Consider the following 144179-nt stretch of genomic DNA (forward strand, 5'->3'; position numbering starts at 1 on the left):
GTTGGTAGGACAAATTGTAGGTCACGATTTATATGGCTGGGTTGGCGTCCCAATCCCTACTCTGGAAATTTTGCCTGAATACAGTAAGTGGCTAGTTTAGGCTATCTCCCAGTGCTAGGTATCTTGGCTGGGATCACCCTGATAGATTCTTGGGAGTTTCCTTTGCACTAGGTTTCCATATCATCCCTGAGATACCACCAAATTGTAGTTGTCTCTCTCAGTAGTTTCACCCTCCTTCCTCAACATCACCTGATTCTCCCTGTTTCCATCCCCCCACCCCCTTCCACCTGGGATGTCCTTCTTTCCCCAGAAGATTTACACCTCCCCCCTTGAGCTAAAATAATTCTTCAGCCCTAGTGTTTTCTAGAATGTATGTTTCCTTTCCCCTCTCTAGAATAGCCCAGGTCATTTAATCATTTTCTAAATGGCAGTATGGTTTTATGTTCATCTGGCACTGAAAGGGACTTCAGTTTGACATCTGGTACCTACAAAGCACCTGTGTTGTTTCCAAGCAACCACAATGACCTTGGGAATAGAGATGAGGTCAAATCCCATTATCCTCTCTTTGAGGGGAGTTCAGTGGTTCACAGAACTTACATGGCTAGGAAGTCTAAAGGCTTTACTTGCATTTTTGAGTATACCACACTACTCTGAGATGAATGCTGTTTAAGGGATTTTTTTTTAATGTTTTTTTCTTCCTGCACAAGGGAAAAAAGGCAATGAGAAGAATGGAATACTGACTGGTTAATGAGTATTTGATGATGTCAGCTAGGAGGTGAGGACATGCAGGTCTTATAACTTGTACAAAGTAATGTTTGTATAAATACAAAGTGAATATTGTTAGTCTTACTTTTTTCACTTTTGATTACATATCTTGGCATTATTTGCAGGATGGCAAAAACTAGTTTTAGTTTCAATTATTATCAGAAATATTTGGTTTCAAAAATACATAGTTAATTGATAATTTATACATACCCACATGGGGTGGGGACAAAATAGTATACAACCCATTGTTTTACATATATAATTATTATCTCTAGAGTGAATAAATTTGTTGCTTGATATATTTGAAAACTAATTTACTCAATTAACATGTTCTTTGCAAGTCTACTTTCACTGTCTCTTGGGAAACTGCAATATAATAGCCATTAGGCTATAAGAAGGGCTTATCATAATGAACAATAAATCCTCTGTGGAATGTCACTCGTTCTGTGAGAACTCATTAGAGAGTCATGCTTTAAAAAAATGTGTTTACTAAATATTACTGGCTTTTAATTTGATAAAATTACATACATTGTAGGAGCTTGTTTTTCAGAACAAAATATAATTAAATCATTTGCAAAATGCATCCAACACTGTCATCATGTCCATCAGGTACAAATGCATTTACTATACTGTAGAAGCAGTTTTGATCCTTTGGGGACCTTATAATTTCACTTTTAGAATATCTATGTAGTAAAGACCAAAGCACACATTGAAGGTCAGAACACAGAATCATAAGTAAACCAATTTCCTTAAACTAGGCAAGGTTGCAAGCAGGAATTCCAAGTGACATCAGTTTAACTTGAAGCATGTGCCCTACCCACAGTTTTATATTATTTTGTCTTCATCATAAATTTCACTAATAATTAGCTCGTGAGCTTTCTAGCTGTCTGTACCTGACACTTATTTTGCTTTCTACCAAACTAAAACATTAACATTTTATTAAGCTGAATTCTGTTAATCTCTCTCTCTCTATTTCTGTTTGTATAAACCCATATGCGTACATATATATCTCATGATAAAGCTATATGAACACAGGACAGAAAATAAATTGAAATGATAAATATAAAAGGTGGCTGTGTAGTTGACTGTGGAATGGCATTATAGGAGAGTGTGGGAGAACTGTCTGTGTTCTGTCAATCGTGTTTTAAATAAATGCTGATTGATCAGGCAGGAAGTATAGGCAGGTCAACCAGACAGGAAGTAGAGGCAGGGCGATGAGAACTGGAGTATTCTGGGGAAAAGAAAGCTCCCTCCCCAGTCCTTCCCAGATCACTGAAGGAGCAGGATGTGATCTGCCCCGCTGAGAAAGGTACCAAGCCATATGGCTAACATAGATAAGAACAATGGGTTAATATAAGCTACAAAAGCTAATACAAATCTGAGCTAATGGACCAATCAGTTTATAACCTAATATAGACTCTCTGTGTGGTTTTCTTTGGGACTTGCCAGTTATGGGAACTGGCAGAACAGAAACCTCGACAAGCCTGGCCCACATGTTACAATAGGAAAACCACAGGTTAATAAGAAAATAAAGCACTAATTAGAAATCAGGTTAATATCCTATCCCAAAATATCCTTAATGCAGTTTAACTAAAGGGCAATATAACTAAATAAAATGATTTAACTTTACAAATGAGTTCTAAGCTGATCATATTGTGAAATACCGTAAATACTTAATTTTGTAATTAGATATCTCCTATCTATCACATGATGGTTTTTAAACAGAAACATGATTTTCATTTAAATCATCTAGCTTTAATTTACTTCAAATGTGTGAAGGAAGGAAAGTTTCCAAGTATAAGTTATTTTTTGTGCTTAATTAGAGGTCAATAAGATAAACTGTTAACAAACTCCTACCAAGAAAAATAATCCTGTAGTTTTTTAAAAAGTTTATTAAGATAACAGATAAAAAATGTACTTCTGCATAAGACACTGGCAACATTTACTAAGTGCTAAAAATGTTGCTTAAACAATATCGCACATTAAATGTGCACTATTTTTAACAAAACATTTATGACCTCTGCTTAGTATTATATAAGGAGGTTTTTGGAAAGTAGTTAATAATGATGTCTTGTTTTGACAAAAATATATTTCACTTATAGGCATCATAAGATGTGACATATTTAAACAAAATACATAGCTCAAAGGTATAAATTGCATCTAATTGGGCACAAGAGAGCCATTAACCTTTGAGATAAAATTTTGCTTACAGATGAAAAGAAAGGGCTGAAGATTATTGAAGGTAGAAATGGGGGAGTCCTGGAACTAAAACAGGGCCAATTTGAGTCTTAAATCCTATACATCAAGTCATTGTAAATTCTACATAGGCTTAAATGATATTCTCTTTAATAGTCATGTGTACATATCATCGTATTTTTAAAATTCTAATTAAAGCTTCATATTGCCCAGCCATTTTGAATCCACTGTATGATTTGGCAAATAGGTAATTTACTGAAAAAGAAAAATCACTGAAATAATTAGGCACATGAGATATATAATATTTGATATTCCAAAAAAAGTAAAGAGGGCAGAAAAAGAAAAGTAGAGAGGAAGACAGAGAAAAAGAGGAGAGTGAGTTGAAGAGAGAGAAAAAGAGAGTGAGTGATTGAGATACAAAGAGAGACACACAGAAACAGAGTGTGACACAGGAGATATGATGTAGACACTGCAGGTCTTGTGAAGTCTGCCTCAGTGTCTGTGAGTTTATATGAGCTTTTCTCGTGTTCATTTAGAAGGTATTGTTTCTCCAGTGTCCTCCATCTCCTTTGGCACTTAAACTAATTTCTGTTATGAACACATATGCAAAAATATTCAATAAAATGCTTGCAAACCAAACCTAGGCAATAGGTAATACACCATGTTCAAATAACTTCATCCTAGAGGTACAGTGATGGCTCAGTATAAAAATTTGCAAAAAAAAAATTGCAAATTTAACACACTATCTAAAGAAACTGAAAAACAAAATCCCCATGATCATCTTATTAGATTCAGAAAAGGTGTTTCACAATATCTAACACACCTTCATTATAAAAGTTCTTGAGAGATTAGGGCTACAAAGAGTGCATCTAAACATCATAAAAGCAATTTACAGCAAGCCCATAACCAATATCAACATACATGGATAGAAACTAAGAACATTCCAATAAAATCTGGAACAGGAAAAGGTTGTCTTTCTCTCCATATCTATTCAACATAATACTTGAACTCTTATCTAGAGCTGTAAGACAACTGAAAGAGTTCAAATGCATATAAACTAGAAAGAAAAAAGTCAAAATATCTTTATTGCAGATGATAGTATACGTGAGTGATCCTAAAAATTCTACAGGGAAATGTTTGGAGCTGATAAGCACTTTCAGCAAGGTAGCTGGATAAAAAATAAACTTCTAGAAGTAAATAGCCTTCCTATACACATACTCCAAGTGGAATGAGAAAGAAATCAGTAAAACACATTTCACAATCTTTCCAAATAATATAAAAGACCTTGGAGTAACTCCTATGATGATTTCTGTTTTAGTTTATTGAGGGTTCTTCACAACATTTTCCACAGTGTGTACTATTAACATATTTTCAAACAGTGTACAAGTATTATTTTGTATTAACATTGATAGATTGCCTTTGCTTGTGTGTTTGCTTGAGACAAGTATTCTCTTGTACACTAAAGATTTGTCATTCACATTAATTTATTAAAATGCTGATTAAACAGTAGTCAGTCAGGAAGTCTAGGCATGGCAACCAGACTAAAAGAATTCTGGGAAAAAGAAAGACAGAGACATAGTCATCAGCCAGATGTAGAGGAAGCAAGATGAGAATACCTCACTGAGAAAAGGAACCAAGCCACATGGCTAAACATAGACAAGAACTGTGGGTTAACTTAAGTTGTAAGAACTAGTTAAGAACTAGCCTGAGCAATAGGCCAAACAGTTGATGATTAATATTAACCTCTTTGTGTTTATTTGTTACTAAATGGTTGTCAGACTGGATGGGACAGAAACTTCAATTTACACCTTACAAATTTGATGAGATGTGATACTAATCCTGAAGAATTCAATCATTGGAATACTCTCGAATATTCTCTCTTCCCTTGACTGAGCTTCACATACTATTTATTTCCAAATATTCCATTTTTTCATGTTGAAAGATATATCTATTTCTGTCATTAAGAACATAAATTGATCATAAAATTGAAAAACCTAGAAAAACTCCGAGGTATAGTCAAATGGAAGTGGATTTGTTTTTGCCTAAGAAGAAAGAGCTATTTTGCATTATAGTAGAAAACTAAAGGGTCTGACATTGGGATCCCACTCTGGGGTCAAAGTCCACCTATTCATTGACTCTCTCTTGTCTGGGAAGCTTAGGTCTCTACATTCTTCTCTCCACAATTTCTATTACCTAAATATCTTTTTTTTCATGGTAAATCTCTTTGTTTCTCTTTGTAAAGTTCTCTGTATCTCCAGAGCTTGCAAATGTCACTGGCTGTTTTTGTAGCTTATAAATATTTCTTGCACATTGATAGCTTCCCTTATAATAATGTATGTCTCTCCTTACTATAGTGGTTTACAACAGTAGCTCTTCTTGACAACTTGGCTTTGTAGACACAAATGTATAAATAAGTGCACCCATCAATTTGCTGGTGAAAGTGCCTTTTGTAAAAGAATCTGGATGATCTTATTTTTTAATTTTTCACAGCATGAAGACATTCAGAGGACCTATTCCCATGTGTACTACTCTTTCCCAGTTCATGCTAAACCTTAAAGAAGGCAACAATTCTGAAGTTATGTAATTTATACTCCACTATGCAAATTTACCTTTAGCTTCAAGTCTTCCTGTTGGTGAATGTTCCAGAGTTCTTCAAGACAAAACACTTATAATTTTTCAAGACAACCTCTATTTAGAGACAGCATATATTAGTGGAAATTAATACTTTGCATAGAAAAAAATCAATAGTAATTTCCAAACTTTCCTCAGTAGGAAGAATGTGTACATATATGTGTGTGTGTGTGTATGTGCATATACACATTTGTATATATCAATTAATGTTTTTAAGTATTTAAAAATGGCTAAGTTGTCTACTTTATTGCCATCAAGTATACTTGATGACTATAATTTTGTCTGTAGTTATATTAAAACTTCTTTACTATCTTTATTAACTCATACCCTCTCACTGTCTAGGGACCTTCAATTTAAATTTAATGACTATTTTACACTGTTCAGTATTTGAGTTATGATATACCAGTGTAAACCCTGTGCTCATTATTCCTCTAACCCACAGGAGGGTAGCAGCTTCCTGATTTTGCTAACACCTACCCGATATTAGCATTTTTCTTTTGAGTTCTTTTACATCTCTTTTCCCTTTTGAAATTTTGATGTATATCTAATTACTACCAACAGTGTTTACAGAGTGTCATATCTGACACTGGAACAAAACAACTGAAAAAAATCCAACAACTACTTTGAAAGGTATATAAAGTAAAGTGAATATCAAGGGAATAAAATTCTAAATGTAACAAAAGCAAAAAACTTTGAAGTATATATTATAAATGAAAATTAACAATTATGGATATTGTCCTTGGCTTCTCATCAGTCTACATTGACCGCCATGCTCAGAGAGTCCGGAATCAACCCATGCTTATTCAGTCCCAGACCAGCTGGCCTTGGTGGGCTCCCAATAAATCAGTTCCACTGTCACAGTGGGTGGGTGCATCCCTCGTGGTCCTGATTTTTTGCTCATGTTCTCCCTCCTTCTGCTCCTCATTTGGACCTTAAGAGCTCAGACCGTTGCTCCAAATTGAGACTCTGTCTCTACCTCGATCCATCGCCAGATGAAGGTTCGATCCTAATACATGAACTGGCTTTGTGGGAGCTTAGCCTGTTTGGACGCTCACCTTTCTGGACGTAGATAGAAGGACCTTGGTCTTCCCGCAGGGCAGGGAATTTGGACTGCTCTTCAGTATCGAGAGGGAGGGGGAATGGAGTGGGGGGAGGAGAAGAGGAGTGGGGATAGGGGGAGGGAAGTGGGGGGAGGGCAATATTTGGGAGGAGGGGAGGGAAATGGGATATGGGGAGCAGGTGGAAATTTTAATTAAAAAAGAATAAAAATAAATAAATAAGTAAAAAAAAAACACAATTATGGATATTTCACTCTTAGAATAAACATATGAAAGAAATGGAATAAAATTTGATGACAATCTCAATCTGTGAGTCATGATCCTTTGGGGATCAAATGTCATTTTCAAATAGGTTGCCAAAGATTACCAGAAAACAGATATCTATATTATCATTCATAACAGTAGGAAACTTATAGTTATGAAGTAACAATGGAAAAAATTTTATAGTTGTGGATGCATGAGAAACTGCATTAAAGGATCACAGCATTGGGAAGGTTGAGAACCACTATTTTAGACACTGTGATCAAAGGTAAGGATACTATAGACCAGGTAAAACAGTGTATTAAGCAGAATTTCATCTCTAAGCAGTAAGAGGTTCTTTCCAGCTTTCATGGGACTAAGAAGATGATGCAGAGAGCAACCCAAAATTGTGAGATAATAACTATCTGTGGTGGAATTAGAGACAGATATGAGATTCACCGATAAACTAAATAATCGGGTATTTTGTAAGACAAAGTTTAAAGCATTTAAAAATAAACCTTTACACAAGTCAGGTGATGGCCTAGAATGAGAGTTCTGTAAGTAAGTTTCTTAGATTAAAAGTGTTCTCTCAAAACACCAGGAAGAAACAGGAAAATCCTGAGAATCATTGGCCAACCAGCCTATCATAAGCACTGAGCTCTAGACCAATGCAAGACCCCTCACTCAAAGGGGATGAATGTCATGTTTGTGATTGTCCTTTGGTTTACAAGTACATGCACTCACATGTATAAATTAGTCCTTCACACACATGTGCACACACACGCACATGTGCACACACACACCTGCACACAGACTGCACAACCACCATATGAAAGAAAATGTCTTTGTGGAGAACATATAAATAACAATAATAGAAAATAATGTATTAATATTCTCTAATATATGAATAATTATTTACAGTTTATAAAATACTATACCAATGCTTATTTTTTTCACAGAAACCCTGATGAATTTACAGGGCATATGGCAAAATTATTTCTTTACTGGTGAGAAAAGAAAGTGAAAGAATAAGGGAAAGAATATGGAAAAACATAGACAAAGGAACAGGATAACATAAGGTCCCAGAGTGAAAGGATTCCCCCTAAAGCTGTGGTTATTCTACTTAGATCTGGAGCTGCAGAGATTGCTAAAGCATGAAAATTAACAAGAAAGGATCAACTTTAATCATAATAAATAAATACACTAATATTTGGAGCCTAACTTAAGAAATAAAGGCAGGACTATTAGAGTAATAATGGCTATTTGAAATGTTTTAAAATGATATTTTTGAAGATGTACAGTCAGTACACATTGAAATTTTACACTTTCCTTATAGCTGACATAAAAGGTTAAAATCCACAGAGTAGAATATGTATATGGATAACACTTTGTGTGTTATTTTGCAACTATGTTATGGGAATCACTCCACAGTTGTACTCAGGTCAATACCTATAACACTTGGGGTGGCCCAGTGGGACTCTGAAAGAGGAATGGATTAGTCTGATCATTCAGCACAGCTACAAGAGAAGAAAGTCCAGCTCTATACTTTACTCTCAACTATTGTCTTCCACCAGGACTGTCTTTGTCCACACTGGAAATGACAGTTGAGATTGCATAGCCGCTGAAATAATGAGTGATCTAAAGACTTGAAAGAGATGACTTTATGGACAAATACTATCAGTATAGCATCTCATCCAAATCCAACTATTATATAACAGGAAAATAATACACTTTGTTAGAAAATAATGATGAAAGCAAAATTTGAATACTCCATTTGTCTTAAAGTAATGTTTTCTGGTGTGTTACACCACTGCATTAAAATGCAACATATAGTATTTTGAAGTTGTTATCTTGAATAAGGTACTGCTTCATGAATTGTTAGAATTCCTACTCCTTTTCAGAGATGTTGGAGATCATTTATATTTGAAATATACTACCGAACTTTTTTAAAAAAGCTTATAATGAAATGAATAAAAGTCAAGATAAATTTAGAACAAAATAAGAATGTTCAAAAATGAAGCTATTATTATTAACAGTGCATGCTTTCAAATTATTCAAGATTTATTTAGTACTTAATTCTATATTCCCAGAAAAAAAATTGAATAAAATTGTAGTGAATTCTCATGTATTTAAGTGTTAGGCATGTTTCCAGCCTTCACGGAGATGAATAGTGCACCGTGTGGAATAAACTATATCTTTACTAATGATTGTTTCAAAGATGTTGGCTGGGAAAATCATTTTAATTTATATTGTAGAAAAACTGCTGTCAAATTTACAATTGAGCTTTTATTGGGACAGTCTACAGAAATGTAAATTTTTAACAGTATTTGTTGTACAAATGTTTATATTTAATATATAAGAATTTGAATTTATAAGAAGCTTATAAACATAAACTGATGGAGGAGGGTCATCCGTCTATCTGTTGCTTTCATTGGTTAATTAATAAAGAAACTGCTTGGCCTCATAGGTCAGAACATAGGTAGGCAAAGTAGACAGAACAGAATGCTGGGAAGAAGGCAATGAGAAAGACGCTATAGCTATCCTCTCCAAGATGGATGCAAGTTAAGATCCTTCCCAGTAAGTCACCACTGCATGGTGCTACACAGATTACTAAATATGGGTTAAAGGAAGATGTGATAATTAGCCAATAAGAGGCTGAAACTAATGGGCCAGGCAGTGTTTAAAAGAATACAGTTTGTGTGTTGTTATTTCTGGGGCTAAGCTAGCCGTATGGGAACCTGGTGGCAGGAACACAGCCCACCGCTCCTTCTACAATAGGCAGTAAAAGACTTAATAGTTTACTGAGTATTTTTGTATTTTATTCACTATACCAAGTTGTCTAGTCCATAAATAATAGTCGTGAAAGTATATATTTATTCATTTGTTTCAAGAGTGTTGGGATGCATATATGCATATGTATGGTTTAATAAATATCACAGTCTACATGTAAATTTATGTAATTTCCTTTTAACTTAATATATTACTTTTTAATGAGTACGTATGACAGGAAATTGGTCTTTAAGAATGATATTATAAAGGGCTTAATTTAAATTAATTTTATCTGGGTGAGTATAAGCATTCATGTAGAAAGTAAATAAAACACAGATTGTGATGATGTTAAAAAATTCCACTCTTAATTTTTGGGACATATGAAACTGTGTGATGATGTCTTTTTTTCCTCCTCTTGAATCAGGGTGGGCATGAGACTGCTTAGACCAGTAGGGTAAAATAAAAATGATTTTATGATGTCTGAATCTGAGTCATAAAAGTCCATATAGCATCCCTTGGATACTCATATTGTAACCACTGAGTCCCTTTGTAAAACTGTCGATCTTGATGACTTGTATATCACCATACATTGCCAGGTCCCAAGGGTATGTTGCCCTAAGTGTTTGCAATTTTCTATTTTATTAAACGGCTAAGCAACTAAAATTTCAGCTAACCACATCTCAGCAAAAGTCTATCATTTGATTTCACTTAAGTAAATAAAAGATTTAAAAATTTATAGACCCTAGGATCAGTTTCAGTATCATGAGTAGCTATTATTTCAGACCCCTATAGTGAATTATAGTTGTCTATCTCAGTGACTGAATAAGAAGGTATGTTCTCATGAGAAGTGGCAATAGTTAGATGATCATCAAATCAGGGTAGAATGATTGGCAATTGATTTGTTATGTAGAAGTCATTACATGGTGATAACTTCTAACATAAAGGAAAGAAAAAATATTGACTGATGGAATCACTGGGTCCAATTAAAGCAAACAATGCCACTGACCATCTTGTGCTAGGTGAGATGTTGAAATGTCCCTTGAGCACTGCACATAGACATATATATATATGTCTCGTATAATAAAATAGTTATTTTTAGATATTTTAAATACGTTAAAAATAAAACATGGTACAAGGCTTTTCATAAATTCAAGTACATTTTCTGCTTTCTCTCTCCATATCCCATGGCTCACATTATAAAATTTCATAAGCTGGTATACTAGACAGTTCTACAACACATAACCATTGATCCATTTCCCCAGTCCCCAAAGTACAGTTGAAAAGCATTGGGTTCTGGTTATGAAATTATGTCATAAATATACTTATTACTATTGCAAATACATTTTCTATACATAAGGGTCTATGTTTTTTCTTGTATTTCAGGATAACATAAAGCCCATTATCTTCCAAAATACTTAACAGATAATTGTCTGGAGAGATCCCCAGACTGGCAACAATGAGTTAGAGATAACAACAAAAATAAAGATGAACAGTTGAGCATAAAAAGAACTCTTTACATGGCATAAATGGATTTTATAATAATTGCCAAATATAACTACATTGTCTTCTGTCAGTATTTACAACAATGCTTTGAAATATCATATAGGTTAATAGTCAGTGAATTTTGAAGAGACACTGAGGGGTTTATTATTGCTACTGCATCAATGGGAAATAAATATTATGACTATTGGCTTCAACCAAGACATGCAGTTCTTTTTCTCTTTCAAATATTGAGTACTTCAGTTGTAATACCCATGATACAGGCCAGTTGTTAGCCCAACTGATGATGTTAGAAGGTTAATTTTTTTTTAACTAGTAGAAACATTTATATAGTCCAAGGAAAAATTTAAATTTATATATTTATTCATTTGTCTTGCTTGCACTTGTCATGGCCATTAAATTCATGAAGTCCTACATGTTAAGTACAAATTTTAGCATTGAGTTGTAATTCAGATCTCAAAATGATTAAAATATAATAGTCAACTCGATAGAGTTTCAATATACCTTTAAGGAAGATACAAGTTTCTGGAGATATCTTGTTTGTACAAATAAAGCTTGCCTGAAGATCAGAGGTCAGAGCTAACCACTAGCCAACCACAGAGTTCTGGAGGTCTATACAGACAGACAGGAAGTGTTATGGCTGGGAAGAGAGATGTGATAAGGCCGGAAGAAATAGGAGCTCAGTATCTTTTTGGCTGGAAAGTTGAGAGGTAAGGTGAAAGTGGTTTGGCTCCTTCATCTCTCTGATCTTTAAGCATTTTCCCCTAAATCTAACTCTGGAATCTTATTATTAAGACCAATGATAACTTGTGCTCCATATAGTTATTGTACTTATTGTATGTAGTTTTTCTTGTATTAGTTATACCCTTCTCTTTTATTTTAGACAAAAAGGGGAAATATATTTGTATTTTATTTGTGTTTTAATAAATAAAACTTGCCTGAATGTCAGAATGCAGACCTAAATCATTTGAGGCCAGGGAGTGGTGGCACACACCTTTAATCCCAAGACTCAAGGCCACCCTAGACTACTGGAGATTGAATCTGCCTAAAAGAGAAATAGAATTCACACAAAGTTGATCTCAGCACTTAGAAATCACACACCTTTAATCCCTGCACTAGGAGCATGGACGCAGGTATTCAGGCAGGAGGGAACAAGAATGCATTGCAGCCTGAGGTTTGGTGGAGAGCATTGCAGTCTGCAGTCACACTGAGGACAGGTTCGCCCCTTTGTTTGTCTGAGCCTTGGTAGAGGTAAGAACTCCTTTGTGGCTTGACTGCTTTGCTTTTCTGATCCTCGCTTGAACCCCGGTGTCTGTGTTTTTATTATTTGTTCTACATTTGGGTCTATTTAGAAATAAGGTTGTACATATTAAAACAACATTTTTTTTTTTTTGAGTAGACGTAGAACTGAAGCCCTTGCTCATGCTCAACTGGTACTTTATCCAAAAATTACATTCAAGCTTTCCTTTGAGACAGTCCTTTCTCTCTTAGAGCATGACACAAACAGAAGCGCGCCTGTGTTTAACAATGCTGGCAAGGATTGCATGCTCTCTAAGAAATACAGGATTTTTCTAATGAATGGAGGTATAAAAACACAAGCAAATGCTTAAAAAATATGTATGCTACAATAATACTCCAAACAGAGTAAAAATATAAAATAATTCAAAGTAATATTTTATTTTTACTTTTATTTTTTTTATTTTTTATTTTTCGAGACAGGGTTTCTCCGTAGCTTTGGTTCCTGTCCTGGAACTAGCTCTTATAGACCAGGCTGGCCTTGAACTCACAGAGATCAGCCTGACTCTGCCTCCCGAGTGCTGGGATTAAAGGCGTGCGCCACCACCGCTCGGCTCTCAAAGTAATATTTTAAATATTTAAATTAAATAGAAAGTAGTTGGGTTTTTTGGTAATCATCATTCTAATGCACATTAATAACTCTACCTTTTAAAAGGAACGTGGTGGTCCAGAAATTACCATATATCTTTACTTACTGCAGTATAGATGAATTATTGTGAGTTAAATTAAAAGGAGTATCATTAGCCAGACGGTGGTAGCACTTGTCTTTTTTTTTTTTTTTTTTTTGGTTTTTCGAGACAGGGTTTCTCTGTGGCTTTGGAGCCTGTCCTGGAACTAGCTCTGTAGACCTGGCTGGTCTCCAACTCACAGAGATCCGCCTGCCTCTGCCTCCCGAGTGCTGGGATTAAAGGTGTGCGCCACCATCTCCAGGCTAGCACTTGTCTTTAATCCCAGCACTCAGGAGGCAGAGGCAAGAGGATCTCTGTAAGTTTGATACCAGCCTGGTCTACAGAGCGAGTTTCAGGACAGCTAGGACTCTTACACAGAATCTTGTCTCAAAAAAAAAAAAAGAAAAAAAAGAAAAAAGAAAGAAAGAAAGAAAGAAAGAAAGAAAGAAAGAAAGAAAGAAAGAAAGAAAGAAAGAAAGAAAAAACTCTTAGGATTCTTCTTCTTTGACATTATCTTCTTGCCTAAAAAATGGCGGTGTGATCTTGTAATTCCCTACTCTAACTCTAAAGAACCTTCTGTCACTTACAGAACGAGGTAGAGTACATGTTTGGTGGGGAAAGATCAACACACTTTGAGACCAGGAAATGAAAAAGAACTCTTGCTTCTGTGCCATTTTGAGCGATTTATTTCACTCAGAAGGCCTCTCTTATTGGCCTGGGAGTTTACTTTGTCCAGCGAGCCAAGAAGTGCTGGCTGCAAAAGGTCGGTGGAAGTGCCAAGCTCACACTGCTCCAAAAACAACAGCTATCAAATCAATAACCTCTCAGCCTCTGGCGATGTCGGCCTCCATTCGACTCCACCTGAGAATTCTCTCAAATAAAAGGTGGGAAAACAAGGAACAACAAGATCTTTGGCTCAAGGATGAGAAATAAAATGTTGAATAATGAGTAAAAATTGTGTCAAAATTCAGAAGGAGCACAAATAAATGTTATTTTCCAAGTAATTGGATGATGCCATCACCTGATACCTCCTAAAGCCATCCCAATGGATATATAGGTATAAAAGTGTTCACATTCTACAGATGATGAAATTAATAAAGCTATATTTGTAAATTGCTAGAAATCATCAAATTATTATATTAAAATAAAAAATGTTATTTTTCCAAGGTAAAGTTCAGAGTACTACCAGCTACTTAATTCTATAAATTAATTGTTTCATCTCAATTCACAACTAATTTGAACACTAAGATAATTGGGGCAATAATCTTATAATTGTCAGATACTTTAGAACTCTTTAATTTTATTGGAATTAATTAATAGTAATTGTTTTGTTTCATGATGTCTGAAAATCATTTAAGGCTATTTTGATGGTTTGTGATTTCTGACTTAATGTGTAAACCATGTTTTCAACTTTAGAAAATCTATTTTTCAATGGGTAGGGAAAGAGGGCAGCTATCCTGGGGTGATTATGCTAGCTTTAGAAAATTAACATTAAAAATAAATCTCCTTGTATCTTAGCTTTCTGAGTAGCATCTGTCATTGACCTCTTCCTTAAAACAGATTTTGTTCTGTAAAACATGCTGAGACCCACCATGCAAGTACCTTACCATGACTCTATTGCTTGCTGCTTTGATGTACTGCTACGCTAGTTATTTACCTATTAAACATTCATATTAATCCTGTAAGAATAAAAAGAATCCTTAATTCTCCCAGGGAAAGTTCCATTTTGTCCTCCCTATTTTATGGAAAGCCAATAACCCTGACAGAACAGGACAAAGCAGAAACATTGGGCTTTCTCCAAGGGAAAGTGGCTGTTGGGCCTTAGAGGATGCATCTTAACTAATTCGTGTTAATTTAGTAAGTCAGAGGCCAGAGCCACAAGAATTTCCGAGTATGAAATGTGCCTTGAGTAGACAAAAGTGATCTCCAATAATGAAAGAGTTCATTTGTCTCCTTCAGTGTGAAGGCGTCGGAGATGAAATGGGAAGACTGAAAGGAAGAAGAAAGAAAATCTATGCCAATTAATTTGTTCTGACTAAAACAAAGCTTGGCTTTCAGTTTGAATAGAGGAACTTATTACATATGGTTTCTTATGAATAATTCTAATTGAATGTTTTATTTCTTACATCTCAGGAAATATAGAAAAACAGATATGCATTACATATCTTAATGAGATTAATTTATATTTCCCCTTACCTTATTTTGTGCACAGTTGCTTCTTCTCTTTAGAAAATAATTGGTCTAAACCTTTCAGGTGAAAAGTAAAGCTTCCAACTATCATTCCATCTCTCATCCATATTACTCTAGGAATTTCTTGAGAATGAAAAGGACTGCTGAGCCTTGGAATTTAATCTTTCTACAAAAAGAATTCAAGCAAAAATCAGTTTTCCAGACAAAAACTCAGAGCTAATATACATATTATAGGAGGACAGACATACACAGCTCAGAGTGGGAAATAAACAGTTAAATTGCTGTGGTCAAGAGGTTTGTGTCATAAGGCTTATCCACCTGAGCTAGCTTCTTGGGTCACTTTCATGTCTGATCATACAGTAAGAAATGAAGATTAAGAGGCTGTCTATAAGTGCAGGTGGAAAGGTCCTTGAGATGCTGTTTGCTCTGTGAAACTCACTTGTTCCTTTCTCTGTATAAAATCAAAGTCAAATAAGCAATATATGAAGATATGTTGTATTTTAGAGACACCAAATTAAGGTGACAATCTTATTCTGGCCAAACTAAAATTGTCACACAAAATATTTATCAAATAATTATCCCACATTTTGTGTAATTTAGAAATTTGGGTATTTTTAAATATTTCTTTGCTTAAATTATGTATTTTACTCAAATTGTTGACCCAAAACTTTGGGTTTTTTTAAACTTATTTTCCAACTACTGCAACATTCCCATGGCCCCACTTGACAACAACAACCGAATAATAAAAATGTTAATCACCACAACAGCATAAATAGATGACAAACATGTGACAGTCATGCCTGTATAATTGTGGTCATTACTAATTTGCTGATTGTTTCAAGCAAGTCAGGGACATTTCATTATGCAAGGAAGAAGAGTTTCACAAACCTCCCCCCTTTCTGGGGGATTACTGACTGCCACAGACGGTGGAACACAGTACCTTTCATTCAGTGGTGTGCCCATTGATAAATTACTTTGCTTAAGTAAATAACTTCTTTCCTATCAAGACCTTGTAAGAACCATGCTGGGAAAAGAATTTCCACAGGGTGAGGGGAGAAAAGGGGAAAATGGGGAGCGAAAATGAATAAAATTCATTATGGAAATATATGGAAGTGTCAAAAACATAAAAATATTTGAATTTTGCAACAAAAGAAGGCAAAAATTGAGGGAATGGTGTAAGTGACACACAATTGATTGGTTTTCACTGATTTTAATTAAAATACAAGATCTACAATGAACAATCCCTATTGTTTCATTGGTAAAATATAATAGGTCAGGTTCTCATATTAGAATTCAGGCCAGGGCTTATTTTATAACCGAAGCTGAATAAACTTAGCAGTTTAGGATGCCAAATAAGAAATCTATAACTCCACAAGATTAGTGTCAGGCCTAGGGCCTTTCATTTACTTGCACAGCGCAAAACTTAAGTCCCACGTTGAGGTTCCCCTTTTCCACATGACGGGTTCAATCAAATCCTGGGACGACGTCTCCAGGTACTGCAATGGTGCTTCTACTTTCACTTAAGGTCAATAGAATTAGTGGTGTGCACAGCAGAGGTGATGATGGTGATGATGATGATGATGATAACTTCATTGAAATTCAGATCAAAAACCACACTAAGTTGGTATTAAGTATTCCAAAATATCAGCAAAAATTATACAAATAAATTTATATTATCTGAACACTAGAGCTTTTGTATTGCCTAGGAAAGTTTAATCATATTTTGAATGAAGTAACCAAGGAAATTAAGACTAAATATATATGTCTGTCTTAATGAAAGTCTTCTCTAAATCTTATATGAGAATGGTAGGTAACCTTTTGTTTCAGAAAGGCAAGTATTTAAAGTTGTATAGGCAATGACAAGAAAAAAAGTTTAAATAAATGAAATTTCTGTTCCTATAACTTGACTGAAAAGATAATAAGATAATAAATAAAATTGAGTAAGGCCTTCCTTATAAAGACTGAGAGATTCTTAATCTTAAAATTTAAGAGGTGTTCAGTTCTGTTGCCTATCATATTTAGATAAAAATGCTCAAAATACTAGCATTTCCCTAGCAATTAGAAAAAGGTTTTAGTTTTATATAAATGTGTTGGGATATGATTGGGTAGAGGATTTCTAATGATGGAAAATGAATATGACAGAATTAATTTAAAATAAAAATATCATATAGTAAAATAATAATTTAAAGTGCCCTTAAAAATTTATGTGAAAGGCTTCTAAGAGATTAATTTTTAAGAGAGATCTGAAAACACAAAAGTAAATATAAGTCATTTATCAGTTAATAAAACTAAAGTGTGAAATTTCTGATTTCTATATCTTGAAATTTTAAACTATTTGCGTGATTTAGGTTCAGTTATTTTGCAGCACATTGTATCGACGTAAATGAATGCAGACAGATTATAAAAATATATACAGCTTTAATGGGGAAATAGACTTACAGGACCACAGGTTCCCCCGGAAAACAGGAAAGCAGAGAAAAAGGGGCTGCTGGGATCAGGCCCGGCAGATTTATCAGTAAACATTAGCCCGAGGCGAAAACACCCCCTAATGGGTGGGGCTTATCCCTACATCACATGTGCTGCAGATGTTTTATTTCAAAGGCCTGACATAATTTTTGCTTGACTCTCATGTTTGTCTGTGTATATACATATATATTATATATACATATGTATTACTCTCATAAATTTATGTATTTCATATATATTAATTCTACTGTGCAAAGTACTATGAAATGTTATTTGGTTTATCTTTACTTTTATTTTGGAAAACAATTAAATCAATATCCAAGCCTAAATTGTTTTTATTAAATTTATATTTTATAGAAGTGAGAAGTCAGTGGTTTAGCTGTGTATTTTAGTTCACTGTACTCTCAGAATGCAATATAATTCACTTCTCTCAAGGATGTCACAACCTTATATTTAAATCACACCCACATGCTTGTTCAGATCTCCGAGGATTTTAATATCAATAAATCTACTAAAAGCTAAGCTGTTTTACAAGTGAGTCAGTCAGTCAGTCAGTCAGTCTCAAGTTGTCTGGGTTATGTGGGTCTTTGAACATATTGTCCACAAAAGTAATTCATTCTTTTGATCCTTGTACACTGTCTGTGATGTGTATCCAAGAAAAGCAGTAGATAAAAAATTTTCATGTTTCCAAAATACTAAGAATTCTCAGAAGACCACCCTATCATTATAGAAACATATTTTCTGCAACTTGCTCACTCCTTTGAAAATGTGGCAATAATCAAAACAGACAAGTCGGATCAATATATGAAGAATATTTGTCTTATGTGTGCATCAGTGTGCTTGTTTGTATGTATGAATGTTTAAGTAACCCTCTTCTTTAAATTTTTCACCTTAAACTAGGAATTATAGAAAATATCTTAAAAATTATAGCTCAGATAGAAACCAAAAAGGAAATATAGTGACAATTAGAGAGATGAAATAACAAAGTACTTAAGGCTACAGATGTCTCTGTGGTAAAGGACTTACATAGTATGTTCAAGTTCTGTATTAAGACACCTGCACTCTTAATCCATCACCATCATCACCACTGTCATTGTCCTCTCAGCAGCATCTCCATTACTACCACACCCATTCTTATTACCAATCCTCTACTGTCACCACCACTATTACCACCGCCATTTCCTTCCTCGTCATCATCATCATCGTCATCATCATCTCTACAATCTCTAACAACATTCCCATCACCACCTCTATAGTCATCACTACCTCCATCTTCCTAGGTAGAATTTTTTCCTAATATTGCAATTCTTTGAAAAGGTTAACATAAGTTCTGCTGCACACCTTAATGTTATATTTATAAATATCTACTCAGAATACAAATATAAATCACACATCAGTAATACAAAACTGAAAACAGGAGCAATCTGAAGGAATTTACTAAAAAAGTTCAGTTACCTTAGCCATTTGATAGGTCTTGAAGTTTATAAACAAAATGATAAATTGAAATAGTCTTTTAGCTAAAACACATTCATTTGCATAAAGCATCTATTTTACTGGACTTCTATTGGCTAATTGGCAAGGATTCAGTGGGCAACTCCTCAGATCAGGGGAGAAACAGATTGTGTTCTCAGTTGTCAAAAGCAGAAACCCTGGCTGAAAGGTTTTCAACAGCACATACTCATCTATACTTCAGAGGCAATCAAACATAAACAATTAAACCAAGCAGTAGCAAATGTTAAGAAAAGGGTTTTCAACTTGAAAAAAAAAATTTTGTTTTTAGTTTGTTTTGTTCTTTTGATTTTTTGAAGGAAATTTTTTCTTCTCTAAACAGAAAAAAATGAATTTAAACACAAGTAAATTTCTGTAATTTTCCAAACTAAATGCAGTAGAACTGAATTTTTTAATTATCAAGGAAGAACCAGATCCAACTAAAGATTCTGATGTATACTAAATTCTAGGGTGGGGAGATATATAATTCAGAAGTAAACTATAGATTTCTAACAATGAATTTGTTTTTAATAATGCTATATTTCTCTAATATTTCTCCTTATAATAGGATTATTGTTCACATTTATCTGCAGTTTTCAAATACCAGTAGTTATAAACTGGTCAAAGTGCTTTCAGTTCCCTGGGTTATTAGGAATATGTGAGAAGAAAGAGGATATATAAAAATGTGTTAAGATATCAATAAAGCCGATTGCACTCTTCTATAAAAAGCCTTGCTTTTGGACAATGAGTCATTTCAGGGGTAATGATGCTTGAGTCAATTCTGGTGATCACCAGTTCCTGCACAGTTTAGAGAAAATATTGACTATGACAGCAATACTCTAACATCCACACCTTTCATTGAGTATGTGTTCTTTCTCTCTTTCCCTCTCTCTCTGTATGTTTGTGTGCTCCTTCTTCCTCCTCCTTTTCTGTCTCTCTGTATATATCTATGTGTTTCTTGGTCTCTCATACATGCTCACACATACAAATATACAGATGAATATCATAAAATTTTAACACCCTTACTTATATACTATAAGCATAAAAATTTGTTAAATGTTAACAAATGGATATGATAATAGTGATTATTGAGTCATAAGAATAAATGGAAATAGGATGGTTTTAGATATTCTTGCGCCATAGATACTTACAAATTATACAGCAGAAGCAGTAAGTAAATGTACAAATGAAGTTTTCACATGATAGTAAACAAAGGAAGAAAGAACCATAAAACATACCTAGCAACAGAAATAGTGGCCAGCATGAGAAATATGTTTCTGTAATATTTATTATTATGCATAATTGAATATTTCTTGCTTATTATTTTATTCTAAATGAAACCAAATTCAAGGTCATAGAATATTTCTTTTCTAGTGATTGGAAACTTGCCCTATGTCATGCATGATAATTCTTTCCTTCTTTCTATATTTTTTATGTATTTATATTACAATATTAAGAGTTATAAATAACTGATCATGGCCTTAGACCTTTTCAAATCTTTTTGCTCTATAATTTCATAGATGCTTTCTTACCTAGACAATGGCTTACTGAAGAAGCTGTAAATATTCACATGTACATACATGTGCAAAGTTTGGTGATGTTCCCAATGGCACAAATGGTCCAAATTTGTAGTAGTGTTTATTTAATGACACAAAACTTTTTCAGAATCTGTGTTTCTCTCTCTCTCTCTCTCTCTCTCTCTCTCTCTCTCTCTCTCTCTCTCTCTCTTTCTCCTGTGGGTTCTAGGCTGTCCCTGAACCCCTTTCTTAGGATGTTGCCAAACTAGGCAGCTGGTAGATATAGGTGCAGATGTAACATTAATTTCATCAGAACATTGGCATCCAAATTGGCCTCTTCAAGCAAATGAATGAGACATTGTTGATGTATCTACTGCCTGTTTATATTGTATATAGATATTGCACTTATTGTGTATAGTTTTCTTATATTGGTTATAGCCTTTGTATTTTAGACAAAGAAGGCAAATGTAGTCATATTTCATTTGTATTTTAATAAGTAAAGCTTGCTTGAAGATCAGAATACAAAACAGCCACATTAGTCTGATGTGGCTGTTTTGTCTATTTTATGAATATATTTAATTACCATTGCTTAACAAAGAAGCTGCTTTGGCCTATGGTACAGAATATAGGTAGGCAGAAAAGCTGAATTGAATGCAGGGAGAAAGTAGAATCAAGCAGAAGCTATGTAGCCTCCTAAGAAGCAAGAGGAAACAAACCAAAAACCTCATGGTAAAATGTAAAATAATAAAATGGGTCAATTTAAGATGCAAGAGTTAGATAGAAATACTTGTAAATCATTGGACAAATATTGTTGTAATCAATATAGATTTGTGATTATTTGGGTCTGGGTGGTCAGAAAACAAAAGAACAGTTTCCATTTACAAATGTCATTCAAATGTTTGGCGAAAATATATATAGCTGCATTTTTTTTTCTAAAGGGTTTATATGCTGCCGTTGAGCAAGGCATGTGTTTTTAAACAGTTGGCTTCTTTGTTCAAGCTGGTTTCACCAATGGCTCTGAGTCTTTTGAAAGTTCCTATTACAGAGCACTTGAGTAGGGTTCGTGGCTAGTGTGCGGCAAGTTGCTGAATGGTGACATATACCCACTGCAACCCTGGAGCTGGGGCCATTTGCATGGCTCACAGAGCTGGCAGTAAACATACCACTTACCATGTTGGACAAGGCAGACCCCAAACTGAAACAATAGTTCTAGTCGTGCCCACTTAGCATTTTTAAAGGTCAGAAAAGGATTACAGATACATGGTAAAGACAGAGTCAGACAAATAAAAGACCTCTACATGAATCACAGTATTGACTAAATGTACATGGGTTAAAAAGAGAAGAAAAGAGTACAGACAGTGATAGGTTAAAGGAGTAAAGAGAAAAATAAATATAAAAAGTAATAGAGTAAAATGCAAGCCATGTAAGTATGAAATATACACAGAGAATCTTGATTATGTATATTATTGTACTTTCTTTGAATTTTTTGACTGCAGAGAGACATTTGATTCTGAGGGTTGCTAAACTAAGCCTATATATATGTAGATATAGAGATAGAGATAGATATAGATATAGGTATAATTTTTTAAATGTATCATGACTTCAATATTTGAGACTAGGGAAATGTTACTTTGGAAAGAGGTTCTGTTCTTGTTTCCACAGAGGATAGGAATCAGTGACTTCCTTCAAGACTAATGTTGCTTGATGGTACAAGACTGTCAAAAAGGTCTCTGTGAACCCTAAAAATACTTTGCCCAACAAACAGGAGGAACTAGTTTGGATAAAACTATGCCTAAATTCACAAAATGATTGTTTATTAAGGTTTATTTTCATTTAAAAAGGGTTGGTTATCAATGATTAATAGTCATAGTCAATTTCTAAAATAATAATGAGAGAGATATGATATAGAAATGAATACTTTGCATTGGTATGGATCCTGGTCTAGTGACACAAATTTAAGGTCAATTTTGTTAACTATATATATATATATATATATATATATATATATATATGTATGTATGTATATATATATATTTCTGCTCTTATTTAAGGTATTGTGTTTGGGCAGTTCATTTAAAAATGTAATGTATACTTAAGAAATACAAATTAATAGATAGTCATCTATAATAATCAACCTTTTAATTACATTAGTTAGGGTTTCTAGATATACAGAGATATATTTCAGTTAGATAATCTTTACATTTCAAAGACCTATAGAGTATGGCATCTAAAATGTTTTAAAAACTTAGACTTTTCTCAACATTTAGACTTACCTGCTTCTGGCAGCACCAATTACTTCATAGAGGTTGATGGGCGTTATAAAAATTATTTACTGAATTTGCCTTCAATGTGATAAGGCTAGCCATTTGGGCAAGAATCTGTTTTTACCTGGATTGCTTGACTGTATATTATATGAACTGGACATGTATGAGCCACAGAAAAGTGACTGCTGAAGTTCCAAAAGATGGGATGGTCCTTCAGGGTTCTTGTTTCACAAAAGAAACTGCCAGAAATTTGGGAGGACACAAAGAAAAGCAAGTGACAAACATTGCCAGTACAAGGTAAAACAGACATTCAAATTTCCTGCTTCCCTGAAAAGTCTGCCAGATACTATTAGCCTATAGGCTAAAGATGGATACCTCATGTCACAAAAGAACTTTGGGTGACTGTTGAAGCATCACGATGTCTCTGTCATTTCTAGAACTGTAGCAATTGCTTATAGTGTATTTCCTGTTTATTTAGGTAATATATCGTGCTGGGGTCTTTGATGGAGTTGAAGAATATATAGTTATAATTATAGTTTTTCTTAGTTACAGTAAAAGATAAATTAGATGGGTAACTTTAGACTAACAAAATGTTGTAACTGTAATTCTTGCTTGATACATGATATGGGATTTTCCTCTGCATGCTGTGAATATGTTTTAATACCATTGATTAGGCTGATTTGGTCTATGTCAGGGCAAAATTGAGCTAAATAGGAAAACTAAACTGATTACTGGGAGAAAGAAAGGGGAGCCAGGGAGACGCTATGTAGCTGCCAAAGGAGAAAGACACTGGAAACTTACCAGTAGGCAACAGTATTGTGATGATATGTAGATAAATAGAAATGAGTTAATTTAATATATAATAGCTAGCTAGAAATGTACCTGAACCATTGGCCAAACGGTCTTGTAATTAATATAGTTTCTGTCTGATTATTCAGGTCTGGGTGATCGAGAAATGTAAGTGCATTCTTAGTTCATAAATGGTGCCAATGTGAGCCAACAACATCCACATAAAACCTGAGAGAGCATAGGAAGGAATTCTAGACCCAAATGAACAGAGTTAAGTACAGCTTCTCGGTAGTAGCATTTTCTTTGGTGGACTCTGTTTGCTAAATGCACACAGAGACACAACTTCTTTAAGAAATGGCTTCCCAGTTTGTACTGGTATCATGAATGACTCTTGCTCTTTTGGGTGGTTCTTCTATAGAGCATTTAGGGTTTGTGAGTAGAGTGCTGCAAGTTGCTTAATGATGATATTGAGTCACTGTGTCCCCAGTACTGTGGTTGTGAACATGGATCACAGGTGGTTAACATACCTCTGCCATGTTGGATGGGATGGATCAACAGGCAAAGCTTCAGCATTAGTCCTAGTCATGCCCATTTAACATTTTTTTTAAAAAAAGCATTCCTTGGCAGAAAATGATTACAGATACACAAAAAGGCATATTCAGACACACAAAGACCTCTGGATTGGTTGCAGTTTTTGATACATATATATGGGCTTAAGAGAAAGGGAAGAAAGATTACAGACAGTCATAGATTAAGAGTAAAGATAATAAAATAAATACTAGAAAGCAATACAGACTAGCCATTTGGGCAAGAAACTCCTCTTGTCTGGACTGTTTGATGGTATGCTATATGAACTGGACATGCAGGACTCACAGAAAAGTGATGGCTGAAAACTTGCCAAAAGAAAGTGAAATCATTCTTCATTCCGGAGAACACAGAAGAAAGCAGCTAGTGGACTTTGTCAAACAGGGCAGGATAGACCTTCAAATATCCTCCTTTACTAAAAAGTCTGCCAGATACTATTGGTCTGTAGGCTGAAAATGTATGCTCCAATGTTACAGAAGACCTTGGATGACTGTTCAGGCATTGAGATGTTTCTGTCAATTCTAGTTTTTTAAGTTGCTTACAATGCACTTCCTATGTACTTAGGTAAACTTCTATGGTCTTTGATAGAGTTAAAGACAAATAGTTATAGTTTTCCTTAGTTATGATAAAAGATAAATTATATATGAAACTTCTTAGATACTAATAACTAAATATTGTAAGCATAAGTCTTCCTTGATACCTGTTTCGTTATATGTAATTTTACTATGTTGAAGTTAAAACCTTCCTTTTTTTACTAGAGAGAATAGGGGAGACGATGTTGGATTCCCCTCTGTATGCTATGAATATGTTTTATTACTATCAGTTAATAAAGAAGTTTCTGTGGTTTATGGCAGGGTAGTATAGAGTTAGGCAGGTAAACTAAACCGAATGCAGGGAGAAAGAAGGTGGAGTCAAGGAGAAACAATTTAGCTGCCAAAGGAGGAAGATGCTGGAAACTTACCAGAAGGATAAAGGCTTGTGGTGATACTTAAACTAACAGAAATAGGTTAATTTAAGATATAAGATCTAGCCAGAAATATGCCTGAACCATTGGCCAAACACTCTTGTAATTAATATAGTTTTCGTGGGATTATTCGTGTCTGGGCAGCTGGAAACATAAGCACAGTCTCAGTTTATGTAATTTTACTATGTTAAAGTTAAAACCTTCCTTTTTATTTATACAGAAAATGGGAGATGATGTGGAGTTCTTCTCTGTATGTCTTAAATGTGTTTTATTATCACTTGATAGCTGCTTTGGTATATGACAGGGCAGAATATAGCTAGACAGGAAGCTAAACTGAATCAGAAAGAAGGTGAAGTCAGGCAGATGCCATGTAGCCACCCAAGAAGCAAAAGGTACCAAATCATGAGCCTCATGGTAAAAAAATAAAATAATAGAAATGGGTTTATTAAGAGCCAGCTGGGAATGTACCTAAATTATTGACTACACTGTGTTGTAATTAATATAGTTTTCATGTGATTATTTGGGTCTGGGTGGCTGGAAAATAAAAGAGCTGTCTCCATTTATGTTAGTCAGCCCTTCCTCAGGTCAGGCAGTAATGGAACAAACCTGTAATCCCAGCAGCCAAACCATTGAGGCCGGATGGCAGTTTTACATATTTTTAATCCCAGCACCATTGAAGAATATTAAGCAGAATGAGAAATCTTCAGTCTGAAGATTTCATATCTAGTGGCCTGGCTGCTTTGCTTTTCTGGTCTTCCGGATGAACCACAATATCTGTCTCTGTGTTTTTATTATTTGTGCTACAGGAAAACACGTTCTGTGGTTTAAATTTGTACTTTACACAGATAAAATTCATTGTCTTGAAATTACAAGGGTATAATGATAAGTTCATTAAGTAAAGCACAATTGAAACCCCACAGATAATATTAAACTAAAACTTCTAAAAAGAGACCTCAGTTACATTAGGAAACTATAATGCTAGTAGTCAGAAACTTTAGAAAATTTACAAGTCCCTCCAAAGAATAGAAAAAGTAAAAACATACATTTTTTTCTAGAGAAGTAAAGTACTAAGTAGTATATGTACAAACAAGTTAATTTCTAACAATAACTTCTATTAAGTTACCATAGAGATAGTCCGGGAATAAAAACATTGTGTTTATGTGACCTATATGGTACAAAGAGCAGTGAATGATACAATTATATTGACTTTTCTTTTTTCATTAAACTATGTAAATCAATATTGGCTTTCACCATGCTGTTGGCCATCAGTGGTTAAAACTCTCCTGTCCTGCATTCATTTGTCCAGGATTTCTCATTGTTCTTTTGTTCTAGGTAGGACACAGGTTCTATATTGTGTCATGTGGAGGACTTGCTCAGCATGTGAGTTTTGCAATTATGCAAACCATATTTTGTATGCAATTATCACTCTATGGCTATATCTCTTTTCTTGTTCTGGCTCCAAATTCCTCTAAAGAACTGAGCAAGAATCAGCCAGAATTTCTATCAGGGCTGCACTGATCTCTAATATTTTGTAGAAACTAGTTCACTAAACAAAGAAAGTAGTTGGAAAGCCTAATTATGATTCAGGGAAGAAAGATTGAAAGTATATTAAATATACTGGATGAATATTTATAAGTAATCTGATACTGATCTGTATGTTTGAAAAATCAACAATGAATTTATTGAAATGAGTCAGAAAAAGGCAGGGAAAGGAAAGTGAATCTCTGTAAGTTCAAGGACAGCCTGGTCTACAAGAACTAGTTCCAGGACAAGTTCCAAAGTTACAGAGAAAGCCTATCTCAAAAAACAAAAAACAGAACAAAACAAAATAAAAAATTCTCAGAAAAAACAAAAAGCAGGTTGAGAAAACCATGGGACGCAAGTCATTAAGGAACACCTCTATGGCCTCTATGTCAGCTCTTTCCTTGAGATACCTACCCTGACTTCCTTCTTGGATGAACTATGGTATGGAGGTGTAAGCCAAATAAAACCCTTCCTCCTCAGCATAGTTTTAGGTCATGGTGTTTCATTGAAGCAATAGAAAGCCTAACAAAAACAGTAGATATTTGCTAAGCAAAATCACTAAAATTTACTTTAATAATATAATGCAAGATAGCAAAGTAATATTTGTCATGATACACAGATGATGGTTTTCTGAATGTGCAGGAATACACAGGAAAAGCTGTTTTGGGGGAGGGACAAAATGCTGATTTCAGCATAGCTGTGTTTTCTTCTCTTTCAACAACAACAAAAAAAATACGAACATAGATAAAATTTAGAGAATTATAAATCCTTTCTTTGGTACTGAAGAAGGTTCAGTGAACCCTCTTTTATATGACCCTGGTGTAACTTTTATAAATTTAATATTTTCATAGAGAGCATAGTTTGCTAACATTGAAAGCAATTTGATCCTCTCTGATCTTCCCTTGGACAATTGAATCCATATAGTTTTATTCGCAAAATTCATCTTGCTCTTGACTCTCTCAGAGCTAAGAATATTTTCAGTTTTTCTAAATTTTCTTTAGTAAGGGGTCAAGTAGCTCTCTGAGTGTTGAAATGAAGCCCAGGGCCCTCCATTCTGGCACTTCCCACAAACAACCCAAATTCACACAAAACAAACACAGAGACTCTTCAGAGTTTGGAAGGTGAACTGATGTCTGCCTTCAGTAACAACTCAGGGGCTGGGTTGCTTTGAGAGTCTTCATGTTTTACTATAATATGGTTTACTTTATGTTTGACATCCGGCCAGCACCACAAAGATCTTCATCTTGTATTTTTTTTTTTTTACCAATTAAGAGTTATTTATCTTATTTTGACATTTTTGTTTACTTTTTTCTTCCTTTTTTTGTCCCCTAGTTTAATGTTTATCTCTTTTGAAAATTTTATTCTAGAAAAATGAAGCATCTATACTTCATAGAATTTTGTTGTGGAATTTTATATTTATGATTAATATCCCATAAAACCCAGATACGGTCAAATAATCTATGGTAAATAAAAGTATAAACATTTACCTTTCATAAACACATTAAAAGAGTGAATAATGAACATTTGTCTCAAATATGTTTGTAGATAAATAAATAAAATTAAAGAAATAAAATTAAAATAACTATAACTTAAAATGGATTTAATGTTTTCAAGGCATTTACTTCAAGCTTTAGCCAACTCCATTTCTTCATTTTCCTTATGCTTTCTGTTTCCAAATTTCTCACTCTGAAAACTATTAGTAAATACATTAAAAATATTAAAAGCAGTGAATATTTAATACTGATTATTATCTTAAAATCAAATAAAGATGGATAAATGGATTAAAAGATATAATACCTGATAACCTTACCTCACTAGGATGCAAGGTGACAGGGACATAAACTTACATGTATTTCACCTAGCAACTGGTCTGTCATTTATGATTTTTTGTTTTGTCTTAATCTATAATAAAATTAAATTTTATAATAAATCATTAAAAAAATCTCAATTGATTATTTAAAATATAATTTCTCTTTTGAACACTATAAACCATGACCTTTGTTTGGTAATGTCTCAAGGAAACATTACTTTATATTTACCTAAAATTATATATAATAAATAATATCTAATGATGATAAAATACATTATATGTAATAATAGTGTATGTATATATCTGTGTATATATGCATATATTTGTATCTATATGCATATACATATACACTCGAGATGAAAATACTCCCCACAAAAACCATAGTACTATTTATAGTAAGCCTCCTTGTTAAGTAGTTGGTCAGGGCAGTCCCAGTAACTCTCAAACAAAGCATATTATTGGTAAAGCATGTGGTTAACTGTTATGGGTTGAGGTTGGGCCCCTATTGATAGTCACATTGCATACTGATGACACAGTATTTGGAAAACTTGAGCTGGATCTGACGTGAAAGCCTATTTCCTGCAGTCTAGTTTCAACACTCCAGAAAATATTATGAATGTTGATAAGGGAAAGAAAAAGTTAAGCAGCCTTACTGTGCTGGAATACTTAATGAATCATGACATTTACTAAACTGCCAATATATACATGAAGTACAATAACTAGCACTCATATGCCAGGTGTAACCAGTAGTTATCTAGTTTGACATGAGGCCCACTCAATAGGGATTGAAAATGTATCCAGCTTCCTCTGACTGCTAAGATCATGAATCACCACTTAATCACAGGCCCACTAAAGATTTTTAGTTATGTGCAATATTAAAAGCTTACAGATTAACCACTGTAGGTTTACACTTCGTTAACAAGGTGACTATTTTCCCGAGGAATAAACAAATGAATGGCAGCGACAAGGCTCACCAACATAGAAACTGACTTTTATTATTTATCCAGTCTTAACCCCAAATAAAACCAAGCAAGCATTTCAGAACATACATTGTTCTATTATCTGAATGTTATTTTAACATTTTACAAAGAATAGAGCTGACTATCTTGGATGTACGTATTCTTGAATGAGTAGTCCTTTTAATTCCTGACCAAGCTCTGACTAGAAAGAAAAGGATATTTTTTTTTCAAAGACATGTAGACAAAAGCTTCCTACATACTGAAGGCAAACGTGAGTGAGGGACATTTGAAAGCTGAGAAGCTGTGTTCTTTTCTGATTCCCTCAGTATGTGTCAGTTTATCACTCTACCTCACTGAAAGTAGACTAGTCCAGTAACATACAGTATTTGGAGTAAATTAAACATGACTAGTTCTTGAGTTCTCTTTACTTATCACCTACAACTAAGCTGCTTAGCTCTAATCTATTTCTTTATTAACAAATGAAATAATATACTACAGAAGTATTCAGTTTATATCTCCAACTGCTGTTTACAGAATAAAAACAGTTCAAGGAAAGATAACAAATGCATACAAAGAAAAGGGGAATATAATTAATTTACCAAAATATGTTGCAATCTATGGGAAATTTATTTTATTCTTGTAATTTTGCCAATAATGGAAATTTATTAAATGCATAAGAGTTTTCTATTACATCATTATTTAAGAAAGTAAATTTGGATGAGATTGGAGGCCATGTATTGCAAAATATTTGACCACAGTGTGTAAAGATATGTAACAGTTATTGGTTTAATAAAAGAGCTAAATGATCAGTAGATATGCAGAGGGTATAAGTGGGACTCCCAGACAGAGAAGACTCTAGGAAGAAGAAAGGGAGAGTTGCCAGCTGGATTCAGAGGAAGCAGGACTTGCAAGAGGAGAGGTAAATGCCTCGAGCCACACGACAGCATGAAGATGAATAAAACTGTGTTATTTTAAGTTCTAAGAGCTAGTTAGAAGAAAGCCTAAGTTAAAGCTCAGTTTTTATAATTAATAATAAGTATCCATGTCATTATTTGGGGCTGGCAGCAGAAAGCAAAGTCAGACTACAACCCTGTTGTAAAAAGGAGCTGTGGCAGTTTAAAAATAATAAATAGATATATTGCTAAAAATAGTCTGTGTGTCAAAGAAATTTTAACAGTTACTAATTGTTCACTAAGCCAAAGTATAAAAATTTACTTCAACAATATAATACCAATGAGCAAACCCACATTTCTCTTTATAAAACTTTCATGCAGTTAATGGTTTTCTGATCATATAATCAGTTGAAACTTACATTTCATGGGATCTCTTTCTTTTAAAACAACAAAAGAGAAAGATATGCTGGGAAGCAAGAAACAAACTCAGGGTGGGTAATAGTCTTTGTCGGACTGGGCAGACACACCCTGGAGACTACAGAACTAAGGTCTTGTTTTTCAAAATGCAGCTTTTAGTTTTCAAATTTAAAACTAGCTAAAATGAATCAAGTGTTACCATTTTATCTTTGTCTCTGAAAATATTTTCCCCACTGGAGAAAGTGTAATTTTTTCTCCTATCACTCAACATAGCACTGCATTATTGATAAATTATATGTAGAACATATTATATTATATGTAAACATTGAAAAGACTAACTTAACTGCTATGAAAAAGAGTAATTGTTTGTATACCATTTCTCAAGGAAACATTTTCTACAATTTGTATGCATTAATGCTGGTCCACAAAAAAATGTATCTTAAATCTGTTCATCCATTAAACACAGTTTTTAATTTTCTACATAAAATTTTGAATGTCGTATATTCCTACAGAATACTACTACCTTCTTTTTACTGACTGAATATTTACCATTTCACATATCATTTCTACTGACCAATAAGTAGGTAAATATTTTCCAAGTTCATATTCCATAGGGCTTTAGGCAAGATGTTGCAACAAAGCAATCTCTCATGACAGCTAAATAAAACCAATGCATCTAGAAAAACTAATGCTAGCAGTGTGGAGAGAGAAGATGCCCCCAAACCAAAATTAGACTCTCTCAATTCAGTATAATTTTAGTATTAGAAATGAATTGCTGGTGAGAAGTTCCATCTATTCCCATGACAACATCTGTTTCCTCAGTCACTAGTCTCACTTCCTTTTCCATCTCTGTGAGGGGTAATCATTTGTTCAACAATGAAGGATGATTATTCCTCCTTTGTGTGCTATCATTATATCATTATGTATGTATAACAGTATTTTGAAAAATAGCAGAATATTATCATAAACTTTCTAGGAAATTCTCTTGTGTTTTCTTTATAAGTTTATTTATTAGTTTGCTTACTTTTATGTGTAAAGTCCATCCCAGCTCTTCCCTACCACAGGAATCAAGACACCATGCAGCGTGAATGTGTTTGCTTTATTCATATACATTTTATAGAATTGACTGTTCAGGCACATGTTTACTTACTGTTTTGCCTTTTTGTGCTTCATAGTCCCTGATCATAAAGACTTTCACAGAAACATATTCCAGAGAGCCAGTGTAGAATGCCAATTGAAAGGAAAAAAGATACAAAAAAAAATCAAAATATAGAAAATTATGCTGGTATTGTAGTACATTTAATAGCACTTGTTGCTCTATTGAAGGACAGGAGTTCAATTCCTAGCAACAATGCTATGTGGAGATCCCACACTTCTGAACTTCTGGGGGCATCTGCCCCCACATGTATATAACTACATACAGACATCCACACATAGATATAATCAAAATAATGATACAATAAATCTTTAAGTAAGTAGATAAAATGAATTTATATGTATGTCTTCATATGTATATATTTATTTACACATACATGATCATAATTCTAAAATTAAAAAATCCTTGATTACTGTCTGTTGTTAATAAGGTTTTTTTCCTAATAACATGACTACAACTGCAATCTCAGTTTGGATCCCCACAATTCCCTCTCCTAATTTCCATTGGAAGAATTCACACAAGACAAAGACAAACTGTGTTTGTTGCAGTGTGAAACAGAAAGCATGATGGTCCAATGACTCTTTTTCTGATCTATAGTGGTTGGCTTATTTAAATTATGTGCATTTGTGTGTGAGTGTGTGTGAGCAGGATATGTGCTTATTATGGACACAGGTGCCCTTGTTGTTGGGAAACTGTATCTGACCTTTCAAGGTGGAGTTACAGATGGTTGTAAACTTCCTGATGTGGGCTCTGATAACTGAACTAGAGTTCCCTGCAAAACCATCACTTCCTGGTAACTACTGAGCTATTGCTTCAACCTTAATCTACATGCTGGGAGAGTTCATATTATTTCTTCACTGCCTAGAGCAAGTTTGTTTTCCTGGGGGTGGTGCAGGAGAATTGTCTGTATTCTGTCAATTATGTTTTAAATAAATGCTCATTTGCTGATAGCCAGGCAAGAAGTATAGGTGGAAAAAACAGACAGGAAGTAGAGGTGGGGCAATGAGAACAGAAGTTTTCTGGGAAGAAAGAAGCTCTCTGGCAGTCCTGCTCAGACCACCAAAGAAGCAGGATGTGATCTACCCTGCTGAAAAAGGTACTGAGCCATGTGGCTAACATAGATAAGAATAATGGGTTAAGAAGATGTAACCTACCCGGCTGAGAAAGGTACCAAGCCATGTGGCTAACATAGTTAAGGATAATGAGTTAATATACATTAAAGGAGCTTATGAAGCCTGAGCTAATGGGCTAATCAGTTTATATCTAATGTAGCCCTTCTGTGTGATAATCTTTGGGGCCTACAGGCTGTGGGAACTGGGCAGGATAGAAACCCCAATAAGCAAGCCCTCATGTTGCATGGGGGAGTTGGTTTTGTCTGGGTAGTTGTTAGGCCTGTTTTGATTATGTCTTAGAAGGGTGCAAATGACCATCTTGGGTTTTTTTCTGTTTGTTTGTTTTGTTTGTTTTGTTTTTACTACTTGATGAATAGTGATCTTATAAAGGTTAGGAATCTTAAGACAGTTTAGATAGTTATTATTATTGGCTTCCCAGTAAGTTGAAAGTAGCATGTTTCATTCATCCTGTAGCCTGAGATAGAATACATTTTCCCAAGGAGCAACTAGACTCTCATAGTCCAGTTCTTTAGTCTAGTTTTATTACCTTCTTATTATTGGAAGGTCCAGCTCCAATGTACTTTCAGAGAACAATGACCTTACCTAACAGAAACTCAAATGAGAGAAGCTCTTTGCTATTCATAAACTGGTAGATTTGAAATTTATAATATCTGCTTAAAGGAGAAGCAATGGAGTTCATGATATTTTAGAGGGAAATGCAATGTCTGACAGAAATACAAAAAGACATAAACAATGAAAGCATGAGACAGAAACCCTGAACTGAAAACTACATTTACCAAATGTTAAGATGTGATAGAAGACTTCAGTGCCATTCAGCAGGCGAGAAAGATGTGGTGCACTCAAATAGAAGGCAGCAAAGCTAGGTAACTTATGAGACTGTTTCTGTGAATATATTCCTTACTTTTTCTTGAAACTCTTAACTTCTTTTCTTTTTCTTTTTTAGCAGTTCTCCGACTTTATTTGTCATTCAGCAGGTTAGTTCTTATCCATATTGACTATCTATTCAAAGAAAAAAGGAGAAATCAAGTGTATATGATATTGTAACTATAAATAATTATATATTAATTCATTTGAAATTTGTCAATTTTATTTTTTTAATATAAATACAATTTTAAATATTAAAACTTGTAAATAAAAATAATCACATATTGAGATTAAACCCAAATCTATGCATCTCGCTGAATGTCTATGTGGTTGGAGAGAGGCACTGGGAACCACTGTGCGTTCACATTAGGTTTCATATTTTGCTACCAAATATATGTAATGTACTTAACCAGTACACACAAAGACAAATCCATGACCTGTTTAAAACTGGAAAACAATTAGTTTTATCCTTATTTTAGAGCTCATCTTTTCATTTTATGCATTATCCTTTCTCATCTGAATCCAAAGGAAAACAGGCAGTGATTTTTATTTCTGAGTTTTGTGACCTCACTTAATACATCTCTAAATTCATCCATTTTCCTGTAAATTTTTAATACTTTTTTAACTGCTGAATAATATTCAATTTTGTTTATGTATCAGATTTTCATGATGCATTCATGTATTTATGAATAGCTGGGCTCTTTATATTTCCTTGCTCTAGTTATTTCTAGTTTTATTGCATTGTTTAGACTTCATGATTAGCAACATATCTTGAAATATAAGTGATTAATCATCAGCCTCTTTAATTAAGGAAAATATTGATATGTGGGTGTCCACAAAGATATGTAGTAATGACAACTGATATTTATAAGGCTGAATCATCAGATGATCAGATAATCTGATGGAGAAAATTCATAGGTAAGGCTTATGAAAATATTGCCTATAATATTTTCTGTCCCTGTCTGTTATTCTTTTGTGTGCCACCCTGACCCCCACCAGAAAAACAGTCTTGAAATTTGTCCCACAACCTTGGTAGTGTTTTTCTCACATTTTGGGCACTGTTGTTCTTGTAAATTGACAGAATGGCTTCTTCCTTTACTGTGTACTTCCTGTGAATAAAATATGCCTTTATAGTTTGGCCTTTGTTCCACAGAATGGTGGGACACTTAGAAGCCTGTTTTTCATCATTAGTTAGCATACAAGACAATTAAGTTCAAATTATCTAGATGAGTGTCTCTGTACATGGATTGTAAGCTAGACTTTTCACAGATTATACACAAAAAACAGAATTGCAGATGTCTGGGTTGTTAAATCAAGGTCTTTCAGACACAAAGGGACCTGAATCGCTTGCCAGTTTCTCTAACCAGGCTCTACTTAAAACAGAGACCAGTGGCTACTCCCTACTAAATTTCTTAGCAATTAACAGTCTGCACAAATTTATAACCTCAGCGTATGGTACAAAATTCAAGGCTCAGCTAATTAACTGTTTATGTTTATGTGCTAAAGTTAATATGGATAATAAGAATAACAATTAATCAATAATCACGTCCACAGAAGATATTCTGGCCTCACAGCCTTGAATAATAAAGTTGAAAGCTGCCATCCTTGGACTCTGGTGCTACATATAGCAAAAGAAATTGTTTCCTTGGGCATTGGACACTTTCCAACGTCAGCCCTTGCCCAAGAATGCTGAAACGCCCTCCACTCTTTGCCCAGCACAAGGCTCCATTATCGTTTGCTCCAGGGCTGCAATGTGACCCTGACAAATAGCTTTGTAACTTTTTACTGGCGGAAGTGTGTTGTTAAATGTGTATATAAGTTCTGTGAACAGAGAATTCAAAAGAGAGGATTGGAAGGAGAATTGAAACTAAAGATTTAGAACTAGAGAATTGGAACCAGGAAGAGAGAACAAGAAATACACAAAACATGGCCCTCAGAACACATATGTGAGTCTTTTTCCTTTAGATAGAGAAAACTTTCCTCTTTTTTTTTGAATTTAAAAGATTTATTTTATTCTGTATTTATTCATCGTAATGATAAGGCAAAGTTTCCCATTTTTTGTTCTGTCACTCAGTCATACAGAACCTCAGGTGTAATATCAATGGACACTCTAATGTTGATAACTCCTCTCAGCTGAGATTTTCATGGGCATCTGTATATAATAGAAAATGACCACATTTTCCAATGTTTCTGGTAATTAAAACTGGTTACCATGACACTAATGTTCATATGATCTTTTGAACTATGAAACTGTATGTATATAATGGTTAATTTCCATTTTCCACAAGGAGGAGATTCAAGTTCATTCCTTTGTTTAAAGGATAAACCCATTTTCTCTGTTTCCCATTTAGTTTCTATAGAAATAATGCTGCTATGTACATAGCTGAACAAATGGGCTTGTAGTATGATTGAGCAACTTTTGAGTACATGCCCAAGAGTGGTATTGCTGATTCCTGAAGTCGGTTGATTCCTAATTTTCTGAGAATCTGCCAAACTGATTTCCAAAGTGGTTGTACAAGTTTGTATTCTCACCATCAATGGAGGAGTGTCCCACTTACTCCACATCTTCTCCAGGATAAGCTATCATTGGTGCTTTTGATCTCAGTCATTTTAACTGATGTAGAATGGTATCTCAGAGTTGTTTTCTGAAGTCCTAGTTACTCTGAGGCTTTCTTTTCCCTACCCTGAGTACAGTCTTGGGAGCTGAACTCCCAGGCTGCAGCATTGATACATCATAGTTACTTGTTTCTACAAGGTGTAATTTTTATTTGCCTTAGATGTTAACTGGTCTTAATAATAAAAACTCGGAGTCAGGAGGGCAGGCTGGGGGATGAGGGGGAGCTGAAAGTTCAGAGAAGCACAACAGCCAGCCACTAGTTCTTACCTCCATGAAATCCTCAGACGGAACAGGTTATCCCTTCTCTACAAGTCCTCAGACTGAATGGGCTTGAGCTCTGATCTCTTCCTCTCTTTTATTCCCCTCTCTGCCCAGCCATATCCCTTTCTGTCTCCACCTCCCTAATTTGGGGATTAAAGGCCTGTGACTCTCAAGTACTGGGATTAAAGGTGTGAGCCACCACCACCTAGCTCTGTTTCTCTTTAGACTGAATCAGTCTCGTGGTGGCCTTGAACTCACAGAGATTCTACTGCCTCTGTCTCCCAAGTACTAATTAAAGAAATATGCCACCACTCCCTGGCCAATACATCTAAGGAGTGGTTAGCTCTGCTCTCTGATAGTCAGGCAAGCTCTATCTATTAGATCACATTCAAAATATCACCACACCCAAATCCTAATTTTCTTTTGTGTACACTCACCCAGAGATGCCTTATAATTTTAATCTCACAATTGTAGTAGGGAAAAAAGAAAGCCATCTTTTATATCTTATTTAGCAACTATTAAAATGACATGTTTTATATATTTTCTCTTAAAGGATACTTCTTTTTTCTGAGTAAAGCAAAGGAAAACTGATTTTTCATATTAATATCCTTTTGTCATTATGCTTTGGATCACACTTACAGCCCCATTCATAGTTATTGCTAGACCCGAAGTTAAGGGTTAGCCCTACCTACCCAAGGACTTGGTAACTTCTGGGAATTGGAGTTCTTGGAAAATAATAACAAAGACTTGTGGGAAAGTACAGAGGCCTCTGGATCCTAATTCCACCAATATATGTCTCGAGGACACTTATCAGGAAAATTTCCAGAACTACGTTAGTTAATGTTAATACCTGTTAATCAATCTGAGTCCACTATTTCTGGTGTATCAATTGGCATTATAGGTAGTCATTTTGGACCCTATGTCAGGAAGTTTCCTAGTGACTTAGCCTTTTTCAGGCTGTTAAAAGAGCAGGGATGTTGTGCTCTCTCTTGTAGATGATTCCAGCTGAGAAGGGCTGTCAATTGTCAGGGCCCAGAAAGATTGAAAGTCTAGTCAAAAGCATGGCAATGCAGCATTTATGAGAAGCATATGGGTTAGCTGATCCACGTAAAGGAACAGGGAACAGTCAAATTGACCGGACTGGTTCACATCAGCTCTCAGCACGTCTAGAACAAGAACTGAGCAGATTATAGTTTGTAGGTCCTCCCTGGACAGTAGTGAGTCTGTCAGTGAAGTAGAAATCTGTTGGAATATAGACTAAGAACAGAGGTAAAAAATTCAACGATTTAAAGAGAAACCTTAAATTTTGAAATTTTTTGTTTAGCCTGTGACTGGTGTATCCAAAGCTTATGGTTTTTTGAAGCATGTGTGAATTTTAGTTTACAAAAGGAGATAAAAGTTTTAGATATATTAGCATTGTCATTGTATTGAAATCAGCATTGTAGAAAACCCAGTTAACAGGCATCAGTAAATCAGCTGGAACGGATTTACCCTTGGTACCATAGTAAATGCTATAACTTTCAGTTAAAAAACTTGAACATTTTTCCATTTTCTAGAAAGTCTGATATAAATTTTAATCTAATAAAAAGCACCTTCAAGTCTATGTTGAGGAAACATTCAAAGGGAATTTAAAATCTTCAGCTTGTGACTGAATAGTAAGTAGTCAGATTTCTGCCAATTCATCAGAACTCAACTGTTTATGTTAAAACTTTGAACTTTTGAAACCTCTGCATAACAATATATGTTTAGTTTGTAGTTAAATATCTTAAATAGTTTTTGAGATACTTTGAACTTAAGTTTTTATATCTTCAGATGCTTATATACCTTAGAATAGTTTTCTTGTCTCTCAGGCCTTACGTAGACTTTTATATCATAGTACCTTTTTTCATTCAATAATTTATTAGTAGTTATTACTGAGAACAATCATTGCAAAGCATGTTCCTATAGTGGAAAGTTATATTTGAAACCTGTTTATGGTTTAATATGAAACCTGTGAGCAAGGCAAACCTGTTGGACAATAATCCTTTGTACACTGTGAAGATTTGTCACTCGCATTGCTTAATAAAGGGCTCAATGTCCAATAATTAGGCAGATAGAGGTTAGGGGGGACTTGTAGTCATAAATAGAGCTTAGGAAAGAAGGATAGAGTCACCAATGCAACTCAAAGGAAGCAGGTAGATAAACATGCCTTGCTGAAAAAAGGTATCACTCTGTGGTAGAGAATAGATAAGAAATATAGGTAAATTTAAGTTGAAAGTCTAGTAAATAAAAAACTTAACCTATTGAGTGAGCATTTATAATTAATGACACGTTTCTATGTGCTTATTCAGGAGATGGATTATGGAACAGAAATTTCCAACTACATAATCCTGTCTGTCTTTTCTTAACAAGAGACCTAGTGACTTTAACTAATATTATTATTATGAACTATTTAGGATAATAAGAAAATGCAGGTTAGTAGTTAGTCACCCATTACATTAAAACATGTAGTCATGTTAGGTATGTTTTGAAGGTCAAACATAGATACATTTTAGATAAACGGGTAGTCTTCAAACACTTCAGAGATGTACATAAAATGGCATTTAAAATGATTGAATAACAAGAGGCTTTTTTATGACTATGAGACATGTCTTTCCCTGGCAGCACAAATCTGCTTCAGAGAAGACGAGGGACACTGAAGAAAATCCACATAGTGTTTACTTTCTTTGGAGCAAAAGTTAGCCATGGGGCAAGAAACTGCCCTTGCCTGGACTGCTGACCAGATACTGTCCAAATTGGACAAGCAGGACATTGAAGAAAGTGATTGTGGATCTTCAAGCAGGTATCCTTCAAAATCCTTGCTTCACAGAAAAGTCTTTCAGCTATTCTAGGCCTGTAGGCTAAACAGCAATGCCTTAATATTACAAAGGAAATCTGGGGGAGTCTTCGTGCAGCCAGTGATTTTGTCATTTCTGAATTTGGAATTTGTTTGCTCTATACTTTCTTTTTACTCAGGTAATATTTTCATTTCAGGTCTCTGATGGAGCTCAAGACTAAATAATTATAACTATAGTATTCCTTGTTAACAAATACAGAAAAGAAACTTTAAAACAGTGTAAAAAGATAGTTTTGGATTGGCAAAGCAAGTTAGGATAGAAAGTGAAGTAGGTACAACACTTTGGACTCATCAGGATAAAATAGATAATGGAGTAATGTTGAGGAATGTAGGTCTGTTTAGCCAATGACTTTTGGGGTGACTTGTCATGGGTGTGGTTTTCTCTGGCGACATGAGCAGATTAAATGGAGGAGAAAGGTTGCATGCACTCTCTTGGGTGGTCAGAACTGAAACAAGCCATGTGGTTGATCATTATTGCCCTTGGGAGATTGACAGGAAAGTAGTAGCTGGATCAGCGGCAGCTTCTACTTTGTTCTGTATTTGTGAGTTAGTTTTTCCATTGTACCCCTTAATAAATTGTTTAATAGACTTTTGTAGGTTCTCATTTAAGAGTGTTTACTCTCAACTTGTCAAATGCTGATGGTATATGGTTATTGTACTCATTGGGATTAGTTTATCTATGTTAGTTAGAACCTTTGCTTTTTATTTAAAGGAAAGGGGGGAAATGTTCTGTGATATTTTGTCTGTGTTCTGACAAGCAGAGCTTTCTTGGAGTCAGAGGGAGGCAGAGCTAGCCACTACTTAACCAGAGAGGCCTGACGGTATATACAGAAAGGCGACAGGAGATGATTAGGTGGGGCAGAGAGGGGATCTAGCATTGTTTGAATGGAGGAATGGGGTGGTAGAAAGAGTTTGTCTGCTCTCCTATTTCTCTGATCTTTCAGGTTTTTAGCCTGATTTCTGACTCCTGCTTTTCGTTGATAAGATTAATTATATTGGGCTTCACTCATCCTTTTTAATCCTTACTCAAAATAGCAGTCACCCATGTGGCTTCCCTTAGTTAAGACAGCAGGAAGCCATTTGTTTCCCAGAGTGGCCACAACACTGATTACAAGTTTAAGTTAACTTTTTGTTACAGATGCTACAGCCTTTTAACCATATCCAATGTCATTAATCTATAATCAAGATATGTAGAACACAGTATATTTACACCTTTAAGGGCAGTCAGAAAGAAACATACAGTGACCACATATATTCACATATTAAATATTGCCTGAGGCAATTCTGTACAGCTCTGTGCCTGAAACAAAAATATACAGGCACACACACACAGACACACACACACACACATATATATATATATACACTAGTTCATATACATACATGTACTAGTATATATATATATATATATATATATATATATATATATATATATATATAAACATTTCCTACTTCTTCTAGTTGGAATTTCAGGGAATGGGTTTCTTGTGAGCTTCTGAATTCAGTTTTCCTGGGCAATAGGTGGCATTACATCAGCCACTTGTTTGTGAATATCTGCAGCGCCACATTGCCCAACAGTGCCACATTGCCTTCCCCAAGTCTAAATACAAAAAGACCAGACACATAGGACAAGACATAAGCAAAAGAAAAACAAAGCCAACAACAGGAAGCATGGGACAATGACATTTAATTGGAGTTCTTGGTTCCAGAGCAATTAGGTTTTTTTCTTTTTTCTTACAACCCAGGCAGAAGGTATCCATCAAGTTGAGCTACTTTAGCTTTCCCCAACCCCCAAATCCATGCTGGGCCTGTACTCCAGTATTGTGGAACTACCATAATGGTGAACAGGCTGTGCACTTCCACTGTACCCCTGAAACCCCACACTGGGCCTCTAGTAACTCTAAATCTAGCCCCCAATGTCTTGGGGACATCCTTGATGCCTTTGTGCAGCCTAGAATTGGAAATCTGCTGACAATGCCAAGGTGCTGGGCCTTGCTGAGTTTGATCTGGTCCCTAGCACCACCAGGACATACAATCACAGGTCTAAGGCAGGGCAGAAAAAAATTGGCAACACTAATTGAACTGCAATTAATCAAAAATAACCAGAGGACCATGGGACACCTCCCTGTGCTCTAGATTAAGCATTTTATGGGTCTAATCAGACCCCCCTTCTCTAGTAGGGTTCCCCTAAACCAGAATCCAAAAGCCAGACAAAAAAGTATTATAGAATTTTAAAAAGTTTTCTCTGTTTTACCAAAAATGAAAAGTGGGAATCCATTAAAAATGCTTGCTACTTCATTTCTGAACAATTGCCCTGCCTATGCAGAAAAAAGAGAAATTATCCATCACTTGCCTTGAGCTCTCCTGTTTCTTTTAATTGCTGTTGACTTTTACATTATTAATACAGTAACTAAATCATAATTTCTTTCTGGGTATGTTATTATATCTAAATGTAAACCAGTACCATCACAGACTCAAAGATTTGACCCAAGATACAACTTCAGCGGGAAATGTTAGACCCAAACTTAAGTTATAAACCCTACCTTACCAAGTACCAGGTGACTTCTTGTGGTTCTAGGAACTGTAGTTATTAAAAGGAAACACCTGCCTAAGGAAAAGGCACCTTCCTGGGATTCTGGTAATTTGAATTCTTGGGGAAAAAAAACAACAAAGCTGTTCTGCCTGATCCATTCAATCCCAAAGACTTACACAGAGGCTTATATTAATTATAAGCTCTTTGGCCTATTATCTCAGGCTTATTATTTACTTGCTCTTACAACATAAATTAAACCATAACGTTTTTATTTTTTATTTTTTTTTAATTTATTAGATTTTTAAACAATATACCAATCCAAGTTCCCACTCCCTTCCCTTCTTTCATTCCCTCCACACACCCTCCCACCCTACCGCATCTAATCCTCAGAGAGGGTAAGGCACTTTGCTTTGTGGAAGGTCCAAGGCCCTCCCTACTATATCTAGGCTGAGCAAGGTATACATCCAAAGAGAATAGGATCCCCAAAAGCCAGTACATGCAGTAGGAACAAATGCTGGTACCACAGCCAGTGGCCCCCCAGTCTGCCTCAGCCATGCAGCTGTCACCCATATTCACAGGGACTAGTTTGATCCTATGCTTGTTCCTTCCCAGCCCGGCTGGAGTTGGTGAGCTCCTATTACCTGAGGTAAACTGTTTCAGTTGATGAACCCATCATGGTCTTGACCTCTTTGCTCATATGCTCGTTCCTTCCACTCTTCAACAGGACTTTGGGAGCTCAGTCTAGTGCTTCAATGTGGGTCTCTGTCTTTGCTTCCATCAGTTGCTGGATGAAGGTTCTATGATAATATTAAAAATAATCATCAGTCTGACTACTGGGCAAATCAAGATCAGACGCCCACTCCTCTATTGCTTAGGGTCTTAGGCAGGGTCATCCTTGTGGATTTCATTTTCTTCTACTTCTTCTGGGTTAGGATGATCAAGTCTTCCTGTTAAATGACCACCTGGTTTCCAGTGTTACCATGTTACTTTTATGTTGTTGGAGGAATTCTCACCTTGGTGCCTACCCATCTCTTCCTTCAAATGAGGCCAGCAGTGTCTTTGCATCTTGATCCAATCCTTGTAGTGGCTGTCTGAGTATTTGGGAGTTTTTCTTGGTCTGCTCTGTACTGCTCTGCCTCTGAGGTCTCTAAAAAAAGCTCTCTTGGTCTTCTCTTCTGGTTTGCTCTCTTGGTTCTCTCTCTTATTCTCCTCAGTGTTGTACCAAGCTCTTGTTCCCCTCAGTTTTATAGCAAGCTCTCAGCTCTTATGTGGGGCATGGCTAGAAGCTTGGGTGGTCCAGTGGATGGGTTTGAGTTTTGAGGGAGCCTAGCCAGAGGAAACTCCCTGCTGGCTGGCTAGAAAAGTCATGAAAGCTGGGGGAGGGTCCCGGGGATTTGTTCCGCTGTGTAGGTCCTAGAGAGTGGGGTGTCTCACCATGTGGCCATTTACTCACCTCTTACTTCCCTCAGTATTGGGGTAAGCTATTTTTCAGAGTTCCATGGAGGTTACAGGAAGATAGGCAGGCTTGGAGGCAGAGTGTGGCTAGTAGTTTGGATTACCATTAGATGGGTTTGGGTTTTGGGGGAGCCTAGCTGCAAGATTAACCATAATTTTTGTTTATGTTTAGGCATGTGGCTTGGTACCTTTTCTCTTTTCTATTCTTGCTTCCTTTATTATCAGGGGTCATGAGTACCATCCTCAATACCCACTCAGAGCTCAGAATAGGATGTCTATTGGGGATGAGGATATGAGGTTAAAAAAGATTAACTCGCCAGGCAGTGGTGGCGCACGCTTTTCATCCCAGCACTCGGGAGGCAGAGGCAGGCGGATCTCTGTGAGTTCGAGACCAGCCTGGTCTACAAGAGCTAGTTCCAGGAGAGGCTCCAAAACCACAGAAAAACCCTGTCTCAAAAAACAAAACAAAACAAAACAAACAAAAAAGATTAACTCAAGGACATTATGTCTGCATTTTTTTTTTCAGGTGAGGGGAGAAAGTGAAGTTAAGGGTCGTGGAGAAAAAGAAGACTAAGGAGGAGAATAATGATAATAATGTTTAGAAGAAGAAGGAAGAGGAGGAGGATAAAATAGAGAAGGAGGAGAAGGAGGAGAGGAGATCTTCACATGGGTCTAGCTATTACAAACATAGTTGGAAAAGTCCATAGGCAAAGACAATAATAATATGCATGTCAAAATCACAAAAAGGCAGGTAGAACCTGACAAAGCTATACTTTGGAACAAATAACACCACCCAGGAATGAGCCAGCATTCAAGAGAAAATACCTGTCATTCCAAACCATTAGATAAAGTTACTAAACATCCCTGAATCGTGGATTCACCCATTCTCCTTATCTAATCTCATTTGTGTTAACCAGCTTTAGGGATGCCCAGATTTGTTTGTTAGCAAACCTGGGGCTTGCTGCCTTCCTGCTCAGTGTCTCTCTTCTATAGAAATTTCTTTTTTTTTATTGAAAAAAATTTCCGCCTCCTCCCCGCCTCCCATTTCCCTCCCCCTCCTTCCACCCCTCTCCCCCTCCCCCCACTCCTCTTCTCCTCCCTCTCCAGTCCGAAGGCAGTCAGGGTTCCCTGCCCTGTGGAAAGTCCAAGGTCCTCCCCACTCCATCCAGGTCTAGGAAGGTGAACATCCAAACTGTCTAGGCTCCCACAGAGCCAGAACATGTAGTAGGATCAAAACCCCGTGCCATTGTCCTTGGCCTCTCATCAGCTCTCATTGTCCGCCATGTTCAGAGAGTCCGGTTTTATCCCATGCTTTTTCAGTCACAGTCCAGCTGGCCTTGGTAAGCTCCCAATAGATCAGACCCACTGCCTCAGTGGGTGGGTGCACCCCTCGTGGTCCTGACTTCCTTGCTCATGTTCTCCCTCCTTCTGCTCCTCGTTAGGACCTTGGGAGCTCAGTCCGGTGCTCCAGTGTGGGTCTCTGTCTCTATCTCCATCCATCGCTAGATGAAGGTTCTATGGTGATATGCAAGATATTCATCAGTATGGCTATAGGATAGGGTCATTTCAGGTTCCCTATCCTCAGCTGCCCAAGGAACTAACTGGGGACATTGCCCTGGCACTTGGTAGCCACTCCAGGTTCAAGTCTCTTGCCAACCCTTAGGTGGCTCCCTTAACTAAGATATGTGCTTCCCTGCTCCCCTATCCAACCTTCCTATATCCCCAATCATCCCGTTTCCCCAAGTTCCCCCCATCCTCTCCTTCACTCGTAATTGGTTTCTAGCCATGAATAGGGGCCACTGAGTCTATAATTGTGATCCTAAAGAAGCTAAATAAGAGGGTGAACCCAAGGAAAAACATATAGTTATCCTCCTGGCTATGGGAAGTAGACAAGATTGCCGGGCAAAAAATTGGAATCTTGGGGGTGGTGTGGGATGGGGGTAAGGGGAGATGTGGAGAGAAAAGTGTGAAGGAGAGGATGGGGGGAACTTCTATAGAAATTTCTACGTTGTCTATTAGCAAGTCATTTTGTGGGACTCCTCTATGTAAATTTAACTTTTAAAGCAAAGAGTGGATGGTAGCACTTCAAGACCTCAGAGTGTGAAGGAATGGAGCAAGGTCAATATGTTGCCTGTGCAGAAGTTACACTGCTGAGGTGTTTTGGGAATGAATCCCATTTTGAAGGGAGAATCATTGCTTCACAAGGTTTTTATAGATATTACAGTTGTTTTTCCAAAAGACAAGTGTTCCCGTAGCTCTGCAAAATGGGTTGCCCCATAATTTGTACACTTGTGGTTCTGCCTTTATGAATCTGTCAGCTGTACATTTACTGTAGTCTTGTGGGCTCCAACACTCTGTGTTTGATTGATGACTTATTCTCTGCCTTTCCTCGTCCCAGAATTCTCCTAGTCTGGTTTTCCCACCTGTACTTCCTGTCTGGCTACTGGCCAATCAGAATTATATTAAACCAATATGAGTGACAAATCTTTACAGTGTTCAAGACCATTATCCCACAAATCAAAATCTCATTGGAAAGTTTGGTGACCTATGGATTTTGCCTATATAAACTCCATCAATATGAGGCTTGACCTACTAAACTATAAATTTTCCAGGTAATGATCCTGATCATATTCTATCTTGGTCAGTATTTAATATTTTTAATAAAAGCTTGTTTAAATTTTTCCAAAATGGTAAAACGCTTTTTCTGGGAAATTTCAGGATTAATAGTTATGTGCTTCTCTGTTTTTGTTCTCACAGTTCTTTAGCACAGTCTCTAACAAATCGCAAGGTTTTGTGAAGTTTATTTTCAGTGATACTCTCCTTGTTTTTATATTTTTTAACTCTCCTGATATGGAGTAAGGAAAATGATTGCTGCTTCCTTCTCATTTAACAATCTTCATCTAAACATTCCTTAGGAGAGCTGCAGAGTTTTGCTGAAAACTAAATGCATATTTCTTTAAGTTGACCTTTGAAACATGAAGTGACTCTTTAAATGGAAAAAATTGACCTAAAAATTGGATATTTCACTCAGTAAATTTCAAAGTACAATATAAGTTATAGAATCTAGATTAATTTTGTGTATAAACAAAACATAAGAACAAATAATGATTTATATATTTTTCATAGTAATTGTAATTTTACTTTAAGAATTAATGCATCACATTTTCTTAGTATGATTATTGTACTGCATGAAAGCATCTTTAACACAAAATGTTGAAAAGAATTACTCTTTATAACATCTGCTGAATTTCTTTAAAAAATTCATAGTGTACCCTTTTAAGTACTTAGTTATTGAATAGGTATTGATATTCAATAAATGTAGGTGCTATAGCACATGAGAGATTAAATATATTTGTAACTTAATTCTCTGTTTCTAAATTCTACATTAAAAAGGGCCATAAATACAAAAATAATGTCAATAAAAGAAATGGAAAAATATAGAAATATAAAAATCTATTTTTGTGCAGTAAATGAGAACAAGAATTTTTAGACACATCTGTTACTAAATATTTTCACATGGTTTGTGGAAACAAATTATTATTCATTACATTTTGCTAAATAATAAGTATATTTTATATGTATTTATCCCAAGAATACAATAAAATAAGTTATATAAAATATTTTTCCTGGAATGTTATGGTAATGGAATTTTAGCATACACTGGAGATTTTTGTACAATATAGATATAAATAAGGAAATACTTGAATATAATAATTGGTGTGAATGATGATATTTTTATGAATGATGATATTTGTATCATTCATTCTTCTTGAGTCAATGTGTACAGAAAAAAACCTGTTGACTTTGCTACTTTAAAAATAAATGTTATAGTTTGGCTCACCTCACTCAGGATAGTGTTTTCTATTTCCGTCCATTTGCCTGCAAAATTCAGGAAGTCATTGTTTTTTACTGCTGAGTAATACTCTAATATGTATATATTCCATACTTTCTTCATCCATTCTTCCATTGAAGGGCATCTAGGTTGTTTCCAGGTTCTGGCTATTACAAAAAATGCTGCTATGAACATAGTTGAGCATATACTTTTGTTGTATGATAGGGCATTTCTTGGGTATATTCCCAAGAGTGGTATTGCTGGGTCCAGGTGTAGGTGGATCCCGAAATTCCTGAGAAACCGCCACACTGTTTTCCAAAGTGGTTGCACAAGTTTGCATTCCCACCAGCAATGGATGAGTGTACCCCTTTCTCCACAACCTCTCCAGCAAAGGCTATCATTGGTGGTTTTAGACCCAAAAAGAGGAACATGGGATGTACTCACTCATATTTGGTTTCTAGCCATGAATAGGGGACTTTGAGCCTATTATGCGTGATCCTAGAGAAGCTAATTAAGAAGGTGAACCCAAAGAAAAACATTTAGGCGATGAAAGGAGACAGAGACAAAGACCCACATTGGAGCACCGAACTGAAATCTCAAGGTCCAAATCAAGAACAGGAGACAGAGCACGAGCAAGGAACTCAGGACCGCGTGGGGTGCACCCACACACTGAGACAATGGAGATGTTCTATCAGGAACTCACCAAGGCCAGCTGGCCTGGGTCTGAAAAAGCATGGGATAAAACCGGACTTGCTGAATATAATAGACAATGAGGACTACTGAGAACTCAAGAACAATGGCAATGGGTTTTTGATCCTACTGCACGTACTGACTTTGTGGGAGCCTAGGCAGTTTGGATGCTCACCTTACTAGACCTGGATGAAGCTGGGTGATCCTTGGACTTCCCACAGGGCAGGGAACCCGGATTACTCTTAGGGATGATGAGGGAGGGGGACTTGATGGGGGAGGGGGAGGGAAATGGGAGGTGGTGGCGGGGAGAAGGCAGAAATCTTTAATAAATAGATAAATAAATAAAAATAAGAAAAAAATAAAAGTTATAATGGCATTCTTTTCATACTCAATAGTTTGAACATACAGATCTGCTCAAGGAGGAAGAACTTTTATTGCAGATTTTCATAAGTGATGTTGAAAATGATTCTTCAAAATGATGAAATTATTTTCATTGTTTTAATGAAAAAAACAAATATATCCCAAACATGTTAAAAAGATGACATTTCTACATTTTTCTACCAAAATAGAAAATAAGTCATCAAACTTCTTATTAAAAATCATAATTTCCTAACAACACACCTAGAACACTTTTAAAGTTTCTATCATTAAGTGAATTTTTCCATAATTATACTTACCATCTTCCCATATCTATTTCTTCATACATTATCTGCAGTAAGCTGTGGATAGAAACTATGGTATTCTAAGCTTTTCTGCTGATTTGAAAATCTAAACCCCTAGTGATGTTATCATTTACAACACCATATAAGTGTGTCAAACGTACAAAGGGACATGCTTACAATGGAAAAACTACCAATATAATTAGAAATCTTAGTTAAATGAGTGCACAGTCATTGTAGGAAAATTTGATTGTATTCTGATGCTCCTGAGACTGCCAATAAAGTTTCCTTGAATCAGAGTGTGAAGTTGGCTACTAACTCTTCCAAATCAGCCATAGAGGTTTTGGAGACTAGAGGACAAGTATAGAGACACAGCAAGTAGTAGCATAGGCCTTATAGAAAGTTTTGGCCTTTGTGGATCGAGGACTGGGATAAAGAGCAGGTCACTGATCACTTCTCTACCTCTTCTCTCATCATTCAGATTCTTAACCAAATATATGACTCCTGAGATTTTTATTGATAAATAATAATTAGATAAATGCTTACATATCTCCAGAAGAGATTTCCATTACAAGTTTTTGCAAATTACTCAGAAAAAATTAAAAGAACCAGCAACCAATTGAGCTGGGTTGTTTCACCCTAAGAAACTGATCTGGAGAGAGACTGGATGGGAAAAGAAAATTTAATTCAGAGTGAAAACTAAAACACAAAGGGATTAATCATATTGTGTTGTCATGTAATGAGCACAGTGAGGTGTGGTGTCTACAGTGTGTGGGAAGACAAAACCTGGGAACCACAGAATATTTCCACTAGTAATTATGATACATATTTCTCAATTTGAGGTCAATGCCAAACATCAAACACTTTAGCGAGTGTTATTATGATTTGTTATAATAACCTAAGGAAGAATGACCTTGTGGCACTTTTTATTACAATGACAAGCTTTAGAAACATTTTCCTAAGCTCATGGAAAGTCTTGTTAGAATTTAAAAAAAAACACTCAAAGTCAACAAGCTGTATAGCTCAGGAACACATTAGAGAAACCAGCCAGAGAAGAAAAGAGAAAGCCATAGACTTTCAGTGGGCAATATGGAAGACTAACAAACACATGATAACAGGAGACTTGGGAAGCAGAGAAAGAGTAAGAGAAAGAATAAGAAAGCCCAGAGTACCTGAAAACAATTGCAGCACCCAAAAGAAAGAGGATATGAAAGAAAAGTCATACCTAGGATAATCCATGTCTGTAATGATTTTTGATCATGAACTATGAACTACCTGAATGATAATATAAAATTAAAGAAATGTTTGTTGCCTAGTTTGCTGTAACATGCCGTGGTTTACACGCATCTTTTTATTTCTAAATTCAGTCACATTTTAGAGGGTTATTTTCATAAGTGGTAGCAGATTTTTTAAATAGAAATCTAAAATTCTTGCTTGTATAAATTTTTATCATATCTCTAAAAAACTAAATAATTTTAAAAGTACCCAAATCACATGAAGTCCTAACAAGAAAATAGTTACAGGCCATTTTCCCTTATGAACCTAATGCAAAAATACTCAATAAAGTACTTGCAAACTGAATTCAAAAACACATAAAAAAGATAATCCAGAATGTTCAAGTAGACCTCATCCAAAAGATATAGGGATGGTCCAATATACAAAAATCAATAAGTGTAATCCTCTGTATAAACAAACACATCTAAACATCATAAAAAATTAAAGCAAGCACGTAGCTAACATAAAATTAAATGGGGAGAAATGCGAAGGAATTCAACTAAAATCTGGAACAAGACAAATCTGCACACTCCATATCTACTCAATATAGTACTTGAAGTGGTAGCAGGAATATAAGAAAACTGAAGATAAAGAGAATACAAACTAGAAAGAATCAAGTCTTAGTGTCATCTGCAGAAGATTGATAGTATACATGAGTCACTCTAAAAGTATCACCAGGGACTTCAGCTGGCTGATAAACACCTTCAGCAAAATAGCTGAATATGAGATTAACTCACAAAATATCAGTAACCCTTTTATATACAAATTACATAGAGAGTGTGAAAGAAATAGGGAAACAATATTATTTCCAAAAGTCAAACAATATAGAACAATTTGAAGTTATTCTAACCAAGAAGATAAGAGATGAGTATGATTTAAAAGTTCAATACTTTGATGATAAAAATTGAGGATATCAGAAAATGGAACAATTTTCCATGCTCATGGATCAATATGTTTAGCATAATAAAATGGCCATCCTTTCAAAATAAATCTACAAATTCAATGTAATCTATATCAAAATTCTAACACAATTCTTTGAAGACCTTGGAAGAATATTTCTCAATTTTCAATTAAAAAAAATAATGAGGATAGCGAAAAAAGTTCTGAACAAAAAAAATTGCTTGGGGAATCATGCATTCCTGATTACAAGCTATACAACAGAGTTATAGTAATAAATACTGTATTTTGTTTGCATAAAAACAGAATAAAAATCAATTTAATTGATTAGAAAATGTAGACATATATTCACACACCTATGAACATCTGATTTATGAAAAAGACACCAGAATACACAATGGAAAAAAGAAAGCCTCTTGGGCAGACTATATGTCTGCATGTAGAAGAATGTAAATAGACCCATGTTTATCACCTTGCACAAAATTCAACTTCAAATGAATCCAAGATACCAGCATACATCCTGATACAATGAACCTGATAGAAAAGAGAGTAGGGGAACAGCCTTGTTCATTAGCATAGGAGGCAACTTCCTGAACAGAACACCAATAGCATTGGCACTAAGATCAGCAATTAATAAATGAGAGCTAATGAAACTAAAATGCTTCTGTAAGGCAAAGAACACTGTAATTCTGACTATGCTAAAACATACAGAACAGGAAAATGTTTTTATCTACTCCACATCTGATAGAAAGTTAATATCCAAAACATATAAAGAACTCAATAACCTAGATATTTAATAAAAACCACATCATCTAATTTAAAAATGAGATACAATGCTTAACCAATAATTTTATTTAGAGGAAAATCAAATGGCTGAGAAAACTTAAGGAAGTGTTTAGTACCTTTACCTATCAGGGAAAATAAAATAAAATCTACTTTGAGATTGTATTTTACACCTATCAGAATGGCTATGTTCAATAACACAAGTGCCAGCTCATGTTTGAGAAAATATGGAGCAAGGGGAATACTCCTCCATTGATGGCAGAAGTACAAACTTGTACAGCCACTATGGAGCTCAATATGGCCATTTCTCGTGAATTTGGGAATTGATCTGTCTCAAGACCCAGCAAGATCAGTATTAGGTATATATGATGCTCCACCCTATGTCAAGGGCACTTTTATAACCTTGTCTATTGCTGCTCTATTCGTAATAGCCAGTAATTAGAAACAAGACAGCTGTCCCTCAATAGGAGAATGTGTAAAGAACATGTGGGGCACATTTATCCAATGGAGGATGAATCAGCTATTAAAAAAATAAAAGCTACCACCATGAAATTTACAGGCAAATGGATGGAACTAGAAAATAATCATCATGAATGACTTAATTCAGGCCCATATAGATAAATATGGTATTATTCACTTATATGTGGATATTAGCTGTTAAATGAATGATAACCAACATACAATCTGTAGATCCAAAGAGGTTAGGTATTGAGGAAAAGAGTAGTGGAGGCACAAATATCTTCCTGTTAGTGGAAGAAAGAATAACTTATGTGTGGACTATGGCTAGGATGGAAGATAAGATGGGGAAGAGAGGGGGAAGTAGGATTGAAAGAGGGAATGTAGAGAGAGAGAGAGAGAACTACAGCTACAATATAGCGGCATTTGAGGGTTGTTATTGAAACCCTAATACTTAATTCAGCAATTTTACTTTCTCTAGAGACATGAAAACAAGAATCTACCCATTTCAAATTAGGTACCCATGACAGTCCAAGGTATGATTTCAACAAAGTCCAATTTGGGAAGATGAAGAGAGCAAGGGGATAACTTACAGAGTACAAGTAAGGTGTTACCTCACAAATTAACTGCAACACAGAAATTTTTCTTGCCACGATGAATGAATATTTTGCTATACCTGCACAGATGGACTTACCTGATGATCAGAGATTAAAACAGCCACATTGATCAGCCATACAGACCAGACAGTGGTGAAACACACCTTCAGTCCTAGTAGCCACACTAGTTTACCATAGAAACTAGACGATAGTGGTGCCATAGGAGCTATGTTGTAGTAGCTCATGCCTTTAATCTTAGCACTAGAGAGGAATATAAATTGGGATGAGACAGGAACCTATTTTTTTTTTCAGTCTGAGGATTACTTAGAGGTAAGAATTCCCTAGTGGCTGGCTGTTTTGCTTTCCCCTATTCAAGTTGAACCACAATAACTGTCTCTGGGCTTTTATTAACCCTGCTACACTTTATTTAACCAAACTCCTTTACCTGTATGAAGCAATTCTAAAGGTATTAAAAAGAAGAAATTTGGCAAGTGGACATGTTTAATTTTGTAGAATTTGAAAAATTAAAATATGAGCATATACAATAGACACATTTTCAGGATTTCAATTGGCAACTCTTTTCAGCTCTGAAAGGGCTGATTTTGTAATTACAGAATTACCCGCCTGTTAGAAGTGCGTAATTATGGGTATACTTGCACAAATTATAACTGACAATGCTCCAGTATATGTCTCTAATATGATGAAACAGTGTTTTGAATATTATAACATAAAAAATATTACAGGTATAACACACACTCCTACAGTAAAGATGTCATTGAGAGATCTAATTGCACCTTAAAAGAAATGTTTAACAAACTGGCAGGGGAAACTAGGACCCCCCAGAGACAGATTGCATATTAAATTTGAACTTCCTTAATGCTATTAAGAAAGAAGAAGAGCAGCAGCAAGGCATTGGACAATAGAAAAAAACTTCTGAGTTAAATCAGCCAATGTATTTCAAAGATGCATTGATCTCAAAGTGGAAACCAGTAGATGTGCTATGTTGGGGAAGGTGTTTCAATTTTGTTTCTGCAGTAGAAGGAAAACTATGGATGCCATCAAAATTAATTAGGATTTGATTTGAACTGGAGAAATATCTTGATAAGGAGAAATAATAGATCATCCACTGATGTGGCATTCCTACTAGTTTCAAGAAAAACTCAGAAGGGTCAGGGAAGGGTTCCTTTTTATTATTTTTGGTTTTATAGGAAGATAGAGATACCCAACTTAAATAAATAAAAGACCTTGGGCATCTAGACATCTAAAAAGAAAAGAAAACTATCCAAAACATGTTACCAAGCAAAGAAAACCACATCCATCGTAACAACATTCTCTGTAGGGTAAAAATTTCATTACTTGAACATTTATAACTCTTTACTTCTAAGAAAAGATGTAGTCAAATCTTACCTAAAAATCAAAGCTGCCTTTTGAGTTGGAGCATGATTCTCACCATTTCTAAATTCAAGCATGTTGTTAAAAGAAAATTCACAGCTTCTGTCTCATGTCAAAAGAGCCTCCAAAAGTCTAGAGACTACTGTTTTCAAAACTCTGTTATCTTCTCAAAAATTCTATTTCTCCTCATACTTGTTTCTGGCTCATTGGTACCTTTCCTTGGATAAATGTCTACCTTAAAACTTAAACTTTCTGTTTTGATATTAATAATGTTGAAGTTTTCCATATTAAACAATAAATTTTCCTACAGCAATTTCTAAAGTCTCCAGAAAAAAATAGGGCCACTCAACAATGATTCTACCTCATTCATATGATGCCATCAAACTGTTAAACACCACTCAAAGATTAGTTGTGACCTACAAACTCCTCAAGACAATTCTAATTTTGCTAGCTGAGATGGTATACCTTCTTATTATACTTCAGTTAGAACTTCAAATGAAAACTTCAGGAAAAAAAAAAACCTATTCACTACTTAGAGACTGTCTACAATTGTTACAGACAGTACTCTTGAAACTCAACTATCATATTAATTTTTACAGGATCCTATAGAGATACTATTGACTCCATGACAGCTGTAAGTTGTTCTAGAAAACAATGTCCCCTCTCCCAAAAGATTTTTTCTTCTCAGGACTGTGGATAATTGTTATCTGTTAAGGGTTGTTTATAAGTTGTATAGGGTTTGGGGTGAAATAGCTATGTTTAGACTCAGGAATCTTTTTTTTGGAAAAGAAAAAAGGAGCAATGAATGGAATGGGATAATAGGTAGACTAGTGTATTACTTGTGAATTATTAGTTATAGACAATTTACATTGATATAGATGCTTGTACATTGACACACAATTATTTATAATTACTATATGTTGTATGTTCATATTTCTATTTGTAATATTTTGTACACAAATACAAAGTTATTTTGTCATACTATATGTATTTATGTTTCTGCCTCATCTTAGATATTCTATAATTTGATTGTCATATTGACCTATACATTTCTATTCCTTCTATATTATTACATTATCAAGCTTATTGTTTTCATGCTGCATGCTTGCTTAAATATTGTTTATGTTCATATAGAAAATTAGTTTTTTAACTCTATAGATTATTTAAGAATTAAAGGTTTATGGTCACCCACATTTGTCATACTTCTAATTACGTTATTCAGTTTCTTTAGATTCACAGAGGTGTACCCTGCATAGAGAGATAATCTTCAAAGACTTCAAGGACCTATAAAATATGACATTTAAATAACACAGGATTCTGTTGACATGAAACAGGATTGTTTCTGGCAGCACCAATCTGTTACTGACAGAATTTTGGGTACCAATGACATTCCACAAAGAGCTTGTTTTCTCCTTGGAAAAACTGACCTTTTGTGCAAAAAACTGTCCTTACCTCGACTACTAACAATATGCATGTAGTCCAAACTGGATAAGCAAGATATAAGTAGAAGTCACTGCTAAAACTTGACAAGACAAAATAGACCAGTATTTTGAATTTTCCTGGTTCTGAAAATGATCTGTAAGATATTCTAGGCCTAGGCTAAGTTAGTTGCCCCAATATTGCAAATGAGACTTATCAGACTATTCAGGTAGACAGCTATATCTGTCATTTCTTGCAACTTTTAGAAGTCACTTGCTTGCAATTCCTGCTTACTCAGGTAATATTATTTTCCTACTTATGTTTTTGATGGTGTTGAAGGCTAGACAGTCACAACTAGTTTCCTCTCATAACTTAGCTAAGACATTTCTGGTACAAGACTTAGATTCCTCAGGATAGGAAAATTATTAAAATAATCTCCTTATTTTTTGCTAATTATTGGACTTTTGGCATGTGTCTCTTGCTTGATATTGCTCATACTGGTTGCAGTTCTATTTTGTGTATGTTTTTGCCCTTTCTTTCCCCTGGGAAATACTTGATATTATATTGTATATAATTTTGTATTAGGTTTAGAACCCTTTTATTTAGACAAAGGAGGGAATTGTTGTGGAAATTCAAGTAGCCAATAGCTTTTGGGGTATTAGCCCTTTGGACATAGTCTGAGGTGCTATGTGTGCACCGATAAGCATAGAGAAGCACGTTTGTTTTCTTGAGAGATCAGAGCGAATCAAGCTGCTTCACATCTCCCTGTAGCACATATCAGTGGGACACTGCAGTTTCCTCCCAGTCCAGTGATCCTCTTGGATCCCATTTCCTTTGTATCCCTATAATAAAGACAGTTTTGTAACTTTCACAGTACCTTAATTAAAGAAATCCTAAGGCTCAATACCTAGCTATGATTCTAGTAAATTTTTATTCAAAACATTTTTACATAATGTATTTACCATGTTTTCTACCCCTCCAACTTCTCAAATATCCTTTATACTTCCCTTCCAAACCAGTTATGTTTTAAAAAAAATAAATAAACCAGGAAACCCAAAATACATAAAAATCCAAACAAATAAGCTTAAAACCAATAAAAAGAAATACTCTAAATAAAACAAAATAACACAAAAATACAATAGAGTTTATATTTTGTTATCCAACCACTCCATAGCATGTGCCTTACTCTGAACTGTTGTGCCAGCATTCACGGTTTCACACAGAAGAGGATCCTGGCACTGCCAAGGGGAAGAAGATATGATGTCCTGCTTCTAACCAAAAAGCTATGTGGAATTGATGCCCACAGGAAATGAACCAACCAACAAACAAAAAAACAAAATCTTATTTTTAAATGAAGTGCTAATGAGTATGTAAACTTAACTCCAGTCTTGGTCACATTCTCTGGAAGAGAATCATCCGCATTACACAGCTACAAAGCCAGTTACCAACAACAGTGACCTTAAGATACCACAGTGGTACATATGATATGGAAGTATCCAACCTTCACCCCTTTTTATTGGATTTAGAGAATAATACATGGAATTGAATACGTTTATCACACTGCTAAAACCACAGAGAACTTGAGACTATGAAGATCATAGACCCGTGAGAAATACTAATACTATTGTTCTGCTAAAGGAACCTAAAAATAAAATTATTCTATTGATACACTCATAGATTCATGCCTTAGTCAAACCACAACAGAGAAGCTTGTTCTTGTAGTAACTGAAAATTAATTCAGAGATCTATAACTAGAAAATGGAGTGAGAGAATTGAGAACACTCTTTTCTAATTAACAGTTCTTAGATTCTTGAACCAGTTAGTTCATAATTATTTAGGTATGAATTCATTTTTTAAAAGAAATGCAATAACAATTGTTAGAATACTGTGAGTTACTGATTTATATAAATATGCCAGTTATAATAGGAATGCCAGTTTGGCACTTTTTATATTAAATTGGTTATCTAATCTGTTTGGCGTCTCTATTAGTAATTATCTATGTAATGTAAAAAGCAAGGATTGCCTAGTCCATTTACATATTAATTAATTTTTTCAAGATGAACTTGTGAACTGTTGATATAATTGATATTTGAGACATTGCTTACAATGCTGTCTAGAAACAGAGAGCACTTAGAAAATGGTGCTTGATTTACTCATATCACAAGCATTTTTACATGATTTATTTTATTCCAGAGTGAATGTGCTTGACCTAAGGCAAAGATAACTGCTGTGTTCCTATCATGAGAACAAAAACAAGACAGTTTGAACCATTCTATGTTACTACTTAAGTAAAAATTTGAAAAGTAGCTATGTGTAAGGGTATGCTTTTAAAATACTTTAATATAAATATAGTATTACTTTTAATTTATTTTTATAGTAACAACTAAAAGCTACCAAAATACCAAAACTACCTTATTTCTTTTCAAATTCAATTTTCAGTAATATAGAAATTGTTATTAAAAGTTAAATTTGGGCCGGGCGGTGGTGGCACATGCCTTTAATCTCAGCACTCGGGAGGCAGAGGCAGGTGGATCTCTGTGAGTTCGAGGCCAGCCTGGTCTACAAGAGCTAGTTCCAGGACAGGCTCCAAAACCACAGAGAAACCCTGTCTCGAAAAACAAAAAAAAAAAAAAAAGTTAAATTTGGTCATGTACATTTATACTTCCTCTTAAATTTTATTAACTTCCTATGGAAGTTTTAAATGCTCTCTACAACAGTCTTATTTGATAAGAAATTCTTGAAGATAACAGATATTATTTTAAATTATATGATTAATTCATTGAAGTAATTCCTTTCATGAACAGTATTTTTAATGTCTGTCATTATCTCTGTTTCTTAGGGAATGGAGGTTATTTTTTTTTCTCTTTTCTAAAATTAACTTCTGTGATCATTAATACTGAGTTACCTTGATTGGTCCAGGAATCAACTAAGGAAAGGTCAATGAGGGCTTTTCTGAAAGCGTCAGCCAAGGGGAGATACCTCTTCTGATTGGACAGTGAGTAGGAGACTCAGATGTGAACAACTCCAAAACCTTCTGGCACTCACTACCTGCTAAGAGAGGAATAATTCATCTTCTCCAAGGATGAGCCTCTGGTACCAAGTGGACAACCTTAAGTAGGTGTGAGCAATACTAAATTATATCAGTTAGGGACACATACAAACACACACATGCACACACACACACACACACACAAAGAGAGAGAAAACGAGGGAGGGAGGGATGAAGGGAAGAAGTCACAAGCATGTATATGTGTGTGTGTTTTCATGTGTGTATAATAATTAAATTAATCAAAATTTTAATAGAATTTTAAAAAGGCAATGAATTTGAGTGGAAGATGTGAGTGCAGAAGGAGAATAGGAGAGACAGAGCAAAGGTAAGGCTGAATAAAACATTACTCATATCAGAAATTTTCAAAAAATTAATAACTTAAATCATAAATTGAATCCAAACCAATACTTTGTGTTTGCCCTCATTTCTCACTGAAGGCTTCTATTTCAGTGAGTGTCTACTTTGTTACTTCTGCTGTCCTTAGAATTCTGATTTTTTGCTTAAAACTGTTGAGGTGTACAACCATGTAGTCTAAGAAGCCATAGTATTAAATATTCACCGTCTCTTCAGGTATAGAAGACCATTCTTACTCTTCAGCCAATATTGTTCCTTGGCTTATATTAATCCCTATTGATAATATATGGCATTTTACCAGCTCTGTCCCTCTGCAGAGCACTATTTGCCACAGTTGCATTGGAGAGTAAAAGATGAAATTTGAGGCAAGATAAATATTTCCGTTATCTTACCTTTCTCCTCAAAATAATCAATGCAACAAAAACATCTGTAATTTCTGCCATTCAGTCTGTATATTCCTAAGAGAATTTGCTGAACACTGTCAGTTGTAATCGGAATGGATTGTAAGCAAACAGACTGGATAGAGACCCAGTGTAGAAGCAAACAGTAGAGGTCCAAAACAAGTGTAGAAGCAAACAGTAGAGGCCCAAAACAAAAGCAATATGATTTTTAATTATGTTCTGCTGTATTCACAGATGAATGCCTTATCGAGTTGTCACCAAAGGGCTTCTTATGTAGTCAGATGGAAGCAGATGCAAAGACCCACAGTTAGACGATATGCAGAGAGAGAGAGAGAGAGAGAGAGAGAGAGCCTAAATTGGAAGAGTCAATTGGGTCCATCTCCTCAGAGATGAAGCAGCCCTATGAAAAAGGGGTAGAAGCATTGGAAAGGTTGTAGGAGTCACAGGGATGGAAGTCTAACGTGGATGACACACTAAATCAACTAAGCAGGGCCGATATTTGCTCACAGAAACTGAATTTGGCAGGAAGAAGACCTCCATGGATGTGTCCTAGGTTCTCTGTATATATGTTATTGCTGTTAGCTTGGCATTTTTGTGGGACTTCCATCAGTGAGAATATGTGTGTCTTTTGCCTGCTCTTTGGACTCTTTTCCTCCTTTTGGATTGCCTTGCCAATCTTGATATAAGGGCTGGTGCCTTTGTCTTACTCTATCTTGAATTGTTTCATTTTGTCATTATCCCTTGGTAGCCTATTCTTTTCTGAAGAAGAAATACAAAGAAAGTGGATCTGGGGAAAAGAAGTAGTGATTTGTAGGAGCTAGGAGGAAGTGCAGGAAGGGGAAGTGTGATCCAGTTGTATTGTATGAGAGCATAATCCATTTTCTATTATAATTTTTTGGTAATGACTACACAATCAACTATTTTCATAGTTTTTGAAGAGTATATGGTTACATAACAAATATTTGCAGTTTATTTATAAGAATGTTTTCATCGCTTTATTCCAGTTATACATAAAGCAAAATATTTTTTTCTTTTGTGTTTGTTTTTTGAGACAGGATTCCTATGTGTAATAGTTCTGGCTGTACTGGAACTCACTTTTGTAGACCAGGCTGGCCTGAAAGTCATAGAGACCACTTGCCTGTGCCTCCCAAATCCTAGGATTAAAGGTGTGCACCAACAATACCTAGCTGCAAAATCTTATATGAAATTCAGTACAACTTCTCAGGATAAACCTGTAATCATTAAGATATTCATCAGAATGTGTGCCAACCTTCAGGGTCAAAAAACTAAATGTTTAATTTATTTTCTAATGAATGAAAGTTTATATGCTTTTTCGATATCTTTGTATTTCAGTTCCATTCATCACCCTATAATGTGATTTTGTAATCAAGAGAATCTCAATATAAAAACGGAATACATTCTTATAATGAAGATGGGGAATTGGTTCTGGTGTGTGATGTATGCAACATGACAAAAACAATGATAATAAATTTGCAGACAATTATAATACATAGTATTTTGTAATGTGCTTACTGTTTGGAACATTTGAGGAATACTATGAGTGCATAGTCCATCTCAGTATTAGTCTGTAAGTAATGTGTAGCATACTAAGTTCTAAATTTTAAAAGTCAGAATGCTATGATTTCTGTTACATTATATTAAAATTGAAATAAAGAGACTTATAACCCAATTGGGAAAATCATAATGATAGAATAAGAAAGAATAAATGTGTTTCACAAATTAAAAATTTCGTACCCAGGTATCAGGTAGGATCACATAGAACTCTTAGTAACTATTAATTCCTACAAGGCCAACCCACAGATTCATGCACATGAGCTTTGGGATTTTTCTAGTTTGATGTTTTCAATAAGTAGCCTATGCAAACCTTTTATTGGGAAAAATTTTCACTGTTGATGTGGGAGGTCCTTCTATATTTATGTCGCTTTCATTGGTTGAATAAAGAAACTCCCGTGGTCTTTTGATGGGACAGAACTTAGATAGGCGAGAAAAACCTAACTGGATGCTGGGAAGAAGGGCAGTGTGACAGATCCCATGAAACTCTTGCCTGAGAAGGATGTAGGTTAGAATCATTCTGGTAAGCCACAGTCACGTGGTGATACACAGATTTAATAGAAATGGGTTGATCAAGATGTGAGAGTTAGCCAATAAGAGGATAGAGCTAATGGACCAGGCAGTAATTTAATTAATACAGTTTCTGTGTGATTCTTTCAGGTGTAAGTTAGCCACGCGGGATGGACCAAGAGGCCCTGGTTCTTCTACTATACATTGTAAAAGTATAAATTAATTTGTGGTGACTTAAAAATATTTTTCTATGAGAATAAATAATGATTACATAAAGAGAAACAGGAAATCCTCTTGACATAAGAATGTTTTCTTTACTCATAGATAACAGTTAACTTGTCACTTTGATACTTCATTTAAGGCAGGCCTTTAGAACTCATATATTAATGCCAAAATACATATTTTGATATACATTGGCTAGAAGCTTATATATAATAAGCTATTTTACCTTAACTTATATTTTATTAATACATACCTTATCATTATTTATAGTATTTATATAATACATTTGAAACATCACACTGTCCAAGTACAATTTAAAGAGTAATGCTGAATGTTTAACATGCCCGTTTATTTAAAGTCATAACATATTACCCTAACACTTGACAATACTCACATATTCATTCAGAGTTAAATCCACTTCTCTTTTTCTCAGCGAAAATTGTCACTCTTAAGTTGGTGCGATTATTTCTTTTCTTGTGTTTTTCCATGCGTGTTACTGTGAATGAGTGTCCAAATGTAGGCAAAGCTTTATTTATGTCACATTAATCTGTCCTTGGTAAAGCAGGTGTCCAAAGGCTCCCAGGGCATAGTTTACCAGACATAGTGTGTCACTGGTTAGACTTTTTGGGAAGTACTTGAGGTTTGCCAGAAAACAGCTGTTTACGAAGCACTGTGGAAATATTTAATGATTTTAATAAATTTAAATACCTACTCAATCACATTACATACAATTTTAGCTTTAGTAAAAAAAAATTAAAGCCAAAATAACTCAATCTAGCATAATCACCACCAAGTCATTACTGGATATGAAGGCAAATTATTTTGAAAATTACTAAGAAGGTTATGAAGTACAATGTCCTTTAGATTATCAGAATTTTAAAATAGCAATGAGATCAGGAGACCATTCCTCAAACTGCAATATGTTACATTTAGAAAGTAACACATAGTGATGACACATGACAAATCAGTTAAATTTTTACGATATTCTGATTTTATTCATGTTCCTAAGTGATGTGATATATGATGATAGCAAATCAAACCCTCACTGATCCATTTTATATGAACGATGACAATATGAACTTACTGACTTATTAACTTGTGTCTAAACACTGATGACACTGGTTTCCACCTCCCTCTGCTGCAGGTGCTGCACCTTCAGTGTAATCACTGAGCATCTATTGAACATGATACAGCTATTGGAGCATGGTCTTAGTTGGAATGTGTGTTTTTCCAGTTTAATTCACTATAACATAAATGTTGGCACCTAGGAACCTTAATGTATTCAACACTTTTTGTATTCAATTGGGAAATATATAATCTAATCATTAAGGGAGTATAATATTCTGTGTGGAATTACTGCTTTTTGATAAATAAGGATTCACTTTCAGGAAACATCTACTTACCATTTGAAGTGTGTGGACTAATGTATACATACTTTAGTATTTTCTTATTTTTTCTTTTATGAAAGATAGAATTTATTACTTCCATAAGATTTAGTGTACTCAAAATATTCCACATCTTCATTCTCTTTTAATCCTTTTCTTTCTCTTTTTTGTTTATTACTATTTCTTGTACTACTAGAGGAGGTAGATGCTACTTTTGACTTGAGAATTGATTGAATAGTCAATTCTAAGGTTTATTTATTTCCTAAAAGGCTGTGTTACTTTCAAAATGAAGTCATTTAATTTCAGTTTAGGGTATGATCCCTTAATCGCACTGCTATTTTATAATTCTGATAATCAAAAGAGTTGTTTTACTTAACGACTTTCTTAGCAAATTTTCTTAGTAATTTGTCTATCTATTCTTCCTACATCCATGAAAGACTTGGAGATTATGTTAGATTGATTTAAAAAAAAATACAAGAAATTTCTCAAGCACACTGAAGCTCTGTGGCACCTGATATAATTTTGAAATGAAATAAAGTACATGTAGCTGTTGACTCAATTATGTGATCAACCAAAGACAGTGACAGGCATAAATGCCATTTGAAAATGGTAACTGATGCAAAGAAAACCAGGAAGCTTTACAATAAGGATATATTTGCAAATTTCTCTATGTAACAGATGGAGACTAGTACAGAAAACTCAAACCAATCAAAATGTAGAGTTGTGTAGCCCAGTCCCAAAGGATAAATGTACAAATCACTCCTGAAACTAAAGCTAGGGGCACATTTCAGGAGAAAGGTTGGAAAGACTGTAAGAGAAATTAGGGAATTTCTTATGAGATTGTCTCCTAGAAAGGTCAGAAACTAAACTCATACAGTCTCACAGGAATGCTGTAACATGAGCTTGAACAAGGATGACAGCAGTAGATATGCCAAGATGGACAAGGGAGAAGCCCACATGGTTTCAAATCTACAGGGATTACAACCAATGAAGGAATGCTAAGAACTGGTGAAACAGTCTTCCCTAGGGAAGATTACACCAGATATTTATCTGAACCAAAGTGTTATCCCTGAAAATATACATATTGTCATTATGTACTTAGGAATACATACAAACATACATACATATGTAGCAACAAATAATGAAGATGACATTTAAAAGAAATCAAGGACAGGTATTGCTGGACTAGATGTCCAAACATCAGGGAAAAGTTGCTCCAGACACCATACACATAACCACAAATTGATGCAAAAGCAAGAGGATTTTTATTCTGTCATGACAGGGTCCTTCAGGTTTTGGGTATGAAGGACATCGATAGCTGTTACAGCCCATCTTTCAAAGCAAAAAGCCACAGACACAAGAGGAGAAACCTGTAGGTTGTTTTCCAACTTATTGGATTGGCTTATTCAAAGGGTTATTAGCAATGATTGGTCTATTCCAGGGCAGGAGAATAGTTGTGTGGTCAGGTGATAAGGGAGAGCATCTGTGGTCCATCCTGACCTTTGGTTCAGTGACTAAATCAATACATCAGCAACTGAGTCAACATCTGTGCATTGTATTTGCCTCAATTCCCAAAATGGAGTTACGTTTGAAGATTATTCACATGGACACGGGAGGATGAGCAGTCCAGCATGTGGTTATTCACAAGGACACAAACAGATAAGCAGTCCAGCATGTGTGTGGGTGGGTGACTGTCCCTTTTCCAAGACAGAGTGAGTGTAAGGTTTTAGAAAAATGTCTTAGGGTTGAGGGTGCTTACTAATGCATTTAGAGTCTTTCAGTATAAGGAAGAAAGGGAAGGGATGATATAATTATATTACAATCTCAAAAAGTGAATTTTTAAAAAAGAAGTATAAATTGATTAAATAGTAGTCATATGTGATTACAACTTTTACCTCTCCACATTTAAGAATGATCACTGCACACTACTCTATTTCTGATTCTCATCAGATTGACTGATTATTTGAAATGCTGTGCTTCATTTTAAAGACCGTCAATGGCTCCTCTTGCAGGGTCAGCTTCAAATGCATTGGTTGTAAAGTACAGGCCGCAGACTGAGGTCCATAAACACAGAAAAATGAATCAAGCTGGAGCACAAAGCAATCTTGCTATGTTTCTGAACTGATTTTGCAGATTTATTCAAGCCATGTAATTAAATTTACGGAGTCCAGAAAATCACTAAACAGTGTCCAGATGAATGAACTGGTCAACTGAACACCTATCATTTGGGATGATGAAACATATTTTTAAATTTTCACCTTGTGTAGTGGTACATTGTTTGTATTTTAATAAATAAATCTTCCCTGAAGACCAGAAGAAAAGCTAAAGCCACTAGAGGTCAGGTAATGGTGGCACACACCTTTAATCCCAGGATTTGAGAGATAGAGGCACTTCCCTGTGAGTTCAAGGCCACTCTGGGCTACACAAGAATAATGTATAAACAAATCCAGGTGGTGGTGCCTCACCTTTAATCCCAGTATGTTGTAAGGAGGCCACTTGTTTGTTCCCTGCTGCCTGGCATATCAAACCTGAAGTAATAACACAGAAATTACATTATTTAAATCACTGCTTGGCCTATTAGCTCTAGCTTTTTATTGGCTAACTTTTACACATTAATTAAACCCATTTCTATTAATCTGTGTATCGTCACATGGCTGTGGCTTACCAGCTAAAGTTCCAGCATCTGTCTCCTCTGGGGCTACAGGGCATCTCTCTGATTCTGCTTTCTTTCTCCCAGCATTTAGTTTAGTTTTCTTGCCTACCTAAGATCTGCGCTATCAACAGGTCAAGACAGTTTCTTTATTCACCAATGGTATTCACAGCATGCAGAAGGGAATCCCACATCACGTACAAGGGAGTCATGCCTTTATTCCCAGCACTAGAGAAAATGAAAAGAGAGGAGAGACTTTGTTTAGTTTGTGGTTGCCCAGCCTTGGTAGAGGTAAGACTTCCTTAGTGGCTTGGCTGCATTTCTTTTCTGATTTTCGGGTTGATTTAGTTATTAAAATATAAAAATATACCACCATAACTTCAAAAGAGAAAAATCTTGACAAATAATCTATAGATTTCTCAAAAGTGAATTTATCCCCAGTATGCAAGCAAATCCACTAGATTTGCTGCTGAAATTCAAGGGCTTTTATTAATTCATCAAACAAAGAGAAATACTAGATTAATAATGCATTATAAAGATTTCTTGAAACTGACTCACTTCTATACAATTGGCAAGTTATATTTTATTTTTATTTATTTATTTATTTATTTATTTATTTATTTATTTATTTTTGCTTTTTCGAGACAGGGTTTCTCTGTGGGTTTGGAGCCTGTCCTGGAACTAGCACTTGTAGACCAGGCTGGTCTCGAACTCACAGAGATCCGCCTGCCTCTGCCTCCTGAGTGCTGGGATTAAAGGCGTGCGCCACCACCGCCCGGCTTGCAAGTTATATTTTAAAATGTATCTACTCAGCAGCCACATGCTAATGAATTTGTCAGTGGTTGAGAATGTGCTGAGTTTGAGGAGAGGGGTTACTGGTTCTTCTATAGGTCTGGCCCTTCACTCTCAATTACAGTTTACCTAATACTGAATTTTAGCATGTTCTCTGTGGAAACACTTGAAGATCCTTCCCCCATTTGCTTGAAATTCATCTGTATGGTTAAAAATTGTCACCATCATTGCACGAAGCTAATAATTGTTTTGCATAATTGTTTCAAGAGCAGTTTCAAAGAATTGTGATGGCATGTAAATAATCTCACATTTCTGCTTCTTCATTTTATGTTCTCAGGTCATCCTATTATAAGATTTAGAAGAGATAGGTCCTTGTGTTGTTGACATATTTAGGATGTTGTTGGTTGTTTAAATTCAGGTGACATGATGTTTTCTTAACTGAGGACTGTTGGTTTCTTACCTCACTGGCCAGTTTACAACATCATTTCGGTAGAAGGATAACTATCTTTGGATGATATAAGCCAACTTCTGAAAGTAAACTAATACTGAATAATACTTCTACTTTAAGGCATTACTGATTATATTTTCTTAAATGTAATTAGACATATTATCTTATTGTACAAAGCAATCCATCACACTACACTACATACACACTACAAGAATCGTGCTTTCTAAAGTCACTTCATTTTGTTTCAAAGGGCATCTTCTAACATCATTAGATTAGTCAGAGGGAAAAGTTAATTTACAATACTATTTAGTCAATATGTAGATCATTGTACTTTCCAAAGTTGGTGCCAGATATATGAAGCCTAGGAAAAAGTCAATTTGTTTTACCATTTCTAAATAATATGGACATTGCTACGATTTTCACATCTCCAATTAAAGTACTACAGAAAATACTACAAGTGCATCCAAGTTTCTTCTAGTCAGTCAATCTGTCATCACAGTAAGCATGGCTATCTGTTTTGTTGTTTCCAGTGCCTGTGTGATATGCCCACACCATCTGCCAGCTTCCATTTACAGCTATTCAAGCCCCTTTGCTGGTTATGCATTATACAATTTGATCACTATAAATCAGTGTGTTTGTGAAAACCCAAACTGCTTTTGCTGAACTAATATATGCATAATGGTTGTTGAATTGGGCTTGAGAACTTATGATGCTGCTATGATGACTTCTTTTGGACACAGCTTCTAAAATCTTTATCAACTGATGTATTGTACTGAAAGTATGCAATGGAAGACATTCATTTTTTAACTGTGTAGAATGTGAGGATTTGCCTGCCATGAATTTTTTGGAATTACTGGGTTTTGTTGTTGTTGTTGTTGTTGTTGTTTTTGGGGGGGGTTCAACAGTGTTTCTCTGTGTTGCTTTGGAGCCTGTTCTAGAACTCACAGAGATCCCCCTGCCTCTGCCTCCCACGTGCTTGGATTAAAGACTTGTGCCACCACCACCAGCCAGTATTTCTTTCTTATTCTGAACTCGGATCCCCTAAACACTGTATTCTGTTTGTATTGTGAATATTACTAGTGTTTTGTCTTAACAATATGTATACAACTCTTACCCTCAATATCAGCAAGAAACATCTCAGATCTCATCCCAAAGTCATATTATATTACTGCTGTTGATAACTGTGATTTCATGAGATTCTCACATAAAATCATACTTTTTTTCTTCTCAACTAATGTGAAAATATATATTTGTCTGGTTGACAAATAATGAATAGTACTAAGTATTTGTATTAATGTATGAATTTTCTGTTTATTTTATTCTTCTACAAGAGATGGAGAAAGAAGTACTTACAAAACAAATGTACTTCTTGAACAAAAAGGGCTATGTTTGTAGATAGGCTTGTGGGTGTGTTGATGTTGAATGAGTACACAAATTGGGAAAAGAGAAGAGGCAAATTACCTGTCAAATAAAGAGGCATATATAATCAAGCATTGGGACCTACACTTGTGGGTATAGATGGTAATAGGGAAGGGGAATCTCTACCAGTGTTAAGTCCTCATTGATATATATTTTATATGATTAATTTTAGGTACATTTCTTTAGTCTTGACTCTACATTCTACTGTAATACATGCTTTTCCATTGTTTGACCTTGTTCAAATCACTTCAACACAGTGACTGAAATCTTAGTAACTGTATTTTTACTGATTTAAAGGTTAACAATATTCAAAGGCAATAGATAAGTGGTTGTTGTTTTTCTTCAGTAAAACCATTTTTCTTCTATTTTATTATTATTTCTATTTATTAATTTGTTGAAAATAATTTTTTCCTATATTACATATTCTGATTATGGTTTCTCCTCCACCAACTCCTCTGAGTTCCTGCACATCATTACCAATGGCTGCATGCTCTTTCTATCTCCCATTAGAAAACCAATATTCATCTAAGCAATAATAATAAAATTAAATTAAAAAATGAAAAAGGACAAAACAGTGAACAGAAGAAAGAGATAAACACACACACACACACACACACACACACACATACACACATAGAGATACAGAGACAGGAGTACATACTAAGAATACCATGTATATCATATTGCCATCACCTGAGATATTAGAAATGAGAGTTTGAATTGCTGTGTGTAAAGCAAGTGTACCATTTGTCTAATAGTAACTGTTTCCTATGTCAAAATCTAGCAAACAATAAATTTACATTATGTTTCTTGGTTAAAAATACATAATTTTGTAAAGTTAGCTTCACTTTCCAGTCTCTGACTAAGAATTATGGGCAACTAATGCCTGCCAAGAGTGGAGATTTAACTTTCCTGAGGGATGAACCCATGGAATCAGTTATACAGTACAAAGCAATTAGCCTTGAAATCTTATATACATACTCTTTCTCTCTTTTCTTTGGAATATTGATGAAATGTTGAACTTAGTAATGTTAACGCAAAGTCCAAAAACAAATAAAGTGGCTGGAACTGAATTTCTTGATTCCATTTTTTGTGGCTATGGAAAGTAGATTCTCACACCAGAATAATGTACCCAAGATATGACATGATATACTGAGAATAAATTATTACATTTTCAATGATACACTGTTCAAAACCAATGTTATTATGCCATAGAGAATCATACATTCAATAAATGCATCCGATTTGTAGGTGTGAGACAATCGCCGCTGCCCTTATAACAATAAAATAGCTTAGCAAGCTGAAAATTCAACCTGTGGTAGGAAATACAAGGAAAAAAAATAGAAAAAAATTAGAATAGATTCTGAAAACAAGCACATGAGTTTAGACATATCCTATGTCCTTTAGATATTGGAAGTATAGTCAAGAAAGTTATAAATCGAAGAACGTGTTATAGCCATGTTTATTTTTTGAACACAAATTTAAAAGCTGCTTCAACGTTTTGAAGTATTCAGTGCACCAAGCAATTTTCATAAGTCAAGCACAATCATGCAGTCATCTCAATTCATAGAAACCAGTATTGTTTGTCAAGATTAAACTTTTTACTAATAAATTATTCTTAAAAAGTAGTATAGGTAACTTACGAAAGGACACCTAATACCCCATACACGGAAAAAATATACAAACAAAAAATGACTTTAGTATGTCTTTTTCAATTTGTGCAAAACTAACTGCATTTAGTTTCCATTTCAATAAAAACAAGACATTATTTAATTTTAGAAGAAAACACAGGAAAATAAATTTTAACAACCAAGATATGAGAAAACTATCTGTATATCAAGAACTTCAAGCAAACACAGGATAGAAATGAAATAGTTTAATGCCCCCCCAAACAAGGATATAATTATTTAGTGAATAACAAGGAAGGACTAGAGTTTTCAGTGACAAAACTTGAACTAACCAAAATTTAATGTTTATAACTTCAAATTAATATAAAGTACTGAGTATATAAGCAAAGGTGGAAGAGAGAAATATCTTGGCGAAGGTTTCCAGACAAATGAAGACAAAATAGAATCATAATGCTAGTTCATGAATTTGTTAATTTATCCTAACATGACTTTATTCTTTCTCTATAAATATCTATATTAATATGATATATTATTCAAATCTAAGAGATTAATGCTCAAAAATGATAGAGAAACTTGACCATATTTGACTTCATTCTTTGATTTTTGTTTCCATTGCTATCACTCCCCCTTTTTTTCTTTGTCATCCTGTAATAATTTGTACAAGCCATCCTAAACTATGGACCTTTTATTTCTTTCATGGTTAGCACTATTCCTAATCTTTCCTTGTTTTTGTAATCCTGAGAGTTCTGCATGCCAATGGTAGGTTTGATGCTTTGTCATTATTTCCTCACAATGGGTCAGGTTTACTGTCTCAGTATTTTACTAAGGACAGGTTATTGATTATCTAAAGGTGTTCACAATGGTCATATGGCAATATTCATGCTTCTTTGTCCTCCAGTTTAAACTACAGAGTCTTTTGTCCATTGAGTCATCATAAATCCTATTTATCAAAGTAAACATGGAGTTAAATTAAATTCCAAGGAAAGAAAATTATTTAAAAACACATGGAAACTAAGAATTTAATAAAATAGCATGTTGAATACTGAATAACATTCCAGTGGATTTCTAAGATGCCTATTTTCCTTGATTCTTTCTAATTTGTCTGAAATTTTAAAAGAGATATTTGTTTTTCTCATTTGCTAAAGAATTCTATATTTACTATAGATTTGTGGAGGTTTGAATAATAATTGTCCTGTAGCCTCATATTGTTGGGGGAGGTTTCTGTCTCTCTCAGGTGCCAATCTGTAGTGGGAGGCCATTTGTTTGTTCCCTACTGCCCAGACCACAAAATAATTTCACAGAAACTATATTACTTAAATCACTGCTTGGCCAATCACTTAAGTATAATACTAGCTAGCTCTTATATCTTTTTTTAACCCATTTCTATTATTTTATGTTTTACCATGAGTTTGTAGCCTACTGGCAAGGTTCTGGCTAGTGGCTCTTTCTCCTCTGGTGGCTCCATAGTGTCTCTCTGACTCTGTCTTCTTTCTACCAGCATTCAGTTTAGTTTTCCCAACCTAGCTTTATTTTACCCTATGACAGACCAAAGCAGTTTCTTGCCCAAATGGCTAGCAAACTCTGTAAGAAATCTCTTTAGTGCCCATCATCCTCTTGAAGTAGATTGGTGCTGACAGGAGCATATGAGTCTCATTGTCATGAAAAGACCTAATTTTTTGTTTCTTTTTTGGTTTTTCCAAGATAGGCTTTCTCTGTGTGACTTTGGTGCCTGTCTTGGAACCAGCTCTTGTAGAGCAAGCTGGCCTTGAACTCACAGAGATGTGCCTGCCTCTGCTTCCCAAGTGCTGGGACTAAAGGCATGCACCACCACTGCCCCACTAAGACCTAAGTTATTAAAACATTTTAAATACCTTATTTTGTAGTTTTTGAAAGATCTGAAGAATATCTATCCATCTGTAATACATCTCTGTACATCTCAAAAACCTGTTAACATGACTATAGGCTTGACTATTATAGATGACTCTTTATTAACCTATATTTCTTAATTATGCATTATATTTTCAAATGAGCTATACAAACAGAATACTTTAACCAAGAGGAGAAATATACATATTACAAATTGACCTTAAATTTGTATCAATAAACCAAGATCCATAGCAATTCAAAGTATCCATCTCTACAGCATCATATACTGGCTTATTTGACTCCAGTTGACAGAACTCTGTGGAATATTAGGAAGTGTGGCCTCATTGGAGAAGGTGTGTCCCTGGGGATGGGCTTTCACATTTCAAAAAACCATCTAACACAATGCTCAGTGTGCCATTCTTTGCCTATTCCTTGTTGTTCAAAATGTGAATACTCAGTTGTTTCTTCATGTATGTTTTTGCTACATACTCATGGACTCTAACCCTCTGAAACTGTAAGTCCAATCAAACATTGTCTTTTATAAATTTCCTTGTTGTATTGTTTTGCACAGTGATAGAAAGGTAACTGAGACTCTTGTGAATACTTTCTTGTTATCTCAAATTTTAGTCAAAGATAACTTTTAATTTCTTTATTACTAATTCACTACTTAATATTACAAGGGTTATCTGAATTAAAAATACAGACATTTACAATATTATTATTTAAAATATTGTTTGAGATTCATATATGCATATAGTAAGTTGATCAAATTCACCCTCCTTCACACCAACCAATTCCCTGTACTACAAATGTTCTTATTCCTCCAAACCTTATGTGAACTCTCTTTAAAACCCAGAACCTGGAAACAACCTAGATGCCCTTCAATGGCAGAATGGATGAAGAAAGTGTGGAATATATACATATTAGAGTACTACTCAGCAGTAAAAAACAATGACTTCTCGAATTTTGCATGCAAATGGATGGAAATAGAAAACACTATCCTGAGTGAGGTATCCCAGACCCAAAAAGAGGAACATGGGATGTACTCACTCATAATTGGTTTCTAGTCATAAATAAAGGACATTGAGCATATAATTTGTGATCCTAGAGAAGCTCAATAAGAAAGTGAACCCAAAGAAAAACGTATAGTCATCCGCCTGGATAGGGGAAGTAGACAAGATTGCCAGGCAAAAACTGGGAACTTGCGGGTGAGGTGGCATGGGGCTAAGGGGAAATGGGGTGAGAAACATGAGAAGGGGAGGATGGGGGAGCTTGGAAAATGGGATGGTTGGGATAAAGGAAGGGTGGATACGGGAGCAGAGAAATATATATCCTAATTAAGGGAGCCATCTTAGGTTTGGCAAGAGACTTGACTCTAGAGGGGCTCGCAGGTGTCCAGGGAGATGTCCCCAGCTGTTACTTTGGGCAACTGAGGAGAGGGAACCTGAAATGACCCTATCCTATACTGATGAATATCTTGCATATCACCTTAGAACCTTCATCTGGCGATGGATCGAGATAGAGACAGAGACCCAATTTGGAGCAAAGGACTGAACTCTTAAGGTCCAAATGAGGAGCAGAAGGAGGGAGAACATGAGCAAGGAAGTCAGGACAACGAGGGGCGCACCCACCCACTGAGACAGTGGAACTGATCTATTGGGAGCCCACCAAGGCCAGCTGGACTGGGACTGATTAAGCATGGGTTGAAACCAGACTCTCTGAACATGGCGGACAATGAAGGCTGATGAGAAGCCAAGGACAATGGTACTAGGTTTCGATCCTAATACATGAACTGGCTTTGTGGGAGCCTAGCCTGTTTGGATGCTCACCTTCCTGGACCTAGATAGAAGTAGTTGGACTTCCCACAGGGCAGGGAACCCTGATTGCTCTTCGGGCTGATGAGGGAGGGGGACTCAATTGGAGAAGGGGGAGGGAAATGGGAGGTGGTGGTAAGGAGGAGGCAGAAATCTTTAATAAATAAATAAATTAATTAAAAAAAATAAACAGTTACTACAAAATATGGGGTTCCGTCACAAAGGCAATCTGTCTTGGAGAGGAAAATAAAACTTCCAAAAGAGTTTTTCAGTGTTAAAAAAAAAAAAAAAAAGAAGTGGGAGGACCTGGGTCTTCCAGCAAGGCAGAGAATTTGGACTGCTCTTCAGTATCAAGAGGGAGGGGGAATGGAGTGGGGGGGGGAGAGGAGGGGTGGGGATAGGGAGAGGGGAGGGGGGAGGGGGCAATATGTGGGAGGAGGAGGAGGGAAATGGGAAATGGGGAGGAGGCGGACATTTTAATTAAAAAAGAATAAAATAAAATAAAATTAAAAAAAAATAAAACCCACTGATTCTACTTAGTATTGCTTTTATGTACATGGGTATGGGACATTCTACTGAAGCAAACAGGTCGCAATATTACCTCAACTAGAGGTACAATTTTATGTCTCTGCATCTCCTTCTCTGCTGGGAACTTTGTGGTATGGATCATGTATAGGTCTTCTGAATGCAGTCACAATTGATGTGATTTCTGTGTACAAGGCAATGTTTTTATAGGACTGAAATTATTTAAATGAAACAAATGACTTGAGTTGTTTCTAATTAAGTTCAGTATATTTTATTTCCTGCTCAGTGAATCAGTTAGGAATGTGGTTCCAATTATTAGGTAACCATAGAAATGACTCAGGGAACTTGATTATATATGTATTTGAATTTTACTGCTATGGTCTTCTTACAAACAGAAAATAAAATAATAGTCATGACTGTTTTTTCCACTCTCCTGATAGCTGCATTCTCTGCTTTCTAACATACCAGCCTACATTTTTATCATCTTCTCTTCATCTTCTATATCTTAATGTTTCAAATATGAAAAATTTGACTTTCTATATAAAATAAGCAAGCTTTATTTTTTCATATAAAGCTTTGTTTAATTGGAACTAGAAAAGTCAGGGTACAGATAACTTATTCTAATACTCATTATTTTTCACCCATTACCTAAGGTTGAAGATACTGAGAGCTAAGTAATTATAGTATCAAACATACACCCTTTTAGCCTATTTTTACTCTCTTCTCTTCCTAGTCTGTACCTACCTCTCTCACACTCTATCATCTATCTATCTATCTATCTATCTATCTATCTATCTATCTATCTATCTATTTATCTATCTATCTATCTATCTGTCATATATCTATATTATACATATATGCATACATATATATTCTTATTAAGTCCTTTTATGCTTTTTAATCAATTTTTGAAAGAATTGAAAACTGTAATTACATCATATTTTCCTTTTCCTTTCCTCCCTCTGCTCTAACCCTCACTTGTCCTTCCACATGATGCCAGTGATATTTCTAGAAGAGTGGTTATCAACCTGTGGTTTATGAGCTCTTGGCAAAACTTTGTCTCCAAAAATATTTGCATTACAATTCATAACAGTAGAAAAATACTGATATGATTAAGCAATGAAAATAATTGTATTGTTTTGGGTCACCACAACATGAGTAACTATATTAAAAGGACACAACTTCATAAAACTTGAAAAGCATTGTTTTAGAATTTAGTATGTAGAATGATCTAAAGGGGACGCTCTTTTCTTGTGATATCTTCCCTGAATATACACAGGAAATAGAGAATGATTTATATTTAAGCATTGGATAATGATTATCTTCAAAAGTCATTCAATCTTTCAATGGCTGAAAATAAAAAAATCATAACTGAAGACTTAATTAGGAGGATATACTCTGTTTTAGTGATTTTTTTTCTAATTTGTTTTTATTTTTGAGAATATGATTAGAACATTTATCTCTTTCATTCTCCTCTTAAAACCTTACAGACACCCTTTCTTTCTCTCTTTCATTTTTTTGGTATCTCTTATCATTAATTGATATTTATCTTTATTTATTTATTTATTTATTTATTGCATTTATCTTTATGTATATACATGTATGTTCCAAAAATAACATGCTTAGTCTGTATGAAGTTATTTCTATGTATGTTTTCAGGCCTGAGTATTTGGTTTTAGATAACAAATTGGCATGCTTTTCCCTGGGGAAGATGTTTTCCACTCTCAGAACTCCTTAGTTGTCTGTAGTTCTTTGTATACTGTTGAGGCCCCATGGGTGTTAAGGACCAGTCTCAAAAAAAAAAAAAAAAAAAAAAAAACAACACCAACAAAACCACTTCTTGCCATGGAAAAAATAACAATACAAACCACAAGACAGTATAGAGAGGGAGTATCAGGGATTATTCAGATCCTGAAATCACCGTTGTTTATTTTCCACTGTTCTTATTCAAAACATAAACTGGGGGATAAGGTTTTTTTTAAAAAAAAGGCTTCATTAACATAACAGCACTAAACTTCTCATTATCAGCATTTTGTTGCCTAGTTAACAGGATGACTCAAGTCATGAACATGTGATCAGCAAGTAGTCACATAGGCAGAAAACACTTCCTCCCCAAGTGACCTCATAGTTACAGGGGAAGGAGCAGAGGTACTTGGCATATTCTGACCACCTGTGATGATGGCAAAGAGTTTACTTAACTTCAAAAGAGTCACACGACCACAACCTGTGTTGGAAGTGCAAACTGAACCTGTTAGTCTCTCAAATACTCTGACCCCCAGACCATGATGAGAAATGGACCTGCATTTCCCAAACATGAGCTTCCCCCATCCACTTTCATATGTCTAAATATCATCCATATTCAGCTCACATTTTGGCAGTCATGTTGATGAGACTTTATGGGTATAATTTATGATATTATAAGAAAACACAATCTTACAGCACATTCCCTGATATTCTGGCTCTTACAATTTCCCCCATTTCCTTTTCTTGAATTTAACCTGAGCTGTAGAAGCAGGGATGTCTTTTAAATATATCCCTTGGTTCTGAACTTCATAATTCTACATTTTGATTGGTTGTGGTTTGCTGAACTGTTCTCTATGTGTTTTCTTGGTAAGAGTCCCCATATTATCTTTAGGCACAAGGACAATCTTTGGATGTTAACTAGGGATTATTCTGGTTTAGTGAAATAGAGGTTGTAAGTTATCCTTCAATATTTGTAACTTCCCCACTATGAAGATTATATAGATTTTCAGTACCAGGCCTGATCAACTTGTTTTACAAATCCCTAATAAACACTGTGTTTTATAACCTTCCCAAGTAACACCACTTTATGGGAGAAAGTGTTCAAATAGATGAGTTATAGGGACTGTTTCTTTATTCAATCCATTGTATGGTGTATCTGTACTTTTTAATGATAATTCATTCAGAAAATTACACGGGATAGAAATTTAAGAGATTTTAATTTTCTATTTCTTGTTTTTAGTCTTTGTCATTGCATTTCTTTATAGTTTCTAATAATATATTATTATATATTCTAATATTATTTATTATATATTCTAATAATATATTATTTTAATAATGTTACTTTCAATAAAAGAAGATCTTATAATTACATATTTTTATAATTTAATAGTTTATTAATCCTTCCTTTGATAACATTTATAAGAGTTGTGGAGTACTCCATGCTATGTCCATTCTGTAGGTAAAAGTCAAGCAAAGTTTTATGACATATAAAGTTTATGTTCATTAATGCTACAAAGAATTCTATAGTAAACATCTTTGTTCAATAAATTTTAATAATAGACCTATAGTTATTTCCTTTTAAATAAGTATATAAGGTATTTCTGAGAAATGTGTAGATGAATATGTATATATTGGTGACTGAAGGAACTTAGCATCGAAATTAAACTCATCACTACTTAGTTATGAAAACTCAATTTTTTGTAATTATGATTTTGGCAAAAATCAAGAAATATAATTTTGTTAAAGTCAAATCATAGAATTAGCAATCAATCATTTTCATTTAAATTTATTTACTCCTAATTGATTATTTTATAAACATTCTAATTTGTTTTTATGGTATTTAATATTTAAAACATTTAATTATCTCCAGTTTTGTTTTGAGGTAGTATTGGCAAACAGAATTTTCTGGCATTGTTATTCATCTAGGAAGTCACTATTTCAGAAATACACAAAGAGGCAGCAATTCCTGGGCATGAGATCATATTGTATTATTACTATTTATTTTGTAAATTCCCATTTGTGAAAAGAAACTATTTCAGTAAATTTTCATTCTATTATGCGTTAAAAAAATCTTTAGATGAGGCCGCTCAAAGAAATCCAATCAGACTATATTAAAACATATCAAATGCCCATGTTTAATAAATGCCGCACTCTCGGGTGGCCAGGAGAGCATGGCAAGGCAGAGAGAGAAACAGAGTGGGGACCCATTTAAACCCAAAAACCACACGTTCTTCTTTATGGCTCAAGCCTAAATAGCCTGTGATCAGCGCTTGGCAGTCTAGAAGCTGGAGTCCAAGCACCTGGGAAGCTGAGCATTGGGGTCCAGAGGTAGAGTCCGACCCAAGGCAACTCTCGGAGTAAGGAATTTGAGATTGAGCATACTGCTCTACTGGGGCTCCATTGGCACTCTAGGATGGGTGCCAGGGACTGGAGTGATGCTTCCAATCATTATGAATATGTTAGAAATGTTTTCTAAATTGTATAGAGTGACATATTTTGACATGAGATTTGATTCTCCTATATGCCTATTATTTCAGCAGAATAAAAAAGCAGGATTTCTGCAATATGCTTATAATTACTATGCATATTATTCTTTATTTCCACGCATGCATTTTATTTTCAACTAACCCACCCTCATTCTCTCTTCCAGTTCTTCTCTGTTGTTCCTCCACCCTTCAGCATCCATACTCCATGTTGTTTATATATACATATGAATATGGGTGCGGGACTGTTTACGGTAGCACTGGCACACTACTGCAGAGCCCATCCTTAAGGAAAGATGAGGTTCTTCGGGCATCTGTGAGCTGCCTGTAACTTCATACCTAGAAATGGCACCTTGGGAGCCCTTCATTATCCAGGCTGTTTTAGTGGAATAGCTTGATTTTGTTCAGACCTTATGTAGGCATCCACAACTATTAAGAATCTATTAGTGCAAATTCTGTCTGTCCAGAAGACACAGTTTCAAAGCTCTCCTCCATGTCCTCTGACTCTTAAATTCTGTCCTCTGAAATTGTTCTGCTTCATCTTCAGCAACATGCTTTGAACACTGAGGGGAAGTGGTATGAAATAGATACCCAACTTGGGAGAGAACTCGATGGTGACTTATTCTCTGTAATTTGACTTTCTTGGTTCTTTTTGTTTATATCTGTCAGCATCAAATGAAGCTTCACTCTGAGCACCATGAACTAGACTAATGTAAATGCATACAGGTAAACATTCAGAAAGCAGTTCGCTAGCATATCAGTTTTGAGAATTGATAGCTGCATGTTGTCCCATAGGGAGTCTCATGCATGTTTCCCACACCAGGCATTACTTATCTCTTACTAACTGGGCCTTAATTAATATCAGAAAGACTACTGGTTAGCCCCACCAAGGTGTTTGCACCACTATTGTACAAATGGTCATATCTCATCTTACAGATTTCTCATAAAACATTAAAATATTTTAGAATTAAGTAAAATAATGTGTGTCAAAAATTTTAACATAGGAAAATATGTTCTCTGAATCTAGTAGTAATCAGCTGTGAAAATGGGTAAGATCAACACATTGTTTCCATTCTGAGAAGAGTTAGGAGGTTTTGAGAATAAACTTCTCACATTTTTAAATGCTCATGATATGATAAATTATTTATATAGATTAAATACTAAAGCAAACATAAATGTTGGGTTATTAATAATGATATAAAAAGTAGACTGACTAGATGCAGTCATTAATACAGGAGGACAGATTAAATGAATATTAAGAGATAGTAAAATGAGTAGAAGGAGAAAGGAACAGATAAAACAGTAAGGCGATAAATTAAACATGAATATACTCAATAAGCATACAGGACAAATGAGAAATGTGTTCATCATGAAAAGCCATACAGAAACACTGCTTCTGGTGAATGGAGTTTCAGTTCAATGTGACTCATATGAAAACCATTCCTGACAAAGATGTGCTGTATGAGACTGGAAACTCATTGACAATTGACAGACTACACCTAAACTGTTCTCAAAAGAAAATGAATGAGTAATGGAAGTAATTATATATATGTGTGTGTGTGTGTGTGTGTGTGTGTATCATAATTACTGTTTTTGAAAGTGGACACTTGGTAAAACATGGAGGTTGTTATTTAAAGTCACCACCTTTGAGTCACCAGTAAGAATTTATGACTCAATACTAACAAAACAAAGACAAGCATTTTTTTTATTTTATTTTTTTATTAATTAATTAATTTAATTATTAAAGATTTCTGCCTCTTCCCCGCCACCACCTCCCATTCCCTCCCCCTCCCCCAATCAAGTCTTCCTTCCTCCTCAGCCCAAAGAGTAAGCAGGTTTCTCTGCCCTGTGGGAGGTCCAAGGACCACCCACCTCCATCCAGGTCTATTAAGGTGAGCATCCAAACTACCTGGGCTCCCACAAAGCCATTACATGCAATAGGATCAAGAACCCATTGCCATTGTTCTTCAGTTCTCAGTAGTCCTCATTGTCCATTATGTTCAGCAACATTGGAGCACTGGACTGAAGTCTCACGATCCAAAGGAGGAGCAGAAGGAGAGTGAGCACGAGCAAGGAACTCAGGACGGCGAGGGGTGCACCCACACACTGAGGCAATGGGGATGATCTATCGGGAACTCACCAAGGCCAGCTGGCCGGGGACTGAAAAAGCATGGGACAAAGACAAGCATTTAATACTGAAATATTACTTGTTAACTGTGCTCAGAAGTTGTTAGTAGGGGGTATTTAGTAGGAATATTGGTCTGTACTCAGAGGGTGTAAATAGAGAGCATTTGTTAAGTGGCATATGGTATAAAATTCTCCAACTCTCTTTGGTCATCAGTGACTTGTCCAACAAACTAGTAACTAAGATCTGTGTTCCCTGCCAAGTCAACTCTTCCTGAAAAGATGATAAGACACACCTGTTCTCTCCAGACAGGGAACTGGGATTGAATAAGTAACCAGCATTCTCAACTGTAGATTGGTGAACTAGTGATCTAGTTGGTATTATTTTGAGATATAGGACATACTTCTGGTTAGCAATATAGCTGACAAAGATCACATTTTGGGGGATCATATGTGTAGATTCCAGGATGAGTCAAGATCCAGTATTTCCTTGTAATCATACAATATTTCTGACACTTAAACACTTTCCATGCCCTCTTTTCTACAGTAATCTCTAAATCTCCAGAGAAATGAAAATTTTATGGTTGTCCCATTTAAGGTTGTATAAGCATTATACAGTGTCTCATTTCTGTATGTTAGACGTTGGGAGTTTGTATTGAAATCATTCATGTTAAAATGAGAAACTTCTCAGATTAGTATTGGGAGTTAAATTGGTCTATTGATATGTGGTGGTTTGGATAAGATTCCAATGGCTCGTATATATTTGAATGCCTGCTTCTTAGGAAGTGTCCCTATTAAAAGCTCTAGCTTTCTTGGAGTAGATTTGACTTTGTAAGAAGAATGACACTGGGGGTGGGATCTGAGGTTTCAGAGGCACAAGCAAGACCCAGTGGCTCTCTCTCACTTCGTGTTGCCTTACAATACAGATGTAAAATTATCTTTCCTTCTCCAACATCATGTCTATCTATGTTCCACCATGCTTCCTGCCATGATGATAATGGAATAAACCTTTGAACATATAAGGAGATTCAATTAAATATTTTCTTTTAACCTAGATGCCCTTCAATGGAAGAATGGATGAAGAAAGTACGGAATATATGCATATTAGAGTACTACTCAGCAGTAAAAAACAATGACTTCCTGAATTTTGCAGGCAAATGGACAGAAATAGAAAACACTATCCTGAGTGAGGTGAGCCAGACCCAAAAAGAGGAACATGGGATGTACTCACTCATATTTGGTTTCTAGACATGAATAGGGGACGTTGAGCCTATTATGCGTGATCCTAGAGAAGCTAATTAAGAAGGTGAACCCAAAGAAAAACATTTAGGCGATGAAAGGAGACAGAGACAAAGACCCACATTGGAGCACCGGACTGAAATCTCAAGGTCCAAATCAAGAGCAGGAGACAGAGCATGAGCAAGGAACTCAGGACCGCGAGGGGTGCACCCACACACTGAGACAATGGGGATGTTCTATCAGGAACTCACCAAGGCCAGCTGGCCTGGGTCTGAAAAAGCATGGGATAAAACCGGACTTGCTGAACATAATGGACAATGAGGACTACTGAGAACTCAAGAACAATAGCAATGGGTTTTTGATCTTACTGCACGTACTGGCTTTGTGGGAGCCTAGGCAGTTTGGATGATCACCTTACTAGACCTGGATGGAGGTGGGTGTTCCTTGGACTTCCCACAGGGCAGGGAACCCGGATTACTCTTAGGGCTGACGAGGGAGGGGGACTTGATGGGGGAGGGGGAGGGAAATGGGAGATGGTGGCGGGGAGAAGGCAGAAATCTTTAATAAATAAATAAATAAATAAGAAGAATTATCATACTCATGATGCCTCTTCACAGCATTAGAAACCCTAATTAAGAAAGGATATATCAAGAAATCATCAGGATTAATTTAATATTATGTTTGTTTAGCAGTGTAATAGTGGCATTTTCTCCCCTAGGACCTATGACCTGTCTAATCATAGTTTCTAGGCCCAGTAATGGTACAGGATACACAAATCCTACACAAATCTAAGTCAGACCAAAAACCATGATGAAGGTAGGAACTATGCATATAAACTGACCAGTGGCTGTGGAGTTATTTGCAATTGTTAGCTTCTGGGAGAGGGAAAATAATTTTTTTTAAGAATGTGGTCTCTAGTAAGTTTGAAGAACATACAGTGTAAGACCACATACTGAAGAACACGTGAGAAGCACAAATTCATCTTGAGGGATTTAAAATAAGTAAAAATGGTAATGACACTGAGTGGCTAGAGAAGACGGGCTGTTTAGAAAGAATAGGGGAAGGGGAAAGAATATGATCAAATAAAATTGTATAAGATTTTTAAAGTACAAATTTAAAAAAAAATAGGAAAAATATTGGTTTGTCTTATGAAAGATGATTTTGCCTATAAATTGTTCTAATCTAATAGTGTTCATTTTTCTATAAATAGTTTTAATCTAAAAATGTAGTATACATGGTTGCAATTACTTACTATAGTAATCACTTTTTTGAGGCATCTCTTTTACAGTCTCACTTGAGAAGTTTTGAATACATTAAATCAGTTGCACTACTTTGTGGGTTATGCCTTCCTTTGATTTGAGGCATTAATGTGTCAGATCTCATCATGATCTCCAGAAGATATTCATAGATGTTCTGATTTCCAGGTATCAGTGCCCTTGTCACACCTTGAGTACTGAAATCTATAAACACTAACTTATTTCAGTCTAACATTAAAAGAATAAATGTGTATGTGTGTTTTCCCAGCATATATGTTGGTACGCAATCTGATTGTTTAGTATTCCTAGATACTAGAGGAAACATTTGCTGTATGATAATGTTCTTGTATACTATAAAGGTGTGTGACTCATATTGATGTAATGAAATGATGATTGACCAGTAGCTAGGAAGAAAATATAGGTGGGGTGAACAGGCTACAAGAATTCTAAGAAGAGGAAAAGCAGAAATGCAGTTGCAAGTCAGGTTTAGAGAAAGCAAGATGAAGATGCCTTACTGAGAAAATGTGCCAAGTCACATGGCTAAGCATAGATAAGAGTTATGGGTTAATTTAAGTTGTAAAAGCTATTTAGTAATACAATTCTGAGGTCACTGTCCTTATACTGTACATCTGTTTACAGATGGTTTATTATTATATGTGAAGATTTAGTCTTTAAGTTATTTAGGTTAATAAGAATTAAATGTTAATCATCACCCATGATTGTCATACTTAACAGCTGTGTTTGTTAGGTTTTCTAGAAATACAAAGAAATATTTAGAATGGATAAGTAATCTTCAAACATTTCATAGTTATAGAGAATATAGCATTTAAACATTTTAATGACTTGGAATTCCATTGATGTGAGACAAGATTGCTCCTGGCAGCACTGTTCTACTCTCAGAAGAGGATGTTGATTATCAAAGACACTCCATAAGAAATTTGTCTTCTTAGCAAACTGGCCTGTTAGGTAAAGAATTGTCGCCGGGCGATGGTGGCGCACGCCTTTAATCCCAGCACTCGGGAGGCAGAGGCAGGCGGATCTCTGTGAGTTCGAGACCAGCCTGGTCTACAGAGCTAGTTCCAGGACAGGCTCCAAAGCCACAGAGAAACCCTGTCTCGAAAAACCAAAAAAAAAAAAAAAAAAAAAAAAAAAAAAAAAAAAAAAAAAAAAAAAAGAATTGTCCTTGCCTTAGCTGATCACAGTAAACACACTGTCCATTCTGTATAAGTAGGATACAAAGAAAAGTCATTGCTGAACCTTTTTCCAAGACAGGGTAGGAAAGTCTTTAAAATATTCCTGCTTCTGAAAATGATCCATCAGATATTCTAGGCCTGTGGCCAATAGTAAATACCCTAATGTTGCAGAGAAACTTTCTGTGACTGTCCAGGCATCCAACTAGTCTCTGTTATTTCTTGAAGTTTTAGGAAGTTGCTTGCTTGCACGTCCTGTTTACTCAAGTAATATTATTTTCCTTTTCAGGTTTTTGATGGGGTTGAAAGCTAGATAGTCACAGTTAATATCCTCTCATATCTTAACCAAGATTCAGATTTTTTGGGAACAGGACAGCTATTGGAATAATCTCTGTAATTTGCCTTTTACCTATGATCTGGATATTTAGTCTCTGTTTCTTACTTGATGTTATTCTTGTTGGTTGTAATTCCATTTTTCCTTATGCTATTATGCATTCTTTTTTTTGGAAAATACTAGATATTCATTCTAATTGTATTAGAATCTTCTTATTTAGGTAAATACAGGAAGAACAATGGATATTCACTTTGCCAGTGACCTTTGGCTATCTGGCCAGATAGAGTCTAAGCTACTTATCTGCCACTTATAAGGAAGGAGGGAGGAGGTCGAGCTCTCTTATGACTGAGTAAGGCAGCATGAAGCAGCTTGTAAAAGCTCCATGGCTTTCTAAGAACTCTGCAACTGGATTTACCATATCCTGTATTCATGAGTGTATCCACCCCCTTTCATATCTTAGTAAATCCTTGATATGCTTTAAACAGATGCACAGGGATTCCTCCTATTAGATGTTAGATCCTTTGGAAGTGTTTATGGAAGATTCTGTGTTACCATGTGGGTGATGGAACTGAATATGGGTCTTGTTCAAGAATGTCCACAACTGAATATATTCTACACCCCCTCACTCTTAATATTTACTGATAATCAATCTCAAATAAATGAATGTCATGATAAAGAAATTTAGATTTAGCATTTGATAAGCCCTCAATAGGCTATTGGTCAAAGAGGAAAGCAGTTCAGGAAAATCAGTTTGTTCTTTCACTGAGAACTACTGAGCACCCATTCTTACTAAATAATGTCTGTCCAACTATCTGCTCTGCAGCTGGTGGACCAGTCAGGACCAATGAACCATATATCCCTAAATTCTTATCCATTGCCAGTAGAAATGATTTTACTGTTAGTGAGATTCTGAAGTAATTAAAACATAAACTCCATGTGGTTACAACCATCACTTTTGAAATGACAAGTTGATTGTACTGAATCCCAATTAACAAAATCTAAAATTGCCTGGATACTCTATTAGCTAATAAAAATGACAGATTCAACTGACCAGTATTTGCAACTGGCATTTCAATTGTTTACTCATATGTCCCTCGTTTCAATTAGCATTCCTCTGATTATAAACATGTTACCTAAAACAGAAAATCAACCACTGCTTAAAATGTTTTATCATCAGTATGGCATTTCTAGTTTTATCTATGTGGAATTTAAAGGTTTAAGCTTTGCTAACATTAATTGAAATAAACTGCCTAAAAGACCGTCCAGTCTAATTAAACAACTTTCTCTCTGGCAATAATGCAGCCTTTTCCAAAAACCTCATAGGCTTAAAAGATTAAATATTCATGTAAGTTTGTGAGTCATAGATTTTAACTCATTTTAATAGATGATTTCCATAGTATATATACTATAACAGAAATAATCAAACTTGGAAACCAAAGTTCAAATATAAAATACCAAGGAACCAATTGATTTCTGAACTGAAAATTTTAAGAACTATTCTTTTGGGTTTTTATCAGTCTTTTTTAATTGAGCAATAGATTTTTCTCCATCCTCCTCCCTTTATTTCCCCTCACCTTTTGCACTCTCCCATGATCCCCACTCAGGCAATTTACTCAGGAGATCTTGTCTTTTTCTACTTCCCGTGTAGATTAGATCTATATATGTTTCTCTTAGGGTCCTTTTTGTGTTCTAGGTTCTCTGCGATTGTGAATTGTAGGCTGGTTTTTCATTGCTTTATGTCAAAAAGCCACTTGTGAGTGAGTACATATGATATTTGTCTTTCTGGGTCTGGGTTACCTCACTCAATATGATGCTTTCTAGACCCATTCATTCCTGTAAATTTCAAGATCTACTACTTCTGTGTAGTACTCCATTGATTAAATGCATCACATCTTCTTTATCCATTCTTTGATCAAGGGGCATACAGGTTGTTTCTAGATTTCGGCTATAAAAAATAATGCTGTTATGAACAGAGTTGAGCATATGTACTTGTGGTATAATTGAGCATCCTTTGGGTATATAACTAAAAGTGGTATTACTGGGTCTTGCGGTAGGTTGTCTCCCAATTTTCTAAGAAATCACCATACTGATTTCTAAAGGGGCAGTACTGGTTTCCACTCCCATCAGCAATGGAGCAGTGCCTTCTTTACCCACAACCTCTACGGCATAAGTTGCTATCAAAGTTTTTATTTTTATCTTGGCCATTCTTACAAGTATAAGATGGAATGTCAGAGTTGTTTTGATTTGCATTTCTCTGATGGCTACTGATGTTGAGCATTTCCTTAAGTTTTTTTCAGACATTTTAGATTCATTTGTTGGCATTTCTCTGTTTAGGTCTGTGCCCCATTTTTTTATTTGGTTATTTGTTCTTTTGATGACCAATTTATTGAGTTCTTTGTATATTTTGGAAATCAGTTCTCTGTCTGATATGGTGTTGGTGAAGATATTTTCCCATTCTGTAGGCTACCATTTTGTCTTGTTTACCAGGTTCTTTGCTTTACATAAGCATCTCAGTTTCAGGAGGTCCAATTTATTAATTGTTTTTCTCAGTGTCTGTGTTATAATTAGGGGTTATAATTAGGAAGCAGTCTCCTGTGCAAATGTGTTCAAGTGTACTTCCCACTTTCTCTATTATGAGGTTCAAGATAGTTGGTTTTATGTTGAGGTCTTTGATCCATTTGTACTTCAGTTTTATACAGACACAGAGGGAAATCAGACAGAGACTCATACTTCAAAAACATATACTCCACAAAATTGGAAAATTTAAAGGAAATGGACAATTTTCTGGATAAATATCACTTACCAAAATTATCAAGACTAGATAAACAAATTAATAGGCCTATAACTGCTAAAAAAATAGAAACAGTCATCAAAAGTTTCCCAACCAAAAAGAGTCCAAGATGGTTTCGACTCAGAATTCTACAATATTTCAAAGAAGAAATGATATCAATACTCCTCGAATTGTTTCACACAATAGAAACAGAGGGAACAATATCAAACTTTTTATAGGGCTACAATTACCCTTGATACCCAAACCACACAAAGATATTACTAAGGAAGAGAATTATAGACCAACCTCACTCATGAACATTAATGAAAAATACTCAATAAAATTCTGGCAGACCGAATCCAAGAACATATTTACAAACATCTACCATGACCAAATAGGCTTCATACAAGAGATTCAGGGATGGTTTAACATATGAAAATCTGTCAATTAAATACAAACAAACAAACAAAAAACCCACCACATGGTCATCTCATTAAATGTTGAAAAGTTCTTTGAAAAAATACCACATCCCATCATGATAAAGGTCTTTGAGAGAACTGGCATACAAGGAACATAACTAAACATAACGAAGACACTATATAGCAAGCAACAGTCAACTTCAAACTAAATGGAGAGAAACTCACAGTGACTCCACTGAAATCAGGAACAGGACAAGGTTGTCCAGTCTCTCCATATCTATTCAAAAGACTTCTTGAAGTTCAAGCTAGTGCAATAAGACACCAAAAGGAGATCAAAAGGATACAAATTGGAAAAGTAGAAGTGAAACTCTCACTATTTGCTGATAATATCATAGTTTACATAAGTGGCCCCAATTTTTCTTTTTTTTCTTTTTATTTATTTATTTCTTTATTAAAGATTTCTGCCTCCTCCCTGCCACCGCCTCCCATTTCCCTCCCCCTCCCCCATCCAAGTCCTCCTCCCTCATCAGCCCTAAGAGCAATCAGGGGTCCCTGCCCTTTGGGAAGTCCAAGGACCACCCACCTCCATCCAGGTCTAGTAAGGTGAGCATCCAAACTGCCTAGGTTCCCACAAAGCCAGTACGTGCAGTAGAATCAAAACCCAGTTCCATTGTTCTTGACTTCTCAGCAGTCCTCATTGTCCACTATGTTCAGCGAATACGGCTTTATCCCACGCTTTTTCAGACCCAGGCCAACTGGCCTTGGTGAGTTCTCGAAAGAACATCCCCATTTTCTCAATGTGTGGGTGCACCCCTCACGGTTCTGAGTTCCTTGCTCGTGCTCTCTCTCCTTCTGCTCCTAATTTGGACCTTGAGATTTCAGTCCGGTGCTCCAATGTGGGTCTCTGTCTCTGTCTCCTTTCTTCGCCTGATGAAGGTTAATATTCAGGAGGATGCCTGTATGTTTTTCTTTGGGTTCACCTTCTTATTTAGCTTCTCTAGGATCACAAATTATAGGCTCAATGTCCTTTATTTATGGTTAGAAACCAAATATGAGTGAGTACATCCCATGTTCCTCTTTTTGGGTCTGGCTTACCTCACTCAGGATAGTGTTTTCTATTTCCGTCCATACCAAGGAACCTCTACAACCTACAAACACCTTCTCTAATGTAGCAAGATACAAGATTAACTTGAAAAAAAAAATCTGTAGCCTTCCTTTACACAGATGATAAAGGGTTGAGAAAGAAATAAGAGAAACATCGCCCTTCACAGTAGCCACAAATAACATATCTTGGAGTAACTCTAACCAACAAGTAATGATCTATATGACAAGAACTTTAAGTCTTTGAAGAAATTGAAGAAGACACCAGAAAATGGAATGATCTTCCATTATTTGGGGTAGGTAGAATTAACATAGTAAAAAAGGCAATCTTACCAAGGCAATCTACAGATTAAATGCAATCCCTATCAAAATACCAACAAAATTGTTCACAGACCTTAAGAGAACAATACTCAACTTCATATGGAAAAGCAAAAAAACCCAGGATAGCCAAAACAATCCTGTACAATAAAGGAACTTCTGGAGGCATCACAATCCCTGACTTTTGTGTTAGGAGAGAGTTGCTAGTTGGTCTCCGGCTGCTCAGCCCCGAAATAATCACACTCTTCCTAATTGTTCATTTGATAATTTTAGTTTTTTAAACTCCAGTGTTATTGTGTGAAGCTAAAGTTCTGTAACACTTGAATACCTAAATTGGAAAAAAAAAAGAGTCATTGAATGCATTGGACGAATGATTTATAAATTTTGGAATTTATATTTATATAACAGTTTTTACACTAAACCTTCTATGGTTGGCAAGAAGGCATGGTACCTTTTCATCTCCTCATGAAAAATACTCGGTTACTGCAACAACCCTTCTCTGACACTAAATTGGTGTTAGGAATGACAAGAACTTACAGAGGTTTGCCTCTGAAATAAAAGCTCAAATTCTATACATCAGACATATAACTTTAGTTCTATACTATCGAATCAGAAGCTTCTTTTTTGATTTTTTTGTTTATTTTCTTTTTTTATCTGCCAGTCTCTATGGCACAAAAGGAGAACATTTCAAATATTAAATAATCCCATGAGACTTAATCAGATGAAATAAATATTCACTAGTTCACACTAATTTTTCAATAATACAATAGACAATTTTATATTTTCCAATTTTGTAATACAACTCTACTAATTTTCTGTAGATCATAGATCACATCTTAAAATCTATCACAGTCTAGTTCTAAAACATTGAATTTATGACAAGTAATATATGGACTACATAGTGCGTATATTCATTCATCCTTTAATATCTAATCTATCGCAATGCAAACGGATCTACTTTTCAGGATCAAATTATGTTTTCGGGCAAGTGAGAGGTTTCAGTGTGTAAAAATGCTGACTGTGAGAGTTTTAAAGCCTGGAGCCCACAGCACAAGGAAAATATTCACTCATAAACACTATTGTCTTTCCTCCCAATAAACACTGCATGCATAAATATGTCACACACATACATATACACATATGTTTAATCATTCTTGTTTTAATGAAATTTAATAAAAGTATAATTACTTCTTATCTTTCTTGTTCTTTCTCCAGTCTCTCTCATGCTCACCCTCCCATGTAGCCTCTTTATTTTAGTTTTTTTATTATTATTATCATTATTATTATTAAGATGAAGTCAGGGAAAGAAGTGAGAGAGAAAATTATTTCCTACTGAGTCTGTTTTTGTTATTTTTACTTCATGTATTAGATAACCACTTAGGGGTTCATCCCTGGGAGAGGTTAATTTTTCCTCTTCTATTTCTCTGTATAACTCTGTCTGGATTCAAACCCCATGAGGTTATTTCCCTCCTGAGTTAGCATGTCTATTGATACTGTAATTGATTTTATTTTGTTTTTACACCAATTTTTAGAAGAGACTGTCTCAAAGAAGACGCCCTGGGATTCTATCTTACCATTTTTCTACCCTTTTATATTGGGATAGGCCATTTGCATCCAAATCATTCTAATATCCAAAACTGGAATGGGAATTCTTTCTATTTTTAGTAACTATTCGCAATCACATAACTATGATAACTGTTGTAAATAGCTTTCTAGTCTTTGGAAAGCCACTTCTTATGATATCAGGGAGTATATACATGAGCACAAGAGAAAATAAAACATTGCTGTACTCACTTTCATTCTTTCTCTTCCAAGTCTTTCGTTTGCATCCATCATTCAGTACTGTACATTCAACCTGTGTCTTTCTTGAAAAGGACTACGAGAGACTTATTCTGTTTCGTAATACACCATGCCCATTTACAAGGACCCTTTTGACTTGAAGATGAAATGTTCATTTCATATTTTGTAGTCTGTTTATTCAATTTGTTGCCGCTGGAACTGAAACCTAGTAGCTTATTTGTGAGAGGTAATTACTCTTTGGCTCAGCAGCTTATGCAAATATAAAACTTTAAATGTTAAAAGACGCAAACAACATGCCAATTACACTAATTTTCAAACAAAGACCGAATTTTTACTATCTTTGTCTTTTTTATTACAAAACCCTTTTTAATCCTGATAATTATCATGAAAATCCCCCAATTTTCATGTAAAAATATAAATGTTTATCATCTGTATTGATTGAGGCAAAAATTGTATTACAAAATTGTTGTTACCCACACAAAACTCATTTTCATGTTTGACATATTTGATATAGTCAATATTTGTCAAACGGATACTTACATGGAAGGCATTTTTATAAGGACTTAGGTAAAAAGAGACAATTCAAGCAAGGATCCACACTTTTGTGGAATACTCACTCTGAGTAAGAGGGGCACCTTACTTTAGCAGAGTGGGCTAAAGATATGAGAATGTTATTTAATCATTGCAAGAAATTACTAATGGAATGATGATGGACGTGGTTTGCTGTTATTTTGGGTTATTAAAAAACCTTTCTCTGAAGACAGTACATGTTAGCACTGTATCTTCAACAAAATAAGAGGATGTAGACAAGCTATTTTATAACACAATATTTGACTGGAGGAAAGAGCTTCGTATTTTAAAGGAAAAATAGAACAGTTCATGGCTGGATCCATCTGAGTAAGATACTGAGAACGGAGACACTGAAGTCCTGACTGCTCTCTCCTCATCTCTCCCTTCTTTGAGAAGTCTGCACTGATTAATTATGTAGCTCAGCACTGGGGAGAAACAAAGAATTAAGTATCTCTACAGAAGTTCTGTTCCCACGGTTTTTATCATCTCTTTGTTTACATTAAAGCACTACATTCTAATTGCTGCAATCAAAATATTCAAGAGTTTTTATGTTTGCCTCAATTAAATAAGATACCAGAGACAAAGGTGAGTGGGGAGCAAGAGCACCTGGAATTAAATCTGTCAGCAATGTGCAACCCTGATTTGTCTCAGCAGCGTGACACAAGCTTTACCGAGCAGATAAAACCCAGCCTGTCCACAAGAAAAGTCTACCTCCTTAATCATGTAGAAAAAATAAAACAAAGCGAAACAGCTTGAAGCTACTGCAGATAATATTGGTAACTAGGCCAATATCTTATTTTCTCTTCAAGATGATGATTCAAAACAAATTTATACACTTATCCTAATTACAAAAATGTTTACTTGGTTTTTGTTTGCTTGTTTGATTAAGAAAGGGCCTTGTAGTTTAAGCAGAGGCAAGAGGATCTTAGTGAGTTAGAGGCAAGCCTGGTATACAAGAGCTAGTTCTAGACAGGCTCCAAAGCTATAGAGAAACCCTGTCTCAAAAAACAAAAACAATAAAAAAAAAACAAATTCTTTTCTTTATCTCAATTTAAACATGCAGTCAATAATCCAGTTTTTAGAGCAGAAGAAAACAGAAAAAGAAAGGGAAGGATGAAAAAATATTAGAGACTTTCATCAAAGTTTGAAAGTCTTTAGTGTGTAATCTCAATTTATGTGTAAAATATCTCAATCAACTCCCTACTGCACTCTGTAAACAGATGCAACTGTGTATTTTGCTGAAGGGAAGTTGAGCATAATTTTTATGATACTTATAATTAAATATATATGTGTGTGTGTGTGTGTGTGTGTGTTTGGGTGTGTGTGTAGATATAAGAGTATATATATAATCATGCAATCATATGAAAATATGTACAATAAAAACATTAAAAAATTAAAAAATATTTAGAATCAAGACAGAAACCAAGATATTTTATAAACTTATAATGAGACCATTCAGAAAATTCAGTTTGTTAAATTGTAACTTGAGACGGAGTTTATCTCTTTATATTTCATTGCTAACATAAGATAAATTTGTACATAATCATAGACTAAACCCTCTCATTTGAGAACACCTGCAAAGAGTCAAGCTGTATTTTTGTGCTTATTTATATGTGTTAAATATGGTTCTAGAAGTTCTGAAACTATAGTGAACATGTAAATGAATAGAGAAAATGAGTCAAAGGAAGTTATACTTTCCAGCAGAAAACAAAGGAAAATATGTAGGGAATGCAGCTATGCCAAATCTTCTATTGTTCAATTGAAGCTACAGTGCAATTTTATTGTTCTTATCGCTACATGAAAGAGAAGGATACAGAAGCATGCAGAGACATAATTATAAAATCCTGTGCAAAGTCTATAAATAGCTGATATATACGGAGATACAGGTTTATATGTTTACCATCGTTGTTAAATTTGTAAACATATATTGCACATTATACATATGTTGTAGTATATATACATACACACACACACATATATATATGACAACATGCATTCCAGTTCCATCTGCTGAAAGAATTAAAAATTTTAAGAAATCTTAATAGTGAAAACCATAGCTGTTCCCAAAATATTGGTCTTGCATATCAATTTCTACTAAGAGGATCAATATCTCTAAAGAAAGTACTAATTGAAAAACTGTACAACTCATATTATCTTCCTTTTCCAGAATGAAAGCAGGGGTAGAAGCTCCACTGGCAGGTGAAATCCAACTTCAAAGACTCCTCCAGGCCTGCGGACATTCTCCTCTCCCTAAAGTCTAACAACCACTTCCATTTGGAGACAACAGGAAAACTTTGCTGAAGGAAATCACACATCCTCTGTCCTGTACTGTTGGTAAGTCCGTCGGGAACCTTAATGGAACCAGATAAGATAAGCAAACTGATTAGTCTTTGTTTCTTTTCATCTCTCAAATCTTTTGTTCGTTTTTTTACACTTATTTAACAATTTTATTTATTTTACATACCAGTCCCAGTTCCCCCTCCCTCAGCTATTCCCTTCTCCCCACTCCTCCCCCCATCCACTCATCAGAGACTGTAAGTAAAGGCCTCCATGGGGAGTAAACAAAGTCAGTCACAATAAGTTGACCGACCACCCCTTCCCTTGTATCTAGGCTGAACAAGTTATTCTTCTGCTAGGGCTAAATCCTGATTCTGCTGCCAGTGACCCCCAAACTGCCCATGCCACACAACTGTTATCAACATTCAGAGGGCTTCTTTCAATCCTGTACAGGTTCCCCAGCTGTCAGTACAGAGCCAGCGAGCTCCCACTAGCTTTGGCCAAATGTTTCTTTGAAGTTCCCCATCCTGGTCTTGATCTCTTTACTCATATTATTGTCCCTTCCTGTATTTGGCTGGTCTCCTAAAACAGGCCCAGTGCTTAGCTGTAGATCTCTGCACCTACTTCCAACAGTTACCAGCCCCACATCTGACAGAAGGTTGATCTCTGTCATATACAAAGAACTCAAGAAACTAGACATCAGAAGACCAAATTATCTAATTTTAAAATGGGGCACAGATCTAAACAGAAAATTCTCAAGAGAGGAAACTCAAATGGTCAAAAGACGTGTAAGGAATTGCTCAACATTTTTAGCCAACAGGGAAATGCAAATCAAAACAATTCTTAAACCTGTAACAATGGCTAAGATTCAAAACACTGATGACAGCTTATGCTGGACATGATGTGGAATAAGGGGAAGCTCTCCTCCATTACTGTGGGAAGTGCAAACTTGTACAGCCACTTTGGGATTAAGTATGCCAGTTTCTCGGAAAATTGGGAATCAATCAAAACTTAAACCCAGCAATACTACAATTAGGCATATACCCAAAGGATGTTCAATCATACCACAAGAACATTTGCTCAATTGTGTTCATAGTAACATTATTTGTAATAGGCAAAACCTGGAAACAACCTAGATGTCCCTCAACTAAAAATGGATAATAAAATGTGATAATTTACACAATAGAGTAATACTCAGTTGGAAAAAGCAATTGTATCTTGAAAATTTCAGGCAAATGGATGGAACTAGAAAAATCCATTCTGGGTGAAGTAACCCAGACCCAGAAAGACAAACACAGTTATGTTCTCACTCATAAGCGGATATTTGACATTAAGCAAAGGATAACTAGTCTACTGTCCACAACCCCAGAGACGCTAGATAATAAGGAGGACCCTAAAAGAGGCATACATGAATCTTACTGGGAAGGGGAAATAGACAAGATCTCCTGAGTAAATTGTGGGTTTGGGGGAGTGGGAAAAAGAGAGAGGGGAAAGAAGAGAAGGGGAGGAAGGGGAATATGAGGCAATGGGTTGGCGGAGTTGGGTGAGGGACAGAGTGAGAACAAAGAAAGGGACAACTTGGTAGAGGAAGCATTAAGGGGTAAGTGAGAAACTAGGCACTAGGGAAATTCCTAGGACTACACAAGGATGACTTCAGCTAAGACTCTAGGCAATAGTGGAGAGGGTACCTGTTATCCCTATAATCAGATTGATGACTACCTTAAATTAGTCACTTTTCTATTGCTGTGATAAAACACTGTGACCAAGGCAACTCATAAAAGAAAAAGTTTATTTGGGTGTATGGTTCAAAAGTACTAGAATCCATTATGGCATGGTGGCAGCCTTAGGGCATGGAAGCAGGCAGCTGGAGCAGCAGCTGAAATTTCATATCTTGAGGCAGAGAGCACACTGGGAGCTGACTCCAGTGACACACCTCCTTCAACAAGACTTTATTGTCTAATCTTTCCCAAACAGTTAAGCCTCCTGGGGACTCAGTATGCAAACATGAGTCTACGCAGGTCTTCCTCATTCAAACCACCTCACACACCAACACAACACTGCTGGGATTCTAAAATCCACAAAACTGAAAAGTGAAATCCAAAAGAAGAGGCTGAGGCTCTTGAACAAAACTAAATTGCTGACTTGCTAAATAAAAAAATTAAATAGGATCAGAAGTATCTTAGAAAACGAGGAAAGAAAAGCAGGTGTAGAATAAAAAAGAAATTTTTCTACCATAGCAGAGTTTAGGAATATTACCACTTGAATGACAGAAGTTGTCACTGGATATAAAATCTGAAATGATTCTAATGTTGTAATGTCCTAAAATATACTCCACAGTAGACACATTAATAAACTGCACAAGGTTACAAATGAAAGAAAATGAGAAAATCTCAGGACAGTAATGAAAGTTATACAACACATAATTGGACACAATATAATGGAAAAATGATAGTTTAACAAATCTCATTCTATTATTTTAGAATTGTAATGGCAGCAAAAGTGGACAGAAACAACAAATTTACCCAACTGCAAGAGAGTAGGAGACAATAAAAACAAATTCTTCCAAAACTGAGTGTGAAACAAAGTTTTAATCATAATTTCTGCCATTGGAATAACAGGGTACGTGAAGAAAATAATATAAATAATTGCTATTGGAAACTTCTTACATGTGATAAAAGACTTGAAACTATGGTTCCAAAACCTGGGTGAACCATAGGCAGGTTATATTCAAAGACTCCATTAACTTTTTGTAAAGGAAATAGAAAATCTAATTAGAACATGCACACATAAGCATTAGCATCTCAACAATTACCTTAAATTTAAATGATCTAATTATGTCTATTAAAGTGCTAGAAATTAATGGAATTCACTATAAAAATTTATCTTACAACTATAAGTCTAGAAGAAGTGAATACTATGATAAATCTGAAAATTTAAACTAATATACATAGAAAATTCATTCTGCAACAACAAGTGAATACATTCACAAAAAGATATCTGCACAAAATATATGTCTCTATTTAGATATTTTCACATACAAAGTTATAGAATTTTATGTTTAGATATATGTTATTTATCAGTTATTACTTTAACCATGATAAACTATATTTGAAACCATGAAGTCTCACATCATTCTATATTTTATGTCACCTGAGAGTAGAAAAAAATAGGAAAATTTATAAATATGTATAAAAAGCACATTTTAAATAATACATACATCAATGTGAAAATTTTTAAAGATTTACTTCATTTTTAAATGAGTCGGGGGGAAAGAGAGAGAGAGAGAGAGAGAGAGAGAGAGAGAGAGAGAACGTGAGCATAGGGGCTGCATATCTCTTGAAGCTAGAATTGCAAGAGGTTGTATGGTGTGGGAGATCCTTCTGTGTAGGTGATGCTTTTATTGGTTAATGAATAAAGAAACTGCCTTGGTCTGTTGATAGGACAGAGCTTAGGTAGGCGAGAAAACTGGATGGAATGCTGGGAGAAGGAAGGCGAAAAGGAGACTTCATGGATCCGCTGCTGGTGATAGACTTGCTGAAATTTTGCTAAGAGGCCACGACCTTGTGGTGATACACAGATTAATAGAGAAGGGTTAGTTTAAGATATGAAATAGGCAAAAATACACTTAACCTATTGGCCAAACAGTATTGTAAATAATATGAGTGGTTAATTCCCAGGACAAACAAGTGACCCCCTCCCCAACAGTTATATGTTACCTAACTTGATATTGGCAGCTTAATTTAGATTCTCTGCCAAAGTAATAACCTAAACCAATGAGACATGCTTCAGGTTCTGGAAACTAAAAAAAAAAAAAAATTATAGAAAGTGGAATGAAAAGGAGGACATTAGAATGAGTAATAAACAGGATATAGCAAGAAAGTGCGGGTGGGTAAGGTGTAGAAGGAAATGCTGACGTTTCAGATGAGGAAATTTCTCAGTTAGTATTCTAATTTCTTTCTGTAAGGCTTTCTATATGGAAACACAGAGTCAGCATATTAAAATAAGAAATAAGGATGGAATTGAAATGGAGAGAATATAATGTAAATCAGGAGACTTCTTTGAAAAAATGTAAAGTGACATATCAACAGAGCAAGTCTACAGAAGAGAACATGGATATCTTTAATTCTAGGAATAAACTGTGGACACTATTAGAGATCAAAGCATGAAGAACAATAATATAAATAAGGGCTGGCGAGAGGGTACAGCTAGTAAAAAGTGTTTGCCAACAAGCCTAACTGACAACCTCAGTTTTTTTCTTCACAAAACACACAAGTTAGAAGGAAAATACTGCTTACATATTTTGTCTTCTGATCTGTACCATGTTCAGCCTCATATGTGTGCACATGCAAAAAAAAGCCACTTAAAGTTTAATTAACTAATTATCTGCAATAAGAAGGTAGTTTAAAGATACATATTTATAAATTAAACCATTGGAAGAGAGAGTATTTTCTTAAGATAATCAAATTTGCAAATTAAAATATAATAAGATAAAGTAAAATCTAAGGAATCAAAATTGGAATAAACAAAAAAAGGAAAAGAGCCCATGAGAAGGCACAAGGATCAGAGACCCAGTTATCTTCCCACTTAGGTATTTTATACAAATTAGAGGTCGTATAACATACACAGAGGACCTGGGCCAGACCTGTGTGGGCTCTGTGCATCCTACCTCATTCTCTGAGTTTCTGTGAGTTTTGGTCAGGTTGATTTAGAGGATCATGTGTTCTTGATTTCCCCATTCCTTCTAGTTTTATATTCTGTTTGCTTCTTCTGCTCTGCAGGATTCCGTGAGACTTGAGATTTAGGGAGATTTCCTAATATCACTGAGTATTCCAAAGTTTCTCACTCTTTGTACAATGTTTGGGTCTGGGTCTCTGTATTTGATCTTTGTTCCTCTCAGATGATGAGGAAACTTCTCAGATGATGGCTGAGCATGACAGTTATTGATTATATTCTTATTCTTACCTTTAGGCATCTGGATTATAAAGTCTGCAGTTTTGATACCTGGTCTTGGATGGATGTTTTTACCCTTGGTTTCTGCTGCCCTCTTTGGTCTTAGAAGAGTTTGTTGTGTATCTGTTGCATAGTGAGCAATTCTTCTGGGATAATGATTATGTGTGTCACTGGGAGTTCTGGTAAAATGTTTTTCTATGAATTGGGAGCTGACCCTTAATAAGGGGGATGAACTGAACAGGTAAAAGAGGGAAAGATCTGTGTGATACTCTGGGGAAGGGGACCAGGGGCTGCAGTAGTTGATCTGCTAAAGAGCTGTGGATAAGATGGGGGATTTGTTTGGAGGTTCTGAAGGAACAGTGGAGATCAGCAGTTGTTTAACAGTTACTCTGACTATAGTGCCTCGCAGGTCCCTGGGGAATCAGAAACAGCACTTATATAAAAAAGCCAAGTTTCTCAAAATGTTCAAATTGAAATACATGTTTTTTTTGTTATGCACACAGAAAGTAATTGAATTCATAATTTAAATGCGGTAGTCCCTCCAAACACAAGCTCAGGAGACATTAAAAATCCTAGTAATAATTAATACCTGATGAATACAGCATGCTCCAGGCATACTTCTCCGATGCTGTTGGAGGACTGAACTCCTTCTGATGCCAAAGGAGAAAAAGTATTGTACACACCCAAAAGAAAATTAAAAAGCCAAATAAACTGAACCCAAACACACACACACTTTTTAACATATATTTCTAACCCAAAACCTAAAAATAAATCTATACAGTATCCTCAAATGAAGTGTATTATCAAAGTCTAAGAACTATTCAATATTTTAAAGCCTATCATTCAAATATATATATATATATATACTAAAATGCTTAAAAAGGGCAAATCACATGATCTTGTCAATTGATGCTGTACTGACAAGTTTTTGAAAAGTATAAACTGATTCATGATTAAAAAAAAATTTAGAAAATAAGTGGGAAATCCTCAAGTTAACAAATAGTATCACCAGAAGAGCTGGCACTCTGAATAAACTAAAAGATGATGTGTTTTCTCCTAAGACTGTTGGAGCAATAGGCTTGCCTCTTTTTAGCATTCATTTTTATCATAGACATGGGAGCCACAACTGGCATAATCAGAAAGTAAAATAAGCATCATTTTATGGATGGAGGAAGCAATGGTCACAGTATTAACTATGAGTGTGCATATGGAGTATTCTTCAGTCATCTCCAAAGACAAACATGGAAACTTGAAACAATAATATCTGTGTATCAAGGCTGACTTCTCACAATAAGCACATTTATATAAAACCCCAGCTCTGAATAGGAATTGTGAGCAAAGAAAGCTGAACAGATCTTCAGCTCCCCACACCCCAGTGGCCCAAATGTAATTGGGCATTTAGCTGCTTTTCCAGTTAAATCACAAACAGCAGCAACCAGACATTGGTAAATGTTATTTTCTGAGGTGTTATGATATCTCTTCTTTCTTTTTTAATATCCAGTTTTTCACATAAAGCAAGAAATGCGAGAACTGTAACTAAAGTAGAAGTTATCTTTTCAGTTTGAATGCGTATTCTCATGACCACCCTAGAATGTATTTAGCATGCCATGACAGAATTGAAAGAATGGTAGGAATCACAGCAAATAATGCATTATTGCTGCATAGTGAGTACAGTAAATGACTAAGCAGATGCAAAGAAATCTGTATCATAATAATTGTTATAGGTCATTATGGTTTTTGCAAACTTTTTTTTTGAAAGGATAATTTGGGGGGTTAGAGAGAGGAAGACAGAAAGAGCGAAAAAGGAAAGAGACATCTTGATTGTGGGAGTCATCATGGGACTAGCATGAAACCTGGCATCAGGAAAATTCTCAGGAATCCACAAGAATGACCCTAGCTAAGATCATAAGCAATTGTGGAGAGGGTGTTTGAACGGGTCTTACCCTGTATTCAGATTGATGACTACCTTAGTTGTCATCATAGGCCCTTCATCCAGCACCTGATGGAACTGGATGCCGAGATCCACAGGCTAAGCACTGGGCCAAGCTATGAAGAGAGGGAACAGCAATAATATGAGCAAAGTGGTCAAGACCATGATGGGGATACCCACAGAAGCAGCTGCTCTGAGCTAGAGGGAACTCACTGACCCTGGACTGATAGTGGGGGAACACGCATAGGACCAAACTAAGTCCTCTGAATGTGGGTGACAGTTGTGTAGTCTGGGCATTCTTTAGGCCACTGGTAGTGTGACAAGGATTTATCCTTAGTGCTTGAGCTGGTTTTTTGGAGCCCATTCTTTTTGGAGGGATAACTTGCTTCATGTCAATATAGGGGGAAGGGCCTTTGTCCTGCCTCAATGTGAAGTACCCAACTTTCTTGATTACCACTGGGAAGCCTTACCCTCTTTAAGGAGTAGATGGGGGATGGGGAAGGGGGCGGAGAGCAGGAGGAGAGGAGGGAGTAGGAACTGGGATAGGTACATAAAATGAGAAAAGATTGTTTTAAAATAAATTAAAATAAAAATATAGTATTTAGAAAATAATAATAATAAAGAAATTCCAGGCTACATTGTTCAGTTGTTTCAAACATTAAATAGACTTCTCATAACCACATACTCTTCTAAATACCAAAAATGAAGTAGTACTTTTAAAAGTATACTGTGAGTTCAACCTAGTTTGTGAAAAATGGAGAAAAGAACTGTATATACATAGTACCAGAAATGAGTATTGAAAATGATATTTCTGAAAAATTATGCATTCAAATACTACTGAAAATTAAATAAATCTAAACTCTGAAATATGTAAAAGAATATAGTATAAATGGAATTTCACATGTATAATGGAACTTGGTTTAAAAATAAAAATAAATACTATGCATCACATTAAGTCTATTTGAAATATGTATGTCATATATTTTTATTTCTATATTTTTGAGATGATAAAATAATTACATATTTTGCTCCTTCTTTTCCTTTTTCCCAAATAGTCCCTTTTAACAGTCCTCTTTCTATCTTTCAAATTAATGGCCACCTTTTCTTAAGTTGTTGATATCTATATATCTATATCTATCTATCTATGTATATATACTCATTCCTCAATATCTAAATATAACCCATTCAGTTAATATATTGCCACTTTGTACATATTTTCAGAGCTGATCATTTAGGTTTGATGAGCAATTGGTATACATGTTTTTATTTAAGATATAATTACATCAATTTCCCCACTACCCTGTCCTCCCTCCAACCCTTTCCTCATTGCTCCCTCTGAAAGGAGCTGAAAAAGGCATGAAGAGCAGAATTTCTAAATGATATCTGCATCAGTTACTGCAACCATGTTTCTGCCTGGCTTGAGTTCCTGTCCTGACTTGCATAGATGATGTACTACAAACTGTGAGAGGAAATAAATTTTTTTCTACAAAAGTTGTATTTGGTTATGGTGCTTTATCACAGCAATAGAAATCCTAAGACATCCTCCTAACTTTTTCATGGACTCTCAAGCACAACCGGCTGAGAATCAGGACTTCAAACCACACACTATTTAAGGAACATCCAAGATCGAAAACATAACAGAAAATCAACGTAGAAAACTTAAATGTGTTTTTATTATTACAACAATATGACAATTTCAAAAGAAGCCATTTACTGTGCACTAGAATGGGGAGCATTTGTAGCTTCCTTGTGAAAGTAGTGAGAGGTCTTAAGAGGGTAATGGTTGAGTTTTTATACAGTCAAGAATTCTTGGGGCTGGAGAGATGGCTCAGAGGTTAAGAGCACTGCCTGCTCTTCCAAAGGTCCTGAGTTCAATTCCCAGAAACCACATGGTGGCTCACAACCATCTGTAATGAGGTCTGATGCCCTCTTCTGGCCTTCAGGCATACACACAGACAGAATATTGTATACAGAATAAATAAATAAATATTTAAAAAAAAAAAAAAGAATTCTTCCCTCTCGGGATCTGTGTGAGAGAATTGAAAATATGTAAATACACAGAATTTCTTATAAAATATTCACAATGGTATTGTTTGTAGAACAAAGAGGTAAGACCAAAAACATCCATGAACAACAGCAACAACAAAAGTGATGAAATGGCCAGAGCCAGATTGGTGGCACAGACCAATAAACCCAGCATGTTCAGGAGGATTTCAAACTTCAGGGTTAGCAAAAGCTATGTTACAACCACCTGCCTTCAAAAAAATAGCAAAATTCTGTATATTGTTTAAATTAATCAATATGAGGTAATGACCAAAAAAAAAAAAAAAAAAAACCTCTTTTAATACAGTAAATTTCAAACTGTAAATTGTATAGTGTAGTTCCTTTTTGTAGATTACTGCAAATTCTTATTCACTCCCCACTGAGGAATTTGCTAAATTGTCTTATGAAAAGCCCTCCTACTCAAACTATTTATTATTTGCATTCTTTTATTTTTTACAATTTACACTTGGAGTTCTATGTTCTGAGAAAAAATTTTCAAGTATTGATTCTTTTATAAGAAGAATTATGTGGTATGTGTGTGTGTGTGTGTATGGACTTGCCAAGTCCAAAGTTGATGTTTGGTGTCTCCTCAGACCAGTGGAAGTTACCATAGTCCTTGGAGTTACGCAGATGAGCAGCCCGTGAAATGAATGCTAGTAACAGACTCTGGTCCTCTGGAGGAACTGCAGTTGTTCTTTACTGCAAAGTCGTATTTCAGCCCCTTCATATTCTTTCTAAATTTATTTAGAATATTTGTCTGTATTTTCCTACTATTTGTTTCATAGAAAGAACTTAAAATCACCAGCTTCTAACATTGTCTCAAAATCTGTAGGAATTAAGATTTACATTTATCTTCTCAGACACACCACAGCATTTGTTTTTTATGACCAATAGCACATAGATAATACAGATATTACATATCACAGTAGGTTATAGATGTTCCTGTGTTTACTCTGTGTTTCCTTCTACACGGATCAATTTGAGTGAAAAAAGTTAATCCTGTCATAAGATGATCCACAAAAACAAACTCTGTTTTGTATACATAGCCATGTAAGTAATGCTTGATATTTGTTATAGAAAAATAGAGAACTAACACACATGCTAACTTATGTATGTTTTTGCACTCATACAGGTGAATAACCTTTAGATCTTAAGTTCCCCATCCACATTTTTATAGCCTCTTATTTTTTACACATTTCTGTGTAAAAAAATACCAATAATTTTCATGGTTTCTATTTTTACACTTTATAAGAAGGTAACCCAGATAGGATTCTCTATTACAGTACTATCCATTTATATAAGCATGGCAGTGAAATTCATATGTATACTGATAATTAAAGTAGTCCACTTCAAAGTGATATCTACTTAAAGTACTTTTTTTTTTTAACTTTAACATATGAAGAGCAAGTGGTATATTTGATTAAAAAAGGAGTGCTAACGTTTCAAGGTTGTAGAAAAAAGCTCTTTAATAAAGGTTTACATAAATAACTGTGTGTTCAGCCCTGGGGAATGAGAAGAGAGTGAAAACATGCTGGTTAAAATAAGACTGCTTAAATTGTTCATTAACAGCACATCTAAATTTTATTAGAGACCAAATTATCTGAGATTACCTTAAAGCAAGATAAGAAATATTTAAGCATTTAATGTTGAAGATAAAAATAGGTTTGTCCTACAAAATTATGGAGAGGGTGATGAAGACATGTTGTCAGTGGTTCTTCAAATAGTTTTTAAAATATTCAAATGACACAGGTCTATTAAGCCCGCTATCACAAGGGTCCAATATCCTGTGTTCACGCACAATAAAGATGAATTCAAGCTTTACACTTCTCCTGTTTTCCCTTTTAATTGTTTAATGTAAATTCATGAAGACAATATGTTTAACATAAAATTAGATTTTGTCTTATATACAAGACAATATATGTACTGTGTGCTCAGGCACTCATTATTAAGATACAACAATACAGTCATCATCATCTTTGATCTTTGCATAATCTGTGCTAATCTGTGACAGAATTTTTTTCTAAGTAAACATGTCGATTACTAAAAAGGTAACACCACAATTTAGTTTTGTGTCTAGTATAATTTTAGTTAGAAACATCATGAGAAATGGCTGATTTCTTTGCTTTCAACTCCACTCTTTTTTCATTTTGTTTATTTATTTTATAGATATGTATTGTTTTAATTTTGAGAATTTCCTGCAAGTACACATTGTATAAAAATCATACCTACCCACCTTTCCCTCTGTCAACTTTATCCCCACAATTTATAATCTAAGTGCTACAATGTTATTTATTTTTTATTGGTCATAACTTAAAAGATTTGTAGGGATTTTTTTTCCTTTTGTTTTTCTGGAGCAGAGTTCATCTGTGTATCCCTGGCTGTATTGGAACTCACTCTGTAGACCAGGCTCACCTCACTCAGAGATCCACCTGCCTCTCTAATAACTGGAATACAGGCTGATATTTGTGTTGTTAAAAGATTTCCATTTTTGCCCTCCAGATCTACATTCCTTCTGATTCTATGAAATACTAGTTCTTACTACAACTTCAATTTAGGCTTAATTTTCAACAATGGTGCTGGTATAACTGGATATCTGCATGTAGAAAAATGCAAATAGATTCATAGTCACTCTGCACAAAATTCAAGACAAAGTGGATCAAAGATCTCAACATATAACACCAGTCATACTGAACCTGTTAGAAGAGAATATAGGGAATAGTCTTGAGTGAATTGGCACTGGAGACAGTTTCCTAAACAGAACACTGACAGTGCAGGCACTAACATAGACAATAAATGAGACCTTATGAAACTGAAAAGCTTCTATAAGCAAAGTATACCACAAACAGGACAAAACGACAGCCTACAAAATGGGTAAATATTTTGACCAACTCTAAATATGATAGAGGGCTAATAACCAAAATATATACAGAACTCAAAAGACAAAAATAATGAAATTTAAACATGAATTTTATGTCCTGGCAATGCTGAAATATTCAGGTGCAGCCCATTTATGGTGGTTCTGTTGAACTTGTCCATATTGGATTTCATGGTCTGAGTTGATGAAGACAACTGACCAGGTCTCTTCCTCAAGAGGGCACCAGATCTCATTACAGATGTTTTGCTCAGAGGTTAAGAGCACTGCCTGCTCTTCCAAAGGTCCTGAGTTCAATTCCCAGCAACCACATGGTGGCTCACAGCTATCTGTAATGGGGTCTGGTGCCCTCTTCTGCCCTGCAGGCATACACACAGACAGAATATTGTTTACAAAGTAAGTAAATAAATATTTTAAACAAAACTCAAATCAAAATTGTTTGTAAACCCATTTATGCAAAATTCTGAAAACTGTGTAAAGACTGCTCAAGTTATTTGAGGTCCACGTGCTCGAACAATGGTGGACACAGTCTCTTTTTGGAACCGTATCTGCATCTCTGTCTCAGGTCCATGAATACAAATAGGGCATGTGCCCAGCAATGGGAACATGAGGTGTCATGTATGTGTGGAGAGTGGAACAGAGGGAGAGAGAACTTGTATAGAAGACTGAAATATATGGGCATTTAGAGGACAATATGGAAACAGTGCAGTGGAAAATTCCTGGAACCTATGAGGTGGACCCCAGAGGAGATTCCAGTACTGGAAGATATGGGACCAGAACCAGTTCATAACTGACTATCTTACACAAACAGGCAACTATCTTCTATTAGTGGGACTGGGACACCAGTTCAGCCACAATATCTACAACCCACAATTGGCATTGTCTGAATGATGTGCTGGAGTAATAGGGGCTCACATGATGTGTAAGTGGCTAACCAAGACTGTTGTACCCTGAGGTCCACACCACAAGAGGGAGTCCCATGCCTAATACTCCCTTAGTAGCCAGCATCCTAAAACTGGATGGCTCAGAGACCTAGGGTAGAACAAAACATGCCTGATTTTTGTTTTGTAAAAAATGGTAAAAATGATTACTAATATTTTGCTGTACTCATAGAATCAGCGACCAGCACAATTGTCATTAGAGCAGAGAATTCTGCAGAAGAGGGATAGGAAGAATTGTAGAAGCCATCAAGGTGAAGGACACCAGAAGAAAACATTCTACAGATAAAACTAAATAGGCCTCTTAGCGGCTCAAAGACTGAAGCTTCAACCACAGAGCCTGCCTGGGTCTGCAGCAGGCGCTCTGTGCCCTCTTAATTTATGCCGTGGTTCTTTAGCTTGCTTCTGTTGCACTCCTAGCAATGAGAGTGGGCCTGTGTCTTAATTCATTTGCCTGTTTGTGAGACCCTTTCCCTCCCACTGGCTTGCCTCCTCCAGCCTTGATATGAGGGTATATACCTAGTCTTACTGCATTTTGTTATGCCAAGTTCAGTTGATCTCACTTGGAGGCCTGTAGCCTTCTGAAAAGAAATGGAGGTACAGTGAATCTGGGGTAGATATGGTGGGGGTAATGTATATACTGGGATATACTGGGAGGAGGGAAGGTGGGGGAGACTGTGGTTGGAATGTATTGTAGGAAAGAAGAATAAATAAATAAAGTAATAACTAAACTTCAGTCTCTAAAGATGGACTGGGCTGAGGAGACTTGCTGGGTCTCTTTCTCCGTCCTCCCAGTGTTGTCACTTTTAATAAATCTCCTTTGTTTAAAAAATTGTAACAACAGGAAACATTTATTTACTATATCATGCATGAATGTTCATATACATATACCAATCTATTTAAGCTGTCTGAAAATTATGCTCAATGTTATAAAGAAGAATTTTTACATATAAGTAAATATATTTGAATTTTATTTCTGGGAATTAACCAAGCACAGGTATTTCAAAGATTTTTTTACAATAATTTGAAATTAAATGGATTATATAATTTCTCCCTTCTCTTTCCTTCCTCCAAATCCTCTAATGTACCTCCTGCCTTGGCATCTTTTTCTTTAATAGTTGTAGCATAAAAGGTGTGTGTGTGTGTGTCCCTAAATTCATTTGTACATCCTGTTCCGTCCACATAAGGTTACATGTATGCGTATCTTTTCAGGGCTAACTGTTTGGTACTGGATAACCACTTGGTATACTCTCCTCTGGGGAGGATTATTTCTCATAACTGTTTACCTACCTGAACTTCCTTGAATTGTGATGTCCAAGGCTATAAATCGTACAATAGGATTTTGGTACCTGCTAACCACTATGACTTCTTATCCTTTTTTTTTTTTTTTTTTTTTTTAAACCTGTTTCAGTCTCCTTTCTTAAAATTTCTTCAGTTCCACATGGAGCATGTCCCTGTTTCTTGGTCAGATAGTCACATCACTTAGCCACATATGCCTGCCAGAATGGTTTGAATACCTATTATAACAAGAAAACACTAAAATATCAGCAACTCAGAAGAAGTGGAAACATTTTCTACTCATGAGGATTAAACAACCAGGGGTGAACAAATGTCTGTACTTTATTCAAGAAAGGAAAACTTTGAAAATTCCATAAGAACTCTGGAAGCCTCTGTTAAGAAAAGACACATATTTTTCCTCTTGTGATTTTCCAGCCTCGGCATTACCTGGGTGATATGTCCATTTAAAGAAGAAAAGTGAATGACGGAAGAATTAGAAGCTTGTGGTTTTATATCATGATAATTTCAGCATTTCCAGGCAAAAGAGAAGCACTATTTGGGAAAGGAACTTCTTTATACTTATATGCTGAGACTGATTACTATACCTTTAAAACACACACAAAAAAATTCATTGGATGAAAGAATAATCTTTGTACTAATGGAAAGGGATTGGTAAAATACTTTGACTCTTAGGAGAATTTATTCTTATTTTAGTAGGGAAAACTATCCTGACATTATCACAGTATAAATCAGCCTTGATAGCACTACTAAGCCATTGGTTTAAGAGTGGAGAATCTTCTGTGAAGGTAACACTTCCCAGTGGAATGTTCTGAAGTGGTGTTTGAGAATTATGTGCTCTAAATCTAAGAAAGAATGAGACATTTAAAGCAAATGTGTATATCTGGGAGTGTCTTTAATACTACTTTTTAACAAATTTTTTCACTGAAAATTTATATGTATATAATGTATTCTGACTATCTTAACCCTAAATTTCCTCTTGCCCTGTTATCTTGCCTACCTTCCTCCTTCTTTACAAGTCCAGGTTTTCCCAGCCATGCTATCATATGACGCTGGTTGGTTCACAAGTGAGTATATGACTAAGGACAAAAATTTCTCTCCCTTAGAATCAACTGCCATCTAGCAGTTCAGCAGAGAGGGCTATCCTCTTTGAATCCCTTTCAAAACCTTAACTGATTATACACAGGCCAAGCATCGTGCATGCCTAGAGACAGTAGCCATGGCTGTTGTGAGCTTATGATGGCAATGACTTTGTCATGACCTGAAAAGAGTGTGTCATGACACATTTTGCTATCTTCAAACACCTACATTCCTACAGCCCCCTCTATCATTACATATTTTATGTATTAGAAGAGGTGGTATAAATACCCTCTATGTGATAATCTCTTAACCAAAACTGATTTTCACTAGATTATACAGCTACAAGTCTCTACATTTACTGTAATACAGTACAAAGAAAAGCTTACCTTAATAAGCTGAAATTTGTATTTCTTTGGGAACAAACACAATTATTTAATGCTACTTAATTGCTATGACAATTTTACAAAGAAAAAGGAGTAAGATCCTTTTAATCTCCAAGTTCTGAGATCATCTCAGTCTATACAGAGGAGGCTGAAGTCCAATCAAAAAGTCATTAATTTTCCACTGTACCATTTATAACACCATTGTACCAGTAGACAATCCAGTCTGAGAAGTTAATATTGTAATTCATAGTATTCCCAGTTGAATAAGATCATCAATACCCCACTGCCCCCCCAAAAAATTTTGCATGTCACTTTCTAGAGCATTGAGAGCCAGTAGGGAAGATGCTTTCAGGTCAGTGCCACTTAGTCCCACTATATCTTGTACCCAGATTAGGTGATGGCTTCTTCAATAGGGTCCTATCACTTAATTCTGTCAAACAACCTACAGGAATAACAAGAACCTTTATTGTGGAAGCTTCTGAACCTCCTTGATCAACATCTCAAAAGATATATTCCATATTTGCTATGGAATTTTATGTAATACATTCTAATAGGTGTTATTGTCTGCTAGTCAAAGTAGTTTCCTATCAAATATTTTGAAAATGCAAATCACTTATTTTTAGTTTAGATACAAGATAGTGCATTTACAAAGGGCTTTTGCACACTTCATTCCCTTGACTGTTGGGCCATCTTTTTTTTATTTTATTTTTTTTTTCCCAGAGATAGGCACCATCTTATTCACCAGTGAAACCTCTCTAGCTGCTGTTTTTTGGTCTCTCTGCTTTCATGTCTTGCTCTTCACTGGCCTTTTTCTACTTCCTGACATCAACAGGTCCTCCACGTTAATCATAAAATTTTGAAGATTAAACTCTAGGATCCGTGTATGGGATAGTGTTTTACTTTCATTTTTTATTAGGATTTTTTTTAAAAAAATGCCAATTCAAATTCCCACTCCCTCCCTTTTTCTCATTCCCTCCACATACCCTACCACCCCACCCACCTTTAATTCTAAGAGAGGTAAGACACTTTGATTTGTGGAAGGTCCAAGGCCCTTCCTACTATATTTAGACTGAGCAAGGTATACAACCAAAAAGAATAGTTTTCCAAAAAGCCAGTACAAACAGAAGAGATAAATTCCAGTGCCACTGCTAGTGGCAGTCACACAATTGTCAACCACATTCAGAGAGACTAGTTTAGTCCTATGCTTGTTTGTTCCCAGTCCAATTGAAGTTGGTGAGCTCCCATCAGCTCAGGTAAACTGTTTTAGAGGATGAACCCTTCATGGTCTTGATCTCTTTGTTCATATTTTCATTACTTCTACTTTTCAACTGGACCTTGGGAGCTCAGTCCAATGCTCTGATGTGCGACTCTGCTTCTTTTTCCATCTGTTGTTTGATGAAACAACAAAATCAAAGTTATGCACCTTTTATTATCAGTCTCTCCTTGTCTTGTGCAGACTCACAGGACAAAAGCTTGTTATTGCAACAAGAATTTGGACGCGAGAATATTATGAAATTTCTACCTAATACTTAGTTTGACAAGCTGAAAAAAGATGAAGATCATTTTTAGTAGTTTTTTTTTTTCTGTAAAATTTTGACATTTCCTAAGAATGTTCTGTGTAAGACTATTGTGTTGTCTCCTGGAACACAGGGAGGTTGAAGACTTGTGCCTCTGAGTTTCAACTGTGTGTTCTTAGCCTGATAATGAGAGCTAGCTCAGAAAGTGCAGTTTCATGACGTTGGGTGGAACAATAGCTACTCAGTGAACAGGATCAAAACAGTCATCAGATACAGCACTTTCTCCAGTATTCCTCTCCCTCTCTCCTTGGGTTGGCTCATGCCTCTAGCCTCAATCATTTTATGTGTTTATATTTACAGCACCCTGTTAATCTGTAATGATAAAAATAAAACCAAAATCAAATTTAAAAATCTCTTTCTAAGTCTAGTCTCCTGCCTGACCTTCCAAAATTTCATGAAACTATAATTATGCCTCTTCCATTGAGTTTCATAAAACATAGATACCTTAGATTTTAGCATATATTTTACTATATTATACACATACACACACATATATAAAGTTATGTGAAAATAAAACAAAAAGTTTTGAATAATATAAGAAGCTGAACCCTTGATAATAATCATCTATGTGCAAACTGAACTCAATTATCTATCAAGATAAGTTAACTGACAGTTTTCATTATGTTGTTTTCTGTTCTTCAGGAAACCACTATTAACTTTTGTATAATTACTATGGTATCATTCATTTTACGATATTATCACATTCTTGTACATTAATCCATACTGAATATTGATGGCTTTGCATTACATCATTGAAGCTGAAAGTCTCTTATTTCTTTCTCATAGTTGAATGTGAGCAGGAGACACTAGACATTTCACATATACTTTAGTGGCTTAAGTCAAGGCACAGGCATATATTTTACAAATGTAGAAGGCTTTTAAGAGAAAAAGCTCTGTGGCAAGATATAAATGAATAGCTTTTCACGGTTTTGTGACCAGTGGCTGTGGCTAAGACTATCAGTCAGAATGTATGTTTGCTTGAAAGCTACAGCTTACTCTGGTAGTCTCAGTAAATTTTAGGACTCAATATTTACACAGTATCCATCATAATAAACATATGTCTTCTTTTCTAATTTATATAATACATTGAAATATAATCATGAAATGTATATCATACCTAATTTATCATTAATTAATATGTATATTTTATATGTAATTATGTCACTTTAAAAATTATGGAATGCAGAAATGAGTAAATCTCATAATAGTGTATATTATCCTTACCCAGTCATCTGTAATAGTAACAACATAGTTTTTCTTTTTTAATAAATTACTTTTTAACAAATTTTTAAAAATAAATTAATAAGTAAATAACATGTTATGTTTAAATAAATTATCAAATAATCTTAATTCTGTAAGTATGTTTTACCTCATATCTCTGTCTCAATTTATTTTGTTGCACTTTCCTCTATCCCTTAATACTTTAATTATGTGTCAGTTTTTTCAGTTTGACTAATGAGCTAAAACCTCTTGCTGTATCACTGAAATTTGGCAAGTAGGTCTTCCTTATTCTTATCATGATATTTATTTGTTCTGCCTCATTTGCACTCTTTAAAGGATCAAATAGCTTATTTCAAAAAGAAAACAAAACTAACCAATATAAATCACAGTTAAGAATTTAATTGGTATGGGATTCCCCTCTGTATGCTGTGAATATGATTGGTTAATTAATAAAGAAAACTCCCTTTGCCTGTTGATAGGGCAGAACTTGGGTAGGCAGGGAAAACTAAACTGAATGCTGGGAGAAAGAAAGGTCGAGTCAGGGAGAAGCTATGGAGCCACTGATGGAGACAGACATTCTGAAACTTTATAGCTGGTAAGCCACAGCCATGTGGCGATACACACATTAATAGAAATGGGTTAAATTAATATGCAAGAGTTAGCCAATAAAAGCTAGACTTAATGGGCCAAACAGTGATTTAATAATACAGTTTCTGAGCTATTATTTCAGGGCTAAGTGGTTAGGAATGAAAAAGCGGCCCCTCTTTCAACATTTAATGTGGCTGTTCTAAGTTGTTTTAAAGTGTTGGCTTCATTGTATTAAAAATGGGTGGGAACATACACCTTTAATCCCAGTACTCTGGAGATAGAGATAGGCAGATCTCTGAGCAAAAGTCAGCCCAAAAAATGAGTTCCAGGAGAGCGATTGCTACACAGAGAAAGTTTGTTTAGAAAAGCAAAGAAATAAACAAAGAACAAGAACAACAAAAAATGTTGGCTGGTGTGTAACCAACACTGCAGAAAAGCAATCCATTCATTCAGATACTAGTTTATCATTCTCATTGTTTAATAGTCTTACAAATATTGTGCTAAATTTACTTCCAAGTTATATACTTTGATGTTTTTGTAGGAATCGCTCTTATTAATTACATATATGATGACGCTTTCTTTGCACATTTCCTCTGAATGTTGCCACTATGTGAGTATGTTCTTAACATTTAATTCTATATTTCCTATATGCATATTTCTCAAAGTAGAAGTGCTCTCTGAGAGCACAGAAAAATATTCCTTCTCACTTTCTATTCTATATGCGTTGAATTTTTTTTCTCTCCTAACTCCACTGGCTGGAACCTCTAAAAAATGTTGAATAGACTTGGGACATGCCCTCAGCCCTCTTTTTTCTCTTGGTGTCAGAGTAAACATTTAACCATCATATTAAGTATGGGGTTAGTCTACAGAGTTCTGATGTCCAAAATATACAAAGAACTCAAGAAATTGTTCATCCTAAGAACAAATAATCCAATAAATAAATGGAGTACAGACTTAAACAGAGAACTATAAGCAGGGGAATCTAAATGGCTGAAAGACACTTAAGGAAATGCTCAACATCCTTAGTCATCAGAGAAATGCAAATCAAAACAACTCTGAGATTCCATCTTACACCTGTAAGAATGGCCAAGATCAAAAACACTTATGACAACTTATGCAGGAGAGGTTGTGGGATTAAAGGGAACACTCCCGCATTGCTGGTGGGAATGCAAGCGGGTACAGCCCCTTTGGATGTCAGTGTGGCAATATCTCAGAAAATTAGAAAACAACCTTACTCAAGACCCAGCAATACCACTTTTGGCTATATATCCAAAGGATGCTCAATCATTCCACAAGGACATGTGCTCATCTATGTTCATAGCAGCTTTGTTTGTTATAGCCAGAACCTGGAAACAACCTATATGCCCCTTGACTGAAGAATGGATAAGGAAAATGTGGTACATTTACATAATGAAATATTATACAGCAGAAAAAAAACCAATCACATCTTGAATTTTGCAAGCAAATGGATGGAGCTAGAAAACATCATTTTGAGTGAGGTAACCCAGAACCAGAAAGACAATTATCACATGTACTCATTCATAAGTGGTTTTTAAACATAAAGCAAAGAAAACTAGCCGAGAAATACAATCCTAGAGAACCTAGACAACAATGAGGACTCTAATAGAGACATACATAGATCTAATGAACATGGGAAGTAGAAAAAGACAAGATCTCCTGAGTAAATTGGGAGCATGGGGACCTTGGGAGAAGGTTGAATGGGAGGGGAGAGAAAAGGAGGGGAGCAGAGATAAATGCAGAGATCATTAAAAATCAAAAAAAGTGTGGTGTTAGTGTCTTTTGATGTATTCCACCTATATCAGGTGGAGATAGTTAAATCATAACTTCTTTGATATGTGCTATTTGTTGATAGAATGAGGATATTTGGTTAAGCAATTATATCTAAAGAAATGTGATAATGTTTATTTTTAATTCGAAAGAATCTAAAATACTTGGTAGACAGTTATTAATTATGTATGTTCATTCATTTTAGTGGTGGGCAAGAACGTATCTTCAGCATAGAATTTTTTACTGAATAAAATAGAGAAACACAGTAGAAATTAGCATACTTACATTCAATTCCTTCTGGTGCTGGATGGACAAGTGATGACATCAGTTACCTCAAGTCCCTGACTCCTCCTACCCCCTTTGCTGTTGGACTGAATATTTTGCCACATCAACAGAAAAATAAATAAAAGAAGAAATAAGTTTATGAGTATTCTCTACAATTTTACTTTGTGTTCCACATTGTTACAGAAATCACTGTTACTTCTATCGTTTTTTGGAGTGAAGGTCCTCTTGCCTCAACCTCCACAGTGTTGGTATACAGGATTCAGCCACCATATAGATTATATTGCTGTTTTTAAAATAGCTTTGAAAGATTGGAGTTAATTTTTGAGTGTTTTATAGCATTATTATACTATTAGGTTCTGTTTCCTTGTTATACCTGTTTTATGAAGTTTTATTATATATTAAATTTAACTTTATTTAATTTCCATTGAAATACCTTTTTATGGGGCTGGAGAGATGACTCAGAGGTTAAGAGCATTGCCTGCTCTTCCAAAGGTCCTGAGTTCAATTCCCAGCAACCACATGGTAGCTCACAATCATCTGTAATGGGGTCTGGTGCCCTCTTTTGGCCTGCAGGCATACACACAGACAGAATATTGTATACATAATAAATAAATAAATAAATTTTAAAAAATAAACACCTTTTTATATACTCTAGGAATGTATTTCCTAAACTTTATAATTTACCATGCATTATTCATAAGATTTTGTCAAACATATGACAATATTTAGTTAACATAACCTCATGCATTCAAGATTTATTAATTTGATCATTTTGTTATTTCTTCATTAAACTAACCAAACCTGTAATTATCTAAATACATTTATATATGAATGTTTTGTATAATTTTATTTTCTATTTTCTATTTCATTTATTTTTCTGTGCTGTATTATTAAACAATTTATGATTGTTTTTAATTGCTTTGTGTATTTTCATCTCCTCTTAAAATGAGAGTCTTTCTGGATTTTCTTTGACACTTTGCAAATATTGTTGCTTTTGTTCACATATTTGCTTACATTTGTAGCAAGATCTTCCCGGAAGTGTTTGTAAAAAGTGGGTTTTGTCTGTTTGTTTCTGTTTGCTTATCTATGTTTTCTTATATATGACCACATTTCCTTTTATTTTTTAGAACGTTTTAAATATTGAATTTTATGCTCTGATTCTAGAATTCAGTCTTCCTTTCATGGAAGTTGACGTGGTCTAACTGCTTTGTTTGAGAGGCATGTGTCATAGGTTTTTCAGGTGGGACACAATGTTTCTTCCAGTTCCTGAGAGATTGATACACTCGCTCAGGCAGTGAGCAGTCAAGACACTTTTGTGTTTCTCTGAATGTTCCCTTAGAAGTCAGGGAAGCATGGAGACTTGACAGGACAACTGGTCTTAGACATTATTCTTGTGCACCCTGTGAAGTTGGCAAACATCGTTGAATGCTGGCAGATCTTATTGCACCGATCCTGACAATCACTGCTATATTCCGCTTCTGATAAGCATATAAAAAGTCTTTTGCTCTCAATAAAATCGTTATGACCTTAGTCTTTCTATGACCCCTCCAATTTAATTTCCTTTGATTTTATCAGGAAATGTTGGCCCTAAAGTAAGGATGGGTGCTTACAGAAGACTACTTTCTGACCTATGAGGATTTGGTGTTAATATTGGCCTGATTAGTGATTTGTTTAACCAGGTACTGGCAGCATTCATGTTCAGGTGAGGATACCAACTTTCTTTTCACTCAGCACAGTGGACAAGCTAATGACTGTAATCATTTTCTAATACTCATTACAATATTTCTTTCAGCCTTAACTAAAAGTTTTATCATGGCTTAAGACCTCTCACTTTGCTTTGGCTGACATATTACAACTTTTATTTAGACTTAATTTTTCTTTTCAAATTTAGCCAGTTTAAAGTATGATAGAGTATATGAGATTTTCACTGTCTCTCTCTGATTTGTACTCAGTTCAGAATGTAGATTTACTTTGGAGATTTCTAATGGATGTGTTGAAGTTTTTCAAATTTTCCCGTGAGTATCTCATTTGTCCAATTTTGCCTTGCTTAATCTTAAACTTTGTGATTTTTCCCTTGCCTGTTTTTAGACCTACTTGCTTTACTTTCTTAGACAGCTGCAATGTTAAAAAAATATATGCCACTAATCATTTTTGACAAATTCACTTGAGCAATGCTTTGTGTACAGGAGTGAGATTGCCAAATAAAGACAGGACCTGGGCTGGGAGCTTCCCAGGTCTGTTGACACATATTAAGTGATAACAATTTTCTGGGAATGAAGTTTGAGGTAGCTTTAAGTTCATTTTGTCTCCTCCTTTACACTGATGGTTTTGACAGCTTTTGTAGTTAGGTCACAATTTGTTTTTAAGTTTTCATAGTTCAAGGTAAGATTAGATTAGATGCATTTTCAGATTCACAATATTTTCCTTAATAAATAGTACATCATCAAAACTTTTAGTTAATTGATTCCCAAATACTTTTATGTTTAGAAAAGAAATAAAATACAGATTTTCAGAGTTTCTTACTTAACTATGACAGGAGCTGACACCACGAATCTCATGTATGGCAGTTTCTATTTTATACAAATTAGATATCTCCTCATACCATCAATATATGTTATATGTTTAATGAAATAATGCACTATTAGTTAGAATATAACATGAGAAAATGCACATAATTTGTGCTTGAATAATTATTTCAGGTAATAGACATGAAATAAGAAGCACAAAAACGATAACAAAGGGAAGATATCAAGGAAGAGAGGATGTCATAACAGAATTTTAGATCAAATTACTTCTAAACTCTTCCCAAATTTAAAACAATGTGGTTTGAATATAAAATGCAATATCAGAGGCTCTTTTTCATCTGAAGTTTTATCTTTTTCAACTCCAAAGTGGGAGTTTTTTATTTTATTTTATTTACTTTGTTTTATAATCTTTTAAATGAATGAATGAATGAATGAAAACCTAGCTACTAGAGTAAAGAAAGAACAACAACTTAAGTGTCACTTTATACCTGTTGGAAGAGGGAAAATCAGTTTTTTCCCCTAGAGTGTCACTGTGTATATCTTCCAGTGTAAGACATGTAGTCAGAGGCTGCTTGTTTGTTTCCCAGCTGCCCAGACTGGAAATAATCACCTAGAAATTATAATAGTTACAAAATTGCTTGGCCAATAGTTTAGGCTTCTTATTAAGTAACTCTCACATCTTAAATTAACCTATGCCTACTAATCTGTGTATAGCCACTTGGCTGTGGCCTATCAATAAGATTCTGTGCAACATCTTTCTCCCTCAGTGGCTATATGGTGTCTCCCTGATTCAGCCTTCTTTTCTCCTATATCTTTGGAATTCCCCTCTGGGTCTGTTCTGCTCTGCCATAGGCCAAAGCATCTTTGTTCATTAACCATCTGTAACAAAACACATCCACAGCATACAGAGGGGAATCCTACATCACCACCCCTTTCCTGTCTACACACAAACCAAATCCAGCAGCCAAGAGTGAGGCCGCACAAGCTTTATGTCTACATTTATAGTACAAGAGACCATGCCCAAGTAGGCTGGTATCTTAAAAGCTGTTGGCTAAAGAGTTCCCACAACAAAGACAGGGTACATGTTCAGGAGTAGTTGACAAGCATATAATGGACTCCAAAAAGTTTTTTTTTTGTGTGTGTGTGTGTGTGTGTGTGTGCTTTTATTTTGTTAAATATTGGTAGTTTCTATTTTGTTTTGATTTTCTTTTGTTGCATGCTCTATTTTTTTCCTTGGCTTTGGAGTGTTTTGATGTAGTGATTTTTCATTTGTTTTTTGAAAAAGAACATAAAGTTGAATGGGTAAGAATGAGTAAAGGATCTGGAAGGACTTGGAGGAAGGGAAGACTATGATCAAAATATGATTAAATTTGAAATTCTTTTAAATAATAAGAATAAAATGGAAAAAACCAGTCTGTTTTTTATTTCCAATTACTCATTGCCTGGGTCCTGTCCTGATTTTATGTATCTGATGACAATCAGTTAAATTTTTCTGATAATTTGTTAGCTTATAGTCACATATAAAAGTCGGGTGTGGCCATTTCTAATTTTTAATATATAGCAAAATAGAGAGCATTTGGTATAAGTTTGTAACTTGCTCCTCTTTCACATGTCTGGAGGAGAAATGTGGCTAAGAATTGACTGCCACAGATTATCACTGATTGTAGTCTCTGTTATATAAGAAACATACATGTCTAGTCAAGCTAATCACGTTCTCTTGCATTCCTCAAGCCTAAATAAAGATAAATTTTAAGCGCAGTGAGAGATAACTTTAAAAACATACATAAAATATTTTGCACAATGCTTAGAATGAAATAAATGATGAATATCATCTATGCTTTGTATCAACATATTACCACTTCCAACAATGGAAATACTGTGCCAGATGTTCCCACATGGCTTTCCTACTTGTAAATCATGTATTGTTATTTAATTATAGCCTCTTTAGTCATGATTCTCAACCTGTGAAGAGAATACAAATGTATAATTGAGTATTAGGATATAAACACTGGGAAGTTTCAAATTTTTCACTTTAAGTATACTTCAAAATTCCCAGACAGCAACAATGAATAGCGCAACAATGAACATAGCTGAACCTAAGATAGATAAATAAAATGTGGAACACTTACAAAATTTTACAATGTTCAATTGTTAAAATTATGACATCATGAAAATTGTAGGCAAGTGGAGGCCACTAGGAAAAGAATCATCTTGAGTGAGGTAACCCAGACCCAGTAAGACAAATATGGTATGTTTTCACTCATAAGTGTATTATTAGTTGTAAATAAATGATAACCATGCTACAATTACAGACCCAGGGAAGTCAAGTATAGAAGAAGGAACTAGGAAGAACACTTAGATCTCTTCGACAAGGGGAAATACAATAGATTTTGTGGGTTGAATTGGGGAAGTGTGGGGACAGGACCAGAAAGGAGGAATATCAGAGGGAGTGGAGAGAGGAGAGAGAGAGAAAGAGAGAGAGAGAGAGAGAGAGAGAGAGATTTGGAATATGGGGAATTTAGGGGGTTGTGTGAAAGCCCAATGCAGTGCAAACTTTCTGGAATTAATGATGATGACCCCTGTGAGAACCCCTAGTAATGGCGGATATGGAATCTGAATTAGTCATATCTTACAGCCATGCAAGGCTTTCCATGGTGGGCAGAAGGTTGCATTCAGCTTAGTTTTTGATCTTTTTGATCAAGAGGGTCTTGTGAAGATCCCCAAACATCCCAGATTGATAATAGTATAGAGGGCTGCTTTCTAAAAACTGACAATAGGGCCCCCATTGCCAAAGATAACATCCACACAGTTCATTGAATGCAGAAAGACTGATCTGGTGCCTGCATGTAGCCTTCACCCCTACATTCTAGTTTCTTTGGCACAGGAAAGTAATCTACAGGCTATACAAAGAGAAACCTGGACACTAACCTTGCCACAAAATCTTTGACCTACAATCTGTCTTGCTTACAATGTGCTGGGGCAGTTTTGTTGAAAAACTTGTGGGAGTGACCAAACCATGTTTGGGTTTAACTTTTGGCTCATGTCACGAGAGAGAATCCATGCATGATACTCCCTGGATGTCTAGGAACTGAATTCTGAATAGCACTGAGATCTAGGGCAGAACGAATATGGCTGGTCTATAATAGAAATCAATGAAATATTTCCTATCAATCTTCTACTATATCCAGTGGTCATTTGAGAGGCTTCCCCTGGCAGCAAATGGAAGCAGGTACAAATAAGCACATCCAGACATTATGTGGGCAGAGTCTAAATGGGAGATCTCCATCTATTCCCTTCCCTTAAAGGGGAGGAAACTTGGAAGAAGAGGAGTTGGAAAGATTGTAAGAGCTAGAGTGGGTGGAGGAACCAGGCGAACAAGGATTTTTGAATCAACTAAGCAAGTTGCATCTGAGCTCACTGAAGCAGCAAGCACAGAGCTGCACCATGTCCTCTGCATATATATTTGAGCTATTGGCATTGTGTTCTTATGGGACCCCTGACTATGAAAACAAGTGGGTTTTGACTTCATCATCTGCTCCTGGAATTCATTGCCTCTTATTAGGTTGCTTTGTTGAACCTTGATATCATGGCTTTTACCTTGGCTTATTGTATCTTGTTTTGGTGGAGAAGAAGACGCATGGATCCGTGGCCGGAGGTAGAAATGCTGAAACTTTGCTGGTAGGCCATGAACTCGTGGTGATATACAGATTAATAGAAATGGATTAAATTAAGATGTAGGAGTTAGCCAATAAGAAGCTAGAGCTAATGGGCCATACAGTGATTTAATTAATACAGTTTCTATATGATTATTTTGGGGGTCTGGGCTCCGGGAAACGAACAAGTGGCTAAGTGGCCTGCTCTTATCAGTGCAGCACGTAGTGTTTGTTCCTTGCATCTTGGAGGCCTGCTTTAGGGAAAGTGGATATGGGAGAGAGGGGCCATAGGGGATATTTGGGAAGAGTGGAGGCAGTATTGTATGAGAGAAGAATCTATTTTCAGCAACAACAACAATTCCAAGTTGGTTGGACATAACATGTAGCATTTGTGCACTGTTTGGCTTGAAGTGTAATTTTTTAAAGGGTTGTAACTGTCAGCCAGTGTTTGTTGCTGTTGTTTGTTTATTTGGACAGGAAGGTCTCACATCTTCTCCCCTATTTGTTGTATTAATCTGTCTAAATGGTTTTGTTCTTTAAATTTCTTCTTTGTCCTGGAAATGACAGATATTTAATTCTGTGTTACATGATGGTCATTTAAAGATATAACTTGATTTTATAACAGTGTTTGTATATTATTAGATAGGACTAAAATATTGGACTTAGAGAAGGATGAAATCTTTTCTGCAGAGTAGAATCTGTGCACATAGATCCTGGACCATCTGAGTTATACTACAGAAGATAGGTTGTTAACCAGACTTATGGTGTTAGTGGTACTGTCGCACAGTGCATATTTTATTCATTTATTTTAAATATGAACATTGTAGCAATGATACCTTTTAATTAATATTGACATCACAATTTCAAAATAATACCAAAATATGTCTTCACACTAAAATTTAATTTGAGAACCTTTATTACTTTTTTCCCTTGATTATTGCATATTCAAGTCACTTAAGAATCAGCATTACTAGTAAGATCATAGAATCCTCTCGTGTAATTTTCTGCTATAAGTTATTAAATTTTGTTTTTACATTTTTAGCCATCCTACATCTAATCTGCTGTGGTCAATGCAACACAATGACAAGAATATTATAGCTACATAATAGATTAGCCTTCTTTAGGGTTAAGGTACTCTTCTCTGACTGCTGATGGGGTACTTCACATGCAAATGTGATACCAATTGGGCTAAATAGGTAGATAAGTAGATTTTCTGTTTGTTGTTTGTTACATGTAGTTCTGATGCAAAAATGTGGAAGTTACCATGTAAATAAAACTGAGATTATGATAAAATAATAATCACTACCATTTTATATTAAATACATTCCATAGGATGCCACCTACATTAGAATATATCAACAACTTTAAATAGCAATTCTGATATGATCATCTCTAAATGGATTTGATAAAGACCATTACTTCTGAGATTATTCTTACAATGTAACAACGTGGAAACACAAGGCAAAAGTGCTACTACATCTGAAATGGAAACATGATTGTTTTGCTATCAGTGTTATAATTATAGCTATAGATGTAATTTTGCCTAAATTTACAACGCTTGGGTCCCTTTCTGATAAAAACTGCTACCATGCCATATACGTTTGGTACCATACAATTAAATTCTTATGAAAAACCCAAATGCTTATTCTAAATTAATTTAAAACACATTAGGAACTAGTCAAATTTTGATATAAAACATTTTGGCATACATTTTGAATGTTTGATCTATTTCATTAAAAAATAATAATGACTATAATGAAATTTTAAAAATATTAAGATGAATCTCCCTGCTCCAACTAAAGAGGCACCCTAGTGAAGTTTTTAGTATTTTCCATGATCCTTTGAAAATTCCTAGGTAATTCCAGTGACGAGAATACAAATAATTCTCAAATCTGGACTAGACCTCACAAACATCAAACAATGACACCCACTTTCTAACTTAGTGATTCTTTCAATTGACTATGTGGCTATAAAAGACAGTTCTTGAAGTATTTAAAGGAGTAAATTTTGAGCAAGGTTGGCTACAGCATTCTTTTGATATTGAAAATCAATAGAGTAGGACACTGTAGTCCAGAAACTAAAGCATGTGCATAATTATGCCTATTAACTTTCTGTCACTGTGGCAGAGTGTTCAAAGTTAAAATCTTTTGTATGGTGTTTATTTGAGGAAGAATACCTGTGGTAGTTTACATATTAACATTGTGAAAGGTAAATGATCATAATGTTTAGTACATTTATATAGATCTTTGTGGACATAGAATCATGAAGTTCTCTGCAGATTTTAACTGATATGTACTCAAGTTAATAGTTAGTCTTATAAAAATGTTGTTACAGAATTGACCATAAGTCAAGGCCAATAAATGCAATGGATAGTGTTATCCCAGTGGGCCATACTCAGGTTTGTTAAGTGAGTCTGGAGTTTTAACCCTATGTCTCTCAATTGTTCATTTCTTGTTATTTAAAGTTCATCTAAGATATTTCTCTGAAGTCCATGTTCATTATCATTTTTCTGAATTAGAAAAAAAATATAAGGCAGCATTATATTCCACTGAGCTCTTTATCATGAATGTAAATTAATCTATCTGGTTTTAGTAACAAGAGAAATTTAAGGAAGTGCAATCATGTGTTCTGATTTACAACACAAAAACAATACAAAATAAAAGCCCAAAGATAGGAAAAGTTCTATGTCTGTGGTGCCTAAAGTGTCTTGGGGAGACAGAGCAAGTGTTTGTTCACTCCAGATTGGGATCTTAGACATCCAGTTAAATGATTCCACTCAAATCTAGCTTAATGGATTACTGAGTTTACCATACTTAGAAGAGCAGGAGTAAGGTGGTACTTACTTGTGTAAGGCTGATTCAGAAATATCTGCATCTCTGTAACTCTCACACCAGCAGGTTGATGACTCAGGGAAGCTTCATTCCTGAAGGTCAGTGAACTATTTCAGGCTGATCAGTTAGTAGAACAGTCCTCCCAGCAGGTATTACTGATAGTAAGCTCAGGGTGTTTTCATGTTTATAAATGTTTGGGCTTCCTCAGCCTTCTAACTGCCATGGGCTTCACCCCTGCCTATAGGAAGGAATGCCTCAACTCAAGGAAACAACTGAGATTGAGGAAAGTGCTTAGTTGGCACTTTTATCACTCTGAGCAGCAAAGGAAGTAAAGGACTTTATATGGAACTGGGGAAAAACTCGTTGTGTGTAGTGGATGCCAGGAAAACAGGTCCAGAGTCCAGATCCCAGCAATCAGGTTAAGGTTGTGCACCTCATACCTCGGTGCTGCATAAGTATGATGTTAGCACTGCAGAGGAAGAGAAATTAAAATTCCTGAGGCTCACTGATCATTTAGTACAGCCAAATGGATGAGCTTAAGACTTAGAGAAATCATGTCTCAAAAAAGAAGGCAAACCGCTAAAGATGAATACAGGATAATAACACTGGTGTCTACATACATACATACAAATGTTCAGAACCTCACAAATTTGCATATAAACAGGATTGCTTAGACATGTACACCACATGCATTCACATATACATACTGACAGACAGACACACATACATAAACTCACGTGACAACATACATAAAGAAAATATGCTCAATTCAAACAAAATAAAAGAATACAATACTCTATTAGTGACAAGGACCTCTCGCTCTATCTTAACAGGAAATATACTGTCTTAAAAATTGATGGTATAACTAGTTGAAAAATGATAGCAATAATGGCGTTATTGTATTTTTAACTTTTTTATTAATTCATTGTGGATTTCACGTCATGCTTCCCTATCCTATTCATCTTCTTGTCCCTTAATATCCTTTCCCTACTCTTACAACACACCCCAAAATAATAAATTAAAAGAAAAGAAACAAAATGTTATCGTGTAAACTGTTGTGTGGCAAAGTGATTCACACAGTTTACCCTTTAGTCCATAGATCTTTATTTGCAAGTGTTCATTGCAATGAAATATTGGTCTTGCTCAAGGCCTCTGGCTTCTGCTATACTATCCATCCTGAGCCCTCACTGGAACTCCTCCTGGATATCCCATTGTTGCCCTGTGTTATGGAGATCCTGCAGTTTTTTGGTTTTGGTTTGGTTTTTGTTTTTATGGATTTATATTTTTTTCTGCAGGACTGGCTCCTTCGCATGCTCCAACAGGTCATAGATGGGGTGGATGTTGGGGTGGGTCAAATCATAGCCCTGGTTCTTGGACCTGGGTGGGAGCTGGGTTGGCCAATGTTCCAGTTCCTCTCATCTTCACTTCCAGGGTTAGCTTTCCAGCATTGCCCAGGCTAGCCGAGCCAATGCACCAGGCAGCAAGGAGCAGTGCCACTTTTCTTGCAGTGACACCCTCCGGGCCGGGTCACCCACACCAGCAGACCCAGCTCTCTTGCGTTGCCCAGGCATGGTGTGGAGCCCACTCTCCAAGTCCTGCAGCTGGCTCACGGCAGAATCAGCTCTCATGCTCTCCTGCCTCTAAGGCCAGCTCTTCTGCCTGCAGCAGGTGGCAAGGGGCGAGAGGGTAGGGTATCTTTCCGTCACCCACACCATCACACTGCAGACAGTGTGGGTCAGGGTCAGCTCTCCTGCTCTCAGGCTCTCAGGGCCAACTCACCTGCTGCCCAGGCAGGGTGCATGGTTCTCTCTCCCGAGTGCTGCAGCCAAAAGAAGACAGAAACAGCTCTCCCATTCCTATGACCACCTACCACAGGCATTTTTTTTGGGGGGGGATGGGTTAGTGTTGGAATCTCTCCCTCATCTGTGCCAACCCATATGGCGGATGAGGGGTGATTCCTCCTCTCCTATGCTGACGTTTTCAGAACAAGCTCACGTAGGTCCCTTCAACAAGGTTAGTTCTACTGTGCTTCCCAGAATAGGTTCAGGGCCAGGTCTCCCAAGTGATGCTCTCAGGGAGGGTCATCAGGGCCAGCTTTCCCAACTTTCAACAGGTGTAGAGTGGTAGGTCCAAGTCTGCAGTGCTGCATCAGTAGGGGTAGGACCAACTCTGTGCAGTCCTATCCCCAGAACCTTCAGTCACAGGACCCAGGGAGATCAACATAGACCAAGACTACAGCAGGGTAATGGACTCAAAATTGGCTGCTGGCAGCAACCCACGCCTGGACAGCAGTATAACCTCTGGTGACAAGAAGACCATCCAGTTCAGCCTGCTCCTCTCTACCTTTGCCTCTTCAGATAGGCCTCTTTCCAGAAGACATGAGCCATTTCTCTCTCTCTCTCTCTCTCTCTCTCTCTCTCTCTCTCTCTCTCTCTCTCTCTCTCTCTCTCTCTCCTCCCATATCCCCTCATATAATGGCACCCAATTGCACAGTATCAAAATGAACCAGACAGGTTGCCACAGGTGGATGTGTGGGTATCCTTCTCCGGTTTGTTCCTAATGGTACCTGACAGAGCCAGGGCTGCTCGGATGCATCCAGGGCAAACTGTTTCAGGTATTATTGTATTCTTGAGATCTAGAAACTTCAATGCAATCCAGGTTCATATCTATTTCCCTCAAGTCAGAAGCAAAGAGTTTGTGGACCCTCCTCATGAATTCCCTGTATCTATAATTGCAAGCAGAGATAGCAAAGAGCACACTGTGAGAGATGTTATGGGTCAACTATGGAGCATAGGACACATTTTCTGCTCTTGTTTTGTGGAATGGAAATATATCACCTGATCCCTAGTGACAGCAGATTCACTGCGAACTGAAGTTACTTACTAGATCCTGAAGTATGATAAGACATAGAAACAAGTGTGTTTACATGTGATGTATGCTAAACATAGGCTGGCCATTCATATGCAATATTTTTAAGATTCTCTCATTTCTACGTAGAACACTGAGAAGGAAGGGTACAATTTTGCTACAAAAGAGTAGGCGTGTGCAAAGAATTTACAGTATAATTTCAAAAGGCAAACAAAAACCATTTGAAAATCCCTTTGGGAGATAGACAGTCATGATTCTCTGTCTCTGTCTCTGTCTCTGTCTCTCTCTCTATATATATATATATATGTGTGTGTGTGTGTGTGTGGTGTATGTATATGTAGATATACATACATACACACATATACATATATATCTTGTGAGTTTCTGTGTACAAACATATATGTGTGCGAAAAAAAATGAGAGACAGAATTATATTTAGTTAAACAAGAAGTACAACTACTTTGAGGTTTTAAAGAATGGAAGCAGCACTTAAATCAGTAGTAAATGGAGTCTAAGAAGGAAGTTTAAGTATAGAACATATATTTAACATATACCGCTAAGTTTCTTCTCTTCTGTTTTATTATAAGAATGGCTTTATTTGGAGCTCTGTTTTAAGTATATTTCTCTTTTCCATAAGTACTGTGATCTAACGTCGAGCAATCCCCTTTATCTAGCTGGTGGGATAAACACTGAGAGACTCTGGTATAATGTAGAAATACATAAGTGACAGTCACTGAGGTCCCCTGTTAAGATTCTAGACACCTTGGTTATAATAATGCAGAGTTATACATGTGGCAATAGATGTGGTTATTTGGCTGATGCGTTTAACGTCACAATGTATTCCACAGTAACAAGGAGCCATATGAGCATGAACATAATTTTTTGAGTTGTTGGACAAGATACACAGAAAATTTGATTAATGTCAGGACCATTCAGTTTTACTTTTTTAAAAAAGAATATGGTAATTCTGCATTCATGGAAGGAAGAGTGTTTAGTCTTTCGTTACTGAAGAGATGAGCAATAATCCTGGACTAGAGTTATGGTAGGGTGATATAGACATGACCAAAACACTTTGCTAAAGCAAATAACCTGTCCACATATAGAAATTGAATTTGAAGAGGGAATAAAGAGGTGCATTGTATATTCAATTGCTATTATCCTAATTACTGAGTATAGAGAACACATTGCACATGAGTGTTGACAATGGACAATTTTCTTTACATCATATTTCAGATGACTATAACTGTTTTTGTCAATCTCTTCGTTTTGTTACATTACATCATATCATTCTTTCAAAGAGACTGAAAATTGTTCTTATTGCTTTAAAAACTTGGTACCAATTTAAAATCAATGAAACTGTGTCTTTAATGTTTTAGGCTAACATTAAACTGTCTCTGAAAGTCTAAGTAGTATAAATTACATGTAACTGTAATTGAGACAATCATTCATTGTACTGACAATTCATATTTTGTGATAATGTTTAAGGTACGTTCCATAAGTGATATTGTTAAATGATGTCAATAACCTGAGAATTGACAGGTCATGGGCCCAGGTAAAATTCTATTACTATTGTTCTCCTAAAGAACACATATATAAAATTAATCCTAATGGCACGCTGTTATACCAACAGATAATTGAACAACTCAACCTTTTCTAAAGAATGATTTTTTCAGTAGATGATAGTTAACAAGGAGACTCACAACTGTATACTTTCAGAGAGTGAGAGATTTTGGAACACTTGTCTGTAGAGTAAATATCTTCATCACACCCTTTTCCCCACAGTCCAGAGGTCCATGTATAAGATGAAGAGAGAATATTTGATGAGCCAGATACATAGATGACTCCAAGACACAGTGCTTTCCAGACACCATAGGAATGATGTACATATGAATACAGAGAGGCTGTGACAGCATGTACAGACCTAACCAAGCTCAAGATAAACAAAATATTTTTTAAAATTTATTTATTTATTAAAAATTTCCACCTCCTCCCTTCCTCCATTACCTCCTGCTCCCCCCACTCCCCCTCCCCCTCCCTCTCCAGTCCTAAAAGAAGTCAGGGTGCCCTGACCTGTGGGAAGCCCAAGGCCCTCCCCCCTCCATTCAGGTTTAGGAAGGTGAGCATCCAAACAGACTAGGCTCCTACAAAGCCAGTACATGCAGTAGGATCAAAACCCAGTGCCATTATCACTGGCTTCTCAGTCAGCCCTCATTGTCAGTTACATTCACAGAGTCCGGTTTGATCACATGCTCATTCAGTCCCAATCTAGCTGACTTTGGTGAGCTCCCACGGGGAGAAGGGAAGTGAGAACAAAATTCAATGCTAACCAAGAAACTATTTGAAATTGGTAGCTATAAGAAGGAAAATCAGTTATCCTCAATGGAGTGATATTGTTATTTTCCACACTCCACAGCAGGCTGGCTATCCATCCACTCAGGAGCAGTTGGCAAATACAAATTAGAGTCTTTTTTATGTCTGTTGTTGCTTCTTTTTCTTATCTTTGTGTGTGTGTGTACCAGCGTGCATGTGTGTACATGCTTTTCTTTAGAGAAACAGTGACAGAATGAGTGAGCATAAGGTTTGGTGGGAAGGGCGAGGTGGGGAAGAGTAGATGTGGGGAGGGTAGGTGAGGGGGAAGAAAATGATCAAAATTTCTGAAAAATCTCTAAAATATGAAAAAATACATTAAATCCAGTATGAGGATTACTGAAAGAACTGAAAATAGAAAAACCATACAGAAAACTATATTAATCTTTAGCATATATTCAGATGACTATTCACCCTACTAACATGGAAAATGCTGTGATGAGTATTAATTATTTGTAAGTTTATATTTAGAAAATGGAAATAGCAGAGGACAGCAGTGTTGATAAACACGCATGCATAAGCACCTCCTTATTAAGAGAGTGAACCACATTTCTCCTTTATAAGACCTGACACAATACTCCGTAAGTTATGAGCTTCCTTTTATAATATGACCGAAATGGAAAAGACAGACTGGCATATGCATGTGTAAACTTTACTTAAGGACAATGTGAATAAGCATGATGTGGTCAGCAGCTATCTGAATAACTTAATGATATAACGCGAATTATAAAATAAACACATAAATTTTATTCTTAAAATAAAATCATACTTAGTTCTTTTGAGCAACTTTTTTTCTCAATTTTTGGTCTCCTTTCTTATTTACTATGAGCTGTACATTATGGCAATATATAGTTAATTTACATCTGTGGTGTTTTCAGTTATTAATAAATAAAAAATCTTTAATGTTCTGTTTGGAAAGATAAAACAAAATTATATTCATTATTAGCAAATTAGAGCAAGTCTCAAATTCAAGAAAAAAATAGCAATAAAGGAAAGAGAATTTAAGGAAATTTGGCATATTGAGCAGTAAGTGTAATATGGGGTGATGAACTGTCAGGTTAAAATAAAAACATTAGTAATTAAAGCAAAACAATAATCACTAGTTGGAGACCTATAGATAAAAGACTTTAGGCTACACTGAGATTTTGGTGTTCGGGGGTTTGTCATCGTACCTAGACTATACCGCAGACGATATCTCAGTGTAATGACTACTCCTTGCTTTTGGTAAACTGGTAACTATTGTCAAAGTCTTAGCTCTTTGGAAAATATTTACAATTTTGTGTATTTCATACACGATGTTTAACTCTGAATAAATTTGATAAGATATTATTCTTCAGCACTGGTAGCTTGTTTGTGTAAGTCTAATAACTCCTTCTACAAAGTCAACAGATGGATGGGAAAAATATCCTTTCTCATGGAGCTATCGAAAGCTTGGAGGAGAATGATAATAAGTATCTCGCATTTGGGAGATACTTCAGTAGGTGAAACGTTTGCTCTACAATCATGAGGTTATGAGTTAGGATCCCCTGTACCCACCTAAAATGGTAACAATGGAAACAGGAATGGTGATTACAGTAATGATACCTAGGAGTTTCCCAGGGTTTAGATGGTCAGCCAGTCAATCTGATTCAGTGATCTCCAGATCATGAGAGATCTTGCTTCAAAACAAAAGAAAGGAGAAAGATAGAAATAGACAGAGGCACCAACCTTGAACTCTGGCCCCTTTATCCTCACTCTATACACTCATGCATACACACATGCACACCTGTCCTCAGTGTACTCGCTGGACAGCACAGGATTACAGAGGAGATTATTGTGTAGTATTCAATAGATGGAGATATTACTATCACAGTCTAACATTAAAACAAAAGCAAAATGAATATATAAGACCTGGATTGAGCTCATTTTCCTGAATCTGCTTCCAAGGTTAAACTTGCCAGTCTATATTGGTTTGTGTCTCATGATAAAGAATTAGGTAAGCTAATCACATCATAATTATTAGCAGTCTCATTAATCGCTCTTCATAGCAAGATGCTTCATCTGAAGAAGTCTGCTTACTTCTCCCCTAGCAAAGCCAGCACATTTTTGAAGCCTTTTGTTCTTGGGATTCAGAGCTGCCTAAGTACAAGCACATCCATTTTCCCAGAGATGTGAGCCTGTGACCTCTACTTCCTCCTTTGCTTCTACGATGCTATTAGCAGGTTCTGTGCAGCAGCCAAAGGCCTGTTAAAAGGCAGAAATGTGATTTTGATCTTTTTAGTTTCTCACTAAATTACAGAATCAGTTCTCTGCTTGGCAGCTGCTGACAATTCCATAACAGTTTATTTTTCAGTACCTCACAAAAAAGCACCAATTTATGGTTTAAGGTACTCATTTATATCAAGACAGAAACCTCAGTGGTTAGATGGGGGTCATTCCTGCTGATGCTCAGTTTGCAGCTGACCTTCATGTCTGCGCTTTTTTTCTTCTGAACAAGAGAAAATTAAATATGCCTTAATTTATATTTTTAATTGAGTGAGACGTAGTTTCAGAGTAAGTATCTTTCTATCATCAGGATAAGAGAATCACTCTTTAAAGTAACATATACAAGAATTTAAAATTGAGGCTGTAACACTATTTAAAAATATTATAGACAATATAAATTATCTCAATATGATGCTTGCCTGAGTTTTAATATTTCAGAAGTAGTAAGCACTGATGTATTTTCCTTCCTATTTATTTTTTTCATTTTGATAAAAAATCTACTATTTTAAGCAAATGAATATGTCATGCATTTATATATACAGAGAAACATTCCCTTTCTTAGATTGATGTTTAAAACTACGTTATATATTTCCTAACATAAAATGGAACCATAGGTTCTATTATTTTTTTATAAAGTATACCTTATTACAAGCAAAAAATCAGGAAAAATAGTTTATGTATCAATGATATGGTTCTGTTCACTAAATTTTGGACTGCTATTGAGTTAAAACACAAGAAAAAGCAAAATGCTTTATTTTTATTCACAAATGAATTATTGTAATTACATTGACATTCAAACAAACTTGCTGAAATTATATTCATGAAATTGTCTATGTCTTCTCATTTTAAATAATATCACTCGGCCTTGGAAGGTTCTCTAGTGAAGTGAATGCGACAGAAGTATTCGTAATTTTTCAATTTTATTAGGTTTATAAATATTATTTTATGAGGCAGTGTTTTGCCAGAATGTTTTTATGGGTTCCATGTGCATGCGTCATCCCTCCAGTGGTCAGAGAAAAGAACAATAGTTCCCCAGGAACCAGGGATACAGTGGCTTATGAAATACCTGTTGGTGCTGGAGTCAAACTCTGGCCTTCTGAAAAAGTAACTGCTTTCCACCACTGAACCATCTACAGAACTCCAATGTTGCTTGTTCTTTATTTTATAAGTGTTTTATCTACATATATGTCTGTACAGCACATGAATGTCTGGTGCCCACAGAAGATGGCATCAGATGGCCTGGCACATTTACCTGGAGTTACCCTATGATGAGAGAACAGCATTTCTCAGAGAGTATAAACTTATCAATTAAAAAGCCAGTGACAGATACGGTTAATTCTTTTTTCTTGTTATAGAATGGGACATCATAGTCCTTCCTAAATATAGCAGGCTATTGTTTTTGTTCTTGGTGTCCCTACAACTCAAAGGAGTGACTGTTGTTGACAACACAATATAACTGAATCAAAGAACATGAAAGATTAAGCTGACCCTCACCTGGAAAGCCCATCCCTACTGACTAGTAATCCTAATGCTGGAAGGTGCTGTGTGTGCTACAATAATGACTCGCCTGGTAGGGTTTATCTAGGTATGACAACTGCACTAGTGTTGTGGGAGAAATGAAGCCCAACTCTTTCCAAAACATACACTAGACAGAACACAGTTGTTGCATACACAAACTCACAGAGAATATGACTGTGGGCACTGAACGTATCTGAGATCAAGCCACTAAAATTCCCAGCATGAGAGCAGAAGTAGTTTGTAAAATTATAGCCCTAGTTCTTGGCAATTGAAGGCATCCCAGAAAGGAGGAATCCGTTTTATTTTTTCAAGAATGCAACAGCTGTGCTCCAGTAAAAGTCTCTACCTCTGTGCGGATACAGGCAGCTCCTGGTGGACTCATTGAGATTTAAAAAGAAAAAGAGAGCATGTGGACATAAAGTAGAAAGAAAAAAAGAAGGAAGTTAGTGTAGAAATTGAAAGCAATGTATTATTTGTACATACGTATACAAATTTCAAACAATAAAAACATGACTAAAGGATCTACAACTTTTATTTACTTAATATTTTACAAATCATAAAGTATAAACAGGTCAGTGTCAAAGTATAAAAGGATAATAAAATTTAGTTTTTAACCTGAAAGTGATTTGAATACAGATCTATTTAAAAATGGAGAGTACTAGTGATTTTGAATGCAAGAATGCAAAGGCAGTGTGGTAAATAACCACACTTCCTCAGTAGGAAAATGGAGAACACAGTGCATATTAAAGAATACCAACAAGGATAGTGATAACTAATATCTGAGAAGGTTAAATGGCAAATGAAGGAAAAGTCCCTTAATGTATTAATCCAGATGTGACTGGGTTCCTACCACACAACTTCACTTTACCAAGTATCCCATTCTGCAGGAAATAACAACATATACAGAGAACAAGGTCACAAACTAAAGTCTGGTTTGGCTTCCTGGGACAATGGGGGATGAGAGAAAGAATCTATTCTGCAGTGATTTGTTCCTGCTAACGGATGCCTTTATTAAATTTCTGGTACAGAGTGAACATAAATGCTGCCACAGAAAGGGTTTGAAGAGCAACTCTTTTCTGTGTGTTTTAGCCCACAGTACTTCTATTGTGTTAATGATAATGGATGACTCTAAGGATAAACACATCTTGACAAAAAACACATTCTTTGTGAAGCCTCAAGAGAAAGCAGCCTTAACTGACCCCATCCCAAGAACACATAGCATCACGCCTTGCTACCTCCCATGCATTCAGTGAGGAATAAGACATTGACAGAGAAGGGTATCTTTGTAATATCAGAAAACTAGCTCCTGTAAGTATCACTAAAAAAGCCTGAGACACAGATAACAGTCCATGACCTTGTCACTGGGGTATTTCTGCAGGAAAAGTAAAGCTATTAACTACGAGAAAATCTCTCTTATACAGGCTGACATGGAAAGTTAGTGTCAATTTTATTTGGAATTGTAAGCACAAACATGCATAAGCATAAATACTTAATTCTTAAAATGCAAAATTAGAATAAAGTAATTATAGCATAGAAACATAAGGAACAATCTTGAATTAGTACATCACAGAATTTTACATGACACTAATGGTTAAATTACATGACTTTTTGTGTCAAGTACAATGTCATATGTTACTGTGCTATCAGGACTTTTTAACTATCAATTTATTTTCTACAGTATCCATTCTTTCATTTCTTTAGAAGATTGATACCTATGGCCTAACAGGACACAAGAGCTACCACTAAATTCTATAAAACAAATCTTTGAGCCTCCTAATGACATTTCAAATTTATTAAGACCTTAAAGAGCCTAATGTCTTAAATCTAAAATTAAAAGAAAGAACCAAGTTATATTAAAATAATTTGAATTCTTTTACCTGAGCTTTAAATTAAATTAAAAAGAGCAGTTATAGCTTTGTGTCATGTTAATAAAAACTAATAAACTGCTTAAGCTTGACTGGCCTGTATACTATCTATCCACGCTTGACACTTGTTAGTCAATGTACACAAAAAGGCTCAGAAACCATATTTTTTCGATAGCCAAAGAGAAGAGAGCTTCCCTGGATAGTACCAGGATTGTTGTATTCCAGATGCTGAAGGAGACCTTAGGCTCTTTAAGGTCTTATTAAATTTGAAATATCATTAGGAGGCTCAAAGATTTGTTTCATGAGTGCACACCAATTCAATTTTCTTTAACACACAAAGATCATCAAATACTATTTCCAATTATTTCTTAACTAACCTTCACTAAAGTACTTAACATCAATGCTAATTTAACTTGCTTTGCTCTTAAGTATGTTATCTCTTCTATATATGACCTTGAGAATAACTAAGAAAATATTAAAGTTAACTTATGCTTCATTCCTAACTCCTTTGCAACCATGTTCTTTATACTCCATTAACTGTAAGAAAATTCTTATTAATACATTATTTCTGGAAGTGCAATTTAATTCTAAAATCAGATAAATTTATTTGATAATTATCAATGATTTATTTGGCATCAAACACTTTTATCTTAAATCTTGTATTATTTTACAAAGCTCTTCCTTACATATTTTGTTGTATGTGTTATATCCTCAATTCTATCATCGCAGAGTCAGCTTCTATAATCATGTTTCTCTTTTGGTTTACTGTGTATTTGCTTCCTAAAATAGTTCTGAGACTACAGAGGGAGCTAAATATATAAGGGTTGAATTAAGAGATAAGCAAAGCCTGAGACACACACTGATGTTTTATTACATGAGACCACATCGTAATCATGCTGAGTTTCCAAGATAAATTTGATGATGCAAACAGACTATTATGGTTCCATTTATTCTTAGCTATGGAAAAGAAGATTGCTAAAATACCTTATAATAGTATTAACCACTTCCCTAACTGATTTGCTGTTAAAATGTTAGAATATATTTTAAAATATACAAAAATAATTACAGGCATATTGTGTGTATGTTGTGTATGTGTGTGTGTGGGGGGGAGTGTTCCAGGATGCTTTTATGCTCCCTGTAATGTATGGAAAAATAATGTAGGAACAACATGTAAATTTCTTTTTTGATTTTTACAGAGAGAAAAATTTAACAGTAGCAATTTATTTTGTATATTAAAAATACAAAGGCATACATTGACTACTTTTAGTAACTGCAAGAAAGAAAAGTAATTTCTAGAAAACTAAAAGTCTGCCAGGTTGTAAATAAAGAGATTGATCTGATATAAAAAATATTTTGTTTTTGCATCATGATATGAAATACACATACATTATTGGTTATGAAAGTTCCTCTTCTATATTTTCAGAGAAATGCTTTATTGGCCCTCTTTGAGGAGAAGGAAATAAAACTTTTCATGCCCTTGTAGGTACTTCCATGTATCATTCTCCCACCTTGACTCTGTTCATCCCTTTGTAGAAACTCCATGTATCACTCTGCTACCTTGACTCCATTCATGCCCATGTAGATAGATTCTGCTGCCATGACTCCATTCCTTTCTCTCTGTTGGTCTATGCATGCCAGTGCTTACAGACTCTAAAGACAGAAACACCTTTTGGAAAATTCAGTCACAAGGAACACAGATCACCAAAAGAAAGGGCTGTTGTTTTAAATTACAAACAAAACTGATAACTTTAATAAAGAATAATAATTATACAATAATTATAGCTTCTTTTATGATCAAACACAGAAAATAAATGCTATAAATTAGTTTCTGTGCTTTACTTGACTCTTAAGTTCGTAAAATTTTCTCTCTTAATCATACATTCTGAATATTGGTGACTGAAGCCTTTATGGACCTTGACTGAAATCAGATCAATAAAACCATCTCTTTGGGGTTTTCTATTTAGAGGTCATGATTACCAATTTATGAATGAGGCCAAATAAATAAAGAATAAAGCAAACTGGCAGAGGAAAAGAGTCAACAGATACTGACAAATGGCAATGTTGAGTCTAAGCGTTAAAGAATTAGGTGGGTGAGATAAATAATCAGACCAGCTCAAGAATCACTGTTATATTTTAATAGTTGAAAAGGGGAAACTCACGCTACAAAACTGGGAAGTCCGACGTGTTCTATATGTCCAGTGGGCCCCGCGCCGAGAGAGAGAGAGAGAGAGAGAGAGAGAGAGAGAGAGAGAGCTCGCACTTGTATCACCAGGCTTTTCTGCCTGGGCTCTAGGTGACCACACCCTAACTAAATGTGATTGGTTGAAACTATCATTTGATAGTTTCCCCATCAGTGGAGTATGAAGATCACAAATCCTAATATTTACGATGAATCTTAAGTTATCCATAATCCTTTATGAATCAAATATTGTTAGAATAACCATGTAATAATCATGTTATGGAAAAAATAAAATGAAACACATAGTTTTTCTCTTATATTGTCTGTATTAAAATCCTCATAGAAAAGTGATCAGTACATACTTATTCATACTTTTTTACTAAATAGTATGAATATAAAGTAAATTTAACATTAAAATAAAAAATACAATCTTTATCTAGTTATGGATTATTAGTAATTTAGTAGAAGTTTGTCTCATTCTAAATTAAACAACTATGTTCTACCTCTTTCTCCTCCCTAGCCTTTATGGTGGAGGATGCTTTTCCCATAGAACTCAGAGTTCTAAACAATTCCATATATACTACCTCTGAGTTTATAAGATAACCTCAGGCTCATCAATCACAGATACAATGGTTTTCTGAGGTTTTAATGTGCACATTGGGGTGTAGCAACATTTTCTAAAAGCTACTGAGAAGAAATGTGAAGACAAGGAGAGGTGGTCATGCAAGTAATGGGCATGAATACTAGGCATGGATACTTTGTCTAGAAGTCCAGTTCTTCTATGAGATTGGTCATAGAAATCAACACTTTTTCCCTGCTATACAAAAAAGTTTAAATTTATATTTATTTTCAGCATAATGTATCAACTTGGCAATAGATAACAAGACAGTGTAAACTTCCAGTAAATGTATGAACATTCTTCAATGAAATACAAAGGTAATATCTCTTGAAATATAAAAACATTTTACTACTCATTTTATGAGGCTTTTGTCAATTCGTTAAAAAAGTAACCCTGTCTCAAAAAGAAAAAAAATGTACAAAATTTGTAAGCAATTAGTGAACAAAACCAAGCTTGAAAGGATAAGATTTGTTTTTTTTTTTTTTTTTTTTTTTTTGTTTTTTGCTTTTTTTTTTTGGCCTGGCAATCTTGTCTCCTTCCAATATCCAGGAGAATAACTACATGTTTTTCTTTAGGTTCACCTTTTTACCTTTTTATTTAGCTTCTCTAGGATATCTTGCATGTCACCATAGACCCTTCATCTGGCGATGGATGAAGCTAGAGACAGAGACCCACATTGGAGCACTGGACTGAGCTCCCAAGATACAAATGAGGAGCAGAAGGAGGGAGAACATGAGCAAGAAAGCTAGGACCGCTAGGGGTGCGCCCACTCACTGAGATGGTGGGGCTGACCTAATGGGAACTCACCAAGGCCAGCTGGACTGGGACTGATGGAGCATGTGATCAAACCAGACTCTCTGAACTTGGCGGACAAGGAGGGCTGACTGAGGAGCCAAGGACAAAGGCACGGGGTTTTGATCCTACTGGATGTACTGGCTTTGTGGGAGCCTAGTCTGTTTGGATGCTCACCTTCCTAGACCTGGATGGACTTCCCACAGGGCAGGGAACCCTGACTGCTCTTTGGACTGGAGAGGAAGGAGGAGGGAATAGGGGAGGGGGAGGAAAATGGGAGGAGGGGAGGAGGTGGAAATTTTTAATTAAAAGTAAATAAATAAATGGAAAAAAGATTTTTTTTTTAATTTTCAGTAATTATTTATTTTCACAATCAGTATACAATGGTATTGCAACTGAGTGTCATTCCATAAATCAACATTCTTTGACACTTCTTTGACCAGAGAATTACTTTTCAATAGTGATAAAATTCCTTTTCACACTTTCAAAGCCTGCAATTTTTATTAGGTTGCATTGGTTCTATAAAATATGTTCAGATTAGTAATCAAACAGCAATGAATGCTAGCGAGACTGTTTTATATTAGACCATATAATTATTATATAAAAAATTTCTAAGCATGAACAATTTATATAAACTATTGTATTACAAAAATTTAGTTATTAATACATCTTTATTAAAATAATCCTTAATAAATGTTTAGCCTTCAGGTTGATTTCAAGAGCTTCAAAATCATATAGGAAAAGAACTAAAATGGGGCCAAAATGAAGGGAGAAAAATAAGAGAATGACTAGCTATTATGATTACGTGTTCCTCCCATGAAAACTTCCATAAAGAAGGAATGGAAAGCAAATGATTTAAATAGTTTTCATTCTCAGTGTGTTTGAATTAAAAGTGCATTTGTGAATACTCTCAATAATAAAACTGCTTAAATTTTAAAGCACTGTTTAAAAATGATATTATTTTATACACAATACAAAAAGATGTTGATGTAAAAAGTACTTAAAACCATTTTTAGAGCAATCATATCTTCCCCCTTATTCTGTCAGAATTACCAGATCACAGGTTTGTTCAGTGAAGTTGCTTGTTTCTCTGTCCTGCCTGTCAGAAATCTTGTCCCAGAATTAGTAATTGTTTTCCTGAATTGAGGCTGAATCTTGCCTTTGCCAAACAACAACAAAAAGTATCAGTGATCTCTCACTTTACCACTATGTTTATTCACAACAAGGTTTTAATATTTCTATTTCCTGCAGAAGACAATTCTATTTGAGAGGAACCCTGACCTATATGAAATAAGCCTTGTAAAAATGAATTCCTTGATAGCAAAATGTTTCCAGAATTTATTTGTATTATTGTTCATTCTGAAGATTAAACATAGCCTTCTTCTTTTTTTCAATTACCTAATCAATACAATAAATTTCAAAGTGAATGAATGAATCTACTAGAAACTGATCTGACATTAGTATCATGGTTTCAACGCTGTGATCAAGTTCAATTCATGTCTTAAATACCCTTGAACTAAAGAGACTTTGTAACTACCTCTGATAGAATTATGGAGAGATGTAGCTTTGAGGAAAAAATATGCCCTCATTAGGTCTCAAGAAACTAATCCAAATTTTTAAAAAATTGATGTAAAACTTAAAATAACTACATTTTTAGTAACTTATTCAATAGCACTTCTGGCATATCAGGTTAGAGAGAAATCATAATTCCCAGCGGCACTTTCGAATAATTTCGACTCTGAGTCTTAGAGAAGAAAGATGTAACCTGGTAAGTTGATGCATACCAATCAGTCATTTTCCTACTCTTTCTTGTCACAGAAGGAAATGATGAAGCTCTACCTATGTTTGTCTCTCCATTCATCATCCTTTATTTTCTTCATAAACTAATCCTTTATTCTTACCCTAGTGATCATCTCTTCTAGTCAAGGAATTAAGAGTTGTGTAATTCTTTTTTAGTTGTTTTATTGAGCTATATATTTTTCTCTGCTCCCTTCTCTTCCTCCCCTCTCTCCTTCTACCCTTCTCATTATAACATTCCTAATTTACGCAGGTGCCCTAGTATATTATTTATATATATGTAATCAACATCATATTATTAATATATTATATTAAGATATATTACACATTATTTTTTATTAATTTATATTTATATTAATTAAATTAACTGTGATTATACATTTTATAATACATTTTAAAATATATAATATTCAACTCAACAATAAGCTGTATCATTATATATTAACATTATATTATTAATTATTAGTGTATTATAGTAATAAACTAGGGCATCTTGATTTAAAAAGGTAATTCGTTTGGAAAAAAATAAACAAAACTTTTTGTATTTTATTTTATTTTTTGAAAAAGAAAACAATCTTTTTTCATTTTACATACCAATCCCAGTTACCACTCCCTCCTATCCTACCCTTCCCTCCACCTAACACCTACCCCACTGCCCATCCACTACTCAGAGAGGGTAAGTAAAGCACAGTGCTTTGGGTAAGGTGAAAGGACCTCCCTACTACATCTAGGCTGAGCAAAGTATCCATCGAAAGACAATGGTTTTCCAAAAACCCAGTACAAGCAGTAGGGATAAGTCCTGGTGCCATGGCCAGTGAGCCCACAGTTTGTGATTTATATAATATGATTTGTGAATTGTATAGCCTTTTATTTGAAAAATCCTATATTATTCCCCAAAACTGTAAGTCACAAATGAGTTAATCAAAGTTGCCATATACTATACACATAAGTGCATAAAATTTTGTACAATGTCTAAATATTGCAGAGAACTATCCAAAAAATAAAGAAAGCAATTCCATTTTGTTCACACCAAAATAAAATACTTTGTATTAATTTAATAAAAGATGTGAAGAAATCATTACCTACATTGTTTAAGTTTTACTGAAGTAAATTGAAGAGCAAACGTTAGAGGTTGTCTCTCATGTGTCCTAGCAGAAATCAGTAATTTGGATGACAACAGTAATGTTAATAGATTAGCTAACATTGATGCATGACAATGGTTAAGTTGATAATAGTTGGTATTGTAGCTACCAGCACGGTAGACGCAGGCCACAGAAAACCTGGACAGGTACAGCGGAGTTGAGGGTTCTACAGTGTTCAAAGAATATATTATGACATTGAAAGTCACAGAGCCATACAGAAAGAAGAGGTCAAGTTAAAAAAAGCTTCATCATGTAATTATTCATTTGAGATAGCACTGGATGATGATTATGCTAGTGTCTCAAATGGCTAAAGCGTTTCAAATCTGCCTTCTAATATATACAACATGCCATACACAATATGTACACAATAAACACAAATGGTATTATTTTGGATTGTAAATTTATATTACTTTTGTAAACAGCATTTAACATATATTTGTGCTACTGAATTTTTTCAAAGATTAAATGGTATCTTCACTCCTCACCCCCAAGAAGAAAGTTGTATAATTCTAGGTGACTCCATAACAGGAAATAAACAAATGAAAATCAAGCTAAATAGTTCTAACTCTGTCTTTTGACTTACACATAGTTCATCTATCAAAAGCACATTCATTCTCAAATTTGAGGTATAATTAAAATATAAGAATATTAAGATTTATGCCTTAGAACCCTAATTTTATCTAATTATTTATAAGATTTATTTTATATTATTTCAAATATTTAAATCCCTAATTTCAGGTTATATAATTATCCCAAATAAAACAAAAATATGACATGTGGGCTAATAAACTTTAAAAATTATTACTAAACTAATCATTATTGTGAATGTGTCCACACAGGTCCACCCAGGTATCTATGTGGAAGACAGAGGACAAGCGTTGGGAGTCAGTTCTGTCCAGATTCATGCATGAGGTTCTTTATCCTCTGAATCATGAAACCAGCCCTAAATTATTGAAATTTAATAACAAATTAATTTTATTTTTCTTCTTATTGCACACACACAGACACACATACATTCCTTGTCATAGTTGTTGTTCTCTTGTTATGATGAGGCTTCATGACCAACACAACTTGGAGAAGAAAGCAATTAGTTAGAGGTTTGCTTATAGTTTCTGAGGTTTAGTCTATGATCATTATGGTATAAAACATGGCAGCAGACAGACATGGTGGAAGAATGTTGGAACATTAGTTGAGAGGTGGCCTCTGACTTGCAGGTAAAAGAATAAGCAAGACTTAATTGTGCTTGGTGTGGGTTTTTGAGACCTCACAGCCTATTCAAAGCTGTACACCACCTCCAACAAGACGCCTAATCCTTCTCAAATACTTCTACTAAATAGGACCAAAAATTCAAAAATATGAGTCCATGGGGGTCACTCTGATTCAAATCTTCTTCCTTCTTAATTTTTCCCTCCTCTAAACAAAGTATACATGCTATTAGGATACATACACTATTTTACGCAATATTTGGGTACTTCAGAAAACTTGAGTTGAGTTGTAGAGAGGTTAGATATTAACCTTAGATGTTACTCATGAAGAGACAAGCACTCTTCTAAGAAAATTAACAATTAATTTTTGTTGCTTCTTCTCCAGTGACTTCCCAAGAACTGAGTATATATTTAAGTAGATACATTGTGATCTCAAATATTTAAAAATTGAAACAGAAAAAAATTCACCATTGATAAATATTCTGACATTTTGATCTTGCATTTCTCTGCCTTCAGAAATATAATGAATTAATATTTGTGTACTAAATAATTTAGTCTATGGCGTTTTATTATGAAAGATGAAATTACTACATTGTCAATTAAAATATTATGGGAAATTCCAAACATTGTTTAAGCAAATATAATTACATAAATAGATAATCTTAAAGTGAATATTTTATAAATTTATCATTTAAATAGATGAGAAAACCTTATCATTGATGAAGAAAATTTGATATGACCGTCTAATGAATCTAAAGGATCAAAAGATTTGTCATTTATAATGAATATGAAAAACTTCTACACTAAGGCCTAAGGAATGGAAATTGGCTATTATTTTCTTCTGATTTATATTTAAAATTATTTTAAAGTTAAAATACTTTGAAGTTAATTCATTTTTACGTTAATATAATTTAATAATGAATTTTTTATTTCTAATATAAAACTCTATTTTATGATAGTGTGGATTGAATATCAAGTGTTTCCTAATATATAGAGGCTGCATTTTTTGCTCTTTTTATTTTACCTTTCCTCAAATCTTTGACTCTTGTATATTTTTGTTAAAGATAATATTATTACTATAAAATAATTATTTTAATTACTAATGATGGTATCTAATATGGATTAGTAAATCTATAAGACTAATACATTTTGAGGAATAAAAGATTACAAGAATACATGTTTAAAAGTAAGGCATGACTAAATATTTTTAAAAGGTAAAACTGGATCTGGATCATCCTCTTAAATATTATTTAGTGGATTTCTCAAAACTAATTATGAAATTGAATTTATAGCCTATTTTTATTTATGTATATACATTATTCAATTTATTACAAATGAATATTATAGTATATTGTTAATTTTCCAATTTATTTTAAATTGTGCAATATGGTAATAATTTTCTTATTCTGTGTTTTACAACAGAGCACTAAAGTTTATAATGCTTTTTTACAAATACAGTCTCATTTGATGACATGCCATTTA

Source organism: Chionomys nivalis, chromosome 14 (assembly GCF_950005125.1).
Source record: "Chionomys nivalis chromosome 14, mChiNiv1.1, whole genome shotgun sequence".
In the NCBI taxonomy this organism is placed as follows: domain Eukaryota; kingdom Metazoa; phylum Chordata; class Mammalia; order Rodentia; family Cricetidae; genus Chionomys; species Chionomys nivalis.